This window comes from Scleropages formosus, chromosome 15, assembly GCF_900964775.1.
Source record: "Scleropages formosus chromosome 15, fSclFor1.1, whole genome shotgun sequence".
Lineage (NCBI taxonomy): Eukaryota > Metazoa > Chordata > Actinopteri > Osteoglossiformes > Osteoglossidae > Scleropages > Scleropages formosus.
In genome coordinates, this window is record NC_041820.1 from 9,094,387 (window position 1) to 9,216,282 (window position 121,896).

Genomic DNA, 121,896 nt, shown 5'->3' on the forward strand with positions numbered 1-121,896 from the left:
CTGGGTGATTCCAAACTTTCGAACGCTAGCATACATATATACATATACACCGAGAGCAATTTAGAGTCACCAAACGACCTGAAACACCCGTTTACATTGAAAAATGTCCAGTGTTGACCTCTCCAGTCTCACTGACTATGCTGGATGGGGATTAAACTTTGCCCCCATCCTCCAGTAAACACAGTAGAACCATGGGAATCCACGGTGGCTCCGCTGCACAGCTGAGCCGCTGAATTCCTTCGCAGACGTGTCTGCAGCGCTTCCTACGTTTCGCCGAAAAAACCGAAGCAGAGCCGGGGGCTCGCGGTCACAGTTCGACCTGCAGGCTGCCCGGCCACCTGCCCCTCACTTTTGGCATCACAATAGCCGTGTGATGCGGTATTTTGCGCCGCCTCCGCCGCAGCGGAGTAGGCTGCTCGCAATCGCAGTTGCGTTTCATGGTAAAACCCGGAGTTTACGGTGCGAATATCTGCTCTGTCACAGACAGCGTGGATTGCGCAATTCTCTGGTGGAAAGAACAATTAGCAAACAATGTTGTGCTGACGATACTGCAGCCCTGTGCTTTTTACTGCGATGCGTAGTTATTATACCCGGCAGTCTACTACAGTATTACAGTAAACACTTTCAGATGCCGAGAACTCGGTGCTCTTCCTTCCCGCTGTTTGCATCAAGCCCGCGGTCGTCTAAAAACAGGCCTGAGGGACGGGCCGACTCTCGGGCCCATCTGTACGGGCCTAAATCGGGGCTTGGCTCCGACTCCCAAGTGAGATAATGTGGGGACTTTTTGGAAGTGCAAGCGAATCCCTTACGGCCCTCTAATCTGTTCACCGCGAAGAGCTCGAGACCCAGAGAAGTGGAGGTTCAAGGTCCCGAAATAAAAGGCTTGCAATAAAATCAACAATAGAGGAAAAATACATGTAGGAATGATTCTCCCACACAAAGGTTTTCGGTGACAATCTAAATATATGGATATAAATATGCATATGTGGATGGTGGTGGGGCGCTGGGCTGGGGTGCAGTAGCTGTAGCCCCCCCCCCCCCCAGTCACCACGCCATAAACCCAAAGCCCTGAGCTGAGCTGTAGATGGAGAACTTGAGAAGTTTCTCAGCATGCAACCTGCTGCCTGTTTCTTATCAACAGTCAGACATCCAGGTGCTGCAGCTGCTGGGTTCGAGTCCCCGGTGCGCCTGCCGAGCTGCGCTTCCAGGACGGGTTGGATATTGATGCCAGCTAAGTAAAAAATAAGAACACACAAGCACTGACTGTGCTTCTAACTGAAGTGGCAGGATATGACAGACAGAAACAGGTGGGTTTGGTTTCTTTACATTTTGACAGCTTCTGCTTCCCTGAAGTTAAGCCTTGAACCCGTGCCGCTGAACATGAGGAAAAGGCCCTTGTTCGGTGTCTCACGCTTGTAGAGTCGCCATCTCGGCTTACATCGGTTCTCATTGTGTGGATCTGCACGTATTTGAAAATAAGAAAGCGTCGGTTCTGGTCCGATCCATTCCAGTCTGCAGGCAGGAAGTCGACCACAGTCCTTCTTCTATTTATTACTTTAGCCAACACTTTCCTCCAAAGCATCTTACAATGCAAAGCTACTTTGAAGTATTTATCCTTTTACACAGATACACAATTAAGGAGAAGTCTCTTACCTAAGGACACTATGATTGAGATTCAAACTAACAACCTTCTGGTCCAAAGACAGCAGCTCTAACCACTACACTACCAGCTCACCACACGTGTTCTTCCTTCTTCTTTTTATTATTGCACCCAGGATGGGTTCCGGACCACAGTAACCATGACAAGGACAAGCAGTTAATGAAAGTAACTGAATGAGATTATTAATCTCATTAAGTTACTTTCATTAACTGCTCCATAATAATAATAATTCACACTAGAGGCAGTATATAAATATATAAATCTCTTTTTGCCTGTTTTAGGTATAGAACCCCTTCCCACAGCTCTACTCAGACAGACAACGTTTATGAGTCATTTACAACAAAATGGCTTCAATTTCATGACACCAATTAAAAGGGAGAATATTTATTCTCATGGCGTGATGCTCTTATCCGTAGCCACATCCTTAACTTTGAATCCAGGATGTTTGCGAGCACAACTTCCTGTTGAAATGCGCCTGTTTTATCCATTCTAGCTCCGACTTTCTCCGGCCTCTTGCCGTACGCTCGTCTGTACTTGCAGATGGCAGTCCACTGTGTCACTGTGGTGTTATTGTGACGAGCTCTTTCCGGGACTGCGTGATCCGTCCTGGGGACTGTCTTGCGGGAACCTTCGCCCACGCTGGCTAACGGACCGGACTGAAAAATCTTTACTGGACAAAATAGAGCATCGGGGAGGAAGAGGGTTTCTGACGGGCGGCACGGTGACACACAGAGTAGTGCCGCTGTCTCACGGCGCCTGGGTGGTGCAAGAGGATGTGGGTTTGATCCCTGCTCAGTCTGTGTGGAGTTTGCATGTTCTCCCAATGTCTGCGTGGGCTTCCCCTCTGGGTGCTCTGGTTTCCTCCCACAGTCCCAAGGCATGCTGTTCAGGTTCCTTATAGTATGTGAGTGAGAGAGTGTGTGTGTTCCACTGATGTATGGATGAGTGACCCAGTGTAAGTAGTGTATCTAGCAGTGTAAGTTACCTTGGTGAATAAGGTATGTGGGCTGGTAATGCTACACAGAGTTCACTGGAAGTCGCTTTGGAGAAAAGTGTCTGCTAAATAAACAAATGTAAGATTCAGCACTTATTCCTCCCTAGGTGGCCCCCGTCTGCTTTCCTTATCTGTACCATTTCAGAGACATAACACATGCGGACTAGTGCCTAAATACAGCACATAGTATGTGAGCGAGAAATCTAGAGAAGTGCTTCATGGCAACGTCTTTGAGATCCAGTGCAACAATTTAATGGGGATCTACAGTAATTATGAACATCAACCAGTTTATTTATATATATATTGAATTGCCCTTTCTTTGCACCTCTGTTTCCTAAAGCTTTTCTTTGTAGAGAAGCAACCTGTAAGTACAAGGCCAGCGAGCAGGTGTCGGTATCCAAAAAGGAGAGATGCGTCCGACAGTGTTAATTCGGGTCTCTTTCACGGTGTTTACAGCTTGTGTCTGGAGTTTGTGATGTTCCTGATCAATAACAAGACGACTAACATTGCACGTGTTTACGGAGCAAATCAATCGTATTGAATACAAGTTGGCATATTTCATTTTCCATCATTTTATTTTAGTTTTAATTTTCATGTGAGTTAAAGTGGATAAAATATTTTACAGGTCTCAAGGAGTTTTCCTAAAATGTATATGTATTATATGTGTATATATGTATTACAGAACTTAACCTGTAACGGATGACCTTTAATCTTTTGACTGTGAATTTCTAGTAAAAATGACTGCATTTAAGAACAGTTAAACTTATTAATATTGCTATAATAAATTCTGTATAATTTCCTATTACATAATAATAAAACTTATTTCTACATAATTCTTGCACATGCTTTAAATTTAGAGCACATTTCAATAATAGGCCATTTAAACCAGGTGGTCCTGGTAGCACTCTGTGTGAAAATTGCAGATGAAAAAGATTTCCAGTTGTGCTGTCGAGATCCTTCTGAGATACTGTACACACATCAACAGTTTAAAGGAATGTTATTAATTAGCAAAGTCTTCCATTTACTAGGAATAAAGTCTGCCATAACCATGCGAGGAGCTGGCATCGGAATGTTTGCGTGTTGTTGTTGACTCCCGCGGTGCAGAGGGACGCCTCAGCATCCTGTGACTTCTTCATTCGGCATGACGACACGGCGATCGCCTCACGCGCCTGCCCGGTGACTTCCCCGTAAACGGTTTCATATGCGGACGCTATGCGGATGAAATATCTGATGTTTGCATGCGTTTCATACTGTAGCTGCAGGACATCAAGAACATTCTCGAGCGCTTCTCGGCATCCCATAAATCACGAATCGCACGGCTGCCAGGGGTCCCTCCTCAAAGGGAACACTGTGCTCGACGCTCTCGGAAGGTTCGCTCCATCACTCGACGCTGGGCCTCCGTCCCGAGAAGACGGCATCTGTCTCCAGTTTTATAGCTTGCACCGTCTCCGCTTTAATTGCGCCCCGCCTCGTCCCCCATTCATTTACTCGACTCAGAGGAACCATTTGAGAAGAATGAAGACGGCAACTGTTTTTACAGTGCAGTATGGACACTACGGGCTCCCCTCACCGCATCTTGCTTAGCTTGTTTACTGAGGAAAAATTAAGCGACACACGACCGGTGCAGTTTAACGCAAATAATGAGGCCAGAAATTAACGTCACATTTGCGATATGAGGAACAGATTCTAAATTGCCTGTATTATTACATATTATTGTCATAAATGCCTGTGTGAACTCTTCGTTATTCAGCTGACACTGATTTCTTTGTATTCGTACATGCAGCCATTCAGGGTAAGTACATCAATCAAGGGTGTAGCAGCAGGAGTGGGATCTGAACCAGCAACAGTCAAGTCGATATCCCAAGCGAACGCGCTACCCATTATAATTTAAACGATTCCTTTGTTTACTCCGAAAGAAGGTCTCACCGACTTTGTACTGCATTTCAAACATTGTTTTCCTTTTTCTTTAAAACGCGCCCTTTGATTCCTTCCCAGGAAACGTGTGTCGAATCACCGAAACCCTGAAACATGTTCGTCCACAAATTAAACAGAGTAATACCCTTTATTTAAACCCAATAAAGCATGACACGCATACTGTAGCATGCTTTCGACACATTTACAATGTGGTGTTACTTATACATCTGTTGACTGCAACGTTACTCAGATTATTTTCATGCAGCCGTAGGAGTTGCTTTTATAGGCCCAAGCGTTTAAGATGCAGTTGAAAAGTGCACGTCGCGCACATGGACACGAGAAGATCTTTTGGCTTTTTTTTTTTTTGTTTTTGTTTTTTTAATCATTTTCAACCACCAGCTTTTATGTACAGCTCACGCCAAAGGCTCGGCACAGAAGGCCTTTGTTTCCCAAGAATATTCTCTTTGTTTCCCACTTTATGTCCGCTTTTCCTGTCTAACTGCACTGTTATTGATGGAACTGGATGTGCTTTTAGCCGTCTCCGCTCCCGGGTCGAAATGACAGGTTAAGCACTTAATGCATGTTGACAGCTGGCAGCAGGCGCAACAGAACCAGAAGTGTCACCGAGGGCCTGTAAAAATAAACAGCGGAGAAGGCGGGGCGGGAGGAAACGGAGGAACTGGCGTGAGCTCAGGTATATTTCACTTAGTAGCGCTCGGAGCCCCGTCTGCGTCACACGGCGAAAACGCGTCGCGATTTTACGAGTCCGCGTCTGCCGCTCAGGATACGTCCAATTTGCCAGCAGTTATGACACAGCCCTACCCGTTTTCGAATATATTCACGCTGCACGTGCAATAAGGGCCTTCAGACAGACTTCTTCAAAAAAGTCGGGTCCATTTCACTCTTTCTGGGAATCACTTTATGAAAATCCAGGTAACAAACGTTTTAAGGGAAAACAAACTGAAGGCAAATAAATCACTCATCCTTTGCATCAAACTGCTGGGATGTCTATTTGGATGAGACATATTAAAAAATTAAAACATAGATGACGACGTGGCAGGGGTAAAAACAGCTTGCCTTTTAAAACCGATAAGTGAAATTACTTAAATTTCATTTAAATGGAACTTTTTACCTGTGGTCCTAACAAACCTCCTTCCTTCCTCGTTTCAGGCTCATTCGCTATTCTGCGTGTCTGAGGCAGGGCCGTCGTCTGGTCGTGGGTCAGACTCGGGTTATCCACCCTGTAGAAGCGCTGCTGCAAAACCTCATTCGGCCCTTCGGGGAGAGTTCAGGTCGATCAGGACTTCTTGGCACCTGGACGTCGGTGGCCGTCACCACCCAGACACAACACACCACGTTAGCGCAACAGGCCTCACCTTCCTGGAGACTGCGCTGACGTCATATAAGAGCTCATTTCTTCCCAGAATTTCCATAAAGGACGTGTTCGCTGAGCTAAAGACTCAACTCCTGAACTTCAGCACCATCGCAAGGGAATCCAGAAAATAACCTGTCTTTGAAAGGTCTACTTCCACAAGCCCTAGACACATGTATGAATCTTATTTATTAGGCCCATATTTCTCTTGAAAATATGTTTTTGAGCTTAAGTGTCACTGGTAATAGACAGGGCACATGGGTGCAGTCACCCATAAATGATGTCACATCCTATTAGCCTCCCTCCTGAACGAATCTCCTCCTGCGCACCTTGGCCAGCAGTGATGAACGCTAGAAGTGGTTTCCAGATGCAAGCGGGATACGGCTACAGCAGCGCGGCAAGAAGGGCACAAAGGGGAATGAAAATTTCGCTGCCATAAATCATAGCCTTTGTTCTCTGAGGAGAACATGAAATATTTAGCGAAGAGGCGTTGGAGTACTTCCGAGATCGAAAACGTATTGGACACGTTACAAGGACCACTTTGTAACGGCATGTTTTCGTTCTCTCGAATAAAACAACGCAGCTTAGCATGAGGGAATCGCCGCGCAAAACGTCACCCAGGGTAGTTTGCTATAAGCCTCGGTACTACTGACGCCCTTACAAAGTTGGAGTTTTACTAACGTCAGCTTTTATGACAGTGGCATACTATGGTATTCCTTATTTATGGGGTGGGAGGTGATTGGCAATTTCCATTTTTTTTCACTTGCATTTTCTTTTAATTTTCATAGTCATTCTCAAGTGAAATAATATGGTGTATTCAAGCCTGTTAGTGCTACTTTCATACATACATACAGTAGTAATCATAAACCCCCATTCCACACATAAAGAGGTTAATTTGTTGCTTGAAATCCCCACTTTAAGTGAAGTCCCACTGCAATGGGGCTGAATTACTGTTACTTCTAAAGCGGGGTGGTGGGGTTGAGAATTAGTTCCTGGATTTAAAAAAGTCACCTAAAATTAATTGAAATACCAAAATAGCAGGAATGTTTACGCATGCTAGTAATAACATTTTAGATTTCTAACAAAAATTACTTGCAGTATTGTCTTGCTGCTATTTTCTCATTCTTTATCAATAACCGCTTGTTTGAACGACAGTGGGAAAAGCAACTACCGTAAATGGAAAAATAGTAAAAGGAAAGTGGTGTCATTTTAAAGCTTTAATTATCTTAATCTTATATATTTTTAAAAAGCTACTAATTAATTAACCTCTTCTTTGACAATGTGTGTTTTAATGTGCGTGCCCACCATACATGAATGAGGGAGACAAAAGAAAAACTGAAAGGTCATCATCTTTCACACTTATGAAAAGCAGAAACGTTTATATCAGCGTTTTGATTTCTTTAAACTATGGGGCTACCAGATGTGTGAATTGCTTATTTATTTACTCTGAGGTCTTACTCCACACAGAATTAAGTAAAGTGAAATTTAGTTTCCTATTTCATTTGAGTAATTTTTGTATTCAAAGTGATTCTCACACACGCAGACTGAAACCGCTGTCCCAAGTGGGGTAGCGGCAAGCAGGAGCCTAACCCGGTAACACAGCTGGAGGGGACACACCCAGGAGAGAGTCCGTTGCAAGGCACCCCAAGAGAGACTCGAACCCTAGGCCCACCAGAGAGCAGGCACAGGCCAAAACCGCTGCGTCACCGCACCCCCTTCCAAAGTGCTTCAGCAGACAAATATTTAAAACTAAAAAATAGTATGCGCAGCCTGAGTAACTTGTTTAAACTTGTTTAAACAAGCAAAATGTTGAGATTTAATGTAGAACAAGGAATAAAAAAAAATGCTGGGTGTAACAAATAGCAGCTGATGCAAAGATTCAGCTATATCATTTTTAGGTGTCAGCGCATAATTATGAGAATACCAAAATGTAAGATGAAGTAAATCATTTTTCAAGTGCATAATTACAGTGCCGTCAGTTGCTTACATCATGTCTAGAAATGATATGGTTCACGTAAGTGTCACAGAATATATTAAAGTCTGAAAATGTAACAGTCTACTTTGGGAAAACCATCCCAGAGAGTCGCACACAAGTTGCCCCGTCGCTTTTTCTCACTAGTTTTATGCTCACGTTGCGAGGCGTTTTGCATGAGAGGCAGCACTTCAAAATAAAACACAGACTTCTGAAAAAAACCTTACTAAAACCCAGTCATTATCATCATGAGATGAACGTACAGCGTGGAACTCTGCAATTCCCAGTGTGACGCGTTCTGTGGCGAAATGAACACATTCGCTAGCATTTAACATGAGCGGGGATTTCTTTAAAGAAAACAAAAAAGTTCAGTGGAAATACATAATAAGGTATTGTTGTTTAATGAATGGTTATTGTGAAATGTCTTAAGAAAATGCACCGCTATTTGGTTTACACCACAAGGAGAGAACAAGTGCACTGTATGAATACTACAAAACATAAAAAAATGAGATGGTAATAAAAAAACAGTTACTTTTATAGACATAATTCCCTGGGATGTTCAATCATATGTACGACTGGTTTTTTTTTTTATACTTCAGTCACACACTGCTGAGAGATTTGCTACTTTAGCTACCAGTTTGCGATCTGAATCTTTTAAACAGACAAGTCTTCCAATATTTGTACGAGGGAACTAAGTACACAGTTCGATACACTTGTTTAACACATGAACGACAATTCGAAAAAGAAATGGCAATAATAATTACATCTAAGACTGCTCGGGCTGTCAATCTTAAGAGGAACAGGGAACGAGAACTTTGGTGGCTGGTGTGCGAGTTAGCTGCATGTTACACATAATAAAAATAAAAAAAGTGCTACTGTTCAGGCACGACAAAAAAACGTAAACAGCATTACATGTTTGAGTGGTTGGGGGGCGGTCAAAAAAAACCACCTTCGTAATGAAGTCCGGTCCGAGCAACACAAAAAAATCCTAAGAAATCCTCGAAACTGAAACGGCTCCATCTGACAGTTGCAAAAAAATTCACAGTGGTACTGAGAAGGTTGTGTGATGCACACTCCCGCGAAACATCTCCCGCCGTTCTTTCCTCAGCTACCTCAGGAAAACACCCGCTGAAGAAGAGAACGGCAAAGCGATGGAGGAAAACAAGGGAGGGCGAGTGGGCGGTCGGGTGGGGGAGTGCGGGAGGAGTCCGGCATCCTGGTGGTCAGCCGGAGGAGGCCGAGGAGGAAAGCCCTTTGAGTCCGTGCTCTCGCTGGCACGAGCCCGCTTCCATCATTCAGCAGACTAGGAAAGTCATGCCGTTTCTGCGGTAGGCACTCTGTTTGGAGAGAGGAAGGGGTGGGGAGCCAGGAATGAAAATCTGTTACCAATTATCACTTGGGTTCCGCAGAGGCGAGAGTCAAACCCTTGTTTTCCGCTTTTGTAGACAACGCCGGCTGGACCATCACCATTTCCTGTTCGCATCTCTACGTTTTCGATGGGCGAGAGCCACAGTGGGACACTCCGCTGATTAACAGAAAAGATGTGAGGGTGGGGGAACAACAGATCTGTGTGGTTAGCAAGTGGTTTGTACTACAAATTTCGGGAAAAAACATTGCTGGGAATGCAACGTGTGTATATTTTGATACAATAATAGATTGAAAGAGGGGAGAAGGGAACATTGAGGCGAGGCTCCATAATCGGTTCGGTAGCCGTTAGTCAGTACTCCATGGTTCTGTTAAACTCGTTTCATTTGGCTGGAACAGAAGCAACAGTGTTGGATTTAACAACATACAACAGAGAAGGGAAGAAGCTCAAAGGCAGCAGGCGGAGCAGTGGTTTGTGCTGTTCTCTTGCAATTTGCAGGTTCCAAGTTCAGATATCATCCTGCTGTAGTTTCCTTGACCAAGGTACTTTCCGGGAATTCGTACAGTAGCCTGCTGTACAACCGGGTAAATCAGCGTAAATCACCGATTCTCCAACACTGTAAAACACCTCGAATTAAGGCGTCAGATACATGAATAAACATTAAGGAGAATTAATTGGACTGTTGGGCTAAATCGGAGCGTAATGAAGCAGAGACGAATTACACGCCAGGAAAAACGGTAAAAGTAACACGATGGCGAAAATAAGTCGCTCATCGGGTAGGGAACAACGGCAAGCTGAACTCAGGCACTATTAAAACAAGCTTTTTAAATCTTCATTTTCAAACACACTTTATGCGATGTCCTGCGATTCTAAGATGTGCAGTTCTTTTGGAAAACTTGCAATAAGCTTTCAGTTTCTTCTTTTGTGGTTCTTAGAATGGCACAAGATTATTATTATGCCTCAACCTCTTAAATGTGGGCGTTACTGTGTACATTCCAAAGCATACTCTACCTTTCAAGAAAATGCCAGTCAAACCTCTGACAAATTCACCGTAAATATTTAAAACAACGTGCCTCTAATATGCTCTGCAAATAAACGAATTGAAGGTATTTATTTATTAAGTGTCTGAAAGAAAGGTGTTCCTGGGGAACAAGCATCTCCATTCATGTCAATAATCAGATTTAATTTTGAACATCTTATCTCCCATCAACCAATTTCAAGGACATCCTCTTGAATATACAACGCGAAATCCTGAGAGGAACCTTGCAAAGAGCGGGTTTCCTCTCAAGGAATGAAAAAAATAAAATGAAAATAAACAAAGACACCAAATGAAATTTCTGCCTCCAAGTTTATAATAAGTGGATGTTGTACAGGAAGTAATAGAGAATTTATCTCCAAGAAACAGTTCCTCCTTGTTCAGGACATATTTTAATTTAGACTGAAGTCACATTAACCCCCCCGCACTTTCTGTCTCTGACATTAATTATTTATACTTTGTGAGAGGAAAAAGAAAAGAGAGAGAAAAAAAAAAAAAAAACCAAATTATTCTCATATGTGCTGTGCTTTCCACAGAGGAAGCAGAGACTGTCCCCAAATACATTTTCCTAAAATACATCACACATCTGCAAATGAAGGTCCTGCTTTCAAGTGGCTCGGTACAATAGAGAATGCAGAAACACACACGTCCTGCGTGGCCAGCGACATCAAGGGGCCTGTGGACCAACATGTATTGTGGCACTTTCGCACGCATTGACACATTTAAAGGCTTTTCCAAAATAAAAAACAAAAGCAATGCACACTCGAATGAAGGAAATTCTTTCGCATCGAAAGCGTTTCTGTCTTTACTTATCCCTGAAAACGACACGGAAACAGCAGAGCCATAGCATATAAGCGATTAATAATTAAAAAAAAAAAAAAAAAAAACAATTGCATTATTAATGATAAATAATTGTACTCCTGTCGGGAATATATGATATTTCAGATGGCATAAACTGATTGCAATGTTCTTAAGCAAGGACTGTGGAAAACATTTAAGGACTTTGTCTCAGTATGATTTACTTTCCCTGAGTGTGTGCAGGAGACAAACTTTGAAGCAACAGACTGATTCACGGTCATTCATACATGTACAGTTCGCTCTCTGTTCCCCGCCTTCCAACCCGGAACGGTGAAGGGACTCGGAACTTTTCCGAGCACCGCCGGCTGCCGCTCGCGCGGCTCAGTTGAACCTAGCTTGGCCTACGGCCTCGGTAGCGGGTTCCGGAGCTCCAGACCAGATACGCGACTCAGCTTTGTCCGCAGTCCAAGAATAAGCGTAAACGCGCAGCGCAAGGAGAGGCGCGCGTCTGTATGAGGCCCAGGATGCGTGAGATCGTCAGCAAAGCGGCGCCTGCCCACAGGATGAGACCGAGGAGGAGACCACGGTTAGCGATCCGTGCTGAGAAAACGGTAAGAACACGTTCCGGTAGAGGAGCCGCTGACCCGTTGCACCTATAACGAAACTGTATTTTCATAAGCTGATATATGATATGTTATTAATGCAGTAATGTGTTGTTATTGTGCTGCTCAGCCGGCGGTTTCCGGCCGAAGCCAAAAGACCAACTGACGCAGCCAGATATTTCAGCAGAAGCAACTTCGGGTGGGTGTCCCGCTCGAGGGTTCAACAGCAGGGCCCCTCCCGAGTCTCAAGTCTCGAACAGGTTACACGTCTGCGTCCGCAGTCAGTCTGCATACGCAGGAAGACACAAGTCCGCTACTGTTCACGGCTGGAGAAAACACTGCTGCTTTACATTTTGTTTTTTATATAATCCACATGCTCGCCGCATGGGACGCGATCCAGACGTATAGGTTAAGGACCGGAATCTGATAGCACGCAAAACCGCACTGGAACAAGGAAGGAAGGAGAATCGCACACAAATAATAGCGACGTACACCATTTGTTGTGTATTTATGTACGATTCCAAGTCAAAGCACTGCGCTGCTTCAGTTTAAAGGTCGTGACCCTTGTGGAACTCGCCGAGGCAAGGAGGGAAACGAAGGGCTCCTTTCGCCGGCCCTACGCTCGCGCTGCTACCCAGGCGGCGGAAAAAGCGGAGGAAGAATAACCCGCCAGGAAAGATGTTTATGTTCGGCCGGGACGGTACGGGACGAGGAAAAGACTCGGTGTCTCCTTCTCCCAGGGAGACGACACTTCAAGCACAAAGTCACACATGCAATGCGTTACGCAGAACGCTCGTCTGTTTTTCTCTTCTGCCGCCAAGCTGACGTGAAAACTTTTATGGTTTCCCTAGTGCAATAAAAAAAAAAAAAAGCAAATGCAAATTAAAAAAAAAAAAAAAAACCCCTTTAGTGCACCGCTGAATCTATAATCTATGACAAGAAAAAGACGGATTTTCAGCTTAAGCCTAAAGGCTCAAATACCCGTACTACGACGGCATAGCAAGTCCTTCATACGAACTGGACCATGTGTCCGATTTCCTGCATGGAGCAGCAGTCGTGCACTATAGATGGCGTCTGACAGCATTCCCCGCATTCCCCGCAGTTTCAGCCGTCCCAGCTCTCACTTCCAGCCAAGCCGCCACCAGCGGTGTTGTTGATTCGGCTTCGCACCGCTGCGGAGAGTTTCTTTTGTGTGATTTTCCGTTTATAATACAGTACGCCGGAAACTGCTACAAAGAAAAGGCAAATATTATGGAAACCTGAACAAGGTGCGAAAATCGTGCTTTCGGGGATGCTTTTGAGTCAAAACGTTCAACTTTCCGAGACGATGACTTAGTACCGCCTTTTACGCATTCTTGGCAAACAGAGTACATTCTTACACTTAAAGCAGGTCTATGATCCTTAACAAGTTGGAAGCTGAAAAATTCCTGTACGCTTAACTAAGATCAATAAATAAATAAATAAACAATATAAGGACAACCAAGCTTACAGCTGACAAAGACACCCCAAAATAAAAGCGATGAGGATTTATTTAACAAGGGAAAGCAATTTCACTGCAATGATCACAGGATTCTTAAGACAGAGCATCCTGCGATGAACTGCTGCAGTCTTGTTTCTTGACCTCTTTTTTGCCCAAGGGGGGTAAACCTTTTTGCCAATGGGACAAAAAAAGATAAAATAAGAGGACGTGTCTCCCTTTGGATTTCCCTGCAGGAATTAAGTAAGTATCATCATCCTGCCGTTACCTAAAACATATACACATATAAAAATACACAGACAGACTGCTCTCTTAATATGACCTACATTAAATAAATAGCAAGAATACTCAGTTTGGACACTTTTATAGCCAGTACAGAGTACATCAGCAACAAAATCCCGACGAGAAAAAAAGGAATATATGTATGCGGAGACATGCATCTAAATGGGCCGTGAACGGTCTAAGGCAGAAGTCAGCCTCAAAGGAACAGAGTGAGGAACAAAGTGTGGTGTGGTAACACACTGAACTTATTTGAACCACTCATGCAAAAAAAGCCAGACAGGGACAAGATGGGGAAAACTGGAAGGGGAATGCATTTATACAGCCGCAATAAGAGGAATAAACAAGGTTCGAGCCCCTGCATATTCATGAATAGGGGCTGCCAGATGCGCGGATGTGCCGGAGCAGGGAAGAGACGCGTGCCAGCGGGGAGAGACGTGTGCGAGACCTCCGGCCTCGCCGAGAGCTACGCGGGCAGCAGGCGGACAGGCGGGGCAAGGTGGGGGAGAGGAACCGGTAGCCCGAGGGCCGTTGGAACCCGTCCAGGCTGAGCAAAGCAGAGCTTAGGGTCAGGAGCTCCCCATTAAGCGCGGCGCGTCTTCTGCATTCGTCTGAAGTGCAACCGCAACACTTAATGAAATGCTTTTACTGGCTGCCGCAAGGTATCATTAACCTCACCCCGCCTTTCAAACGGGAGCGAACTGGGAAAACACACACAGGCGTACAAACACACAGACACAAGGTAGCTAGTAAATAAAATAAAAAAAAAAAAGAAAAAACAAACAAAAAAAATTTTTTCTGCAAACATTAACTATGTTTTTGACAGGCACAGTGTGACCAGGTGAGCAGAGAGTGGAGACGGCTGTGGAAGGTGGACTGCGGGGGACATCCGCACCGACCTGAATAATTGCATTTTTGCTTCTATCTTACGTTGAATTTTTAGCGCGGCACATTTGCTCCCAAAATCACACTAGAAAAAAGAGCTCAGCTTTAATAAAAATTCAAAAAAAGATATTTAAAAATTTGGAATTTAGCACAACCCGATTTCTACTCAAAGCGCGTGTCCAGTCTGTTAGGTCAGGAACAGGCCATCATGCTGCAGAGACCCTTCACACTCACTCACTCTCACATAGTCGGCAGCGGAATTACTTCTGCAAACCAGAAGAACACAAGCGTCAGAAAACGAGCACAGTCTCGCTTGTTTCCAGCATAAAACGCGGTAGCATTTATTTGAATGACATGATTTCCAAATGGAATTAATTACCCAACCAAGAAATCTTTGGCTAAATTCAACTGAGCCATTAAAAAAAAAAAAAAAAAAAAACAATGAAAAACGTCTTTTTTTTTGGATCTGGCTTATGTAAACAGCAATATTCATAACTGCCGTTGTACCATTAAATACAAAACAGGATCCCGTTTCTAAATTACTCGTATTTGTCTGGTAATCACCAGAGACTGTAATGCAACAAGACGACAGTGGTTTAGAGCAAAGAAGCACCTTCTGTGCAAAGGATTAAAGCCTCATCTGATGTCTTGGACACCCCGTTTCCAAAAGAGGCCGATCACAGCCAGTCCCCCTCTCTCCCCAAACGCACATTTATTTTTTTTTTTTGCGCTCGCGCGACGTCACTGTGAAGTATGAGCCTGTGTCACAATATGGAAAAATGTGCAGTAAATCAGGCCCGGCGCTTGGTGAAAGACACGCGGAGGCTGGCACTGCGCAGGGAGGTTATGAAAGGTTATGACAGGACAGTACATGCAAAGTAAAATGAATGCTGCAATAAATTATATGGCACTGAAATAAATGCTTGCAGATGCATGCTTGCAAGTTTTGGCTTATACCATATTACTTGGCATTTTATGCATTATTCTCAATTTATATGATTTAAAAAAAAAAAGAAAAAACATTGAAACACGTCTGCGTTTTTGGAATTCACCCAGCACACGCAATACTTCATTCCAGTCAGGACACAGAGACTTCAACATTAAATATAATTCTGAATACGGGTATAATAAGCCACGAGGCCTGTTTATGCCTGTCGTTATTAGTGTAAGTAACCTTGACTGTAATTAAAGACGACCTGTAGTGTGTTTGGACACCCATCTGTAATGTGGAACATTAACAGCAATAGGGCTGCAAAGGAAGGAATTTTAGAGGACAAGTTACAGTAAATCACAGTGTAAACAGAATACCACAGATAATGGCAGAAAGAGTCAGAGAAATACCGGGAAGGCACAATAAAACCAAACATAACAAGCTATTTGTGAAGCGAACAAGAAAAGACGAGACCACGCAGCCACAGAAGAAAATTTTAAGAGTACATGTAAGATGGAATGTACAGTGAGACCACATCCAGGTCCTTGCATGACAGCCTCCCGTACCCATCCAACGGATCACTGCGCGATCCCACCTCTCGAGCCAACTGCGTTGCTCCTCCGCACATCACACATCTTCTTGGATCCTATAATCTCCCTGGGATTCATCTATATCCTCCTGAGAACCAGCAAGATTTTAAGATATATTTCGAAGATTCCTAGGAAGTTGTCCAAGCCTCACGCCCAAACATGTGTGCATCATTTAAAACCATAAAAAGTTCTTTATAAGGTGCACTCGGACTCAGCACTGCAGCATTTACAGCTTCAGAGACATGCTTTAAAATATGTCCTCCAGAGCGGACTAAGTTAATGCCTGGGTATCAGCAGGATATGAAAACGAAAGGATGTGAACAAGGAAAAAGTGGGGAAACGTACTTTGACTACAGATGGCTTGGACATTATCCAGACTATCCAACTTACTGTTGAGAAAAGTTAATTATTCAAGTGTTTCGTAACACTATTACAGTGCAACTCCCTAACTGGTTGTAAAATTCATCATGAACTCCTAACCAAAACACAAACAACCATTCTCCCAAAATATAATGGGGGGGGGGGGAATAATACACGATAATGATATCTTTATGGGTCAAGGGGAAAGAAAAATCTGCAAAAAATTAAAAATTAACAGCAAAAAAATCTTATGCGTTTTCAAGGACTAGAAAAATTCCATCAGAATTATGCCAGTTTTATGCACAAAATTACACCAACCACAAATTGCTCTCAACAATTCCAATATTTCAGCGCATGACCACTTTAAAATGGGCTGCTCTGAGATTATAAATAAAACTTTTTTTTTTACGGCTCTGTTATTACGTACTGAGAAGGGGGAGAGCGGGCCGATCTTATGGCTGTAGCGTCGGATGGCCTCTCTGATGTGGGCGGGCTGGATGGCATTGCTTTGAGTCTCCGTACCACAGGGCGCTGCGCTCTGCAACAGACAAACACCAGAGAGGGCTCCTACATCAAAAACACGGCCCCCGCTTCCGAGCGACGTGCTCCCCTTACCCTCACACGGATGCTCGCTCACGCTCACGCACACACGCACATTAATACACAGCCTTGTGCCAGGCAACTTGGATCACATCTCTAACAAGAGGGAAAAATAGACATAAGCTAAGACTTCTGTCCACACTGAATGAGAACGCATAACATTTACATATTTTCATATCATTCAGATGCTCACTTAAATTGAGAAGACATAATATACTAAATTTGGTGTAACATTTTCTTACACAAAATGACGAGTAAAGATAGAGGTTAAAGCTACTTTTGTATAATTCTACCTTATTAAAGCTGGGAAATAACTTTTAATAAGAGAACTGTGGCTGGGAATTCTCGAGAGCTTTTCAACACTCATCGAGTCCTATGGGGGTTTCTAACACTTTTTGACCCTCACTGGTGTCCACTCAATATCTAGAATATCCTCAAATTCCAGTCGTGGTGCATTCCATTAATGACGTCAGCGGTATTCCAAACCTTCTTGCGCTTTCTTTGCTTGACCTTGCTGCTGCCATCCTGGGCCAAGCCCCCGTTGCCCTGGGTCACGGAGTACAGTTTTCCCTGGTGGCTGCCGCCGAGCGAGGCGTTCGGGGTGGAGGGCGGGGTGTTCTCTGGTGAGTCGGGGTTGTTCTTCACATTGGCGGATTGCCCTTGGATGTGAACCTGCACCATTTGTTCAGTTACTACTCCACATTTTTATTAGCAGAGGGAACACTGGTCAACGTGCTGCCTAAATCATGAAGAACGACACCAAAACAACACCAAAGTGACAGTCTGAATCACGTATGTTCAATGTGACATCTAATAGTGCTTTGAAATTGATATTTTGTTCTACACATTTCAGGTAAGATGTGGAAAAGTATTTCCTTCAGCTTACACACACACACACACACACACACACACACACACACACACACACACACACACACACATTATCTGAAACAGTTTGTCCCAAGCGGGGTCGCGGTGAGCCAGAGCACACGGCAGCACAGGGTGCAGGGCTTAGGTTCAGCTTAGGTCATCACAAATCTCCCATCCATCCATCCATCCATCCATCCATCCATCCATCCATAACTGCTTCTCCAACACAGGGTAATGATGGTCCAGAGCCTATCCTGAAAACATCGGGTATGAGGCAGAGTTCATCCCTGGACGGGACACCAGTCAATCACAAGGAAATCGCACACTCACTCGCTCACTCACATAAACTACAGGTCATTTAGAATCACCAATTCACCTAAAACACAGGTGTTTTTGGTCTGTGGGAGGAAGCCAGAGTATGTGGAGGAAACCTAAACAAATACGGAGGACATGCAACACACAGCCTCCACACAGACAAAGCTGGATTCCAACCTATGCCTGTACCTGCTGTACAACTGCGTGGCTTTTCTCATAAATCAGAATGAAATCTGGCAAAACAGTACGGTATATTCAGAGGATAAAGTTTCTCAGACTCCCAAAAAAAGCTGCCATCGTTAAGTCCAAAAGAGCAACTCCTTTACAGCAAACCACCGGGACACAATCTCTGACTGTTTAGTAGACCACAGGGTTGAAGAGCCACGTCAACCTTAGGACTGTACAGTCATGTGGACACTGACCGACTTCCCAGGTTAGGATTAAAAACCACCAGGAACCGGTCAGAGAACACAGAACCTGGTCCTCAAAGCCACAGCGGCCTTCAGTCAGTTTGACCCATGGAAAGGAGCCGTGGTTTTCTGGTTTCGGTGACAGTAAAGCTCCCCAAAGGAAGACTTCCCGCAACACAACACCACCTACCGCAAGCCTGGCGAGCCTGCCTGGCGGAGGGGTTTCGCAGCAGGGATATAATATTGCTGTAGTTTCCAGGGGACAGCTCTTACAGGAGCTTGCTGACACACGTGTTGAATAATGCATGGAGCCATCCAGACGTAGACAATTTGAACGGTTTTTGGGGGCGGAGGAGCGGGTTTACCTCAGCTATAGGGTTGTGGTATTGGATGAAGTTTGCGGATATAGCGTGGCTGAAGGGGTCTCCTGTTTTTGGGGTCATGTCTTGTTTCACCAGCAGTGCCAGGTCTACTAACTGAAACAGCAAACAAAACAGGAGCCCAATGAGCACAGAAAATATCGTTGCCATGTGTATCGCTTTAGTGCTACTATTATAGCTTTGGTTATGCAGACTGCTATGATATATCCTCAAAGGGACACAACTGAATTCAGATGAGTGGTAAATATAAATACTGGGATCTTGAGACTTCTGCCAAGAGGACAAAAAAAAAAAAAAATAAAGGCACATTTGTAAGATCATATTCTTTAGGCTCCACTAATTGCTCCCATGCTATCCTGAGGTCAATTTTCATAAGATTTACTTTTCCATTGGTCAAAACGAGAAACAAAGTAAATATGAATAGTGAAAATACTATTTAACGTATCAGTCACATTAGAAATTAATGACATTTCACCTCCTTTTTTCCATATGACTGGAAACTGTAAATTGCATGAAGGCACTGCTGATTTCCAATGGACCCTTTTAGGTTTACAACGGGAACTAAGGGACAAGACTGTGGACTGGAGTTCAGCGGGCCTGCCGTACTGCGGTTTTACCTGAGCCACGGTCTCATATGCCAAGTATGAGAGGATTTCCATGCTCACGGCATTGGGCTTCACTTCCATGCTGCTGCAGTCCAGCCACTCTCGGAACTTGGATGCTTTTTTGGCTGTGAACCACAGTAGGACACTGTTGAGTAAATTACCGAAAGGAACAGTGTCTCCAGTCACAGTACGTGCATCTTCACTGAGCAGAATTCTCACACCGGACATCAGTTATTCTATACTTCACATGAAAGAATCCCTTATTTGTTAACCCTAATTTTGCAGATGCCTTTTTTTGAAACACAATCTATAATGTTAAGTTTGCATGTTAGTAATTGTTAATTATTTATTCATACATCTGGAAATGCCAAAGTGTATTGTGTTAGAGTTCCATGAAATCGCCCATGCAGCCAATAACATACACACTTTGAAGTTTAGAGTCACCAGCTCACGTGAAACATGCCTTTGGAGTGTGGGAGGAAACTGGGGTACCTGGAGAAACCCGGCCGAATACGAGCAGAACATGGAAACCCTGCACAGACTGAACCTGATTTGAACCCATGTCCAATCCAAACCCAAAGCTTAGGTGTTTTCGGGCATCGGGGCTACCTGCTGTGCCACTGTTCCACCCGTATAAAGTAACAATAGTGATTTCAGCCAAGTATCTGAATCTGATTAAGGCTTCAAAAAATTATCCTCATACTGAGTATTGTACTTACATTTACTCATTTATCTGATGCTTTTCTCCAAAGCGACTTACAATGTTACGGTACTCCCAATTATTTACCTATTTATACAGCTGGGTAATTTTACTGGAGCAATTTAGAGTAACTAACTTGCTAACAGAGACTACAGCTGGAGGTAAGGTTTGAACCTGTGACCTTTGGGTCCAAAGGCAGCAACTATAACCACTACACTACCTAGCTGCCCTTACTTGGTTGGTACCTTGAACATTTTCGTGTGAATTATTTAAATGAGTGATGCGGGGAGACCGCGATATATTATTACGATGCCTATTCCAAAGGGCTCTGTAAACAAAGACTAAGACCAGAACACGAGGACACAACCTCACTTCTTCACTATACCCGAGATAAGAGACAAAGAACTTTCTACATGTCACCTGTTTTTTTTTTTTTATGCATTTTGTCAGCAGTCTTTTTGTGACCTCTGACTTTAGAGCACGAGCCACACTTGACCCTCAGTGAGTGGGAAACTTGCACAGAGAGTCTGTCATTGTCTCAGCCTACAAATGCAGCCAGTCAGTGGGGCTTTGTGCTGGTGAAACCCAAATTGTGCCAGTGTATTATTACAGCAGGAATGCGGCTTCTCTGCATAGTGTTGGTGTGTTGCGAACCCTCAGCTGGCGACAGACGAAGCCCCTTGAGAGAAAGGTCCCGCATTAGTGATGAAACGGGATGTTCGCTCTCACTCTGTGCTGACTCATGTGAGCGGCACTCAGGATTTTTACAACCTTCTCGCAGCGGTGAATGTTGCGATGCTTACCAATTAAGTGCCACGATTCTTGACTCTGAGATGACTACGTTTTACAGCTCCCATATATTTATCTGCAACCTCATGCATCTTTTGTTCCTAAGAATACTTACAAAAGCTGAGCTGACGACTTTCACAGAATTCGCTGTACTGGGCGGGGTCCATCATCCTGGTCTGTTTCTCAAGCCTCTGTATAGACATGTCACAAATATAATAAAAGGAGTCATTGTTAGATCATCACCATATCAGTAAAAACTGCCAGTAAACAGAGCAACAATACAGTACTTAAAACATAAAAAGCACAGTAGATTAGGTAGGAAGTGGGATTTGAACCCGAGTCCTTCCAGCGTAATGAAGCATCTCTTACTACCATGCCACCTGCTGCTACATCATTAATGAAACAGGACCAATTCTATTCTCACAAACTATAGATATACACCTGTCGCATTAAGCCACCATGTGTGTGATCACTGATCATTCTCACTGTGCGATACCAATGCAAAAAAAGGTAAACCATGCCCCAAAAATATGACACAGGCACCAATACTTGAGTCATTACCAACACTAAAGAGCACCAATGAAAAGTGGAATGGAATGCAGTCATACAGTCTGAATAACAGCTTTTAAATGCACCTGGCATATTATTTAAAAAAAAAAAAAAAAACAAAAACCCCGTTTACAGGCAACAACAGTGATGACTTCTCATGCTAACAATCTGTATTTTAATCACACACAGGCTGTGGGAGCAGCCCTATCGATATCAAAGCTTCCTTAATGTTCGACTCACCCCCTCAAAGGGGCTCTTTGTTCTGTCTGCTGGCACATTACAGAAAACATTGACAGTAAATGTGCTGAATTTGTTAGATAATAAGCATGCATTGTACTGAAAACACCCCGGGCCCTGCTTTTATCAGTGGCTCTTTCACATGACAAACGGGACTCCGTGGCGTTCGAGTCCTCAGGCATCCAACAACGTCAGACAAATGATAGGTTTGGCCCGGCGAGTCGACAGTGAATAAACAGATACGAATCTGTTCTCATCGTCTTCAGAAAATTTTACTCCACTTTCAGTAACAAGAAAGGAAACTTTTATATAATGAAACCATACAAGACAAATATTTTATCATGTTTACCAATTAACAGACAAGTTATGACTAAATGCACCGCAATTACAATGAAGAGTGCTCTAGTCAGATCCATCCTTTCTGCAGTACCCTTAACTAAGGCGCATACACTGAACTGATAGAGTAAGAATTCAACGTCTGTATAAATGGATAAATAACTGTATGTAGCTTACTTTTATAAGTATTCATTCATCAGCCGCTTTTCTCCAAAGTGACATACAAGCCAGAGAAAACAAACAATTGTTTCACCAAAAGACAGAGACTCATAGATGGAGACTCGTAATTCTCAGAATACAGTCAGCTTGTCTGATGTCACCGTTTAAACCAGCATACATTACTTTGGTAGCTGCATATACAATTGGTAGGAAACACAAAGGTAATTTTGACCCATAATGTAATGCGTATTTATAGAGTACAAAGGAGATCTGGAGATGGTGAGTCTGAAAGAGGTGTGTTTTGACACCCTTCTTGAAAATTGAGATGGGATTCAGCAGTTCTAAGTGTATTAAAGTAAATTTAATACTGTAAGTCACCTTGGATAAAGAGTTTGGCTAAATGAATAAACGTAAATGATATATACTTTATGCCATATATCTGGACAGTGCATTCGACTAGGGCCCGATGGCCGAGACGTGACCTGCCATGAGTTCCATAATGCAGGTCAAACCCAACACACAATGAATATGCATCCATATGGGTCAGTCTTCAGCAAGACCATAGAGATGCTGACTCAACGGGTGGCAACCCTAACCAACTACAACTTATTTTTTGCTTAACCAACACTCCGCATGGGAATTCCCGAATATGAAACATAAGTCTGAAGGAGAATTCTGGTGTTTGGACTGGTATCTAAGAGCAGAGGGATTGTGACCCCAGTACCCATGGGTGGCTGCTCTTCTTACCTAACCACAGTCATAACATTTCTTTTACAATTTTCATGATGAATGCCGGATTCTGGAGTTTGATTAAGTCAAAACAGAAGACTACACCTAAGATTTGTGTTGCGGTCCATACATAGTATTTTGAAGAGGATTTTGCAATTTGGGGGCAATTACATGGGTGGGCATCAAAAATAAGAATAGTTATGGCTTACCAATAGTCTCCGCAGGCTGAGATGAAATGCAACTGGCTCGTTCCAAAAATCATACACAAGTACGTATTATTCTAAGACATTTAGAATGGAGAAACTTGTGCGACATTTGAGTATTTCAACTGCTTTCCTATCATGAGATCATTTAAATTGACACTGACTTAAATGTGTGAAATTGTTATTCTGCTGTTCTCCCATTGGACCAGAAAATATGAGAAACTATGTTTTTGGGGGGAAAAATCTGTTGGGTACCTAAAGAATTTTGAAGTAGCCACTTTCAATACAGATGACAGAACATTTTTGATTCATATTAGTGGAGATGTTCTAGAGATAGACCGACTAATAACAGATTAATAGATAACTTCTATTAATTTATAGTTGTTACACAACCTGTGCAAATCATATTTGAATTGTTTCAGTAATTTATTTAATTTCTGAGTTTACAGAGTTCGTCCTAAAAGAATGCAGAGTAAAATACTGGAACACTATCCCCAAAAACACAACTCTTCCCAAATACCTATAGTAGGTTGCATCAGTCTTGAAAATTCAGATCAACTGATGATGGGTAAGTAACGCTGGAGGTATTTACAAATCAGCCTTAAGAAAATACAGTGTGGCAGGAGAGTCATACCAGAGCCCTTATAATAGCTACCGTTACAATAACAACCTAAATATGCACGCAAATTTCAGAGCGAGGGAAAAAAAAGTGTCCATCTCTTGGAGCAATTAATAACTTCCTATGTGAAATCATCTGTAGCACTTCATATGCTCTGCGTCAAGAGGTTTAAGGAAACAACGTGAGCAGATTAAAAGATTCATCACAATTTGCTTTGTGTAAATTATATCCACCTCCAACGTAAGCAGCATATCTCAATATCACTGTGCAGATGTTACAGAATACTTCACATATGGCTTGTCTGTCATTTTTCTTTTTCAAAAATCTAATTAATAAAAGAAATGCTATTATGACAATGCTATGATTGGACAGTAAGGTTTAATCAGTCCAAGAAACAAGCCCACCGTCAGACACAGCAATACATACCTCCTTCACATTAAGTTAGCATCAGGACAAGCTCTTCTTTGTTTCCGGCCATTTTTCTTAATCATTACCCAATATGACAAGAGGCTAAATTCCTTCGGAGCGCACAGTTGTTATTCTCATTAGTATTCAGTGAATGATGTGCCCTACAATTCAAACCTGTGATTAATACAAAAAAATGGGAGGGTGGGGGTTGGGAGTAACAGCCCGAGATGTGTGCTGTTTTGTGGGAGCCTGCAAAATATATATCCCCCAGAGACCCTGGAATAGCATCCACTCCAGACTTGCTGTCAACATGGCATTACAGCAAAAACAACGCCGATCCCACACAAGATGACAAAGAGACTTTTAAACATTTCCATCTGAACATGGCACAGAGAGTCACAGAAAATAGCAGCTCGTCTGTGAGATCTTACAGGGGCCTACCAAGTGATTGATGGTTTGCCTGAGGAGATGAAGCCCATACTGCTGACAAAGACAAGTCATCCCTGTCTAATCCCGAGCAATAAAGATTATTCAACAGATAGTTTTCCCTGACCTACATGAATAGTTGCATCCTCAGTTCTACAATCTCCACAGAAGACAGACATGTAATTATTCTGCTGTTCTCCCACTGGACCGAAAAAGAATGCTATTTGATAGCTGCAATAATTATAGTGCAGTACAAGTAGGTAACAATTTAAAACTGTTGTCTACGCAAGGCATTTCTGATAAAACAGAAGTATTATGATGCATTTGACACTGGAGTACAGTGACATAAGGAAGCACCTGAAGGTCTTCACACTGTCTATTCAGCCATTATGCTACCTCACCCTGTAGTATATACACTCGCTGGCCACTTTGTTAGGTACACCTGTTCAACTGCTCGTTAACACAAATATCTAATCAGCCAATCACACGGCAGCATCTCAATGCATTTAGGCATGTAGACATGGTCAAGATGATCTGCTGAAGTTCAGACTGAGCATCAGAATTGGGAAGAAAGGTGATTTAAGTGACTTTGTTGGTGTCAGACAGACTGGTCTGAGTATTTCAGAAACTGCTAATCTACTGGGATTTTCACGCACAACCATGTCTAGGGTTTACAGAGGATGGTCTGAAAAAGAGAAAATATCCACTGAGTGGCAGTTCTGTGGTCGAAAATGCCTTGTTGATGCCAGAGGTCAGAGGAGAATGGCCAGACTTGTTCGAGCTGACAGAAAGGCAACAGTAACTCAAATAACCACTCGTTACAACCGGGGTATGCAGAAGAGCATCTCTGAATGCACAACACGTCAAACCTTGAAGCAGATGGGCTGCAGCAGCAGAAGACCACACCGAGTGCCACTCCTGTCAGCTAAGAACAGGAAACTGAGGCTACAATTCGCACAGGCTCACCAAAATTGGACAATAGAAGATTGGAAAAAACGTTGCCTGGTCTCATGAGTCTTGATTTCTGCTGCGACATTCAGATGGTAGGGTCAGAATTTGGCGTAAACAACATGAAAGCATGGATTCATCCTGCCTTGTATCAACAGTTCATGCTGCTGGTGGTGGTGTAATGATGTGGGGCATATTTTCTTGGCATGCTTTGGGTCACTTAGTACCAACCGAGCCTTGTTTAAACGCCACAGTCTACTTGAGGATTGCTGCTAACCATGTCCATCCCTTTATGACCACTGTGTACCCATCTTCTGATGGCTACTTCCAGCAGGATAACATGCCATGTCACAAAGCTCAAATCATCTCAAACTGGTTTCTTGAACATGACAATGAGTTCACTATACTCAAATGGCCTTCACAGTCACCAGATCTCAATCCAATAGAGTACTTCTGGGATGTGGTGGAACGGGAGAGTCGCATCATGGATGTGCAACCGACAAATCTGCAGCAACTGCGTCATGCTATCATGTCAATATGGACCAAAATCTCTGAGGAATGTTTCTAGCACCTTGTTGAATCTATGCCACAAAGAATTAAGGCAGTTCTGAAGGTGAAAGGGGGTCCAATCCGGTTTTAGCAAGGTGTACCTAATAAAATGGCCGGTGAACGTATGCATGGTAAATTAACTCAGCTTCTAATTAACTATTATTAACGCCGTGTATTGTACTAATTTAAACACAAATAATCTCACTATGGTGCACTGAGCTTCCAATTAATTCTATATTATTTCAGATGTGATCTTTGAAATAAAAGAATGAATATCCTATTTAAAATTCTAACCCTTATCTGCAATTCATAATTCTACCAGTTGCATTCTAAAATCACTGTAGTCAAAAAAAGGGTAAAAAAAAAAAAAAAAACAGCAACTGTTAAAATGGACAGTAAGAAGAAACTCTTCTGTCCTAAAAAAAGAATCCCTGCTATTCACCAATGAGATGAATATAACATGTGAGATTTATTCAGCAAGGAATGAATTTAGATTTTCTACCAAATAATTAAAATACACTACAGTACTATTTTGGGACATATTCTAATATTTACATATATTGTAAAAAATATATATTGAAATAAAGTCCTTTCCCATATGAGGGCAGAGCAAAATGGGAGACCTCCTAAGGACTGCACTGATAGCTAAACCATACCCATTAAAAGACTCAAGGCACAAATCAGAGGGAAACCAAGGCATTTCTTGGCCGCGTCCACAGCGAATCACGCTTTGTTTTAATATAAACGAGACGGTATAATGTCTCGTGGCAATGTCCCAAATTACTTTTTTTCCCCTGACCTGTCCAAGATTTCATACGAAAACAGTAATTACATCTTCTGACTGGAAGGTTGACAGCTTATAAGAGACAGTCTCAGGACAGAAGGGTTTTGTTGAGCTCCATTTTCCAGTTTTAGCTAAAAATAGAGGGAAATGCTCTTGTTTGTCAAGTAAATATTTACACTAAGGTCTTTTGGTGTGATTTAAATTGACTGTGATTTGCATTATTGTCAGGAAAGTAGTTAAGAGCTTCATTGGGGTTGGCACTTGACAATGTACAGCTTTGACTATTTTTGACATTTACCATAATGACTATGGAACATTGCAGTAGAGCGAGCAGCTATAGAATACCTGAGCATATTTAGGAAGAGTCACTTGTTTTCCCAGCTCTATTCACAGCAATGAAAACACTCCTGTTAGGAAATCCACTGTGGACTTGAGTTAACTGATAGAACTCAGGGGTACAGATGCTGTCTCACTACTCTTGGGCTGTGCTCTTGAGATGACGGTTCTAATCTAGTTCTGTCTGTGCAGAGTTTGCATGTTCTCCCCATGTTCTCAAGAGCTTTCTCCCACAATCCACAAGGAATGCGTGAGAGAAAGCTATGGTAAACCATTTTTGTATCCTTCCTTACCTTGAAAACCATGCGAGTGGCCACCAAATAGTTGACTTTGACTTAATGGCACTTGGCCCACCCAGTAGTTGTTAAGAGCAATTTTGGGGTGTAGGAAGTATGGATCACATGGCACTGGAAACCTCACCTGGTTCTTCTGTCTCAAAACACGTTTCATTCACTCTTCTTCATCTTGACATTGTATTTTGTTCATACTCACCACAAGACTAACAATTTAATACCTGATTAAAGACAAATGCTTCTTAAACCTCAAATGGGTGCTGGGTGGAGGGCTATGAATCACAAAACCACAAAAAAGTTCCCTCTCAAACGTTCTGTCCATTTTGTTAGTCTAGGTGCTTGGTGGTCACCCGCTTCCACATACCTCCAGCCTCTCCTGCTTGACTTCGTCTATATCCTCCTCTTCCAAGAGAGCCAAGAACTCCCCGGTCTGGTCTATGGAGCCCAGGAAGTCTTGAGCCAGCTTCTGTCTTTTGTTAACATTGCTGCTGTATTTGTCTATATGTGGGTGCAGACAGAGGAAGAAAAGAAAAAGAAGAAGCAGAAACATTTGCTGACTTTTGTCCGTTCACATGTGCAGCCCAGCTGTGGATGTTTACACCTGGTCTTGATGGGGCGGCTTGCAAGACACCTCCGCACAATTCAATTCACTATTTTTTCCTTACTTAAATACACAATCTTACACTCACTGAGCCCCCTGGCCACCAGGCTTTATTTATACATACAGACACAGACCTTTTTAGGCTTTCCATGTTCATGCGCTGTCAGCATCATCTTCTCCATGTCTAATGGGATCTCCCCAGATGTGTTCTCCACATCATACCTCAGGCTACAGTCCACTAGCGAATGAAAGCATGGGCAGTAATGCTGAATTTACACTGATGTACAGTAAACGCTGACAGGAAGCAACTCGTTTTCAAAGAAGACACTCAACGACAGCCACCCGCATCCATGACATAGCGATTTTAGCTTGGTGATGCGACCAGATCACTAAACAAAGTTCGGAAAAATTCAACTTTGCGTAAACCAATCAACAGCAGAGTGAAGGAGCAACCAACAACAGCAAAAATAACTGTGGGAGAAATTTATTACACAGTCAAAAACAGGCAATACCAGTGCAACGCGAGTTCACCTGAGCAACACTTTTATGGGACAAACTAGACAGAAGCGAGAAAGCAAAGCAGTACACAAGTGTCAGACATCTCTGGGAACTTGACACCTCATTTTCTCATTAAACTTATTAAATTAATACCTAGTTTCCAGCAAGTGCACTCATACTTTTCACTGATACTCTATATTTGGGTTAATGCAAAATAGGGAGAACTGAGAAATGAACTATTACAATGCCTTGGTATCCTGAGCTGTGTGATGTATCTCTTTCCACATACTCAAGTAAAATTAAAAAATTAAAGCTTCACAAATGTTTCACATAAAAATAAGGCTTTTTTTAAAAACATATTTTGAATAAAGTCACACAGTTTGGGCAATTCATTTTAAACTCAGAATCTGTCGACATCAGCAGAGTCAGGCTCTCTGTTTTGATGGGCAAGCAAATAAGGTGCTGAGACAAACGGGTGTCTCTATCAGGCTGATAACGTGAAACATAGAACAGACGTTTCCCTTCTATTTAGGATTACAGCTATTTCAAGGCTGAAGGTCGTATGACGAGCTGGTGACAAAAAAAAAAAAAAAAATTGTGTGGTACACATTTAAAGCTGCTTATCTCCGTTAGTCATAGGGACAGCAATAAATCACAGCTCTGAGAAATATTTGCAGACTTCTGGAAGATGTTGGAGCAACCAGTTAAAAAAGCGTAGCAGCAAGTTGTCAACAAACATTAAAAAAGTCATCAGCTTACTGGATTTCATCGTAACTAAAACCCTGCGTAGCTAACACAACAGATTTAACGAAATAGGTCATGTGGCAGGGTACACTCTGGGTGGGGCACCAATTCATTACACACATACTCATTCTCACACATACACACAGAATGCAAGTTAAAATCATCAATTCACCTGAAAATGTCCTTGAACTGCAAGAGGCAACCCACGCAAAAATGGGGAAAACATGTAAACTTGACACAGACAAAGATTCAAACCAATGTCCAAATGGGTTTTTAGAACTACATTATTTTTACATCATCTCTCTCACACACACACACACACACACACACACACACACACACACACACGGTGAAACCACATGTCCCGAGCGGGGTCGCAGTGAACCGGAGCCTAACTCAGCAACACAGGGCGCAAGGCTGGAGGGGGAGGGGACACACCCAGGACGAGACGTCAGTCCGTCACAAGTTACCCCAAGCAGGACTCGAACCCCAGACCCACCACAGAGCAGGACCCAGTCAAGCCCGCTGCGCCACCGCACCCCCATACTGTATGTATTTCAAGATAATTTTCTTTCAAGTGGTTACAAAAAGAAAATAAAAAAAAAAAAACAAAAAATCTTCAGTGTTCAAAATGCCTTTGCATACAGTAAATCACTTGTAGGAAGCAGTAACTCATAGAAACTGAAAATGTAAATGAAGAATCAAGAGCACAGAATGCATGGCACCGTAGTAACAGTACTTCTGCCATGACTTATCCTGGAGGAGAACTGTACCTAGGGATTCTCTCTGTAAATAAGGCAATTAACTGAACAACAGTATAAAAAGCCACTCAGTGCTAGCCTACTTTCAAACAGATTTCAAAAAATGCAAATATTTTCATACACCTAATTTGTGTTATACTTTTTTTTTCTTAAACGCATCCTAAACGTGCCGTTCACTGCACTCGGTTGTTTATGCGGATAAGAACGGTCGGAAAATCTTGGCTTACTGCAATAATAAACAATGCTAATGTGCAGTAAAGACGAACTTCTTTAATTTTGATTACATAAACAGAAGGAGCAAGTAAATTGTGACGCAAAAAAAGCATTCCATGGAAACACAGTAACGTGGGCTGAAATGCAACACTGGTGCCTAAGCGAAGGGGTAACGCTTTCTCATTTTTAGGGCTGTGGGGAAGATATGCCTTCTTCAATTTACTGGACTTGCAGTGCCCCCATTTCTTAGAAGAACAAGTGAAATGATCAGAAGCATGTAGCATCGAACCCTGGGCTGGGATGAAATTACATGACTGGACAGTGGCAATGAAATTCAGTAAAACCACTTTACTTTGAATAGCTGAACTCCATCAGGGTAAGTATAATAATTAGCAGTTATAAGGGCTACAAAATCACTGGCAAACAGCAGCACTCTTAATTTCATAGTATTGCCAATAAATATCATCAAGAAGCTCTTTAAGTGTATTTAGATTATTCAGAAAAACACACTCTCTGTTACGCCTATTTTGTTTTAAAAATCAAACAAAATACACTGCTCAGCTGCAAGAATGGTGTCATTTAGGGTGGAAAAACAGGGATGTGAGTACTTGTGATCTACTCGTTTTCTTAGAAATCTCATGTTCGCTGTTGTGTCGAGATAGAGGGGGAAACAACATAATAAAGTGTCCTTCTTCAGGCTGTAAAACAGACTAATCAGATCCAGATACATCAAGAAGTTAGCTAATACATACTGAAGCTGTAAAAAAAAAAGAAAAAAGAGCATGTGATGTCTACATATATAGCTAAGGGCAAAAAATATAAAAGTCCTGCAATCTATGAAACACTGTTAAACGTACTTAATCGGTACAAAAAGTCAGGGTCTTGTCATCATTTAAGTGAGCCTTATCACAACTAAACTGGCAGGTAAACCTTTAACTATATCATGGGTGCTTGCACCTTTGAAAATGAAATAATGAGAGCTTTAGACTTACGTGGGGATTTTTTTAATCAGTATTGGCAGCACGGTAGATATTTTAAGCAGCTGAATTAAGATGTTTGAATTTCACAACCATTGTGAACATTCAGAGTCATCACGTAAGAAACCACTGCTCCTTTGCCAATGCTGTGAGGAGTTCAACTTTTTTTTTTTTTTTTTTTTTATTAGAGGGTCACCATGAATATAAATACATGGAAATGGAAAGACCACAACACGCCCCAGAACTCTTGTGATGCTTGCAGTGCATCCCCACCCCCTCGGCCCCACACAAACCACAGGCTGAGTGGTCCCAGTGACTTTGTGTAGCCGCTGTGGTCAGACGCCTGGGTTCAAGCCAGTGTCTAATGCACCTCTGGGGCATCTCCGACCGCAAGACGCCACAATTAAAGGCTGATAGAACAGCCGGCTGAAGAACCGACTCCCACAGGCTGCTCAGAGTTGAAGAACCCAGAGCAGCTTTCACACTCACAGGGGTTAAGACAATTCATCTCAGTCCCATTACACATTAACTGAACCTAAAGACAACTCCTAAATTGTCCCCCTCCCCACAATCCTAGTTAAAAATTTAATGGCGCAAACTTACAGCATATCCTAGCGCAAAGCACTACTACAACTTCGGCCTGCTCCATTCACGTGCCGTTACAAAATCTCTGCAAACAAAACAACTTTATAATTGGACAATATTTTAGTAGCATGCAAAGGATTAGAATTTATTGCGACTGTTGTGGTATTATGACAATCCAACGTGACAAAAAGTTGCATTTCCCTCGAAGGGGATTTTGAATCAAAGCAGCAAAAAATAACATGGAAAAATATTACTGAGCTATGTGAACAATTACAGGGACGGTTTCAAACATATTAAAGGGCTGCAAAATGTAAATCGGCTACAAAACAGCTTCTAAACTCGTCTTTGTTCCTTAATGTACACATTTTAATAATAGACCTGCTAATCAACATGTTTATTCTGTTACGTGTCTGATCCTACAGCTAATTCAGACGGAGTCAACTGTTTTTTTTTATTTACAGTAGAGCTGCCCATGTACAATCCGTTTTTAGAAAAAAGAAAAAATATATGCACAGACACAGAGTCTCCGCAGCGACAGACTGTCAGACCGTTCTCTAAATACTGCATTTAGCGTTATTCCATTGCTCATGTTACACTGAGACAAGAGGCAAAGATCCCAACAACGTTCATCATGACTGATGAAAAGCTAATTTTACTTTTTTTTTTCTTTCAAAACTCGTTCTCCTTTCTTGTCTTAATTCCTGTGTGATCAACAACTTATTGCGGCAGATCATTACACGAGACAGGAAAGTGGACCTAGAGCTTCTGTGCGCGTGGTGGTAATGGCCCGTGCTGATTTACTGTGGCGCACAAAATTACCCTGCCCGAGTCTGAGGTCATTATGTGTCATCATTTAAAACAAAGATTAAATGCTGAAATTTAATTCATGAGCATTTCGTTCCCCTGATTCTTCATCAGATGATTACAAGGAAGGCTGGTGAACACAAATAAAGGGAGATGAAATAATGGCACCGGGTCACGGATGAACTGGAAAAAGATAACGGTTCCACATCTGCAACAACCTTTCAATTAATGCTGTAGCTATATTTTTGAAAATGCTGCACTGGGCCTGCTCTATTTTTATTTTATTTATGTTATGTTTTTGCTCAGTACATGGTACCATGTAAACAACGTGATGAAAATTACACTGCAAGTAACAGTTGTGTATGTCTAAAGACAAAAAAAAAAAAATGCCACAAAATGTTAAGAGGACACAGCTGGTGTACTAAAGCTTGCATGTCTGAGCTCTGCTGCAAGGCGGCCACAAAAAAAAATAAAAAAAATAAATAAATAAATAAATAAAATTTCAGCGGACAGGCAAATCTCACATACCTGAATCAAGCAGGTCGTCTTCATCGATGCTTTTCAGTATTTTTGACTTGTAGTCTCTGAATGACATGTACCTCAGTAGCCTTCCTACTTTTTTCTAAATAAATGAAAAAAAAAAAAAAAAAAGTTTATCATCCTGCAGTGGACAGACAGAGAAGATGGAAAGCACTCTCAAGACTGTAGCAATACAAAAACGTGCTTGAAAGTGCACGCTACATTTCCAAAATGACAAAAACAAAACCGGCATTTTCCCGTTTGTACAACTTTTTATCACTGTGAACAATATATTAATGGCAGCAGACGGTTCACAATGACATACATCAAGGCTGTCAAGTTTAAACCCCAGGATGAGGCACTACAGCAGTAGATGAGATGAGATGCATATCTTCAGATCCAATGGCAACCACTGTACTACCAGCTGCCCAGTATAGTTCACTACACTAGAGTTTTTTCTTTTTTTTTTTTTTAATATTATTATAGCTATATTATAACTATACTACAGGGATAGTAAAATAGCTACACAACTGGTAAAATTTGGAGTCACTTTGGGTATAAAGTGTCAGTGAAGGAACAAAACAATTTACAAGAAATTATTCGCAGTGTGAATATTTTAAGTGCCAAATGTGCTTCACTCTACACAGATACACAAATAAATAATTGAAAAGCAAACAGCATTATGCTTACCTTGTCTTTCCTCATTAGAAAGAGGATGTCCTCTGCCGAAATGACCCGAGCCCCTCGAACAAGCGACACCTCTGCTGCCTGCTGGAGCTGCAACCCATTGAAAAATAGTCCATTTAAATAATCGCTCTCTTAACTGTGCTATTAAATGATCAGTCAGGCAAAGTTTGAGAGCATGTGTTGTTTTTTTTTTTTTTTATTAGTGCTTGGCTGACATTTCTCCCCAAACTGACTTACCATTTTACCCATTTCTATTACTGGTAATTCAAAGCAGTCAAGATTAAGTGCAATGCCGCTCTCAACGGTACTACAGCAGGTCTCGTAACGGGACTGCACCTGGCATCCTTTAGGCTACCAGTTCATGTCCTTTAACCACTATGGCATTTCACAGAAATTTTCATCTCATACTATCAAATTTCTCGCTGCTTTCTTGGCCCGGGTCCCTCAGTAACGTTCATTCTGCCCCAGCTCACAGGCCAGCACAGTGCGTCCTGGATACATTCACTAAAACAACAATGGTTACTATTAACAGTACGGTGGAGGGAAACGTAACATTGCCTTCGTTTTCATCTTGGCTACTGTTTACTTGGCATGAGATGCAGGCCATAAATCACTGCTCTGGACTGGAGACGTTTCCATTGTGATTAATGCAAGGTTATAGAAAACCATTAAGCACTTCTGATAATGTAGTGTGGCAGCAAACGCACAGCTAAACACCATCGTGTGAATGCAATTCCTGCTGCCAGTTTGAGATAAAGTAGTTATGGACTAGAAAGACAAAAAAAATTGATCTGAAAATATCCAACGGCTAAACATACGAATGCTACAACGGAACTGAATAGCAGGAACTCTCACATTAGGCTTTCTGTTGGAGTGCGGAGGATCCTCGCTGGATACTAAGCTGATATATCTCGAAAGCAACCGTTTGCATTCATTAAAAAGAAGCCTTTATTCGTGTTTTGGTTTTACATTACAGAACGAAATGTCAGGGAAACCGGGTGTTGCAATCATATGGAAACAATCTTTATGACCCCCAGTTAGGACATGGAGGAAAAAAAAGGGGGGAAAAAAAAATGAAAAATGAAGTCGAATGAAGAGTTCCCTCTCAGTTAAGCACTGCAATTTTATTTTATTTCCTAAGAGCTGAAACACCTCATTCATCACTGTCACCTTCCTAGCAAAATGATACCTGTCCTCTTGCTAAGCCGCAAATGAAATCAATGCCTGGGAATTAAGGGAGTCCTTTGCTACCAAACACCCACAGCACTGACTTACTGCTTGCTGTCCATAGGATCCCTATTTAACCCTATTTACTGCACGTGGCTAAATAAGTAACAGTTAACACAGGTGAAGACATAAAGGCATATTTTCTCCCCTTCTACATTTCCTGCAAAACATTACATTAGAATGTGCTTTTACGTGCAGGTAATAAAAACAGAGCCATGTATTCAATTTTTTAAAAAAAGGTGTATGATTATGATGCTAACAATATGACTCAATCTGAATGACGGAAAAGACAGGGATGTGGTAAGTAAGAAGTGTGTGTGTGTGTGTGTGTGTGTGTGTGTGTGTGTGTGTGTGTGTGCGTGCGAGAGAGAGAGAGAGAGTGAGCAAAACACTGTGAGAAAGAAAGAGCTGTTGGAGCAAGAGTCAAGGGAGGGGTAGGATAAAGGGAAGCAAAGAAAGTCCAAACAAACCCAACAATTTTATCGCACTAAATAGTTTAAAACAAACAGTATATAAATGGCGCTGCAAAACACCATCTGCTCGATGTGTTACAAGGCCTTATAAAAAAAAGAAAATTAAAATAAATAAACAAATAACTTGACGAGCTTAACAGAGGAACAGTGGTATGAACTGTGAAGCTCTTGTGAAAAAAGACAAACAGGACAAACACATCAGCTGAGCAGCAAACACTGTTGTTCCACCATATTCATAAAGAATAAACAAGCACTGTAACAGTCACAGAAACACGGCCAGCAGCATTACTAAAAAAAAAAAAAAAAAAAAAAAACACACATATTCATCCGTTGCTCCAAACGTACAGGTTATTATTTACAGCAAATCCCATCTTTTAGTCTACATGCTTCATTATTTCATTTTAAATATAAAAATATACTTCAGGGGCACCAGGTGGTGTAGCGGTTAGACACACTGCCTTCCACTTGAAGGACTCAAATTCAAATCCCAGCTGCTGTTGCAGTACTCTTGTACTTACTCTATAATGTTTGAATAAAAATTAAACAGCTGTGAAAATGGGTAAATAATTGTATGAGGATTAGAGAACAAATGTACCATTGTAAATATTCTAAATAATAATTTAAAAATAATAAAAAAAAAAAAAAAAACACCACCATCCTCAGCTGATCTGTTTATTTGTTCAGGTTGCTCTGTAAAAATGGACAAAATGTACTATTAACTACTCTTATTATTAAAAAGATTAAATTGCTCCATGGGGCATTTTTTCCCTATATGACAACAGAGCAGCAGAACTCTACAGGTTGGATGAATCAATCCCAAAAGCTCTTAAAACAATGTCTCTCCCCATCAGAGTGCTTTTCAGAACTCATACCCAGTGTCCTTGGAAACATGGATAACAGCGATGAGGATGACAACTGCGAACGTACACAACATGTATGTGTTCTGCATTCAATTGGACTCACCGGTATTCTTGGGTGAAATGAGGGTAAATGTGTGTAAAACTTTTTGCTGTTTGTTTTTGCCCCACATGGCGTGGACACCCTCGCAGGGTACCGTGTTATCACCGTGGGCCGTTTCCAGTAGTCGGAGTCTGCTGACTGTTTTCTTCTGGACGAAGGTCTGTTTTACAATTTCTGAAATGCTTCAGCTATCAAGCGTCAGAATATTTAAAAATTCTGTGGTGTGTTTTTCATTTTGATGTTGGAGTTGATGGTTTCGGTGCCCAACAACAGACTGTAACAATGAGCGTAGACAGCGGGAAGGCGCCGCTGCTACTCAAGACACACGGAATCTCTCTCTCTCTCTCACACACACACACACACACACACACACACACACGCACAGAAACACAGAAATACAGACACATGCACGCATGCACAGTCACGCACAAACACAGAGCGATCCATGCAGGCTCACACAGTCACGTACACAGGCACACACGTACGCACGTGGGACTGCAGGTAACGCAGCGGTTAGAGCTGCTCTCCGTTCCCACCGAATCCGGCCTCCTGCTGCAGCACCCAATCGAGTTAAACTGCTCCAAAAAATTACCTGGCTGCATAAATGGGCGAATCACTAAGCAGCTTAACACTAAGCAGAGCACAGACTCATAATGGCACTGGGTTTATTACCTATAACACAGTATCCGTGTACTGCATAGGCAAACAGCTGCAGCTTCAAAATTAATTTTAAAACAAGAAACCGCTCCTACTCTCCCAAAAAAAAAATTCGAAAATTATAAAACTTTATTTTACTTGCTTCTACAAAGAGAAGGGTACTTTGCACTTGCAGCACACAGGCTACTGATATGTCACACAACACAAAATGCACAACACTTTCCCTTCCCTTCCTAAACACATAAACACTTCTCAAAAGTTGATTACTAAAAAAATATTACAGAAATGTTTTAAAAACTGGAAACCGAAAGCATCTGGATATTTGCGCATGTACCGTGTTGACTTCAGATAATGTGGGGTGTCTGGCCAAATGTTTCCAAGAACCATCAGTGTGAAATGGGTCACAGTCTAAAATTACGATTGAAAACAAGTTTACGCGGCAAATACGCAGACGGTCATATCGAGCAGCTTCGCTGTGAGATACCGAAAAAGGAAACAGTTCGGCACGAGTGTTAACGCAGGGCGGGGGGGTCTCCGCCTTTTAAGTCACTTTCAACACGACCCACTCGATCCAGTATCGATGCACAGGAGTAGAATAACAGGTGTCTGGTGATGATTGACGTTTACCACCCTACTAGCCTAGCACAACACTTTTTTTTCATTAAGTATTTTGTTAAAGTGTACATTTTTCTAGGAGCAGGGAGTCTAATGAGCTGGATCATGTCACGACACTGAAGTGGAAAAGAAGAAATATTCAGGCTGCAGCAAAGCGAAATGGAAAAATAAACTGAATGGTGGAACATACATTTTTTACTTTTTTTGCCGCTTTAACTTTTTCAAATTAATTCCCGTCATTTTGCTGTACTTGGGAAGGCAGGACATATTCCAGCTGCAATTTCTTCTCAGATACAGTTTACTTTTGGAGGAGGGAAAATAAAGGTTATTTAACAATTGGGTCCATATTTACGAGACATGAGAGAAATGCTGATATTTCTGAAATTAAAACGAGTGACACACACCTTTCTTTTCTCAGGCAGCTGGATTAGTTAACTGGTACCGCAGAAAATGCATGCAATAATTTCTTGATTATGAAACAATAATGTGACTCTTGTTGAGTCATCTTTTATTATAAAGTTGCTCCTAAAATATGTGCTCTAGTCCTGCCAGCAAAATCAAGTGTCTTCACTACAAGTCAAAGGTTGAATGAATTTACATTTACTGCATTTCACACGTATTCATTCAGCAGATGCTTTTTCTCCAAAGCGACATACATCTCATAGAAATTTACAGGTTCAACGAGCGGTTACACAATTTACCAAAAAAAGTTATCATTATTATTATAGATGGCCACCTTTCATTACCACTCTGAGTAACAAACAGTGATGTACATCCCCAAAACCAACTAATTAGGCAACAAATTATCACCATGGGATGCAAAACATGAACAGTATAACCATAATCTGGTCAGAAGCATGCATTTTCATTCTATCTCAAAATTAAAGGAAAAATTCGAGAGGGAGCACAAAAGACAAGAGACTTTGCAGCACCCAGTTCCATCAGAGGCCTGCTGAAACAGAAAAGGCCCAACGCTAACACGTTAAAATAGAAGAAGAAAAAAAAAAAAACCGCAATGATTGTTATACTAACTGGAACTCCAAACCACTCGCAAAGACTAAATATTTGCTCCATGTTTGAGCTTCTAATGATGCTGTTTGTCGAAGAGCCTTATCAATGTTTTCCGAAACTTCGAGTCCACGATAGCTCTGCAGGGTCGCAAACAAAACATTCACTTCCCGCTCGTTCTGGCATCAATAAAACACAAGAGAAATGAAAGGCCCGTGCAGGGAGATGTTCTGTACCAGGACACAGAGACAAAGCTGCACAAGTGGTTCCGTAATTCGTAACGTTGCGAATAAATTTCCACGGGTAACGTTAACCTGTAAAGCGAAACATGCAAACTCCTCACACGCTGTGCCAGATTCGAACTCGCATCCAAACTCACAGCTCAGGGGCTGCGAAGCATCAGCACTACATGCTGCTTTACCACTTTTGTGACTTAAAAATGTAAAAACCATTCATGTAACTGCACAGGCCGAAAAGAGAGCAGTACGTAACCTCAAGTACGATGCCTGCGTGAAGATTAGATGTCTTCTTTAAACAAGGTACTTCCAAAGTTCAATAGCTCACATAACTTATCTTAAGAGAGAAAAACCATGTTGGACTCAAAGGTATTATTTTAAATCCTTTATAATAAAAAAAAAAAAAAAAACTGCTCAAGACTTATGGTCTACGGTAACACTGGAAGGTCCTTGCAATATAGGGAGGTATTAAAAAGCTTCTACTCATGGCATAAGAACAGCACTGAAGTGGGAGTAATATGTTCTTTGGAAAGGGCTGAATCTGTCTGAAAGCACTGAGCTTTTATATTAAGGCTAATTGAATAAATCATCTAGGTGCTCCTTCTCAAAACATCGCAGTCAGATTAAATCACCTTCAGGACGACCTTTTGAAACATCTTAGTAGGGCTGTCGGTTGCGAGGTGACAGCATAATTGCATCCATACATCCACTTCTCGGCGCGCTCCAGTTCGAACGCTCGCCTACCGCTCACGCTCTTCGCTCATCGAGCTGCGACCGGGACTTCGCGCTGAAGACAGGTCTGATTCCAAGCGCTGCCAACCAGACCAACCACAGCTTCAGAAGATGAATGGACTCTTATAACTAGAAAACGGTAAAGGGTACGACTTTTTCCCTCCGTATTAAAAAATGAATCCGAATTAAACATAGCTAAAACACCACAGGCCAGGGTTACAACCACCCACCGAGGTGCATGAGCTCATTTAATAATGACGATGCTGCAATTATTTTTTTACAAACATATTTACATACATTTCTTTAACTGATGCTTTTCTCCAGAATAACATGCTATGTTAAGCTATATTCAATGGTTTGTATTTATACAGCTGGTCAATTTTTAGTGTATCAGTTCAGAGTACCTTTGCCCTTTTATTAAGCGTCCTACAGCAGGAGGTGGGATTCAAACCTGGATCCTTCAAGTCTACAGGCAGTGGCTTTAACCACCACACCAACTAATGAGTTAAAAAAGCAGTATTTCAGGCATATTTTACCATAAACAGGCTATTCTTAAAAGCCCCCCTTCCCCCCCTTTACACTGGCATAAATCTTAAGGTTTAGAGAGAAAAATATTCAGGTACTAAGGTAAACACACTTCCAATAAGGCCACAAGGAAGGACACATACAATTTTACCACCTTGGGATATAATGATGTCAGTTCTTACCTTTCTTTATTTGGCCAACTCCTCTGTCCAAGGTAAATTACAGTGTTCTGTTATCTACTTATAACGATTTTCCTATAAATTCAGCAAGACAATATGGCCATAGTATTCAACCTTAATCAACCTTGAACCTGGGAGTTTAGGATCACAAAGCCGTGACCCTCATCATTGCACTACCTGTCTTCACTGCCATAGACTCCTTTCTTCTGCATCCTTGACCCCAAAGACCAAAAAAAAAAAAAAAACACAATTACCCGATTCTGACATCATTCATAAATGAATGGAGGGAAAGAAAGCAGGGTTAAGCATATTTATATTAGCACATTTGTTTTGACTGCACCTGGCCTAATATAACAAAATGTTAAAAGACTGCCAAGAGGAAATAAAAGAAGCCAGACAAATAAAATGGTGAGGAACCATTAATTTAACTTTACACAATAGGCTGCTTCTAAACCTTATCTGTATTCGCTGTCAAGTCACAAGTATAATAAGTATAAGAGACGCGACTACAAATGACAGGCGACCAGCGAGGTCTCTTTGTTTACCAATTAAGCTGTGGTTCGACTATAGATGGCTGTATGGGAACTTGTAATCGCGGCAGAAACAGCCCTCATGGGTTTGATTAAAAAAGGAAGAAAACTGCCTTAAAATAAACTGCAAACGTCAGCAAAGGGGCCATTCGTGCACCTGGCATTTTGAGAGCAGCCGAATGAACTCGGTGAGGTAAACCCAGCGGTTTACTCACACATGTCAAGGTAACTTTTTTTTTGTTCCGTCGTGTTTGGGTTTCTAAGTGGAGCAGACATCTACAACCAGGCCATACCGGCAGTCAATCAAATTAACATCCGCAACCAACGCCGGTATTCCAGGAGCGTCAGTCCGCTGTGTAACCTGGGTTGCTTGAAAAGGTCAATTTTTATTGATTTGTAGAAGCATAATAAATCAAACTACACCTTAGTGACTTTAATATACTGCACAGTGACCATTTAATGGCTGCGGCCTGTGCACCGAAATGAAGCATTAGATGTCAGCAAAAGAACAATAGAGCGAGACTGTTTTACAAAGCGAACCACCAACTACACTAACATAGAGCTTTCTTAAAATACAGCATTTCTGCCAGTTTACATTTAAAACAATTAAGCATAATAGTGCTGAGAAGCACGGAGAGATGCAACAGAAATCAAGTGAGCATGGAGTACAATGTCTCCTTTTACACATATGGACATTCACATGGTTTACACATCGGCAGCGGAGTATTTTTACTCCAGCTGTGTGGGATTTGTATTAATCATTCTTACCTGGATGAAATTATCAGGAGTTTAAGCACAGGTGAGCACAAACATGACTCGTGAACATCAACCAAGAGTAAAGTAGATACCAGTGTTTATGTGCATTTAGAAAAAGAAAAATGTCTATTTAGCTGAAACCTTTCTGCATGCTGATGTACAATGTTAGGTTTGTACAGTAATTAACTGACAGTTTTTCTGTTTATACATGAGGGAATACATACCGTGTTAATTGAGGGTTAGGTAACTTGGTGATGGGCACTACAGGAGTAGCTTCATGACAAGTTAAATAATATAGTATATAATAAACAATAATACATTTAAATGTAAATAAAGTTCCCCAAAAAATTTTTTATTATTTCTATTATGCCCAGTACTACTTCCTGGTGGACAGAAACTTCTCGGCGAAGAAAGAAAGGAAACACGCAGCTCATCCACAAGACGCGAGATTGTGAAAATGCCAGTATACGAGACGGGTGACATCGTGAACATTTCGCACATCTTCCCTAAGTACCATAGTACCCGGTCATAACCATCCACACGCTTCTTAAAACCCGGTTAATCATCCGACTAAGAGGGCAATACCTACAGGACCCATTGAAACACCGATATAGGACCCGCAGACCTCTGCAGTTCCAGCTCAGGGATCAGCCCTTCTGTCACGGACTGAACTCCCACAATGCACCTGCAGCCAGAACGTGCGTCACGGCGCTTACTCCGACACCGCCGGAGGAGGGACCCGACTGAACACTAGGTGTCAGTGTAAGAATCCCAGTGAAGGGCCCCCGCCCCTCCTTCCAGCCTCAACACTAAAGACACGATGGTTCTGGAGGTAAAGAACTGATGTGAGGAAGCATGGTAATCCAGCCCATTATCGGGGAAATTAATAAGCAGTGCCAGTCAGGAGGGATAAAGTCAGTAACCGAACGCTGACACGGGCCCGCAATTTCGGTAATTGTGTAACGGACTAAATAATCCTTTTTCTCCCAAATTCAGCAATTGCAGCCAGTGAGCTGTCAGGGACGTATAAAGCCTTCATTGTCTGTAGCGGCGCGGTGCGTCTCGCTTGTACACAGACAGTACTGTTGGCACAAGTCTCAGACTAATATCTCCCCCTAATTCTCTGCGCAGCCGTCCATTATCATCGCCCAGACTGTCAGGCTGACGAAAGGCTCTCCGACGGTTTCGGGCGCTTGAGGGAAGGTACTTAAGCCCGATTGTTCTATTACTCCAAATATCCAGCTGCAGCTGCCTAAATGGACACAAATAAATAAATAACTTGGATGAAATCCATAAGGTGATAAGTGTGCACTGGATTAGAAAGAAGTCGAGAAATAACACTTAATTTATAAGGCACTGCCAGTATCGAATATGTATTAATTTTTGTTGTGTGCATTCCTCAAAAATATCTTGCTTTCTAATGAACTCAGAAAAATGATTGTTGCATTTCAACTTAATTGCCAATCAGAACTTCTTCTAAGGCGATAGTCATAAATATAAAACATCTGTATTATAAATAACAGTCTATCAACAAGCTCAATTGCACGGGTATGGAGTAAGAGGTACGAAACCTGGTACACGGGACAACGTGCAGATAACACTTGGGACGCTCTCTGTGCAATCTAATCAGAGCAGAATGAATTTCAATAAAATAATACGGAATTTCTTTCTCAGAGTTGGTTCGTGAAACTGTCTCCACTGCTGGCGGTATTTTACTCTATGTAACACCACAGAGTAATAACAACTCTGTTGGGCTCATAAGACATTGTGTGTGGACACTTCTGAGTCACTGCTGATGAGACAAGACTGATGATGATGCAGTCGTAGCCAGGGAAGCCGTCCATCCTTACTAACATTCTAGAACTTTGTACTTTCTCCACTACACAGCAAGCATTTCATTTAGGACACCTTGGAAAGTAGATGACAAAAATAAAACAGTAACTCTTCATGTGCCGTCCAAGTATACGCTACACAATCTGTGTAAAAACAGCTGGGGGGACAAATGGTAGCGTAGCGGTTAGAGCAACTACCTTTGGACCCAAAGGTTGCAGGTTTGAGTCCCACCTCTGGCTGTAGTACCCTCAATTGCTCCAGTGAAATCACTCAGCTGTATGAACAGGTAAAGAATTGTAAATAGATTGACACTGTACTTCATTTTGGAGAAAAGTGTCAGCTAAATGAATAAATGTAAAAATTAAAACAAATAGTACTGCTAACTACTAATCTTACTACTTGTGCAGCAGGCGGCATATCGATTAAGGCCATCGCCTTGCAACTTCGAAGTCACGGTTCGAATGTCAGCTGTAGAACATTGAGGTGTAAATAATTGTGAAAGTGACCATCTAACACTAAGTCACGTTGGACAAAGCTGTTACCTAAATAAAGATTAGTAATAATAATAATAATAAAAAATTAGTAGGGCCACTAACAGCTGGTGCCTGAAGCCCTGCTGCACTTTGCAAACAGCTACATCCCCACCCCTGGAACGGTGCGTTCGATAATCCCCGCGGGCTCTTCCCCGAACCTCCCGGTAAGCTGCCCCGTCCGCGGCGAGACGGGAAAGGGAGTGCGCGAACCGGCCGAGAAGAAACAGAACGGCGCTTGTTCAAACACGGCCAAATGAGGAGCGCGGCGGGAGGCTGCGTTAAGGCCGCCTTGCTCAGGAAACCGACGACGGGCTTTAAACATCCTCCAGTGGCCCTTGGAGATAAAATAACACGGCCTGGACGGAGCTGCACTCAAACTGCGAGTTGGGCAACTCCTCTCCGAGTCGGGGGGGAAGAAAAGCATGAACTCGGGAGCTCTGAGCGCGTCGCACAGCATCAGCGGTAAATCTGAAACACAACACCGCCGCTCGCGGCACCGGCCTCAGCCGTTACTCCGCAGGGCCGCCCTCGTTCACCACCTAATGCACTCTGCATGGCGTTTCGCTTGGTGTCCATGGTGTCCACTCCTCGTTATGCTTCTTCACTCATTTCACCTTTTTTTCTTTTTCCAAAAACATTTTTACCCCCCACTGGGATTTTGAATATGCTGGCAGAATAAGGCAGCTCAGCTCAGCCATTAAACATGAATTAAACAGAGCTCTTTAAGGATTAATAACTGCACCCATCATAGTATTAAAATATTTTATGGGAAAATGCTGTGTAGTGGGTGGCACAGTGGTGCAGCGGGTCGCGCTGGTGATTCGCAACTCTTGGGCTCTGGGTTCAGACGCTGGTTTAAATCCAGTAGGAGTCTGTGGAGTTTTCACACCCCCCATGTTCAGGTGGGTTTCCTCACACAGTCACAAGACAGGTGTTTCGGGAGAACTGGCGACTCCGAATTGCCCTCGCTGTGAGTAAGTCAATGAGTGCGTAAGACAGCCCTGTGATGGACTGGCATGCCATCCAGGGTGGACCAAATGCATCCAGGATAGGCTCCAAGCCACCACCACCCTGCAGTGCAGAGCTTCCGCAACAGTACCTCAGTTTAGCGGTTATCAAAACATGACAAGCCAAACACTCCACAACTGTACTGGAAGAAGGAAAGTGAGGATGGAAACTGTCGTTAAAGTAACACAAACATCCAAACTCTGCACATGGTGTGTGTGTGTGTGTGAGAGAGAGAGACAGACAGAGAGAGATTGCATTTGTGTTTGAACGGCTCTGCCTCAAGCCAGCTATGACCCGTGTTGCACTCACGCCGGCGGGACGCGTAGATAAGGTTGAGAGCCATCTGGGAAGAATTTCTCGTGTAATTCGGTTTATTAGCGCTGCGGTCTTGGCCTAAGCAGCGTGCGCACAATTACGGCCGCTCGGCACAGCTACACCTGGCCACGGCTAAGAATAATAAACTTAAGGGAGAGGAAACAAGGAATTAATCTAAGGGTATCGCTGTGGAGCTCTGTGTAGTACTTACTGGACAGAAATGCTGCGGAGCTGCTTAGATCAGGGATTAAATATGTATTAGAAACGGATCGTAGGAAAAGTTCATGTGCTCGTAATAACTATAAATGAAGTACATCTTAGAAAAAAGTTCAACGAGGACATCCGTAGCTGAAGATCGAGAGGGGAAGGACTCGGAAAACAATCATCCCCAGTTTATAATGCATGTGTTTTTAAATACCCAGGTACATCTGGTTCGTACACTTTGAATGCATGCCCATCCTTTGACCCCTCGTCCAGACTGGATTTCTGAAAAACATTAAATGAATCTTTCTTTAGACTGTATACATTACGGTCTTGCATAGATGATGTCTCCTTGAACATAAAATTGTATATTAAAGATCTTTGCCTTGAAGAATGTCTTTTGTCCTTCAGTAAACTAAAAAAAAAAATAAGCTTGTGGTTTTTCTTAATTTACTTCAAAATAATGGCATCAGCGTTTAGCAGTCGACATTGCCTGTGGCGACTTACAGTGGTAGATAAGTAAGCTTACACTGATTTACTCATTTATACAGCAGGGTATTCTTACTGTATCAATTCAGGGTAAGTACCCCGATCAAAGCCACTACAGTAGGAGTGGGATTTGAAATGGGAACCTTTGGATTGTGTAAGACAGGGTAAAGTCAGGACGGAATGCAATTCCATCACAGGGCAATCGCAAACCCTTATTCACTCACACATAAATTAAATAGTTATAAATCATTCAGGGAAAAGTGCAAAAATCGCATCGGTCTGTCCTGCCTTCATTGTTTGGCAAATGTAACCCGTAATGATTTTCCTCCCACTTTTTATAATAAACAGTGCTTACCCACACAGCAACTGTGTCGGAAGTAACGCTGCTATAAATCTGTCTGAAGCTGACCACTTCTGTCAGAATATACGGTATGACCAGATGACAGTTAACATTAATACATGAAGCGAACAAGGGTATGCAGTCCACTTCCTTGTGCAATACGGTACAGCGGGTTCCTTTGGCCTGCGAAGCAGCTGTGAAAGATTTCAATATTGGGAAACAGATGGAGCTCAAGGAAAAGGACCTCCGGCAGGGTCCTCTTCATCTAAGAACACCGTCGTTCCAGTCGGGATTCGGTGCGCCTTTGCCTGCCTGCAAGCATGAGTATGCATATCACATCAATAAATACTGACAATTACTGGAATGATTAATTGTCCTTCTCCTCTAAGTAGTGCACCCAGAAAAACTGCTCTGTCGGCAAATAAACTGCACAAAGCGAGACCCTGTTTTTAATGGCACTAAAAAGCAATGTGTTTTGCTCGCGGCCTTTACGAGGTTGTCCGACAAGATGTGGCTGTCCCAAATGTACTTTCCCTCCCAAAATAAGTAGTACGAGCAGGGCGACGAGAAATGCTGACATTTAGTCTGTGTCATGTTGCCGCGTGTATCTCGAACCGTACGTAAAACTTTGCTCGTGACTCGAGGGTGAGCCGTGAAGCATTTTACCCAGGCGGCAGCCAACAGGAGCTCCCACCGTCCAAGGCGTCGCAAGTCCGTCGGCCAGGGGATCTTAATCCGGGCTCCATGCAACGCAGGCTTACTTTAAAAATAACACTGTCCACCTAAAAGTTAAATATATGTTTCTGGACCATTACTTTCTATTACAATTCTATCAGTGTTCTGTGCAATAAACAGCAGAGTATCTAAAAAAAAATAAAAAATTATTTATGGACATTTTTCAAGGAGGGCTCCTTAGCTTTCAGCACATTCTTTACGGGGTCTACAAAAGGTTAAGAACATCTGCTGTAGAGTAAACGAAACGAAACAGTGCTCTTTTTATCACAAGTCCCATTTCCAGAATAACAACCATGTTCGAGAAAATATGTAAACAGATGAAGAGCAAAACATTAAGTAAAGGTGATCTTACATGTCTTTCCTTCAGCTCACAAAGTCTACTTGATTTAAGAGGTCTCGCTTCCACATGTCAGAGGTCAAAATGATAAATGGAAGGAGACCATTTTCCTTCCTTAGAGGGAGGGCGAATGTCTCACTGCAGGGGTCAAAGGTTAAACTAGCAACACGTGTCAAGTGTCTACCACTTGACCCCTGGCAGATAACTCTCCCTGAACTAGGAGAAAACACTTGAAGGGTTAAGGAGGTCCGATGTGCTAACTACTTTGGACGCTCACGTTTCCATCGGCTGCATTTGGCTCGTTTTAATATTTAAAGTGATCCTTTAACGACAAATTGTTTCGGAAACTGTTGAAATTGTTAAACAAAAAAATTCAAATACATTTTACAAGGATTTTGTTCTTAAATGCTCCCCAAAAACATTTGTTTTAACAGAACTGGTGTTACTGTATAGCTCATAAACCATTAAATGCTTATTATACATACCAACACTTTGACATTTATTAGAGTAAAAACATGACTCAGAGGATCCAACTGTATAAACGGTGTGAAACATATGTATTTTTGTGGCACATTACACTGAGAAAAAAATATATGAGGTGTATAAGAGACTGACATTCACTAATTAATTAGTTTGTATATTAAATAATGAGGCGACGCATAATTAGAAAACTCAAAAGAAAAGACAGTACTGGAGCACTGTGTGACCATGTTTGCTTTCCAGTCCTCCCAGCAACAGAATCCCATCTTCACTGCACTAGAGCTCATTTGAGACCTGCTTGCTTTTTCTCACATTTAGAACCCGGGTGATGACATGCGGTCACAGAAGTACAGCATTAACATGACAAGCATTAATTTAGAGTAAAGCCTCCAAAAACAAAATCAGGGTAGTGCAAGAAAAGGTTTGTAACAATCACATGTGTAGGCCGTTAAAGAAACGGGTGGGTGTGATTGTGTGTGTGTGTGTGTGTGTGTGCGCGTGCACACCAGAAAACTGTACCAAGTTGACGAGCTGCGTGTGTACGATGTCTTCCACTAAAGCCGCCGTCTCATACAGTGGTCTGCGGACATCTCCCAGAGCAAACCTAAGGATGGGGAAAGGACATTTTAATGCAGAACAAAGGACAGTCATTTTTCAGTTTGTTATTGAATAAATAACAAGAGATTGTGGAAAAATCTATATTTCATATGCTTTTGTAAAATAAGAATGAGCAATGTCATTATTGCATATTACGATTAAAAAAAAATCACAGCACACAAATTCATAGTAAATTTGGTAGGAAAATTGGACAGGATAATGTACTTGAATCAGGACATCAAAAAGTACTCTTATTTGGTAACATTTTAACCTCTAACTTTATTATATACATATAAGCTCCTGCTTTATATGCTGTACTGTCTTACAAGTCCTGAATGTGCGGAATATCGTGTCGCAAGGTGCCTGCAGGTAGCAAAGTGGTTAAGAGCCGCTGGCGTCATTAAAGTACCTTAACACTGTAAATGCCGCCTAAACAAGTGAAAATAAATATCATTCCATACATTGGTAAGGAAGTCCTACCATATTTTAGAGGACATTGGAGATAAAAACCTGCTCCAAACATGAACTTCTACAAATTCCAACACAACAGGAACGTGAATGGTTCTCTGTCATTTTGGAACACGGGAATATCATGAGAAAACGGGGTTTGCATCACAGGACAACCAAGAGACAAAATTCAAGACTCGATATTCCTTGGCCATCCCGTGATCACGCAGAGCATTAGTCAAAGCTGACAACTCCCTTGAAACGACTGCCCGTGCCCTTATAGATCCACCATGTTTAACAGCTGGATGTGTCCCATTCAGCAGCTGCCCTTCTCCTGCCACAAATCTATCCAGATGTTGGAAAAGGCTACAAGACGACTCGGACTGAGATACTTTTTTCTAATGCTCATTCCTTCGGGCTGACTGCTTTGTGCACAGGTCCTGAACACAAGTAGTCCTGAACCATAAATACCATTAATGTGACTTTTTCTTCTGAAACTGGGACACTGAGGTGTTGATTCAATTTTCCAGATGGTCCTTCTGTGGTTTTCCCAACAATCCCTTTTAAGTGTCCTATCCCTGTCAGTGAGCGTCAAACTGCCACCACTGTTCCTCATTTCACATAAAGGCTTTCTGTCTACAGCCCTCGGAATACGCACTCATGACACTGTCGACACTGTTCCCTTGTCACATAAAAAGTACAGTTATTTAATGACTGTTGCACCAGGAATTCATCGACTATTTTGTCGTTTATTCCTCCCAGACTCTTCTAGCTGTTTCACGGTACTCTAAAATCAAAAACAATGAACTCCTCCTGTTCCTCAGAACTGCTGAATCCCTTCCAGAATTCAAAAAGGATCTCAAAATCCACCTGTTTCTGAGCCATTTCTCTCTGCGGCTGCCGATAGTTTTAAAAAGCAAATCCATCACCAGTGGTTGCGTTTATCGACTTGTAAGTCACTTCTAGAGGCCGCTACTTGGAATAAGTGCATTTCACTCAAGCTACATTTTAATAATTTCACGTTTGTATGGTAAACTTAAATATGTCATTTGTCAGAGCTTATAGCCATCGCTTCGCCAACAGGTATTCAAGGTGACATCACTACCCTGTGTAACTAATGCTGTAACAGTGACTGATTTCAGCAGGTCGAGTGTCTCCAATATTTTGTTTACTCTCAGTATATACTTACTCATCAGACATTCATTCTCACACTTTTTTTTTTTCCAAATCAACTGTTCCCACAGTTCCAGTGCCAAGCCTTCCCAGTGTGAGGGTTTGTTATTGGTATGGTGGTTTCAGCCAATAGAAAGTAAAACCACAGCAAGGCCACAGACGTCTCCCCTTCCCCTTCACAAAGAGGATGAGACTATCAAGACGAAACAATAATCAGCGTGATTCCCAGTCACACCATCCTCGCATTGTGTCTAAAAAAGCCAGTCTATTCCATCTTATTCTTTGTCGCGACAGTTCTTAAGTTTTTAACCGCTTTATTGGATCATGTGCAGTACTGAAGTACAAACATGTTGTTTCTCAGGAAAAAGAAAAGACAAGAAAAAAAAAATGTATAAAATACTAATTGGTATAATAAAAATTACAACCCACCACAAAAATAGATGGCAGTTCTGACGTCACAAGGCCCTAATTAATTACAATTAATGTAAAAAGTGAAAACGCATGATGTGTTGTCCACGGATGAAGCCGAGCCGATGACAACAAATGGTGGAATCCTAATATGTGTGTTTCGCTTCATCTGAATAATCCCTTTTCAAAATACATATTGTGCTCTTTATATTGGAACGAATCCCCGAGACAGATTAAACGTACGAGTAAAAGAATGGCAAGATAAAACAGCTGCAACTCTTCAGAAAACAAAGACCTCTTTTCAAGCACTGCCCCAAATTACTCGAACCCCTAAACAAAGGAAACGGGACCACCTCCACCCACCTTTGATCCTACGTGTAGGAGGAAACTCACTTTAAAAAAGAAAATATGCACAGCACATGGAATACTCAACTACGCTTAAAACTAGCAGCGAAAAACAGCACGGCCGCAAATTGCAGATGTGCATTTTTACACTTTGCAGAGAACAATGGCGGCTCTGAGACAATAAGCTGACAATTCTGCTTTGGTGATTCCGTGAAAAGAGGAAAGACGGGGGGGGGGAGGAAAAAAAAATAGCATAAAATTAAAATACTGTTTTCTATAGTGCCAGAGCATGTCGCTAAGAGATGATGCTGTGCAACAGCTCAACAACTGGAATCCAAAATACGTAATTTAGCAGAAGCAAGTATGCTGTGGTTAAACAGTATCTACAATTACAAAACTTTGCATCTTATATTTGTCGTCATTATTAGTTTGTATTTACTTGACGTCTTTGCCCAGGGAAACGTACAGGACAAGGCTAATACAAAAACACTTCTGCACTTACATTCTCCCTTACATTGTCTCACACTTGTACGGTACGAGTGTATAAGTATACGGATATTACGTAGAACCTAACCAGCCTTGAGAAAAGGACACAATTCATTGTAAAAATTTGAAGTAAATGGATGACATTGGCCTGTTCCACTCAAATACAGGGATAGTGCTCATAATCCTGTCAATTAACTTTTATTACATCCCTGGTTCATATCATTTCTTCACCTACATGCATTTCAGTGTAACAGATCCAAATCACTTCCAGAAGAAAAACCTATAATTTAATCCAGTCGCATAAATCGTTCCATTTGTTTAGTCACAAAGGACTCCAGTGTGGACCAGGAAACTCTTGAGACTACGGTCCTTCTCGAGCTGGCAGACTGGACAATGATCAATCACTTCTCTCGGCGCAAAATGAGGGGAACCAAAGTTTTCCTACAGTCTCAACAATGCCTCCAAAATAAGAGTTCAGTTTATAGGGCTGGAGGAAACTCTGCTTCAGAACACCATCAAAGCCTTTGATAAATGCAATTAGAGAGGATGGAAAGAAACAATAAAATGTATCAAATACATAGTGCAATAAACATGACTGTAATTGAGTCCATATGCAGAACCCCACAAAAGTGCCCTCATAGGTCTATCCTTTTTATATTGATATTTCCGGGTTCCATACGATACAGCTTTCTTCATAATAACTGGCTGCAAAAATGTACTGTTCTGTCTTGGGCTGCAAGCTAAACAGGAGCATTGACCAAATTCAGATGACCCAAAAAAAAAAAAAAAAAAAAAAAAGGCCAGAATAAGCACATTCAGACAGCATGGGGGTCTAATAAATGTATAAACACGTTGTAAACAGTGCAGTAAATTCACTTCATACATGCAAACATTGCACCTCACTGATTTTTATCAAATTACAGAATTAAATTAAATTGATGCTGTATTATTAAAATAATGCATGATTCTAATTATCTGAGCGGTGTATTGCACAAAAGTTGTGAATGCATACATTTCTCTTGCAGTTTCAATGACATAGGAAACACAACCTCCTTTGAATGCAACAGAACGACAGCACATTCATAACGTCAGCCAACGGACGATATTGGCTTCTTGCAGTGGAATAAAGGGATCACGCTCACAATCCTGTCAATTAACGTTTTGCAATGTCCCTCTTTTCATGTCATTTCTGCATCTAAATGCATTTTACTGTAACAGATCCAAACTGCTACACTGTCACAACTTGAGTTTATTTATAAATAATATATCTATATAAATAAATAAACGTAATTTACACTTCGGATGACAAATTGCATGATACAACAGAGATAAAATGGGAGGGAAAAAATCTACAGAGCAGTTAATCAGTTTAATGGCTAGGGAAACAACATTAAAAGCATTTTATTGTTTTCTGAGTCACACAGTGAACCAATACTACATGTTCTCTACATAAGCAGAAACAATGACAAGAAAACATGATTGTATTTCTGCCCGAAATATCTGTGTACTGTACTGCCAAGGGATCGTTCTAGGCGTTCTGTAAATTCCCTACAACCCTTTTCATTACTCAACTGCTGGTGGAAGAACACTTTATAAAAGCACATTTTATATGTGGATAGTAACTGACAGACAAAGAATGTTTTTAATTACCTTTAATACCCCTATTGAGTGTGATTAGGAAATGTCACAGTGGGATGAATCAGTGCGCATTACATTACAAAACCTCACCATCAATCTTTAGCCAAGTGTTCACAGGCTTGGGATAATGGTGATTCTTACAGCTCACATTTACACCGGTACTTTCGCTTCAAATATAAAGCGCAAAACCAGGTTTGCAATGTTTCTGTATACCGTCGTGGTGTGTGCTCTTAAAACTTATATATTCCTGTCTATTTGAGATTCTCAGAAGCCACAAAATGTCATTTATGGGGATGGAAGTGACATCTATTAATTTCATAAAGCCACACAAAAACTGTGATTATAATTTTGCTACTTAGCTCTTTTTTACCCAAAGTAGCTTCCTCCCTTTTACCCTGATATGGAGCAGAGTAATTTACTGCAGTAATTTAAGGTAAGTATGTTAGCAAGGTGGCACAGCAGGTAGTACTGCTGTCTGGATGCAGGTTAGAATCCAACTCAGTATGTGTGGAGTTTGCGCGTTTTCCCCATGTTTGTGGGGGATTCCACTAGGTACTCTGGTGTTTCTTCCCATAGTCCAAAAGACACCGGGAAAGCTAAATGGCCAATAGTGTGAGTTGATGTGCACGTGGCTTCTCTGAAATGTACCGCTGTTGCGTCCATCAGCCGAGCACCCAGAGATACTGGGATAGGCTCCAGACCACCGCTACCCTAACAAGGACAAGCAGGAGAGCAACAAGTCAGTGAGTAAAATCACAGTAGGTACCCATCAAGGGAACTACATGAGGGGAGGTATTCGACCTGGAAACATTCAGGATACAAACATTTCCTTAAATACAATCTAGCGCTATTTTCTAATTTACCAGATTACACTTATATACTGACTGGAAGAGATACTGAATCAGTAGTGGTATTTTAAAACCAATTTCACAACACAAAAAGTAATACAAAATACATTTCTACAAGAAATGGACATGTACAGAGGTAAAGTGGTATCTGCAAAACTCTGGCCAAGTACAAATTATTGTGGATAATTTTTTTTTTTTTTTTTTTTTTTTACTTTACCTCATATAATAAAACATGTCTGACAGTTAAGCTGAAAATTAACTTTAGAGGAATACACAAAGGCATGTTAAATAATCTTTTTGAGAGATTGGATCAAAATTAATCAGCAGTGGAAGACAGTGTGAAAATACTGTGCTTAACACTGCAGCGCCTGTCTCATTGTCAATTTCTTTGTTGGTCTTTGTTGTGAAATGGATTTTTGTATACTCCGGACTGCACATCACTTTGGGGGGAAGCATCTGCTAGAAGAATAAATGTAAATGTAGCGCAAAAAAGAAGATTTAAAAAATAAAAACTGCTATCAACCCATCCACATGACGACATCTACAGACTGCTCTCTTCCATGACAATAGCTCTTATTCCCGCTTTGGCTTCACATTAAAGCAAAATTGGTTTTACAGTCTAGGCTATACAGTGTAGCTAGAATACACTTGGTTGATTTCCGCTTCAAAATGTATTTACAATGTGTGTCGCCAAACGAGCTTTTGGACTTTCCAGGCGAACGGGTTTTCACAGCGACAGGGTGGGGTTGGGTGGAACCGGCTCTATTTTAGCACAGCGAGGTACTCGACTCCAACCACAGGAGCAAAGCTTTCCCGACACACTTGATACGGGAGTCACAACCAGCTCCGATTAAAAATTCCTGCTAAAATTTAACATGAATTTAGCAAATTCTGCAGGCTAGATAAACAGAAACAACGTTCTCATCCTAAACCCATTAAGCAATATTTACGCTGTGTGTGTCTGTATTAAAATGAAATGCATAGGAGGATGGGACATCAGTTTTAACTTAAGATCATTTCAAGCCACATCAAAGAGGGAAAAAAGGCACAATTTTTTAAGGTCTGGCGATTTTCTGATATTTTCCCAACATCATAATAAGTACCTTTCTCAAGCTATATTCTGTTCCTTGTTTAGCAATCATCTTTACTGTGCGTGTCCTTCAACCCTCTTCCCATGTAAAATGATGGCTGAACAGCCAATGGGAGATAGCAAAATAAACCACACAAAAAGTTTATACTTAAAGGTAGCTATTAATTTGTCCCATAGCTGACTTTTTGAGTTTTTCCTTCGGCAGGTCACCGAAACATGAAACTTCCCTCCATGACAGAGAAGGGGAAGGGGGGGGGGGGGGGAGATATTTCAACACAAATATAAATGTATGGGATCGAGTCCTGGAGTCCTGTTTATATGTTCAAGAACAGCTGAAGAATATAAAGCCATTTTACATGTAAAATGGTCAATGTGGTGAATCACAACTTGTTACATTTCTGCAGACATGACAAGGTCTGATCATATTTTGGAAACATCAGGTCAACTGTCCCCAACTGCAATGTGCATTAATGTGCAAAATATGACCGCAAATTCCCAACCAAAACAGTGAGTTGGGCTGTTTAAAAATACCATCGTAAATTCCCGACCAATACGCAGGCAGTGTTGCACCCCACACACGACCACACTAAATGGATGAATTAGCATGTGCCCTTAACAGGCCCCGCCCATAAACCACTTGCACCGCAAATGGAATACCTCCAATAAGGTAACACCAACACTGCGATGTACAAGTAAACTTATTGCTGCTAAAATGCCTGTACTCTGAGTAAGATCAGAGGAAGGAAAACAGAGTGCCTTAAATACATCAGTCGCGATGCAGTAAAATTGCAATTTCTTCAATAACAGGATATGGTTAGTATTGGCAATTTTCTAAATACGCACAAACAGCCTTTAAAATCACCCACAGCTTCTGTTAGTGAAATGGCTTAAAGGGTCTGGGTTTGCCACCCAGTACTCATGATTGCAATCCAACCGTCCCCCCCACAAGTTTTTGGCCATATTTTTCCCGTAATGACGACCGTTAGCCCACAATTGTTCTTGTAAAGCAAGGCATCTGTATTGTTTAATGAATCGGCTGCTCTCAATAAAAGGAGCAAATTAAAGCTTTTCACATAAAAAAAAAATTCCCATTGCATTAGTATACACTGAGAATGTAAAACTGAAATATAAAGGAAAATATATTTTTAAAATATATGAAAGTGTTCAAGTGCTTTTTTAATACAGTATTACAACTATTCAGAATTTTGTTCCATCTTAACTGTAGACAACTCAGGCTTGACTGGGATGTTGATAAAAGGCACTGCATGAATGAAATCACGTAAAAGCAAGCGAAATAGCTAAATATTTAAAACTCAATAATGCCGAAAACAAAATTAGCTTTGCTATGGAATCATGAAAAAGGGTAAGCACAGGATTTTCTAACCAAATATTCACGCCCCATGTTTCACGATTTCCTTTTTATTCACCACTTATTCTAAGGAGACTTGCAATTACTATTATATTACAGATGTCCACAGCTGGGTAACTTTTATCCTCATCAGTCCAGGGTAAGTACCTTCAACAAGGGCAGTGGGATTCAAACACGTGATGGCCAAACTCAACTGTAATGGATCTGAAAGTTTCAGCTAACGGAGCACTACCGTGCATTAACAATGGCTTTAACACTACATCTTATTATTGTTCTATAGCTCAATTTATATAGTCTTCTACTTGATTGTACCCCTCAGCAATTTCTAGCTGAATTCATGGTAGGTCTGACAGTAGGACATTTGAGAGTGTGACGCGTACGTAGTGTGAAGATACCCGTTAGACCTCTGAGAAGGTGGAGAAGAAAGGCTTGGGAAAAGGACTTGCTTCCACGGACACGTGGTGCGGGGCTCGCGTCCCGTGCCGGCCTTCGGGAGGTCACGTCACGACCACAGCGGCCGCACAGTAGGAACCAAGTCGGACAGTATCTACGGAAGGCGAACGGAACCGAGCAGGTCTGCCCAAACAAAGAGGCGGCCGGCACAATGGAGCTCGCGTGACTTGTAATTGCAACGAACGGAGGCCCTGCCGTTCCGGGAAGAGGCCTAAGCAGCTCAGCGTGACAGGGGAAAGGTCAAGGTACGTGCCAACAAAGTGGCGGCAAAACCCCACCGCTTCTCTTTGCATAGCCAGCCTGCGTCCCGGAGCCGGGGACAATTGGACCTGAATGAAACCACATCCTACGCCGCAGATGGCCCGGCACCTGGCCTGTATGCTCGGCAGGAAGAGAGAGGCACGTGGAAATTTGCTAATGGCAGGGACACATCCTCTATATTTGAGTAAAGTATTTTACCTAACAAAAACACAAAACAAAAGACGCTCATTCAGCATTTGCAAAGGCAGCCACTATGGGTACACTCCGCTGCCAAATTATAATCATTAGTGCCATACAGGGCTTAATTGTCAAAGGGCTATTTGACGCGACCACAAGGGATCCCTTGCTTAGCGCTACGAGACGACCTTGTCCAGAGGGGCACTATCTAAAATAAAGTGAAGCGAAGAGAACTTAAGACAAGAAACACTTGCTAAGGGGATTACTTTACTGGTTTTACAAGAAGCCGAACGAATTATTTAGCCAAATCCTTGTTTATATTTAATCAGAGCTACAGTCAACCACTTTCAGAAGAAATTTCTCACATGGGGGGGGGGTGGGGATTAAGCGGACACACTGGTCTCAAAGAAACATGAATGAACTGACTGTTTTCCTTCCCTTTCCACAGCACCCTGCCTAGTTACAATGGCAATAAAATATTATTTGCAAAAATAATTTGTTCGCGCTTTTATTTATTCATTTAGCTGATGCTTTTCTCCAAAGCAACGTATAACGTCAGGTTTGTACGTTGAGCTACTTACAACTGTTTACCCATTTGCAGAGCTGGGTAATTTTTACCGTTTCAGTTCAGGGTAAATACCTTGATGAAGGGTACCACAGCAGAATTGGGGACTTGGAATTGTGTCCTCTGAATACAAGGCGATGGCTCGAACCACTACATCACGTGTTCCTAAGAGTAAATATCTCTCCTTCCATAGACCAGTCTTTCCTGGGGAAGGGGGGGGGGGGGGGAAAAAAAATTGATGAAAGATGAAGGCAGAATAATTGCTCCAAATATCCCTTGCCTGCTCTAGCATTTGTTCTAAAATTAGCGTAAGTTTGAGGTGATCTGGCTGGGTGGTCCTGGATTAATGAAAAGTACCTGAAAAATTGCACAATTTCAGAATTCCTTTTTACCATGCTGGCTCAGCATGGACCTTAAGAGTTTGAGCGGAACCTTAACGACGCATATAAAAAGTCATTAAATCGCAAAGACATTTAAAAGAAGACAAGGAGAACAATTAATTTAAATAACAGCAATCCATATTTTATTCAGGTGTGTGTGGAAAGTCAAAATTTAAATTGCACTTTTTACAAAAGTTACACTTTTTCGTCATTCTTAAGCTATAATACTCAAAACTTATTGACTGTCCTTACTGACATGTGATCGGTGGTTTCGCCCTATAGTGGGAGCATTACAGTTTGTCCTACGTGAACGGGCAGAGGATGAGATCCTACACACTACTGCCGACGGGCAGCGCACAGGAGCGGTCGAGGAAAACACCGTACTCATTTGAAACCAGCCATGTGCCACGCAAAATAAAAGGCCGTCAGTTTGTTCCAGGCACAGAAAGCCGATACCCGGCTCTTCCTCCGCTTGTTGAGAGAAGAGCCGTTTATAATTTTAACCTAACCGCCTCCGCGCCTCTGCCCTCAGAGTGATTCCATATGTGTGCCGTCCGTAGCGACTTCGCCGCCGTGATTCGGTTAGACGGAGGGGACCGGCCAAAGGCGCGGCTTTTTCATGGCGGCGAGGCAGGCCTGCCGCGCGTCCAGCGCTACGCAAAAACGGCGTGCTACTGTGGATGACCGGCACAACTCAGGCCAACCTAAGGAATTATGCAATTCGGGGAGAAATAAGAAATGACAATACCTTCTCATTCGTTAACAAATTGTATTTAGTTGATGCCTTTATCCAAGGCCACGTGCAAATCTAAGCACACCAGAGTAAGCTGTACCGCGCACATGAGCGCAACAGAACGACGTAGCACACAAATTCTGACACTAATTTAGAGTCACAAGTTCATCTTGAACGCATTTCTTTAAGGAAACCCATACAAAGACATGAAAACGCCACATACACCGAACCAGATCCAAACCCACATTTGAAACCGCAGCCCAGGAGCTGCGAGGCAGACGTGCTACCCGCTGTGCCGCTGTGCAGTTCTCACATTGTGGAGCACAGCTTTTCACAGCGAAGGATGCGCCAGGTGGTGAGATGTAGAGGCTACAGCAGTATGAGACCACAATGTGCATAGGCTATGAAAAACACAATTATTTGCACTAATAAATAAAAACCCTATAAATCACTCTACATACTGCTCGAGCTGCTTTCACAATACGCCGAGTTTGAAGGCTCTCATACGGCAGTCAAGAAAACTGGGAATTCCTTTAAAATGTAGACAGGTTTATCACTTATTTTAACCATTAGCAGTGAGGCATTTACAGATGAAAGTGAAGATTAAAATATACTGTCCTGCTTTTTTTGAACTGTCAGTAAAAGTGACTTAGATGATTGCAACAAATTCAATGTCATTTAAATGTGCAGCACAAGTGGAGAAAGTTTTACACACATGTATGTATGTATATATATATATGTGTGTGTGTAATATATATGAACATGTAAGAATCCATAAAGCAATTAGTTTTATTATTGCAAGCGTGACTTTTTACAAAAGAATAATTTTCATATTAAATCACTAACGGAAATTTGCACTGCAATACATCAAATGACTGGCCAGTAATAACCAATAATACATGAATATATATTTTTTCTCCCCCTGATGTAACCGGTAATGAACAGGAGACTTACAGGGCAATTCAGAATTACATTTTCAGAATGGGCAGATGAAAAGGCAGAGGAGAAAAACTAAAAATACTGGAGTACAGCTGTTTGACATTTATTTCTTACACCATAGCAACAATGTTTGGTTGGATCTAAAACCACAAATAGTAAAATGTACCCCAAATACAGCAAAATCTAAATAGCAAATGCACACTTCAGCACTTTTAAAGGGACATGGAAACTGGCAATGAACGTGGTACCTCACTGAGCTTCAGAACTTTATGAATTGCGCCCCATTGAAGTATGGTGCCCAGGGTTCGAGTCCCAGTGGGCCGCCTCTGGTTCTTTGCATTTCTAGGAAATAATGTATGAAATTAAAGGTTTCTGGTGCCTGTTTAGATGGACAGCAGAAAATGTAAATAAAATGTGGTTCCACTGTCTTGCTTGCCCAGAATGTTGCTGTAAATTGTTGCGCAACATTAATTGCTGAGAGTTGCAGAGTTGGGTGTTTTTTTAAAAAAAAAAAAAAAAAAAATGCTCACAGTATATAGTGAATTTTTGTGTTTGAAACTGGTCTTCGCCAATTAAGGTCCACTTTGGTGGCACTGCGGGGAAGGCCGGGGGGGAACAGGTTTACGAGACCATGTTGGAGGAGGGAGAGAAACGTATCAGCACTTTGCCAAAAATGGTTTACATTTGTCAGTCATGAAGTCGGCTGAGAATTACTTCATGTTTATTAAGCATTATTTATTTTATTAAGCATTAAAGACGAGTTGTGAATTCATTCTGGAATGATTCATCGTACTAAAAGTGCATACCGTGCAAAAGAAAAAAAAAAAAAAACGTGTTTATGAGACTGGATACGGAATGGGTGACACATGCAAGTGTGGGACATGTTTATGAGGGGAAAAAAAATGGGGAGGGTGCTTCTGGGATACAATAATCAGCGATGGAATTGTGTGTTGGGAGATGTGCGCAGTAGCTCTTCACGGCACATGAAACATAAAGAGACCACAGGACAGGGGAATCCCAGCGGGAAACGCACATATCCCTGCAAATCTGCACTTCATCAACGTGCCGCATGACAAAACATGTTCGCAAATCCGTACTTTTTAGGAATGAAACAGCTAATATATCTCGCAACTGATAGCATGAGCAGAAATAAGGGCGAAGACGTGGATGATTTCGCCTAAATGAGTGCTGAGCTCCCGAAGAGGAGAGGCCTCTGGTAAGGATCGCCGCCACAAGGCCGTAACTCTGATCAAACATTTGCTTCTTATTTTTTCCAGCACTTTTTTTTTTCCCCTGCTCCCATGCATTACCAAGCTTACCCGATGATCCTAGATGTCTATATGCACTTCTGTGTTCCTATCTATCAGCAGAAATGCAGCGTTTCCTCAAGGAATGCTCTGAACCCCAAAGACGTTTACGGATCGGAGCGACTTTACACACTTTAACGGCAATAAAGGTAACTGATGGTGCTCTTGTGTGAAACTTGAAATAAGCAACGAAACATGCTACACAAATGGAAAAGGAAAATTATTCAATATTTTACTGGATCCCGGCCTAGCTTCCGAGATGAAACGAGCATTTTCACAACCCCTTTTACGGAGTGATCGGCAAATGGGCCAGCAGGTGGCATAGTGGTTTGGGTCACTGGCTCCTGTTCATGTCTTTTGCAGTTAAGTTAAAGGACCCAGGTTCGAATCCCTCGTCCTGCTGTCATACCCTTCATAAAGGTACGGACCCCGATTGACAAACTACAAACACCGTGCTGTAGAAATGGGTAAATATAAGGAAAAAAATGAACAACTACCATACAATGTCAAAGCACCACTTTTCCCCAAATGCGGATGTTTATAAATCCATTTATGCACAGTATCAAAAACGTGACTGCAATCACATTAATATATGGCATTGATTTTCCTGCCAATGGCTTGAGAACAAAAGTGGAAACCACCAAGTAAATTTAATTACATTAATGTTTTATGCTAACACTACGTTTGATGCTTTAAAACTGAAACTGTTTGTATAACTTTGCTCTGCTAAATCAATTTTGGCCAAAGTAACTGCACAGCTCCAAAAAAACACATCATTAAGTGATACAGTTACAATGATTACACCACACACAACTAGCTTTAACTTTTATCCTCCCAACCGCATCTTCATTTAGTCCTCTGCTCAAAATGCCGTATAAATATCACCCGACTCTAATGAATTACAGCTTGTATATATTTCCCTTCTTTGAAATCCTAACTAGTAATAATCATGCAAGGCTTCCCCCCCCCCTCCTCACCTCTGCTTCTGTATCAGTCTAAAGTCAAAGCACATCCACAAGTCACTTATATTTTCACAGCAATTATTTAAAGAGCCTGCGGACATAAACACCAATGGACAAGGCCTACGATACAAATCCACCCTTCATATTGGGATAAGACACCCATCTTAGCATTCATACACCCAATACATTTGTTATTTTTAGTTTGCGAAAATAAAATGGCCTAGATGACATCAACAACATAGGATAATCAGGACGTAAAGTACAATCTTATCTATGAGTGACATAATTTGAATGCTGCATAAATGAATATACTTCTAATCATCCTCAACTTGAACTTAAACCTTGTATTCTTCTACCAGCCTTCCCTTTAAACTTAAAAGACACATTTATGTGTTTCATTTCATTTTATTGGAAATCATAAAGACGTGACTTATGCATTTTCTCGCTGCCAGCTCTTTGAAATATTCCCAGAGGTTCTGTCCCCCGGTCCCTATAATGGACCACCGGATTTGGAGCATTAGGTACAAAAAACTCCCCAGAACTGGCCCACGGCCGCTGCCACTAAAATGTCTTAAACTATTCCAACACCAATACAGCAGTACATTTTTTCCAAACAAGGCAAATACTTAATAGCAATATTTAGCTGCAGCTTGGGCCAGCAGCCAAAAACACTAGTACTTACCGCGGATCTTTCGTACGTTACTGCTTGTTACCTTTCCTTATGATCTGTATCTCCATCGACATCGGCCGCTGCCGTCATGTCCAAAATGGGTTTGGTTAAAGGTGGCGCAGGGCCTCCAAGCAGGTAAATCTCTCGTCTCACGGCTCCAGAGCTTAAGGGATTCAAGTGCGACCCCCGTTACCTACCACAGAACCCATTCCCCTCATGTTCGCACAAATTTCCAAAAGCTATGCTGTTCGGGTCAATCGATTATTCTAAACTGAGGGCGAGTGCAAACTGTTAAACAAGATGACATGCCGCCACCCCATCAGTTTTTCTGCGCATGCATGTTTACAGATACCAAGAGTAATGTTTCCTCTACATCATACAGCATGTAAATTTTTTATTTAGTAAGAAAGCAGATGCTTTCCTCCAAAGCAACAAAGTTCACAGTATACAAACTTGAATTTCACAATAGGCAAATGGCATGAACAGCTTTAGACACATCATCATCATAAGGTTTGTCCCATCATATTTTTGTAGGCACGACCTCCCAGAACATCCATTCATCCATGTATTATTAGTAACTGCCCAGTGCAGGGTCACGACTGCCCAGAGCCTATCCCAAAAGCATAGGGAGGTTGCAGAATATCCATTGAGAAAATTCTGCTTGGCTCAAAGAAAAATAAAGCTTTAAAAGTGACTCTACAAGCCTCTATACTCGTTGGGATCGGTATAGACGGACCAGTTCTGATAATTGCACATTAAGAGGACGCGCACACACGCACACCGTATACTTGCAAATTCATCTAAAATAACTTGCTGCGTCTTTGCAGTTCAAAGCAAAACATCAGGAGCCAGGAGGCTGTTAGATCGTTTTTAGTTCTCCAGCAGTTGCAAAGCCACTATTTGCTTTTATTAACAGCGAGCGTTTTCTTCTGGCCCGCAATGCGTTGAGCTGGAGCGAGTGAAGGCTCCTTCTGAAAACACTGACAATGTGCCAAAACCTCCAAGTACTGCCAGACTGCTGAAAGACCCTAAATTGCATCCAAGCATGCGCTTTCTGAAAGCCAGCACGTGCAAATGCAGGGCCCTGATTACAACAGGAGGCCAGTGATGGAACGCCGTAAGCAGACGTGCATGAGAGGACACAAACTCAAATACATAATGGAGCAACCGGTCTCTGCAGAATAAAATAAAATAAATGAACTGGAAAGTGTACTATATGGAAAAAATGCAGTAAAATACTTTAAGTATATACTTGTGCAGTTTGAGCAATCTCAGATTTTCACTGACAAGACAGAAATCTCTTCAGAAAAGAAAACGAAAAAAGGGCTCCAAACAATGCACGTTTCTTTATTGGGGCAGTTTTAAAAAAAACTTTTCAATTTATGATTAACTGCATGGATGTTGCACTATTTGTTTAGAGGACAATCATCTCCAAAGTGACTTACTGTGATTTACCCATTTAAACAGCTGGTTACTTCTCACTGAAGCAATTCATTGCTATTACCTTGCTCAAGGGTACTATACCCAGAGTTGGGACTAGAACCTACAACCTCCAAAGGGGGCAGCTCTACCACTATGCCACCTACTGGATCTTTATTGTCATACTGTATTTAAGCATTTATGGTACTTTTTCATGATCACTTCCACAACATGTTGACAAGTGCCTGACATGTGACACTGTTAGACAGAGCGCTGAGGTGGTCAGCAGGGTAAGTCTCCACTCTTACCTGAATCCTGACAGTGAGGTCAGGACCCCCTCCCCCCAATAACTCTGCACCCATGTCCATAAAGGACTGCACATTTTCTGTATATTGCTGACATTTGCCTTCGTCTACTTGTTGCTCTATTAAGTGTCCTTGAGGCAGAGCTGGCAAAACAGCCCTCAAATACCATTTCAGAGACACAACATTTGGCTGGAGAGAATTAAAAATAGCCTGAGCATAGCAAACATGGGGGCGGTTTGTAAATATGGAATTTGTTAAAAAATAGACATATTTGAAAGCAGCAAATATTTTTAGCTGTATCTTATTTTCTTGAAGCAATGAGACTAAATTCAGATTTTCTCCCCAGGCATCGATCTCCTTGAGGATGTTAACTGTTGAGGGTTCCAAAGTCTCAGCTCCGCAACCGATCAAACAGAGAGAGACTGTCAACGTACGTGTCCACTCAGTAGGACCCCGCAGAATTCCACACTTGTAACGTTCTCCTCTTTCAGCTCTTTACACACATATGAGATTTCTTCTCACTGTTGTGTTAATGACACTTTTCTGCACGTTTGCATTCAGCATTTCTGTACAGTCACATTCGCAGATCTTGGTGTTTATTCCAGTCTCTGCAAGCTGCGTTTCTCCAAGAGTGACCTTCCGTGTATCCCTGCCAGACCGCCACCATCACCCGCTCTTCACCTCTCCAATGACTAAAACCTCCATGATCCTCTGTGTGTTCTCTGCCTTGTTTGTTATTTGCTGAAATACATCCCAGCCTAGTAATTATAACCTAACGTGGATCAATATTAGCATACTGATATTTTTGCACCAAAAGAAAATATCAACATGTCTCATAAAATTTTTCTTTGGGTAACCACTGGTATTTTGCAACACAAGGTTTAAAATGCACACAGTAATGAAAAGATTATTACTAAAATAACTAGAGAATTATAAATGTACGACTTTGTTTGTGTCTGCCGAAGTTCCAAAACGACAAAAACATTTAATTTAGTAATTAATGCCAGTCAGTCAAATTATTAAAGCATTAAACAGAAGGGACTGGTGTTGTGTAACATGGAAAATGTTACAGTGCTTTCAGCACAGCAAAACTCAATCACTTTTAAAATCTTTTGCCCGTAATTCTCAAATCTTCCACATAATTAAGCACATAAACCATAGTCCGCATTTTAGCCCAAACCAAAGCAAATTATTGAATTAATAACAAAAAAAGCAATGTCTGAAATATGTCTTAGGTCAATTTTATTTGCATTGTGTCTTTTCATTCTGAAAATCTGCATAACCACAACTAAGCCACGAAAAGACCCCGGAATGCTGCCGACACGACATCAAACACTGTTTGCGGCAACCTTACAAACATCAAGTGCACTGTTAACAAAATGGAAGTTAGGAAACAAACTAAACCATGGATCTTTCAAAATAATCTGTGCAATTTAAAGAAATTGCTGGAAGAACCTATTTGAAAAAACACAAATAGTAGGTTGATGTCAAACAGCTTGTAATGCCTAAGTAGCTGAAAACACAAGAATAGTGAAAACACAACTGTGAACATCTTTTCATTCCTGATTCTTGCTGACACGATTCCACTCCGTTCATTTCACCTACATTCCCCATTCTTCACATGTCTACCTGGTTGGGTAAAAAAAAAAAGGGGTAAGGTGAAGAGGAAAAAAGTGGAAACCAACTGCAACAGTATATCTGCAAGGCAAACTGGCCACCTTGTCTAAAAACAAATATACACTATATAATGTAACAGGAACATGCAGTCAACTAAACTGATTTTCATTGTCTTTGGTACATAACCATTTGGGAGGGGAAAAAAAAGCATGCCAAAAATATATATGTTGATTTGACAAACTTCCAAAAAGTCTAGAAATCTGCCAATATCTTTTCCATGGAAAGTCCTACCTTCATACATTAAGAGTTGAGTTATTACAATTAAGCTTCACTTCACATCTCTTTATAACATCCTCTCAAATGGTGACAGTATGTTAATACCCTGTCCATTACAGATTAGGAAAATGAAATATTATCACTGCCTTGTAATCAAATGATTCTGGTGGAAATCCCACCTACTGTGCCAGTACAGTTGAGCAACACACGTACCCAGAAGAGCTTTTAAAAAAAAAAAAAAAAACTACCCAAAAAAACCCCCGCTGCATAAATGGGTAAATCACTGCAATTTCATACATACTTGTTTATTTACCTGATGCTTTTCTCTACAGTTTAATGTTATGCCACTTACAGCAATTTATCCATTAGTAGAGCTGTGTAATTTTTTACCATATCAGTTCAGGGTAAGATCTGTACTCAAAGGGTACTTCAGCAGTTGTGGGATTTGCACACGGGCAAGAAGCAATAACCAATAACCACTACGCCACCCGCTGCATTAAGCAAGAACTGCACAGATTAGACAGATTGGAAGCCTGGTCATATATGAGGTATGCACCAATTCAGGAATATTTCCGATACGAGCGAGGATCTTTCACTGAGCCAATAACAAACATGCAGCTCGCTACAACTCGGCCATTTTTGTGGTGCCAACCATCTGCAGAAAGAACATACAAAAACTCACAAAGTATAGCATTTTCCTTTATGTCCAATAAACATGCAAAGCTTTGAAGGACGGGGGCATTAAGAAAAACACCTATTTTTAAACACTGGTAAAACTAAAAGTTTATTGGCCAGTTTTACTGTACCACAAACATCACAAGACAAGTGACCCTGATAGCTACGGCTATTTTTTTTTTTTTATTAATAATAAAAAAAAAAAAAAAAGGAAAAAAAATCATTCGAGTGTGCCAGTAAACTGACATGAAAAGCCTTCCAAAAAAACAGTGCAAACTGTGTCCGACAAAGTCGCGGTTGTCCCCCCATTGTTCGCAGGGAAAGGTTGCTCTCTGCTTCACAATGGCGTGTTTTTCACGAAGGCTGCCAGCGCTCATCACAGATGAGGAGTTCTTACAATGCTCAACTCCATTTCTGAGCAGCACAATGGCAATATTGTACTCCGGCACTTTCAGGCTCCGATTACTAACTGATTTATGAATTATATGCTGTGTACTGTGATTAAGAAGTGAATCAGAGAGATCACGGACACCACGCACAATAACCGGTGCTGTTTCTTGCATGTGCTGTACAACGGCAGATGCTTTAGTCTTTAGAGTAATGACTGTTTTTTTTTTTATTCTGGTACAAAAGCTGCTATCATGTGATTTTGTGACACGCTGCACATCTACAGCCATGTGTTTAGTACAGCACCGTAAACAGCCAGCAGTGAGTCACAGCCATCCTGAAGCATGCTGCCAAAAAAGGGGAAGAGAAAAGAAGGGGGGGAAAAAAAAAAAAAAAAAACACAAAGCATGCGATAAAGGTCACAAAATGACAGGCTGCTCTCGGTTAATTGCCATTTTGGGGATGTTGTGTGGCACGAGCCAAACCAGCGGAGGCCCCGCTCAAACGACAGGCACATTCAAACGCTTGGGAGACGACTCTGTGGCTTTCTGCTGAGCAGGCTCATCACGTGCCGCACTCCACAGGTGTTACATTCTCAAACAGAAGCTTAGCAGCAACAGGTGGCATTGCGGTTAAGGAACCGTGTGGAACTTCTATTGTCAAAATAGTCAAGCTAGTAGCAACCAGCTCCATTTGATAGGTGTCTGCGAATATTAATACTAATAATAAATTCAAATGTTCAGATTTGGCCAAATGAGAATTGTACATGACAATTTTAATCCATCCATGGGCAACAACCGCTTGTCCTGAGTGGGGTCGCAGCAAGTCGGAGCCTAACCCGGCAACACAAGACGCAAGGCCGAGGCGGGAGGGAAGACACCCTGGATGGGATCCAAGTTTGCCACAAGGCACCCCAAGCAGGGCTTGAACCCCAGACCCGCTACACAGCGGGCACCAGCTGAACTTGCCGCGCCACCACACCCCCCGAAAATTTGAATTTTTTTTATACAGTATATTATTTATTTTCATATATATAATTTTTTTATGGTCTAAGAAGCTAAACCCACAGAAAAACCCTTTTTGTTCAGACACAAAATTACATGGCCGGCAAACAGATACTCATCTGGGAGCCCACCCCCCACCAAACCCCCACAATTTCAAGCAGCAAGTAAAACAAATTTCTGACCAAAGCCTTGAGAACTGTCACACAGACACACATGTATCCCCTTGGTGTTTCAGCACTGGTGTAGGCAGAAGCCTGTTTACCCTGGAGGTGACCTTTATTAAATGGAAAGGAAAAAGAAATCACTTTTATTTCCAATGGTCAGCTACCAAACTGAAACATCATATTTAACAAAATAATGTCAATACGACTTTGTCCAATAATCCCATTTGCCCATTTTGCAGTTTGATGAAATCTCAGCTTTTCAAAAGCTATTTATAAATGGTATTTGCCTTGTAAGGATGCCACCTGGTATTAAATATTCCCCCTGATCCTATAGAATAAGTATTATTTTTCTACAAAACTGTGACTCCAAAAAAAGCTGCAAAAACAGTTTCAACACCACAAGAAAGAAACTGGGAGTCATTCCTGGATAGAAAAGAAGAAAAAAAGGTAGGCTTACTGAATGACGGTAAAAGGAAAGAATATATTTTAATTTAAATAATTCCATGGTAAACAATCTATGTACCCACAATATAAAAATCTTTGCATACACCCCTGTATCAGTCTTCCTAAAAAATCCATACATGGTATATTAGCTTTATGTTACTGTGTGCTGGATATAAAATATCAATATCATGATGTCATTTATACTGCTAAGCCTTTTTAAGTACAAGAAAATTAAATCTGCACTAAAATATATAGGCCTTTAATAACTGACTTTCTTTCCAAACCATACAAACTAATTCAGTGTTCTGCAAGAAAGTAAACTTGGAAATTTCAGGCAAGTAGTAATTTATGTATCTGTAACTTAATATGACGGCATACGGTATCTACTGTGTAGATGTACAAATACAGTTGTCCATTATTTGAGGAGTTCTTTATATGTTATCTTTTCCGCAATGGTAAATTATGGAAAATAAATGATCGTACATGCTCAACTGAAGATGATTCAATGTCTATAGTATATTTGTTACAGACGGAGAAAACACTGTTCCAAAAGAGAATTGAAAGAACATGTATATTTCGCTCTGTGTATTTTCATATTCCGGAGAAATCTCATGACGTAGAGACGGTTATGTTAATGTCACATTACAAAACCAAAATCTAAAATAATATTCCAAATATTCCATTTTTTTTTTTTTGTCAAAGGTGGTGGCAGGAATTCATTAATTTTCTTCTTTTTGCCATGTATGGGATTATAAAGGAGAGCTAAATTGGTGGCTATAAGGGAAAAAAATATCATCATCATCATCATCATCATGTAATTAGGTGTAATGTAGTCTGAAAGTCTGTGTGGTCCTCTGCTGGCAGAGGCCAGAGCACTCGTGCCAGTCCGCAGTGGGCACGTATCACCTGTCAAGCTCACCACGCCCAGGGTCCTGGCAACCGGACCACCGAGGTGCACAACGAGGGAATGTCTCATGTTCCTTGCCGTCAGGAAGCAGGCTCTCGAACCGCCACCATAGCTACGATGACAGCAAACTGAATGAAAGTCTGGCTGTGAAATATATATTTAGAAATATTTTTCATATATGTATATATTCAGCAGCACCTTTCCGTGGAACTGGGAATGAGCTCTCCGGGAAAAATTCATGGTTGAGTTTTGATTTTACTTTTTGGTTATGTATAACAGAACATTACTTACACGACATTATCATTCAACAAGGTTTTTCCCTAAAGAGACATATATAGTGATAAGGGCTGAGATAGGTGATTATGTGATGATGGGGGAAAAAAATAACACCCAGGTTCATCCGTACAGACTGAACGCAAGCATATGCATATAGCACACTTTCATGTGAAAATACCTTGTATGTGGAGGTGCTAAGTAACCTTGTATTTGACACTTTTTTTTTCTTGAATATATGATTACAATTCACTTTATGAAGTGCCAGTTCACTGAACGCTGAACTGTGGCTGAAAATGTTCCTGTAATAGAACGGCCACATCCTCCATAGCCACTTGAGCTGAAGTTTCCATGATTTTATATCCATCTCTATTTCAAAAAGAAAAAAAGGGTAAAAACAGAAAAGCCTTGAGGAAATGGTGAAGGGTCTTAAAAATAAAAAATAAAAAAATAAAAAAAATTAAAAAAAAAACAGCAAGTACTCTGCGGTATACTGAAAAAATCTGAATGAAAACATATGCATTTGATTTTCTTTCTCAAATTAAATCTAAACTTAAACATATATGTTTCAAATTAGAAAAGAAAATCACACTTCAGTCTTTTTTGAAAAGGAGAGCAGCATTTAATTTAGACAGCAAGTTCTACTTCTAATTCATAAGCGCAAGATGTGGGAATCTTTTTATTGGAGATTTTTTTTTTAATAAATAAACTCAATACGAAAATTTAAGATAATTGTATACTTTACATTTTACTTTCAATTTATACTGTTTGGATCTAAATTACTGTGCCTCTTGAAAATATGTTAAAACCTTTCATCATGTTGCAAACCCGTAACCCAAAGTCCATCTTAAGTACAAATATGCTTTTGCTGCTCTACGTGCATTTTAAATATACTACAGGAATTGTGCTATGACTGCAGAAATACCAAGTGGGTTCCCAAATTTACTTTTTTTTTTTTAAAGTCCCTCCTCATCCATCAGTAGAAATATGAATCCAACACAATGTAAGAAAAATGCAGAAAGGAAGAAAAGCAAACAGTGTATGTCTAACTTGCCATTATACACTACATCCCTTGTTTAACTAAGGCAGATTCTCCCTGTTGCAAATGTTTTAATCAGTCAAAAATATTCACAATTACCTGTAAGGGTTTTCAGGAAATGTAAAGATTACCATAAAATATCCTTTTCTTGTTTGTATTAGCAGAGCTGTCTATTAAAACACCTTAATAGTTCAGAACTCTTGGACAGTAATAGCAGTAACGAAAGGCCCCGCAAAGCAAAAATGACGTTTATGCGCGATCGGTGAGGACAGAACTTAGACATAAACCCGTAGAGTTTCTCCATGTGTAAAACTCACAGGACGGCTGTCAAGCAGACATATGGGTTTACTTATTAGCCCAAATTGACAACACCCTCAATGTGGACTCGGAAAGGACCGATGAGCCTTCAACAAGACGCTGAAAGCCGTACAAAATTAAACTATAATTATTATAAAGGGTTTGTGGTGCAGTGTACGCTGTCATGATATTTCCTCTTCAATTCTCAAGACAGGGATTCAAATGTAATTGTTGCCATTATTCATTCGCACTGAAAACACAAATATATTTTTGTGAAACACCAGCAAGTACTCAGGTGGTATAACGTTGTGTTTTACAGCTACGTTTGGAAACCAAGCTCACAAATGACTGAAAATCCATCCTGCGTTTGAATTTCAGCTACAGAGAAAAATGAATGTCCTCAATTAAAGGCTGTCATACGCTGATACATATTTTGACATGGGCAGCGCAAACGACTAAGGGAAAAGGTCACAGGCCACAACGGCCCCGTTGCCAAATAAGAGGCTCTTTGTGGTGTGTGAAACAGACTGATGAATCACAGCTTCTGATTCCCACTCCGTAAATGAAACACAGCGGGGGCAAAAGGCAACAGAAGGTAGCTCCGCGACAGCCACACGCGAATGCAAGTGCCATATGCGCGCGTCTGTGGCGTCGTCGTCTTCCACAGGAGTCGGGTATGTGTATCATGCAGACCGTGGTAGGGTGGCCGGTGGAGCAGCATCCCCACGATGACATGCAATGGAAGCATGGTACAAAGGCAGGGAAACGGGTAAAAAGGAACACGTGTCCAGCAAACACAGAGGAGGCCCACGCCACCCGTCGGCACCGTTGAGGGTGTTGAATGGGCACGGGTGGCATCCGCAAATCCCAACGATACGGCAACACGCCGGTTAAACCAAGATGGCCTAAAGGCAGCATCAGAAAGCACCCCCCCCCCCACAAAAAAACACAACAAAAAAAAAAAAAAGAGAGAATAAAAAGCCCTGCTTTCCATCTGCTTAGACTGTGAATGAGATTGAGGTTTCTTTCATTTGCACACCCCTCTTCATGACTCACAAGAACTACAAAGATGCGCTCCCCCCCGCGGGTGCCAGGAAGAGGGCCCCACGCGGTCCCGGGGATGGGGAGACGGCCGGGGAGGCCAGCCCACTCGGGCTCCTGTACTCTGATGTCATGAGCACATGACCCGGCCTCTCCAGTGACAGCACGTGGAAAAGGGGGGGAAGAAAGGGAGCGTTTTAAAGCTAATGCGTTTTTTGGATTGCGCGAAACCTTTCATTCTCCCCACAAACAACCACAGAACCACAAGTGCGGTGCAAAAGGTTTTCTGCCGCGACGACAGGAGGGAGAGCGCCGGCGTGTCAATGGTTAATCCGTGCAGGTCAACTCCAGCCTCAGAGACCGAACAAGTCCGTAAGTACTTTCTAACCACACGCGACTAAATACACCCCGTCTATCCTGCAAACACCAGTACATCCCATATAAGTGCTTACAGACCTATGCAGCAGCCCTGCTGCTTTCTTCTGGATGTGTGAAATACATGGCTTGCGCTTCGTGAACACTCTTTAATTCTTCTTCTCTTGAATATGGTCTGCCTTCACAGTATAGAGCTTGAGGGGTTGTCAAAATCCAAAGGACGAGAATATTGGGAAGAACATTCAAGAGAGGCTATGGCATCAAACAGCCTGTTCAGTTCGGTGGCTCCCTGTCAGCAGAACTTTTTCTGGGGTAAGTGCACTTCAAAATCACTTATTTCAACGCTAGACAATTCACCCTAGGCTTGCCATCGTTTCTGTGACTTTTGTGCATCTGCTCAAGTCGAGCAACAGTTTTGAAAGTGTGCAGCATGTCTATGCACAGAGCACAAAAATAAAAGCTGCTTTAAAAAAAAAAAAAAAAGAAAAGAAGGGGGGAAAAGAAAGAAAAAGAAAAGCACAGTGCTGTGTGTTTATGAATGCGGACGTACTAGAAAGATGACATGTTTGTTCAACTTAAACCCACATTTGTAGAACGATGAAAAGTGAGCAGGAGAGATTTTGTGAGAATAAACATTCGGTCCGTTTTCAATCCGCGAACTTACATTGAAACAAGATGTGCGAGGAGAACAGAAAGAAAGCAGTGCTGAAGGAATGCAATCACTTGTTTGATTTTTCATGTTGGAACTGTGGGTTACACTCCGGTAGGGTCCTTTAGGGTCCTGTAAGCTGCAGGTTGAACCCGATGTCAGGGTACAGCTGTCGTGCAGTGGCTCTGGCCACTTGAGGGAACTGACCTTAACCCGAGCACAGCTTTAACGCACGTGGGCACCTTCTCGGGGAGCTTGTTTCTAAGCTGCTCCGGATCCACGCTGCCACTTTCAAACGTGCTCTACATCTGGGAAGCACACCTCATACACCGGCAGCACGTTATTAACCTGCATTTTCAAAACAGCTAACATTTACCATTTATTCATTAAGCTGATGAAAGCAACTTACAACGTTAAGCGATTTACAATGACTTCCCCCATTTATAGAGCAGAGTTAAATTTTAGTGTATCGGTTCAGGGTAAGAACCTCGATCAAGGGTACTGGAGCAGGAGCAGAATACGAACGAGGGTCGCCCGAGTCCAAGGCAGCGTGAAACGTGAACTACAAACACAAGCAGGGCAGGATGGGCGCGAGGCCATGCCAACTCAACGTTGAGCAAAACAAAATGCCTTTATTAAGACAACACATTACGGCATAACATGGCAATTTCAAATTATTCGGAAAGCATCAAAATTCTTAAGTGATAAAACCAACAACTAAATAAATGTAAAAATTAAAAAGGGTGATGTATTCCCCACAGTGGGTTTACCACATAATTAAGGATTCGAGCTCTCCGTCGGCCTCGTTGAAACACTATTTTGCAATGTGCTATTTGGAGAAGAAGCGCTCACAGACAAAGCACATAAATCAGAGATTGCACTTACAGCATTCTTACAATTGCGTCCTTCATCTATGCGGGTCTTTGTCTCTGCGGTTGCGTCGGGCCGGGACAGCTAGGCTGCGCGCAGGGTAGGCCGGCGTGGGCAAAACCCACATCTCCCACTCAGTCCACACTCTTTAATTGGCTGCTTGGCTTTGCCATCGTTGCTGTCAGAGCTGTGATACGCATAAACTCCAGCACAGCAAAACAGCTGACACCTCCTGCAACCTTTCCCTCAGCAATTCCTTCTGATAAAAAAACAGAAGATACTTAAAAGCTCACTGCAAATCTTCTCAACATCACATACGTGCAATATGATTCTGAAATTACGAGCTGCATAAACAATTTGAATTTATGCACAAAATTAGAAATGAATTTAAAACTCAAAAGTAAGAACAGAATTCTGAACACTGTCAAAATTTTGGATCTGATGTTATGAAATCAGGTAATATTTTCTAGCTGAACAATTTCTATGTTACTATATAAAACTAGAAATACCTCTTTTAAACCCAAATATAAGAACAAAATTCTGACCATAATTTCAATTAATCTCTCAAAAAAACAGGTCTACTAGGAATTCACTGAAATGAGAACAGATAATACCTTCTTGATAATAATGGAATATATTTCTTTAATTACAAGTTTTTGCAGAATTAACCATGAAGGGCATTATTTCCCCTTAGAAAAATCCAACATTTCACATTTACTGACCACACTGTGTTCTTTAACACGTGCAAACTATCCATTGTTAAGATCTGGGAATGTAGCAATAAATCAGTTTTAAAAATATGTGCAAAACAAAACCACGTTTAAAGAATGTGTGCTGCAATAGATAACCCGATGAAGAAAAATCACGCTCGTCTCAGAAACGGGATGTTAGGCCAGCCATACCGTTTTTTTAATCACACTTCAGAGTGTTTCAGCGGATGGAAGACAGAGAGAGAACACAAGCCGATAATAGATAAGTCCTGAGATGCCTCTGCCTGGGGGAAAGGCTCGTAACATCTGAACCCTTTTGCGAGAAGAATACAGATGTTCTACAAACAGTACCCGCGATCCCGAACCATCGCTAATCAATTACAAACTCGCTCCCTCGCTCAGAAGTCCATGTGCTTCTCATTTCTAACGCTGGTGGTCCGAGGGGCCTGAATAATGTGGGTTAATTCCCTTAATTTGTTATCACAACTTGGACTCGGTATGGAAAAAAAACGCTAAATCAACGATTGAAGCCGAACCTGGGCAGGCAGGTTGTGGGGGGGGGGAGCGAGTGGGACACTCGAAGGGGTCCACGCCATAGACTCGAGGCCGGAGGTTAATCACACATAAAGCAATAAAAGTGCAAATCAGGTGAGACATAAGAAACGGCACGTTTCGGCTGAGCGGAGTTTGGGGAGGGGGGTGTCCGGCCTCACATCCTTTCATCTTGCACATTTTCGGATGCCTCGTGTCTACAGGCAACAGCTGGAACTCCCGTGCTGCTTGATTAGACCAGACTTGAACGCTCATACAAATGAACCGCCATTCTCACATCCTTTATACCTCTTTATTGCATCCTTTCTTCAGTTATTTCAATCAGCGCTAATGACTCCAGCCTGCAAAGACACTCATGTTTCATTTACCTGGACGGTCAATGCAATTTCTTTCACCCATCAGAAGGCCAACTATTAACATCACGGTAGCCTTTTTTTTTTTTTTTTTTTATTTATTTATAATAATAATAATAATAATAATAATAAAAAAAAAAAAAACTACAACTTTCTCACCCATAGCAGTGACATAATATAGCCATGTATTAAGATTATCAATTTAGAAATATATACGCTAAACTAAATTGGGACGTCTCTAAGGGATGACACAAAATTAAAGCGGTATACCATTTCTAATAAAGTGCACACTGCATAAATCAGTTACTTCTCATACCAGCAACGCTCTTCAATGCAACAGCTATGCGCGTGCTCATTTTCAGGGTCTGTTCTGCTCATTTGTTTTAGCATAAAGATGTATATAGTTTTATTTATCAGCCCACTGCCACTGAATGGAGAGAACCAGAAAAAGTATTACTACCCCAATGGTACTCACTGTATACTAGACAGCAGATTAAATTCATTATCAATACTTAATACTGACAGTGGGTTTTTTACTGTTCTTTACACCTCTTACAGGGAAAGACAGTGACAGACATAGAAGAGACCATTTTTGATAGTAAGATGCAAGTTATGAAAAAAAAAGTCATTTTTCAGTTGGAGGGCAGTTATTTCATAAATTTTCCTGCCTTCCTTCCATCGCATCAAATAATTAGAGCAGCAAAGATCCACATTTATTTATTTTCATGCAGATAAAGTTTAATGTGAAGTGAAAGGAACTTAATTGTGTTTAGCTAGAGATGGTATCTGACAATGTACTATGCTGTAATCAGACATCTTACGGTTATTGTTGTGGTGTTACTATGACCCAAAAGGAAATTAAGGAACCTTTCTCCCCCCTTTGGTTCCTTCTACTTCTTGTCGTACAAAAAAGAAAAGGACAATAAAAACAAAATAACTGTGGTTTCTTCATAAGCTTAGGAATACATGTTAAAACAATATAAGTTCAATATTTAAATGATAAAAACTTTCTTTTTTTTTTTTTTTAAAGATCAGCTAGCTTCTGTAACTGCCCAGCTATCCCCTCCCTTTTTCACAAAAAGGAGTGAAACTGATCTTTTCAGCGACATCAAAAATAAAAACAAATTCCACTTTGGTGGAACAGTAGTTGTGATGAGTCTAATAACTGCACAAGAGACAATTTCGGAAACTTTCTTCAACAAACAGGAGCGTGAATGTCTCAAGGCAATACAGAGTGCACTTCTTAAACAGTCAAACACTCTTATCAATATCCAAACAAAACAGTAAGGCTGGGAAACGGTAAACAAAGCGACGGGTGACATGGAAACCCACAAAACATCAACTAAATTAGTCACTTTCACTTTGCAAATCACCACTGCTTTACTTGTCTTTTTAAATGACGTCTCGATGTGCGAGATGTAACGAATTGAAGAAAGCCGGTGCTAAACTGGTACCATCCTGTGGCCAGCAAAACCCGGAGCCCGAGGGATGGGGACCACTCGCCCACTTCTGTTTCAGCTGTCACACGATACATGTTGAAAAAGGCTTCGTTTGTAATACAGAACTCGGGGCTGATTGACTCCAAAGAAGGATACAATTCAAAAAAGACAAAAGCGTCTGACAAACATAACTGCAAATAACAATGAATTGTATGTAGAACTACCGCAGCAGCATATAAAACGAGGAGCAGCAGGTGGCGTCATGGTTAGAACTGTCACCTTGCATTCAAAGCACCCAGGTTTGAATTCCTACTGTAGTAATCTTGAGCAACATACTTACCCTGAATTAATACAGTAAATAGTACCCAACTATGCAAATTAGTAAATAAAAGGTTTGTACGCTAAGCAATTTACTAACACTGTAAATGAATTCATAAATATTGATAAAACTGATATTGCCACCAAAGTTGAAAGGGCTGAGAATGTATAAATCAGACTGTATAACATTTCTGTGCAGCAAGGAAACGCTTACAATTTTTAACAAGTTAATGCTGTAAATTTACTAAACGTATGAGGGTGCAATAAAAGCATTTTAACATTTTATTCACACAGCTTCAGACACACATGGTAGTTGCACAAGGGGTTTGGTCTGACAGACGTCAGCCGCTAACTTGGATTTGTTAAATGTTAACTCAAGCTTCTGCCTTAAATACAGAGATTAACACAGATCCCCAGTGGAGAAAGAATGGATCTTCTGAATAGTTTCAAAAATAGTCGAAAAACTATCTATTTCCTTTTGCTGGAATTCAAGAAAAGAGGGTGGTTACTCCACCCACCTCAGCTTTAATTTATTAAAAAAAAAAATAAAAAAATAAAAAGATAAACCTATCATCAGGGCCGGTGCTTATAATAAACTGAAGGAACCCCGTGTTTAACATTGTGAGGAAGTCCAGCCAGCAGTCTGGCATCAAGGCAAGCCTCAGGAATGTCCAAACACCCAAGATTGGCAATCAAGGCACACCATCCACGACTGCACCGGGGGGTCCGGGTTCAGCCAGCTATTTTGGCTCCGGAACAGACCAACCCCAAACCACAGCAGCAGACAAGGCGCTACCTGTTCAGCCCAGAAGGCGAAGGCAGCCAAATACTTGACTCTTATGGTTCTAAATTTCGCAGGAATTTTGGATATTCCTGTTACGTGTCAGGAAAATATTTACAGTATGACACACTTAGGAACATACACCAAGAGAAAGCTGAATGTAAAAATGTGAGGAATGAACAGAAGCACCTTCCATTCAAAAATGATGCTTCTGCTGCTGCCCTAGCAACTGGCAAGATCCCCCTTTCCCTCACGCCTGTGATATCTTGAACACAGATATAGCCATTAACAACACAGCGTTTACGAAGAAAGATAACCAACTAAAGGACGTCTGGGAAGATTACCGAAGCTAACCCTGGTTGACATGGAATAATGCTGAGTGTCGAAGCCCAGCCATAAACCCAATAACCAAATCTCCTGTAATAATGTGCAGGAAAGTTATGGGACAACTGTGCTGTGATTTGAATTTCGGTCCCTGTTAAGCTTTTCATTTTCCATTTAATCAGGCCTTAAGAAGCCATCGCAGGCATGCTGGGAACAGATTACCTTATCAGAATTTGTTTACTGTCACGTGCTTTTCATTTTTTTTTCCCCAATGAAAAATAATTTAAAAAAATAACACACACACAAGATCTCATAAAGAATTGATTTTCTGTAAAGACCAGACAGTGTGTCATTTGGTCGGCCGAGCGCTTTACTTCTGGCCCCCAGGCGCAAGCAATACACGTGAATAAGGGAACTGGAGAGCGACTGATGAGGGTTCCCAGGAGAGGAAGTGAGCAGCAACATTACTCTTCTAAGACTTGTTACAAGACCTAAAGGATACCTGTGAATCACCTTGTCGCTCGGTCACCTTACACACAAACACAAAAAGGCGTGACTCATCGTGTGCGGTAACCATTGGGAGTGAGACACTGATGCTCTGCATCACATACGGCAAACCTGAGCAAACTAGGGAAATGTTGGCCTGAGACGAAACACCGTTCTAAACCTTTCACAGTAACATGACCCCAAAGATGACTGTGCACAAAAAAAACAAGGCTGAGGGCCTAATACACCCAAGGTGGCAGAGATTCTCTCTCAAACAAGGGGTATCATTTGTCATTTATTATCAATGTCCTCTATAGGGTGAATTAAGACAAGCACTGTAGCATGAGTTTGAGAGATACGCTTAACAACATGTGACCTCAAGAATAGGAAAAAATGAATGCCTGAGTGTAGGGGGTGCGGTGGCGCAGTGGGTTGAACCACAGTCCTGCTCTCCGGTGGGTCTGGGGTTCGAGTCCTGCTTGGGGTGCCTTGTGACGGACTGGCGTCCCGTCCTGGGTGTGTCCCCTCCCCCTCTGGCCTTACGCCCTGTGTTACCGGGTAGGCTCCGGTTCCCCGTGACCCCATATGGGACAAGCGGTTCAGAAAATGTGTGTGTGTGTGTGTGTGTGTGTGAATGCCTGAGTCTCAGGAAATACAGTTTCATAAGAAATAGCTCACGGCTATTACAGTGGGGTCCCAGATACGAAGGAATATTTTCCATTCAACAAGATCAATTTATTAAACTTTATACTTTTTAGAACAACTCTAAATAATGACATATTGTAAATCTAAGGGAGAAAAATGCCAACATGTATGCATTCTCACACACAAATGTTATCCATAAGAATAAAACCGAATATTAAAATCAAAAGGGACAAGGGAAAAAATGCAAGCATGTGCAGTGATAAGGTACCATGATTTGTGAAATGAAGTGCGTTTCCACAGCTTTCCTTCTGCCGGGGAAATAGCTTTTGGCCAGAACAAGCCAGAAAGCAATACAGGGTCCCATTATCTCCTCAGAGCAATAGAAACTCCCTCTTCTGGGAACAGATTCTCTTGTCTGTTAATCTCTCGGTTTCAGATGAGGCACAAGTGCCCAAATACAACAGCAGAGAGGAGTTCTACCCAGGCAAATACACCAATAATTTACACCTATCAAGTAAACACTGTAGGGTAAACACACACGCACAGTCTGAAACCGCTTGTCCCAAGTGGGGTCAAGGCAAGCCAGAGCCTAACCTGGCAACACGGCACAAGGCTGGAAGGGGAGGGGACACACCCAGGACAGGATGCCAGGCCATCATAAGGCACCCCAAACAGGACTCGAACCCCAGACCCACCAGAGAGCAGGCCCTGGCCAAACCCGCTGCGCCACCGGGTAAGGTAAACTTAAATTGGATATGACCCTGAACATCACAGTGAAAATAACATTTCAACAAGATGCAGGACTGCACTGTCTTCCTGCTTATACAGAATGCCTAGAATCACTCAGTTAATTGTTTCAGTTACCTGGTTAAAGTGACCGGGTTGTTCTGAGCAGTACTTGTTCAAACTTCTCTATACCATAAAGCCTTAATTCACTGACTTCAGAGTTACGAATTAATATTTCTACATCATATTCACTAAACGGATATAATTTGTTAACGCGAACTGTAGTTTAACAAGAAATAAATGCATTTCTTTTCATATGAGATTTATGAATTTTGCAAATTGTATCTCAACAACACTGACGAACACGACGAATTCAACTGCAAAAATTATGACAGATAACAGTGTGACTGTTGCTAGGATCCTGCTGACACACACATAAAATAGGATATGGACAAGGTTTCAGACATCTGCATTTTTTATGACAGATGTCAGTGGTTCGAATGTCTCGAAGCTACTGGAAGAGACACTGCTCTTGGGTATTTTCCAAAAGACAAAGAAATTACGTTTTCTACTGAGATGCTACATTGTCCTGAAAAATGACACAAGACAATGAAACTAACCTTTAAAAATTAAAATATTACACCACAGTTAAACATTCAACTACACTTCTGGTTTCCAGCATGGGCGCAAGGGTTTAAATTACTATCGATAAATCAAAGCCGTTTCATTATCTCAACAATAAAACTCTTAATGTGGCCCTGTATCCAGAATACTGCAGGAAACATGAATACAGTTCATTGAGTTAAAACGCAAAATTGTTGCAAAATTAATAAGGGACAGGTCCCAAAGGAAACAATAGTACCTATTAAATCTCCACTATCCCTGTTTGCTTTAAATGTGTCAAGGTTTTGAAAAGTAAGGCATTTTTCAAAAGCAGAAGAATTGGGAAACAATGCAGGGGCTCTTCAGTGAAAACTAAATGAAAGCACAGATTCATTGTTTCATAAACTCATGTGGAATTGTGATCTTTGAGCTATTTACAAAGAGAAACAGTAAGTTGGATGGAAACGAGGAGGCGACGCTTTGTGAGCACTGAGGGTTTCGAGGACACTCGCAGTGGTTGCCGTTTTGCTGACAAATAGTCAACACAACAAGGCCAGGGCTGCCTCTTTGCTTTCATCCATCTTTGCAGCAGCCCTTATTAATAAACATGATTTTATAACAAATGAAAGAATATTAAATGATTGAGAAAAGGAAACGGAGAAACAAAAACAGGCAAAGAAAAAAACCAAATGCATTAACTACTGGGGGGGGGGGGGTGGAAAATATAGGTCTTTGCTGTTAACACCTATTCAACAATAAGCTTTCAAAAAATAACATAGTTCACCACATATAATAAACAACAGACTTTTAGTGATATGTCTGATATGTATGCTGAAGGCAAGATGTGTGGAAGCAATGCAAGACGTAAATGATGCACAAACTTCACAGCAAGTCTTTTTAATTTTTCCAAACAAGTTCCAACAGGATGAAGTTACCTTTGCACAACATATGACAGACACCTCATCTTTAAGTATACCGTACAAAGTGCTTACTGAAAAGATGAACCCTGTGTTTCGTGTTCTAATGAGACAGAGCCTTCTGCTGAAAAGCCCATTCTCTATAAATAGAAGCCCTGTACCTGGATTCTGTTTCGACACTTCATACCTGTGCCATCCCTTTAAAGATGCAAGACATATATGTAAGATGCAAGACATATGATGCATTATTGATGTTTTCACTTACATTTTGCCATTGTTATGTTGTGATTAAACATAGTTAAAAGTGATACGGTTGAAAGTTCCTCACCTTCAACATCTTCGGTGAACATTAGCATCCTCTACCGTTTCATCAAGGACCACTGCGGGTTAAGCAGCCTCCTTTTTTTTTTTTTTTTTTGCCATGCAGTTTCAGCAGAAATGCTATAGTTTAAGTTTCTGGTAAACAAATACTCAATAGCGACGAGACATTCTTTTCAGGCTCCAAATTACAGTCTGGTTAACCAGAGCGTCCGAGAGCCGGCTCATTATTGCTGTTTGTTTCCAATTTGACTCTCAACAGAACCCTACAAAAACATTCAGGGGGCTCTCAGGAAAAGAGTCTACGAAGACTGTAACTCTGCACTCTAAGAGAGCACCCGTGCGGTGAAGCCCTAGATGATCTCCACACTCTGCTTAGCCTTCATCATTGAGGATTATTGTCCATGAGCTATGACTTAAACTCATTCAATCACGGTTAATTTCACAATGCACAAAAGGAGACAGGCAGACAGGAATTGCACAAAGGTATAGGGAAAAGTTTCTTCTTTCAAATGGGTAATCAGAGGGGGAAGAATGAAACTTAAAAAATAGATATAAATACAACATAATAATACATCATACATTATTTATGAGCACATTTAGACTCCATGGAAGTTATATTACTTCTGTTAAAATGTAAAGAAAAAAAAAATTTCTCTAAGTTGGTAACTAAATATAAGTATATGAATTTTCTGGATGATTCTCAAAAGAAGAAAGATCAAGGTAATTTAGGCACAAATGACTAAACACAGATTATCAAGACAAACTGTAGAGTTCATTTAAAAGTTTGGATAAATAATAAAGTTTTAAAATGTCACCTGTTAAAAGTGAAATTAAGAAAAAAGTTATTAGAACATGTTCCAGTCATAATTAAACCATTTGAGGACCAACAAAATCATAACCATTTATTTTTATGGCTAACTTTAATGATTTTGAAATCGCACTTTTTTGTTTAAAAGAATATTTTAATCTTATTCATCTAGCAAACAGCCTTTTTTCACTGCTTTAAAATGTACTTTCAGTGGCATTATCACTGTCACATGCAGATGGTGTCAGGAGTGTAACTCCTGGCCACACTTCAATACCTTCAGCCTTTAAGCCGTTTTGTCATCATCACGGTTTCGGCTGTGATAAGATGAAAAGCGTTAGGGCCGCTGTGCTCAGCACCCTTTTCTGTGAATCACAGGCAGCTAGAAGCCAGTCATAACAAAGCAATGCATATAGAAAAATATATTGCCATAATTACACTGCAATTACAAATGACACAAAGTCTTTATAAAATGCCATTTATATGCGTATCTTTAAACCCCCTAGTGAGAGAGAATTTGGTAATGAAAGGGTCTCGAATTCGGGACCATACCGCAGGTCAACAGACAAAAATGCTGAAAAAGTATACTCATCTGCCAAAAGACACATAAAAAAAGTGAATACCCTTAAAGGACGGAGCCGTTTCTTAAGATGAAATAAATAAACGGAATTCAGTTGATTTTACCTCAGTTTTACACCATCTGCAATTTAAGCATACAATTAACATTTTTCTTACTATTTGTTTTGTTTCACATTTATACCCTAAATTATGCATTCAAAAATAACTTCAGCATTATGCAACATTTCTTTCCCTCTCCAGAACAAACTACTGCAGTCTTATTACTTATCTTACAGGACAAAGAATTATCAATAATATTTTCACAGTAGTATGATATTAAACAAGTTTGGTTATGACAAAACATGAAACAACTCCAAACTTTGCTTCTGGGATTCAATCACTGTGTGTGGTATATAATGCTGTACATTCACATCTATGTTTTAAAGGTTCTTATAAAAGTGGGCCGACTTCTTTAATTGAGTCCAAAGCACTCCAATTTAAAGACTTTCTCAATGAAAATTTTCAAAAGACAAAAGGGGGGGGGGGGGGGGGGGGGGAATGTGGGTAATTTTCGGCCACAAAAATGAGTGTGTGAACATTGTGTGGACTCACACGCTCACACACCACAGCATTAATGCTGGGCCTCAAATAAATATAGCTAAAGTTCGCACACAAAGTCTTCTAAGATCTTTGCTGCCAATTTTGTCACATGAGAAAAGCAGATCGGCTGTTTTCCGTGAGAATTTGCCAAATGCTATGCAGATAAAGAGGAAGTAATACAGCCTGCTGCCTGTGCTGAGGCACTGATGATATCAGCACCACACGCATGCAACCAGTGCGATGCTCCCCATACAGCTGCTGCTGTGGAGGCACTACATCGGTGCTGCACCGGCAAGTCCTGGACACCAGGCATGTCATTTACACGCAAAAAGACTGCAGCACTCCGAAAGCATCATTTATTTAACTGACAACTGCAAAGGACTTTGAACGAAACGCAAGGCAAGAAGGTGATTGTATGCATTACACTGCAAGTTTTTGATTGATTCAAAGGCTTCAATATTTGTAATATTTGCCTTGCAATCTGAAGGACTTGGTTTCAAGTCTTGGAAGTTACTTACCCTGAACTACACATAGTGCACAGTCTTTCACTTTGCAGAAAAGCTATAATGATAATAATAATGATAATCGTGGTGAATAAGAGAAAAATTGTTTTATATAGTTTAAGTTTATATATACATATATTTATTTAAATTTATTTTACTCCCCCCCACACTTTGTTAGTAGTTTCCTCAGTCCAATGTTTATCATTTCATGCTCATTATCAAAGCCTCATAATTAAAAACTGCACAACTAATGCACGTCTGATATTTACTGCATCTTAAATATCTATTCAGACCTTCATGCAATACTTTGTGCACTAAAGAGTAAAATGACACCAAACCACAGAATTACAGTAAATGTCTGAGCAAGTGGTGGTTGAGTCTGATCAACTCAAATGTTCAAGAACTGACCCAATTCAGTTAGCACCACACACAAACAAAAACTGTTATTTCAGAAAGAAATTTTTCATGTTCTCCTATTTCGCACAATATTTTGTCATGAATAACTTAAAAACATCAACATTAAATAAATCTGGATTATTCAAAATCTTTTCACTGGATATGCATTTTTTTGCACTTACCATTTCCATCTCCGACATCTTACCTAAAGGACCTAAAAACAGCAGGGGGGGGGGGGGGGAGAAGAGGGAAAACTGGCAAATTCAACCATCCATAAATATGATATTACTTTAACTTGCGTCATAAATAATCCTTGACAGTCCTCATTTCTAGAGAGTTCCTTGTCTTACAGATGTACTATAAATATTGTTCAATTGGACAAGCAGTTCAGGGAAAGGATGTAGGCTAGTCGAAACTCACTGAGGAAGGAAAAGTGTAGAGTGGAATGCTGGCCTTCTCCAAGTGTCTGTATTATCTTTAGCACCTTATGTGTGGAGTCCAGCGTCTCCCTTTCCAAAGTAAGCACTTTCCCGAACTTATTTGAATATTACATATCGGGAGATTTGGGGAACTGATTCGAATGCAGAGCCCATTCTTAAACAAACGTATCAAATGGCTTGTGTCTGTGCCTCTCTTCAGCGCGGCCCTGGCGCGTCTCGGCCGTTTAACTTGCTGTTTATTCTCCATGCGACACTGCGAGCGGCCAAAAAATACTAAAATACCTGACAGCTTTCAGTAATTTCATACATGGCTGACAAAGGCAATCACTGGCACCTCCCTGAATAGGAACAGCTGCACTCTTAGGTTTCAAGCCATTTTTTCATACATACATTTTAGCCTTTGACTGCTCAAGAACAGGCACAAACTAAACTACAAACAGAATATTGAATTCTGTCAGCCTGACAAAGTCCTGTGACAACATTCTAAATCATGCTGGATGATGTATGAATTACTTCCAAGGATATGATACATTTGTCAATCCCTGGTTTCATTCACGTCGATGCACACGGAGATAAAAGCAGAGCGACAGATGAAATACCATCTTGTTTTTCTCTTTTTTCAAAATCTAGATCAGCACAGCAGTGAAGCAAAGAAGCACTAATGAACTGCTAAACCTGATCATCAGCAACGTAAAGACAATGATTGAAGACAGATTTCCAATTAGACCATTTAAAAAGGAAGAAGGGGAAAACGGTAGCATTTTTTAAGGGGCATATACTGAAGTTCCATTTTTCCCCCTCTTTCTCGTGAGCCACAGAGCTTCCTGCTATTTATAAGTACAAGTGATCTCAATTAAGGACCTCCATGAAGGCAGATGGCGGCAGACAGTCATGGCAATAAGAGCGAGAGGAAATTGTCTTTACATTTTCCTCTTCGGTTTTCCTGGCATGGGTTTACCATGCTGAAAGCAGACATCATCAAAAACATGCACTCGAAAACCTCATCCTTAGTTTGCCTCATTAAATAAAAATAAATGTCACCAGTGCTCCTTCATTCCCCTTTCATGCTGACACCCCTCACCCCCTCAAAGTGTGTTTTACTTTGGAAATTTTTTTTTTTTTTAAAAAAAAAAAAAAACTAACTAACTGTTACGATCTGGAATAGTTTTGCCAGATCCCCTGGTACAATCTCAGCTCCACTGGCAAGAAATGAATAGGGGCACGATTCCTGTGAAAGTAGATGTCACAAACAAGTTAATGAAAAACAATAATTATACACTTAGCCAAAATTACGGGCAAATTTGGAGCCGAGACACTTCTTGCAGCCTTTGAGATGAAGTAAGGAGTAGGATTTCTCTATATCATCGTTTTGTGCTGTGAAAAGGCCTGCCAAGGATGGAAACTAATCTCCTAAATTGGAAGGCTTTGAGACTCCATCAGAATGTTCCTTGCATAAAGCTATAATTAAGTGTCTTGCAAAATACAGAACTGTTTTTTAAAAAAAAAAAAAATGAAAAAAAAAAAAAGCCTTTTCCAAGATCTGAAGTTTATGTATTTTCGTTTCAACAAAGACAAGTTTGTAGGGGCAGCACAAAAAAGGACTTGTGTAGTTTGTTACATAATCACTTGGTTAAAACATAAATATGCAGCTCAAATTAAGCATGTTACATTAGTTTAAAAGAAAAATGGATCTGGGGGATTTATTTGTAAAACTACACATGCAATTAGCTATGATAACTATAATAAAATATCGATAAGACAGCAGTAAACATTCTTTTAGACAAAGTATAATTCTGAATGAACCCTTAGAAAAATACAGTTTTCATTGGAACACACAACAGACTTCTTCAACAGAACAAATGCAAAGGTAACCAGGCCAACTCTATACATCACTCTAAATATGTCATTATACGGCTTAATGTATTTCTTTGCCTCGGTGCACTACCGTGAGGACAAAACAGCAGTTGATTTTCCATCAGCTCCGTCAATAGGTTTATCACTGTTACTATGCAGTGCACAGCTTTGTTATCTTTCTGACCCCGCTTGCCACCACCCAGATTTCCAGATCGTGTATTCTTTACGGCTTTGAAGCTCCAGCAAGTTTGAAACGTACTGACGGCATATGGCAACTTGGAATCGAGTGAGAACTTTCCCCTCTCTGATGTGGCCAGCGTTTGCCTCCCTGTAAGAGGGGACCACCAGCTTTGAGCTCCCTCATCTCAGCAATCACTGCTGACACCACTGTAAACACTAATACGAGAGTGTTTGGCATGGAGAGGGTTTGTGTCTATCTGCATAATCTGCAGCAGGGGTGCTTACACTGAAAATATATATTTAGGAGACATAGCATTTAGCCACGTGTTAGCATTTATCGTATGCAAGAAGTGAACTTGCGTACAAGAATTTCCCTTTAAATCACCACCTCAGCTCACGGCGTTTGTCGCATTTCATTAATATTTAAATTGCAAAAATTTATTCATTTCCATTATACAAAAACAATTCCGCGTTATATCTATGAAATAAACTGAAAGGAATGATAGCAAATTAAGGACTACTTACATCATGCTCTGAAGCTCAGGGATGAAACTTGCAGCTTTTCCACATGGTCTTCCTCCAGCAGACACCACACTGCTGGACATCGGGCTCGATGCGTTGGTACTCATCTGCTGCAAGTTAGAGTGTTAAAGTAACGTCCAAAGGGATAAACACAAAAAAAATTAACAGCATAATTGCAATTATAAGGTCAGCAGCTTCACACAGAACACAGATGACAGAAAAGTCCTACCGTGGGTAGGGGGAAAAAAAAAAAAAACTAGGCTTCAAATGAATCTCGTTTCAAAACTTATATTAGGGCTTACAGCAATGAATTATGGGAACTTTATTGGCACACTGCATAAAATGATGACGACTATAGCATTCGGGATTGAAGCAAACTGCAGGGTTCACTAACTTGAATCTTTATGCTCGACTCAGTCCAATCCAACAACTTCAAGGTCAAACCCAAAACCACATGACCTTTTAACATAAAGCTTGATTCAAAAAAAAAAAAAAAAAAAAAATAGCTACCTCCTCATTAAACAGTCATTTCCCTTTGCATGCGTCAGTTTAAATATATACTACACATTTTGTATTGAAACTTTTATTTCACATATTAGGCTGAATACAAATGACAATAATGACATTAATATATATTGTCAGCCTCTCAAATTAAACACAAGTCTTTTATTTAAGGCTTCTTTAGCCCGAACAAAATAAATCAGCAGTATTGTGAATAACTGTGCAGTTGGACCACTACGACATATTTAAACCGGGGCTTGGCAGCATTAAGTGTTTTTACCAAATCTTTGGTATGGCTGAGAGTGATATTGGAAGGCAGGTCTGTGAATGACATGACCTTAATGAGATGTGTCTGGCATCCAAAGGAACACTGCAGCAGACAGGACATTATTTTTCAATTCATCATCCTCCATTACATAATATGTAATGAATAGGAACCTTCTTTACAGTAGTTATTGTCTACATTTGCCATCATCCTCATGTTGACATTCTTCAAAACATCATTACGCCTTTCTGAGAAACATTTTCTTTTCACATCTGCAATGTCAAGGCACCTCTCTGCAACACCTGCCTGAGCAGTGCTAACTGCCATTGGCCCAAATACAGAAACCACACTGATAAGTTCCTTGGAAAGATCCTGAGTTCCTTAACCATTATCGTGCTAAACGTTCAAACAACTGAAACAAATACGAACACACTTGTCAGTTAAATGGGGCTTCATTTTGGCTGCAATGTTTACCGCTATGTGCAGGCTTGGCTAGTGCAGCGATGACACAGGGTAATAATTTTGAACAGCAACAGTCAACATGTTGCTGCAGTGATGAGTACCCTTTTCCCAGCTTACGATGATGCCAGCTTCTTATTTATAGACTTGAGAACTTTTCACATTTAACAGATCCACGACAACCATTACTGCTACTACTAAGACAAGATCACTATCGGTCTAAATTTACCATTGACCAGTCGTGGACTTCCCATTTCATTTTCTTTATATTACCTTAGTTTTCATTTTGTCACATCATTAAAGTGCATATAGTGGTGTGGATGACACATAACAGAGAAGGCCTACCCGAGCCTCACCACATCCGATAAACTTACGGAAATAAACGGAGCCAAGGCGAAGCCAAACCGAGCAGAAACCAAACACACCAGGCCTGTTATGAAAAGTCTTTAGCAAATCCCTCAATGGAAAGTTGTCACATTTTGACACTCTGCACTTGGCATCACGGAACCAGAAAATAATGTTTGGCGAATGGGTCAAAATTAAAATTTAATGTTTAATGCCTACAATGCTGAGATTGCTTACTAAACATGCTATTTAGGTAAACCAACTCAGCAAGCGTCAAATGACAACTAGTACATATCACTGGCATTTTCTTTTTTTCTGAATTCCACAAGAAAAAGTATTGCTGTGTTTCCACAAATCTATACAGTTGTTCAGCGATTCACTGCTGGACTGCAGCAGCATGGTTTAATAAAACCCTAGGAAGAACTTAACTCTGAATTTTTGGTTTTGTTTGATTTAAAGCATTTTGCATAATTCATCCTGGCTCCATGTAAAGTAAAACTACATTTTTTTTTTGTAAACCCTCAAGGGTTTTGGTTTATAACTGAATTTAGTCTGACATATGTAGGGCTGCAGACGCCAACTCTTTCATAAGGTGAGAAGCCGAGTTTTAAATTAATTAGATCTTACATTTGTTTTATGCACAAAATGTTATAAATTGTCGTGCACAGGCCTTTATAATAACATCCACCCATCTATGAACTGAATATGTGCAGGGCCTCCTTTCAATGCATTATGCAATGGAGAAGCACCAATATGGCCAAGGACAGCAAAAAAAAAAAAAAAAGTGAAAAAAAAATAGCACATGTGTACTTTTGGAAAGTACAGACTTTTGGAAAGAGTAAATCATTGTAATCATTTTCTGAAGAGGTCCCATAAATCCCATAAGAGTCTAAATCATCATTATTTTTGTAATCTTTTTTGGATTTGCACTGTATTCAGTAGTGCTTTGCATCTGCTTCTCATCTGCCTAATACATTTTCATAAACAAAACTGAGACAGAATTGCATGTTACTCACTGAGAATAAAATTAAGCACATACTTATGGCTGTAATACAGAAACATCCACACTGAGGGCTTAATTTAGTTAACTTTAGTTGTAAATGGCGCTCAATACCATAAAGTCACTTCTGATAGGGTGTACAGGACGCATGGGATAAAACTTCAAGACATCAAAATTCTGCCCCCCCCCACAAAGACATAATGTAAAAGAACACATAAAAATGGCATGTTTACACATACAACGATCAAACCAAAGGGCTGTGATCACAATGAATGACCCGTTTCATGCACTGAAGTAATCTTTTGTATAAAGATTTATATGTAGCTGAAAATTAGCAGCCAAATTAAGAGGTTCTTTTGTTTTGTGATGATACTTCCATGCGCAACGCAGTCAATTGCTTATAACAAAGAATACTCATAAAATAAAGCAACAATATTTGCTTCATTGGCTCAATCCTTTTAGTACACTAAGCAAAACTTGACCCAAGAAACTTCTGTCCAGAAATCTTAACCCTTATCTTTTAATTCTAGGCTCCCTGATGTCTATTTTTAAGATGTCCATTCCACTCTATAGGGTTCATTTCCTCTATACAGTAAATTCTTCCAGATACTTACCCCTCAATCTACGTTTTTTAGAAAAAATACATATATTTATCTAGCTAAAATCCTCAAGATGCCCATCTTCATCCATGAAAACATTTGGAAAACACATTATGATCCAATGTGCCTACTGCATTCCAATTAGTAAGAAAAAGCAAGTTTCTCAAATATCAAGACACAAAGAAACACTACTTTCCTATACTCACCAGTTACTGGTCAGTTTAAGAAACAAATAAATAAAAAAATAAATAAATAAATAATTTTTTGAAAAATCTGTAGCACCTTAGGAATGTCCTTGTTAACCTTAAACGGATAGTTTTTACTAACCTTTACCTTGTGTACACCTCTGTCTGTCCAAGCAAGGCAACTTACAATGTTAGAAACAGTGTTAAATAAATATAGAATGATTTTTCCACATGGAAACCTGGAGATAATAATTTCAAATGTCACACCTACTGCACGTGCACTACCATGATTGATACAGTAAGAAGAATACCCTGCTGCTGTAAAATGGGTGAATCATTGACAATTCTTACTGTATCAATCGTAGACTTACCACTACTACTACTACTACTAATAATAATAATAGAATGTCATGTATCCCTCACTCAGATGGAAACTTTGATTCTGATGCCTCATGTCATGAAGCCTTCTGTCACATTACTCATTACTTCATTGAAGGTTTGTTTTTGTCATGACATGATGATTATGATTATATTCACCACTGAGTGTCTTAGACATAAGAGTCTAGTAGTGAGCGTGTCACACAACTTAAAAGCTGCGTTTGCGTTTAAAACCATCGTGAGTTTCATTAAAAACTGATGTTGAGTTGCACCATCTGTTGTTGTGTTAACACCTTCCTTTCGGTACACCGCCGCCGCCGCGGTCACCTGGCTTCTGCCATCTGGCAAAAAAATCTCTCTCCACGGACGCACGGCAAAGATACTGCTGTACACTTTCGCCAAGTAATGCATTTGTATTTTATACTGTAAAATGTATAGGATATAAAATGTAAGGAGCTTGAAAATTCGGGTGCTAAAAAGATACCTGCTTTCTTACCTTGCTGCGCTTAGTAACTTCTTCAAACTCTTCATCTGACATGCAGGCAAAAGCGGCGGCTCCACGCTTAATTTTACGTCACATAAGCGGAAACGCGCAAACCGGCTGGGAATTGTAGTTCTAATATATTACGTAACCGGTGAGCTCTCGTTTAAAATCTAGATCTTGTAGTTTTTTTTTTTGTGTCGCACAGAAAAGTACGTAAGGCTTACAAGCAAGACCACCGGTAGTCCAGGTCCGGGTCCTGCTTCTCGTGCGCTGCAGAAGTGCTCGTTTACTGAGCACTGACTGTGGTGGTCGATAATACAAGTGCAACAATGTATCGTTTTGTACGGAACCGAGAATATTCAGGCACTAGTGATCTCGGGTGCTACACGCACAGTCAAGATTTAGCTGAGAAATATTTTACATGGACTTTTAATCCATTGTCGTATTTATTTATAAATACAGACGTGCGGGTGCAAGCTTATAACAATAATAATAGATAAAATAGGCCGATTGTTATTGTATGTATTTTATTAATAGTTTGTATTGATAAGCATTTACATACAGCAGCTGTGGGATACATTAAGTAGAAAACGCATGATCAGTTGTGCTACAGCTCTCCCATCTGACCAAAAGAAAACATGTTTCAGTTTCTCCTTAACCTGACTCACACTAAAGGAAGTGACTCATTCATTTTTCTGTCCTGCTACTTTTTGTCTCTTGAACATTTTCAGTTAGTTCTCGTGCTTGCAGTTTCCCGGGGATCCTTTACGGCGTTTACTTCCATTCACGCGCTCAGCTCACAACGTGTGTCTGTATTTCAAGAATGCAAAGAGCGTGAAAGAAAAATTATGACCCATCTCGTTGCGGATGATCTCTGAGAATTAAGTTCACGGTATGTTGGCGTCAAACACATCATGTCTGGGTTAGTACAGTCAGTGAGAACTTTTACAATAATTTGAAAAAAATCGCATTTTGTGTAAAGAATATGGAATACCCCTGCTCAGCTGCGGCGTGTCGGCGTTATACACGAGTGCAATACTCTGTTTTTTTGTCTGGATTTCATTCTCTAAAAATCTTGTTGTTATTTTTAGCCGCTGGTCGCTAGGCTAGTAAAAGTAAGCTTTTGGGGTCTTATGATACTGGCAAAGCGATAAATGTGATTAAAGTCTGTAGAGACAGGCGTATCCTGTATTTATTTTAAATGCGGTGTGATGCCTGCCCTTCCACACCACGTGCCTCATCAGCATAATGATCTCCTACCACTGCGTGCGTCTCTCTGTGTGTGACTCTGTCTATATAAATATATATATATATTTATATATATATAAACCACAAAAACCAGAGCACGGCAGGACCTTGCCTCCACACACCGACCGCACTCCTCGGACACACAGAGAAATGCGTTTTTTCCAGAGCTTCGCTCCACAGACCGCACTTTTACGGATCACTTTTTAACCCTCTACAAAACCACTTTTTTTTAAGGATGACCGCACCGGTCCTAAGACTGAAATGAAACAAAAAAAAAAGTCTAAAATCCTTGCGTTTAAATTATTTACCTTTTTTTCTTTTAACCTTTTTATGCTTGGGTTCATTTTCGTTGCCACCCTTGCATTATAATCCCGTTTATATAGAGTTTTGAACTGTCTTTTTCGGTTTTCTTCACTTTGCCCAAGAGGCAGATTCTTAACGTCTGACTTTCTTTTTTTTTTTTTGATGAAGATTTGGGACTCATTTTTTTGTGGAGAACCTTTTCGATACTGTATATTCACAGCGCTTCAACAAACACTTTTTCTTCTTATTATTTTTGTTGTTTTAAACCCAGATTTCTTTGTTGGACAAGAGCTCGTTCAGTCCATGAATGTCGAAGCCTTTTTTTCACGGAGCTGTCGCCGAGACACGCGCGCAGTTTGAGATATTAAAAATAGACGCGGGTTTTGCCGGTAGCCCCTATTATAAATTATAATATGCTTATGGCAAATCGGCTACTTGTACTTCGCTCTCGTTTCTCCGAGTTCAACGGGCAGAACCGGGACTCTGCTCTTCACTGAAAGCGCGAGCAGAGGACTTTTCTCTTACCGTTTGCGCCTCTTACTTTCTTTCTCTCGTCTCGGCGAAAGCGCGTTCGCAGCGTTCGCACCGTCCGCTCGCTCGCTCGCTCGCTCGCCGCCTTCCACTAACACGCCGCTGCTGTGGCGATGCGCATTCCCGTAGACCCCAGCGCCAGCCGGAGGTTCAGCCCCCCGTCCAGCAGCCTCCAGCCGCTCCCCGGCAAGATGAGCGAGGTGAACCCGCCCGGAGCGCCGCAGGAGACCCCGGCGACGGCGCTGCCCCGCCTGCGGCAGCACGACAACCGCACCATGGTGGAGATCATCGCGGACCACCCGGCCGAGCTGGTGCGCACCGACAGCCCCAACTTCCTCTGCTCGGTGCTGCCGTCCCACTGGAGGTGCAACAAGACCCTGCCGGTAGCCTTCAAGGTAAGGAGAGCATCACGACACGACCACGACCGAAAACGCCGGCTTTAAATTTAATCAATCGGTAACTTCTTTACACTTCCCCGGCCGGATGCTGGCATTTTGATGGCAGAGTGAGTGCTGCTGTTGTACCGTAGAGCGTGGCACGCGCCCATGATTACTCCGGTGAAGGTCCTGCTTCATATCATATGCCATGGTAAATATTTGCAAGTTAATTCGTGTGCGGACTTAGCTTCGGGTCTGTCACTTATCTTGGGCAAAAGGCTAAATTATTTTTATTATTAGTTAGTGCTAATCCACTTTCATTGCTTCTGACTACTTGGAAGTTTTTTGTTTTTTTTTTTTTCCCTGCTTTAAATATTTTTTTCTAAATGCCCAGTATTAGTAATGATTGTCACTTTTTTGCCGAATTGAGCTTCTGCCTCTAAAGCCGAATGAACTGAATATCAAGCTGTGCATTCAGAATATTGCCAAGAATGATGTTTAATACGTGCAGCTGAGCCGCGCGCTCGCTCGGGGCTCCGTTCGGGGCTCAAGGTGCAAGTGGCACGGCGCCCACGCGTGTCGCGCTGTGGGGACACCTGAAACCCGAGAGAGGCGCGCTATTCATAGCCTCCATCACATGCATCTTTAATGGTTCCCACACGGGTGCCTGGATTAATAAACACGAGCACTTTTATTCCGGGCAAAGTAGAAATACGTACGAGCACGGGATCGCGCGCCGTCCATCATCAACCTCCCGCGAAGCTTTTCAACTCTTTAAAGAGAAGTGCCCAGATCATGTCATCTTTAACATTAGTTCTCATATTAGCTTCATTTCTCCTAGTTGATCTTCATATTCGGCAGAGTAAATACTTCCCCCCCCAATATTCAAGTACAGCCTGCGACGCTCGTGACTCGTATGAAAAATACCTGTTGCTTGTGTGAAGTTAACACGCAGATTTGCAGATGTCGATATTACTTATTACTTATGCTTGTACGTTTTAGGAAATGAGGAATTGACCCGTTTTCATTACACGGAGTCACAGATTCATTGCATTTCAGTTATGTGCTCAGTTACTCTGCTGAGACATTTTCTTTTAATAATTTATTACGGCATGCTGGCTTTTCAAAATTACACCCCCCATCGAATAGCAGAAATAATTTTCGAAGAAGATTGCAGACTGCATTACACCTCAGTACACCACAGTGGATTTTGCAAGTCTTAACAGAATTTCTTAAAAGCAGTAGTAAGATGCTATATTAAAGGAAACCAAACCTACGGAAGGACTGACACTTTAATTTTTACTTTTAAGTGTCTTACCTTGAACCCAGGTCTGTAGATAGAAACTGGACATTTCTAGCCCACTTGGAGAAGTTTATTTATCCTCATGTATAAGCAAGTGTTTTGTATTTGAGAGCATTTTTGATTGACACGAATTAATTGATTTAACCTGTTGGTATGAACAGTGCATGAAAATAACCTCTTACAGAAGTGCCAGTGTTAAGTCACTGCCCTGTTAATGATCTGTTCAGTCACAATCAGTGTCACACAGAAGGTCATTTTTGGGAGATTTTGCTTTAAAAACAGTGGATGTAAAGTACATTTACTTGTTTTCTCTCGTGTCAGTCGAATAGTAGATCATTTAATATTGCTTTGAGTAAGGATATATTTTCTACTGGGTACTTGTTTTCGAGGCGACATGAAGTTGTTGCAGCATTAATATTGATAATCTAAGATGATTTACACACTGTGTAGCATGAAGCAATAAATATACAATGCAGAGTGACTACGAAAAAATCAGTCACAATATTTTCTGCAATATCATTAATAAAATAAAGCAAAGGACCAGTAGCTGATGTTCTCATCATCATGTCATTGTCTTAATCATGTCTTGATTCTTTATATTGTCATATACAAAAATGTAATACGTCATAAACAGTAAAAGAGGCAGAGTTAATCAACTCTGAGAGTTAATTTTATATCAAATTAGACCATATAAGCTGTCTTAGATTCAACTCTGCGACTTATATATTCACTTTAAGTAGACCAGTGTTAACTAGTTTCATTGTTTTTGCCAATGTATTAAATCCATGTTCTCCAGAGTAACTCTCGTTCCAGTTTACTCTTTAAACTTCTTTTTTTAACACAGTGCCTATCTTTGCATAGGTGGTGGCACTAGGAGAAGTACCTGATGGTACAGTTGTAACAGTGATGGCTGGAAATGATGAGAACTACTCGGCAGAGCTTCGAAATGCCTCAGCCGTCATGAAGAACCAAGTGGCACGCTTCAATGACCTCAGGTTCGTGGGCCGGAGTGGAAGAGGTGAGTGAAGTCTGCTACTTTTGTAGGCATCCTGGCTTTGGCTTTTTTCTTTTTAACGAAAATGACTTTTCACTTCAAATAATGTAACTGTAAAAATACATCACCTGAAAACTGATCTTATATGGCTGTTCTTACTGATAATAATTAATACTCATCTGTGATCTGTCATTGAAAAGTGTTTTAAAATAGATATTCAAGGCCCTTTCTTTCTCATATGTGTTCACATATTTACATGAGTACAATCCTTTATTGTGCATGACTAAATTTATTTTTTTCTTTCAGAAAAGTTATTTTCTGCCAAAAATACAGTAGTTGTCTAGGGAAAAGGTACATTAGCATCTCATGAAGGTGTACGGAAAAGAAGACAAATTACTTGGGATTTGTCTAAAGTATTTTAAAATGATAGCCTACACAGCAGTATAGGAACCCCTCTCAATCCCCCCAAGTGTGAGAAACTGTCACAGATCTTACACAGATCAGATCTTCCCTCATAAGTAATTGTTGAAGACTAAATGCAGAATGCATTATGGGTATTGAGTCACAGATCTGACTTACTCTGTGGGATTTACAAAGGCCCTATTATTAAAGGATATCAGTTGCTGCTTCTTTTGAGGAAGATGTGTAACTTCAAAGTTAACATAACTCAAAAAACTGGGGCCCCTAGGGCATATTACTGTATTTGTGGTTGTATTGGGTTACTAAATATAGGATACAGTAATTTCAGCTAGCAGTTGTAAAATATGGAGTAAAATTAAATGTCTATATACAGTAGCATCTGCCTATGCACAGCAATAATAGCTTGAAGTATTAGTGGTGTCCAGATACAGGATACAGGGGATTTTGACAAGTGGATCTGGTATTTGTTTGTTGCAGGTCCATATAGCTAATGACTTGTATCATCACACTACTGACTATAATAGTTACGACTGTGCAAATTTAGTGTGTGATACATGATAGCTGGGGATACACCAGGATATATATGGTAGGGTAAATGCAACACAAAAATATTTGGAGCAGGACTTTAGCATTACCATCCGCAGTATGCAATATATGTATTTATGGTACAGTATGACATTGGGGACGGAGTTTTAGGGTACATGATATAAGAACACGACTTTAGAGTTCAAGCCCAGCCTCTGTGCTGTAGAAATAAGTGCCTGCTGTAACTGACAGACTGATATATTTTGAGATTCATTTCACATGAGGGAAAGTCCTGTTGCACCTCTGAGTAAGAAAAAATGTGCTATTTGATTGTGCGAACAGCCAGTTCTGCAAATAGGTGCTGTGCAGTTGCCATGATGTCATTTTCTTTTCAGAAAAATGTCAGCTGGGAAAAATAAACACATGCATCAAATCTTTTCTTGCACGGGAGATATTAAATATGTAGCAAAAGATCACATTGTTTATGTTTTAACTAAAACAGAGATGGTTGGAAGTCCATAACATCCTAGTTTTTATACATTTTACATGTTGGTTAGTAACTGTATTTTATTTATTAATTTTTTTTTAAAGATTATTGGGTTTGGAGGCCCCCCGAATCCAGATATTTTAGTTTGCAATGAAACGACATACAGTATACCTATCCAATTATATTGCAAGTTAAATATATAACTTTAAGTCTTTTTTCCTGAGGTGTTGGGTAGTGCTAAGGTATCCAGAGTTGTTCGTATGAAATACTATCCTTCTGATGTGGTTTTACTCTGCAACAGAGTTAGAACTGTAGCGCATAATGAACTCTAGGAAGACTAAAGGAGCTAAACAGATGCATACAGAAATAGTGGAGCAGCAGGTAATGTAGCAGCCAGGGATGTGGGCTTGTAACCTCAGTATTACTGGTTTGAGACCCAGTTACCATTCCTGCTGTAGGACCCTCGAACAAGGCTCTGGTCCTGAATTGCTCCAAATCCTCAGTTTAACAAATGGGTCAGGTATGCAAACCATACCTGATACAGTGTGATACAATTATATTAGTAATATAATGACAAAAGAATAAAGACAATATAACTGTGAAATAAAAATGTCTTCCAAGGAAAGATCCTAAACAAAGGGTGTGTTCACATATTTTCCTTTGGCAAAGTTCTCCCAAATATTAAAAAACAAACATACACATTTCCAAACAAAAGGATGTACAATATTAGCTCAGACACAAGCTTCTGTGATGTGTGTTTATGTGCCTAAAGGTCACATGTACATAAAGGACTGCATTTGTGGTCACAGACTTTTTTTTTTTTTTTTTTAGTTACCATCTACACGTATTCAGTTTTCCAGAACTGTCTCGTATACGCGGTCATCGCCTCAAAGACATAACAGAGTCAACAACAATGGCAAACTTCATTTGAAGTGAATCCGAGAGTAAACAGTGGTCACGAATCAGTCACCGTGGCCCGCATGTGCGTTCATTGCGTCGCCTGACAGCAGAATTAATGAATTCTAGCAGCGCAGATGTCTGTGTGTGTGTGTGTGTGTGTGTGTGTGTGTGTGTGTGTGTGTGAGAGAGAGTGTGAGTGTGTGTGCGCGCGGAGCAGAGGAAGAATGCCTCTTTTGATGTGAAAGCAATTACGTCCAAAGCCCGTCCACCCACTCTCTGTGATCCGTGGCGGTCCTGTTCTCTGCGAGTCTTTTGAAGGGAGCTGTAGAGACACGGTCCCAGGCAGCCCGATGCCAGAGGCATGGCGGGCAGAGGGACGAGGCCGAGTTCTGACTTGCCTTTGTCTCTGGATCCCTGGAACTGAGTCGCATACTGAGCAGCTAAAGAACGCTCACTACCGCTCACTGTCCTGGGATGGTTTCCACGTTGGCGATTTTGTCCTTCACCGGTGCAGTGTTTGCATGTTGGGTACCTGTTTCGACAAAAAAAAAGGCACGTTTTTCTCTGTCTTATTCTGTACTTGGACATACGAAGGAATTCTTTGCACATGGATGAGACAAAGACGGATGCGGCTTGATGGTAACCTGTGGCACCAGTGCTCTGGGTGTTTGCCAATGTTGGCAAATTTACAAAACAATTAAGCCTTTAAATCCCATGAGTAATTTGGGGGGGGAGGGTGCTTTATAGTAAAGTTGTAATAAGGCTTTTCAAGATTATTTGAACGTTCCAACTTTCCAAGAAGATCATATTTAAAGACTTGTCCGTGCAGACAAGTTTGCGTTTTATATCATTTGAACTAATCTTCTAAAGCAATAAAAATTTTACATAGTTCTCCGAATTTTATGTTCCTCAAATAGATGAGAATAGCACGGCATGTGATGGACATGTTAGCAAAGGGATCGTTGTAGCGCTATGGACTGGTGGCTGAGAGCAGGACGGAACTTTGAGGCGGCAAGAATACATTTGTTTTGCCAATTAAAAAACCTTGCACAGTAAGCGTTGCACTTAGCTATAGATTGCATCAAAATAGCAGAGAGCAACTGAGATAAAAAAAAAAAAAAAAAAGTGAAGTACGAAGTTCTGAGAAAATGAGCTCAGCTAAGCGTTGCAAAGACGTATTAATGGCACACGGACATAGAGATTTAGAGCTTTGCGAAAATGTTTTCCCGCTAACTGACGAGGAAAATTGGAGGGATTTTCTCCGGCTTTCATCCTCCAGTCTGAAGTACTTCCGCTTCCTGCACAAGCCAGTAGATTGTGTTCGATCAGATGGGCAGCAGTTAAGGCCATGGATCTGACTCGAGATTGCTCAAGTAGAGCATCTAGCTGAATAAACTGATGAAACCAAGGCGACTTAGAAGGTTCATTTAATCAGTAAAGTGATAGCAGCTGTGCCATGTGAAAATGACAGTACAGGACAGTAGAGATGCCAGTGCAGTCATTGTTCTACAGATGCAGCTGAGTGTGCTGATAGACATTCTAAGGTGTGTGTGTGTGTGTGTGTGTGTGTGTGTGTGTGTGTTGTTGGCCACCACTGAGTCACTGGGGCCGCCCACCTTTTCCTGTCTCTGTAAGCGATTACAGCTGTCAACAAAGGACACAAGCCGGCTCTCGCATACCTAACATCGCTGCAGAGTAAGATGCTCCACAGAGTTTTCTAAAGATCTCAAGCACCCGGAATATAACCAATATAGTCCTGCGAAATTATCACCCAAGCGATGCTTCTGCTAGCGAAAGCTCAAGGACATCTGTAATAAAAATAGAACGCTTGCTATATTAGAAGCCAGTGTCAGTTTACATTTATTTATTGAGCTCGTGCTTTCTGCCAAAGAGACTTATAATGTTGTTACGTACCGCCATTTACCTGTTCACGCAGCCGGGTCATTTCATTTACCAGCGCAATTCATGTTCAGTACCTTGATCAAGGGTGAGGCAATAGGAGGTGTGATTCGAACCTGGGTCCTTTCAGTACATGGTAGCAGCTCCAACTACTATACTACACCTACGCGGCACATAACTCTTATAATATCTAAAATATGACATAAGGCATAGGCGAATGTATGTGAACGGAAGTTTTAAAGCAGTGTTTCTGATTGCTCAAGGTTTATATGAGATATCACTGATAGCACTTGTCTTATGGAGACGCAGTGGTACAGCAGGTAAAGCCTCTACCTTGCAGCTAATGAACTGTTGGGTAGGCGTGGGTTTGGGCTCTCCTCAGCGTGTGCAGAGCTTGCATGTTTCTCCCAGTGTTCACATCCTCCAGACGTGCACAGAAAATGACACTGGCCAGCCACTTCTTCTTCTCCCATGCCTTTGAAACCACACAAGTGGCCACGATGAGTAAGAGTTTAACTTGATGTCATGTCCATCATCAACTCTAATTACCTAGTCTGCTCATTTTAGACTGCACAGTTCTGTGTCTTACTGTAAATTAAATCTTTAAAATATTTCTCATAAAACACACACACACACACATTTTCTGAACCGCTTGTCCCATACGGGGTCGCGGGGAACCAGAGCCTAACCCGGCAACTTAGGGCATCAGGCTGGAGGGGGAGAGGACACACCCAGGACGGGACGCCAGTCCATCGCAAGGCACCCCAAGCGGGACTCGAACCCCAGACCCACCAGAGAGCAGGACCCAGTCCAACCCACTGCGCCACCGCGCCCCCCTCTCATAAAACATTACATATATATTCAATAGGAGAAATTACTGAAGATGTGTAATGCTGTCCTGGCTATTTGATGACCATGTTTAACCCAAAATTGTTCTGGTGATTGGGTTTTTACATTCTGCATGCTGACTGAAGGGACCGATCTTTTTGTGTTTCTGCAGGCAAGAGCTTCACCCTGACGATCACAGTGTTCACCAACCCGCCGCAAGTGGCAACGTACCACCGAGCCATAAAGGTCACAGTGGATGGACCGCGTGAGCCGAGAAGTGAGTGCTCCTCCCCGATCAATTCTGCGGCTTCTTAACAGTAGTGACCATGGTTAGCTTGTCCCAGGGTGGATGCTGCTTCTCCTGAGACGTGGTCCTACGTTTTAACCGACCAGTGGGAGGAAACTGGACTGCTAAAGAAGGTCAAGAGGCATCGTGTGTATTATTAGCTGTTTGAGGCAATCCATGGGGCAAGTGCCGCCACAGGAGCCATGTTTTCGGGTTGATCTTGGGCTACTGAATGAGTTTGCTGGTTTCGCGATCATGGCAACGATGAGCTTCCTTCACTTCATTTGTTTGTGGCTTTCACCCTCTTCGAAGCTGACCCTCGTGAACAGGAAATGAACAGCCTAATCCATCTTTAACCCCTAATAAGTTAAGAATTCGACACTTGCGTAATTGTGGCCGCAGAGTGGACATCTTTTCCAGTTTTGTGAGGAGGTGCGTGTCAGTTATTCACATTTGTCTATGTATGCATACTACATACTTTCAAAGACCACACAGCTCCAAAGCCTCCCGTGGCATGTGAACTGTGTATATCATAGCGGAATATATCCAAAATTTGCCCAGGAAACTTGTCCACTCCTCTTGAACCAGTTGTTTATGGGTCTCGCTCTACTGGACGTGAAACCAAGTTTTTAAAGCAGTTTTCACACAGTTTTTCATCCCATCTGGGTAGCTTTGTTACATTATTACTCCATCATGTTTTTCTCCACAGCAACTGACCATGTTAGGTTTGTACACCAAGTTAGTTACAGTTCATCCCTTTTCACTGTGTCAGTTTGAGGTTAGTACATCGATGAAGGGTCCTATAGGAGGAGTGGGGACTCGAACCTAGGGCCTCCGGTCGTAAGGCGACGGCTGTGACCACGTTGCTCTGAGCGTGCTAGCACCCCCGCTGAGCTCTGCACTCATTTCATTCCTTTTCCTTCTTAACTTTCCATATGTATTAATGAGTTCCATGCAGTTTTAGCGTGTTTCCTTATGGTAAGTTGCATTTCCCCGCTGACTGTGTCTTTCCGTGTTTTTCCCCAGAGATAATGTTTAACACGGCTCTTCATGACAACTCGTTAACGCAGTCACCCACTAAACTTGCAGGGGAAAAGAAAAAAAAAAAAATCCATCCTGTTCAAAGTGTCTGAAGTCTCCTCTCGCCGCCACATACTGCGCACTCGCCAAGTATATGCGGAGGACACACACGCCGGATGTGTGTCTTCTGAAAGTATTTTTTAACGGTATACTGCTTATCACAGAACTAGAATGAGCTCATTTTAATGGGACGTATCTGAAGATCAAATTGGAAAAAAACCACTTTCTCAGCACCCATCAATGCCAACCGGTCTGGCATGGAACTGTTGTCAGATGTTTTATATTCAAAATATATATATTTATTTTCCCCACTTTTGGCTGGAAATGTGCTGTAGTCACATCACAAACAACTTTTTCTTCTGCACTCAAAAAACACATGTGGCGCGAGAAGCTTGGAGCCAGTTCACACCAGCGCATGATCATCCTTCAAGATGGGATTAAAAAGGCCGCGTGGTATCGCTGATATCACCCACGTTTGATCTCCCTCGAAATGGCCCTAGATGACTCCCGAGCAAGATTAAGATTAATATGTGGGGATTACTCATTCGTAACACGCTGCTGCCACCACAGGATTCCCGATGCAAAGTAATTCATTTGCTTTAACTTTGATCACGTGTGATCTTCCCCTTGTTGATATTGGAAACCATGCTTTAGGAAGTAGCGAGCGCTCAGATTGCCCGCTGTGCTCGTCTGGAGGTGAACAGGTACACGTACAAGAAATGAGCAGCGCTCATGGCAGGCCTCGCCGCCGTGCATCAGGCAGGCTTCTTCCTCTCCAGCCGTCGCTAGGAGTCAGGCAGGTGGCCAAGCAGGAAATGACACACGGCGAGGCATCTGTGTTGTGCAACCGCGTGTGAGTGCGCTGCAGGGCCGCCTGTTTACGCATTCCTTCGGCTCAAACGCAGCCACTGGCACATCCCAGTGCTCTCCAAATCCAGCTTGACATGTGACTCCTTGAATCAAATATTTTCAAAGGGAGTTCAAAATGCAGCACTATTTGTTCTGTAGCGATCGAGCTTCGGAAGATCAGTACTGGACGCACATGCAAATTGCTAAGTAATGTAAAAAAAAAAATAAAGCATTTTATAACCAGACGGAGGACGAAGGTAGAGCTTGTAAAGGTACATCTTGTACTACGGAAGGAAAAAAACCTCTTGATTCGAGCTGTAAATTCTTGAGTAGTATGTAGAAGCCGAGCATCTGTAATCCATCCTAGAAATAACTAAATCTTTACTCAGTGCCAGTGAACTTACAGTCATACGGTAGTCAGCAGAAGTCTCAGATCACAGCTGGATTAACACATGGGCTCGCATGCTTTTGGCAAATTTTGGAGCTTGCATTTAACGCCGTGCTTTTCCTCCTTTGTTCCCCGGACTGGAGCCCGTTTTTTACAAACCTGAGCCGTTTAGGCCATTGAGACTACAGCTCAGTGTATCTCTGATACTGTGATTAGTATTAATTAACTAATCATCATTTTTTTTTTTTTGGTATCTATCACACTAGTACTCAGTACCGTGAATATTTGCATTGCTCAGATAACAAAAGAAAACCAGTATTACCACCGTTTGCTGTGGTATTTCCATGTTTGACATGAACCCTATATGTGCTTTGCATGGGGGGGAAGACAATATTTGTGTGATAAGTTAGAAGACAACAGTTTCCACTCAGGGTAAGTGAGACAACATGCGGCATTTACATTTTTAACCGGGAGATGAAAAACAGAGGAGCTCTGTGTTGTAGGTCCCCTGCCCCCACCCCTTTCCAGGAAAACAGTGTCACCTTTTGCCCAGAACAAGAGCAAATATACACTTGGCGACCCAACAGCCACTCTCACAATTATATTAGCTTAATAGGAGCCAAGGCACACAAGGGGAACTGGCAGAAATGTCACAACAGTGTATTTTTAGGTGAGCGGCTGTTCTGGTCACAGTCTGCTCAGTAACAGTTCTCCGAAGTGGAACACGGTTGTTGGCCGAAGGTGTCCCTCAGATAGCCGAGAGCGGCGGAGAGCAGAGCCGCAATGCCGCGCGCTCATTTTTCCGTTACCCGGTGCCATGAGGGCACTGCCCTTCACAATTTTTCTTACAATTTTTACTTTTTATCATGTCGATGATCATATTTCCCTCCTGAAATTGTTCCCCTCAAATAGCAATTGAAAACCACTGTAACTGAATCCTGGGGAACTTTTGGATGCGCTTCAGGTTACAGTTATGAACACATGCTGTTATTATTATCGTCACCTCGTGCTTTCTTACACTAAAGTGCATTATCATCCCAATGCACAGATTTGGATTGTCAGCTGGACGTTTTACAGCTTGCGTTTTCGTTTTTGCTCATGCTGTTCTGCAGGAAACTGTCTTTCTGGAATGAATTTTGATGTATGTATTCCCGATCAATCTGCCAAGTTTAATTTAATTTTGGCAAACAGTTTGGTCGCCCCGGCTACAGCGAGGAAGAGTCGGCCCGTTTCCCTTCTTTCATCTCACTTTAATCAGATGAAAGCACTTCATTATGCGTGGTGTGGCGCTCCTCGGGACGCCTGTCTCTGTGACTTACGGGCGTCATTAGTCAGAGAGGTTGGTGCGGAGTGGCGCTAACAAGAGTTATTTAAAGTAATTTCGTCCAACAGAGGAACAGTGACATTCACAGGCAGCTTCACCGCAGCACTTGAAAGCAGGTCAAAGATTCAGCTTTTGCCTGCTGTGTAGTTCAAGCAAGAAGGAGTAATACTTCTGTTGTACCGCGCTATGCGCTGGTCGTGTCACTACGATAATGCGTTCTGAAAAACGGTTACATCTGCTACTGAATTAAACCCTTGTACCCAAGAATTTATTAAAACGTGTCACTTAAAGACATGAATGTCTCGGAAGTGTTTTAATTTAATAAGATGATTGTAGTTAAGGGGGCGCGGTGGCGCAGTGGGTTGGACCTGGTCCTGCTCTCTGGTGGGTCTGGGGTTCGAGTCCCGCTTGGGGTGCCTTGCGACGGACTGGCGTCCCGTCCTGGGTGTGTCCCCTCCCCCTCCGGCCTTACGCCCTGTGTTGCCGGGTTGGCTCCGGTTCCCCGTGACCCCGTATGGGACAAGCGGCTCAGAAAGTTTGTTTGTGTGTGTGTGTGTGTGTGTGTGGTTGTAGTTTTGATTTCACTGTGATGGACCGACACTGAAATGCGTCCACTTTATTAGGTACACACGTGTAATTGCGAACGGGCTGAAATTGCAGAGGCACGGATATGACGAGCGCTGCAGAGACACCGGCTCGTAAAACTCCTTCATTTTCTGTAGTTGTTGCACGGTAGATGTGGCAATGTGTGTGAAAAGCCTATCAGCACCGATAACTTTTATGCAACCGGTGCTTGTGGATCCAGCTGCCGTCCTTCTTTCAAAGTATCTGAAATCTGCTGTGCTCTTCCTTCTCCCTTGAACCTCCACACGCTCGGAATCTCCAGGGACCTGCCAGCAAACCAACCAGTGTCTAGAACCGCTTGTCCCGAGCGGAGCTTCGGCGAGCCGGAGCCTACCCAGCAACACAGGGCTCAAGGCCGAAGGGGGAGGGGACACACCCTGGACGGGATGTCAGTCCGCCACAAGGCACCCCAAGCAGGGTTCGAACCCCAGACCCGCCACGCAGCGGGCACTGGAGGGACCTGCCTGCTTTCTAAAACATAGTTTGATCACCTAAAGCCGTCACTGAGTATGCCGTGTGTTTCGAGGAAGGGTGCTGTTAACGTGTTACAGCTTGGGATGTTTTTATACTGCAGGATAGTGCCATGGTATTACCTGGACATGGTATCCATTATAACTCTGGTCTGGCAAACGGGTCCAGAATTACTTCTTTTTTTTTTTTTTTTTCCCCCCATTTCGTTTTTAATAAATTTGTAGTTCTTAGTTTTGGGGGAAAAGGCGTAATCAGGGAGGTATAAGGATGCAAAAGCTTTCTGGGGTTAGAGCTGATGAGGTGCTGCTGGAGGGTTCGTGAACAGGGACTTGGCACTTATTGGGCCAGTGGAACGGGCACCGGTTAGAACTGAGATCTTCGTTGACCTCAGACCGGTGTCCTCATCTAGATCCCAACTCTAAGCACAATAATGCAGAAAAGTGCTGGGGATGTTTTGGAGCTTTACAAACACAACATATTGTTGATGTCTGATGGGGTATGCTGTAAGAGAATGCTGGGGTTGCTAAGGAAAGCACGATGTGCACCAGTAGAAGTGTGCATTCTTCAGATTCACTCTATTCGTTCTTCCATAGCGAAGGTTCCCTAAGGGGACAGCCAGACCTGTCACTGTCAGTTTGCAGAGACCTATAAATGACATCGCTATACCAGTCTTGGAGAATTTCCACCTTCTCTCTCTCATCCGTCACCGCACCCCCCCCCCCCCTCCCCCCCACAACTGTTCCTCTCGATTCCTGTTTATCGGAGACAAACAGATACACATTTACAACACAATTTAAATATTTATGTAAAGCAAGCAAAAACGTTAGATTAGGGTACGATCACGTAATGTGATTTCCTGCAACTTTTCGGCTGCTGTGTACATTTAACTGGGTGTCTTATGTAAATGGTACGTGACATGTTAGCTGAAAACTGCTACATTCGTTTAAAGGTGCCTTTGTTCGCCGCTGAATTCCGTGAGCTATGAAAGGGGAGAATTGTGCGATGTACCATGAAGGCTACATTAACACGTTATCGGGTTTCCATACTCGCACACGTGCGGCTGTATAGCTTGGGCAAAGTCGTTGTCCTCACGCACAAGGCAGGGAGTTAAAGCAGTAATTGACTTTGGGCGGATTTAAGTGCATTCAGCTTTCGTCACTTCCCTCATGGTGAACCGTGGAAAATGTGTTTCGTCCTATTTTCTCCCTTCCTCTGTGAACGTTGCAGGCAGTTGATGGTTCCTCTGTAAAACGTTCATTGACTGTGTACCCTCTTTGGCCTGGTTTTGTTTCCTGGTGCCTGGCTGGAACCAGAGACCACACAAGCTTCTGGCCTTGGGCCACAGGCGGGTTTGCCTCTCTCTCTCTCTTTCTCTCTCTCTCTCTCTCTCTCTCTCTCTCTCTCACACTCAGTTTAGCTCAAGTTGCTTTACAGGCATGGTGAAATTCCATTTCTCTTACCGGAACATACATTATTAACAATGAAATGCATTACACTTGAAAGAAGCAAGCCGAGATCAGTTATGAAAGCCAAAATTAACATCTCATACAGTATCACTTTAGTTAATATTCTCTTTTCATCTTCCTGGTTGCCTGAGTTAATGGCAGACATAGAGGCATATCTCTGTAAATATGCAAATCTGATGATCTTGATGGATGTTTTGGTCCTTCCTTATATTTAGATATGTATTAAGGTTGTAGTTGCAGATTGGTTACAATACATGTTCCATTTCATGACAATTTTGACAATGTTTACAGTGGGACAGCTGCCTGCCCATGTTAAATCCAAATATCTTTTGGGAAATTAAATGACTGAAAATTTGGCATAGTCGTAAATAAAAACTGTGTGTAAAATCCTATGACTTTAAACCTTGCCTAAATACAGTATGAGTTACTCTACATTGTAGGAGTTATCATAATGTTGTAGGAATTAGCACTACTGTACTTTGTCATATCATGCCCTGTGAACTGGGCACATCCTGACTAGTTCTGACTAGGCTCTGGACCACCCCACCCCATCCCTGACTTGGACAAGCAACAATTGATAGTGTGATGGTGAAGAATGCAGTGACACATCTATCAGCACTCAGAATCGTGGCCTTTTCCTTTCTCTTTCTGTGATTTATGCTCTCTCACACTGCATGGTTGTATAATGATTGATATAAAGCAAGAAGAACAAGGCTGAGTTCTGTGGCCTCATCCAACACAACCCAGTCTCATCCATTCTATTAAGCTCCAGTTCCCAATAGAAAACATGGTACAACCTCACTTGCTATTACCACCGCTTTTCGGTACCTGAAGGATATTCTATCAGCCCACACAAAAAATGGGACACATCGGAATTATCATGGAAATGATCACTTGTGCAGGATCCTATCTGCGAGGGCTGCAGAACTGACGTTTTGGATATACACTTTAGTCAAGATGAGGTGACGTGGTGGAGCCCTGCTTTGGGTGCCTTGCGGCAGACTGGCGTCCCGTCCAGGGTGCCTCCCTTCCCCCTTCGGCTTTGCGTCCTGTGTCGCTTGGTAAGGCTCCGGTTTGCCACGACCCTGCTTGAGACAAGCAGTTGTGGACATTGGGGGGGGAAGAAGAAACTTTAGTCAAGATATTTATAGTAGAGGCTTTTGGTTGCAGATTCAACTAATGGGCAGCAGGTGGTGCAGTGGCCTGGGATTGAATCCCACCTCCTGCTGTAGCACCCTTGATCAAGGTACTTACTCTGAATTGTTCTAGTAAAAACAAAACCCAGCTGTATAATTTGGTAAGTCATTGCGGGTAGCTTAGTGTGAAACCCTAATATGAGTCGCTTTGCAGAAAAGCTTGAGATAAATGTGTAAATGAAGTATAACTAAGTCATCACAGGGAAAGTGAGTTCTTATACTGTTGGCTTCTCTGCTACATGGACGTGTATGTGCAACTTGTCCTAAACTCAGCCGTACTGTCAATATTCTCAGCTAGGTTTTGCATATGTGGTGTTTGTTAGAGGAGAGCTGCAGTAAAATCAGGTTTTACGGGACCTGGGGTAGTTTGCTCACCTGGCCAGCTGGATGGCTGCCAAATTCATGGGGAGTTTTCCTTGCTTTGCAGTTTGATATTTATTTTGTTCACAAGCCTGTGCTCAGGTTAGACCGGCAGGCCTAGCCAGTGCAAAAGAGAAACCTGGAACATGTATGTCTTTTTTTTTTTTTTTTTTTTTTTTTTAATGTTATTGTTGTTCTGCCAAGGCTCTGGCTTACTTTGTAGTTGTTATTATCATAGCTTTTGTCACATGGCCCTGACTTACTCTATCCTATTTATCTTTTAAAAAAATAGAAAAATATTGGATAATTGTATAGAGCTTTTGTTGTACTTAAATATTATGTACTGATCCAATACACTCCTTGTCATCATCCCCTGTCAGCTACCAATCATGCCTAATCCAAGTTTATGCTCATCTTGCACTTGCTTTAAGACATTTTTTTTGTGTGAAAATGTTCACTGCTGCTAAACTGTTGGCTCTGCATAGTTAAGTACTTCAGCTGCTTAAGCTTAAAGTTAGCTGTGTAGTAAATGGACCATTTTGGTAGGTAAAAAATATAGATTATTGTTTCAGTGCATAGTGGCGTAGTTGTTTCTGTTTTGCTCGTTTAGATGAAAAGTTAAAAAAAATAAGAGGCCAGATTAGATAACGGTTATCAACAGTAATGCAACTACATCAGGCTTTACTTTCAAAAAAGATGAAGTTACCTTGATGAGAGGGTAGATAATTTCACTTATTGGAAAGTGCTGCTCAAGTGGAAAAAAGGAAGAACGATAAAAGAGCAATAAACAGCGGTACATCAAACATCAACTTGTTCCTTCCCGTGTCAGACAGAAATCAGCTGAATTTCATTATTTATTGACCAAATGGCCATTATTTTCCCACAGAAGGATGTGGAATTTTGAATAGAAGCTGTGATGTCAATACATTCAGCGTAGTGGATAAAGTGTAGTCTGCTGACACCTGAGCTTGGTCCTTGGGTATATATTATGGGTGTGTCTACTCTCAGAAAGATCCTCCCCGGTACAGACTTTGAACAGCAGCAGGTGGTGTAGTGGTCAGACCTGTTGCTTTGCAACTAGAAGATCCCAGCTTTGAATCTCACCTCCTGCTGTAGTACCCTTGGTCAACGTACTAACCAAGAATTGATACAGTAAAATTACCCAGGTGTTTGAAAATAATTCCAAATAACTGGAAGTAGCTCAGAAACAAATACTATATGTCACCTTGGAGAAAGGAATCAGTGAACTAAAGGTTAATAATAGCAAAGGTGATTAGTGCTCTATTATGTAGTGTTTATTGCTGTTGTTTTTAGATGAGCAGTATATCCTTGGCTAAGAATAAGAAGCAAAGTGCCTCAATGACTCACAATGACTGCTATTATAACATCCTTATGACTATTAAATGTTATTGTTGTACATGTAACACACAGTATGAAAGCATTGTCGCAGAGGTGTTACTGATAATAGCATGTACTGAACAGCAGTGGCAGTAAGCTTCATTGTACAGGTGGTTCCCGACTTATGATGGGGTTACATTCTGCGAATCCCATCGTAAGTCAAAAATATCGTAAGTTGAAAATGCATTAACACACCTCTGTGTGGCAGACTGGGAGATGCGGATCGCTGCCGCTGCCCAGAATCGTGAGAAAGTATCGCACCACATGTTGCTTGCCCAGGAAAAAAATCAAAATTCGAAATTCGAAGTACGGTTTCTACTGAATGTCTATCGCCAGCTCACCATCGTAAAGTCGAAAAAATCGTAAGTCGAACCATTCTAAGTCGAGGCGCATCTGTAATGTGTTGTTCTTACAGCCTTATTATTATTATTAAATTTTACTGCATTCTTATTACAAATGACAAAAGTGGAACTGTCACAAATGATTTACTTAACGGTAGCAGTGATGAGCTTCGCTGTAATGTTATCACAGCTGTATTGTTACATGTTGAAATTTTGCAGATAAAATCTACCGTTCACTTTCTTGACCTGACAGGACACAGGCAAAAGCTGGAAGATCCACCAAAGCCCGGCTTGTTTTCTGAACGGCTGAGTGAACTGGAACGTCTCCGACAGACCACCATGCGGGTCACCGTGCCGACACAGAGTCCACGTCCGTCACTCAACGCAGCACCCACCCCTTTCAGTCCTCAAGGACAAACCCAGATATCTGGTAAGAAGCGGTGCTCTTCTGTATGTGGTGGCCCATGAATGTATTTTCCTTGTTTTTATTTCAGATGCGCTTCGCCTACAGGACTTACAGGCATATCAGCCTAACAGTAATCACTTGTTAATTTAAGGTCATGGCCCATGTCGATCCTTGGATTCCATGAGGTTGATGTCACTCAGCTGGTCACTGAGCGTGGATGGTTTTGGATTTACAGGCCATCGAAAGAAACCAGTATTTTAGTTCCACACTCAGCACCGTAGCCACCGTACAGTAAGATTATATTCACTGAGCACATGGCTGTGTTTCTTCTATATTTACTATGTTAGTAGCCATAGTGAAGATAATGGTGATGATCAGTGGTGGTACAACTTGTTAAGTATAAGGAAGGTAAGAAGGTATAAGTAACTGTCTCAGAGGACCAAACAATAACAAGAGCAAACAATTTAATAGCTTTCTGGATATGGCAAAACTGGTTTTCATCTGTGATGGTGTAGAATAACATTTGCTCAGCTTAACTGTTTAAAATTACATAGTATGAAGCTGTACATGCTCCTGTTTACTTTTTTATGCAAAGAATGAAGTTCACCTGCCTGTTTGATGTTGGTTGTGAAAATGCAAGCCAATATGCAGTATTCTTTGTGTGTGTGTGTGTGTGTGCATATTTGTTCAGGATATATATATATATATATATATATATATATATATATATATATATATATCCTGAAAAATAATGCAGAATGTTAAATTCAGACTGCATATTGGTGACACTGAATGTTTATTTTTCCCAAAAATATGAAGTGAACTGTTGATAAGACTTTGAAAATTTAAGCAGTACATTAATTCTCACATGAAGTCAGTTGAATCCACACTGTTAATACTGACACGGAAGGGGGCATTTAAGTACATTATACTTCCAAAAATTTTCTCCAACTTTCTGAGCAGTCCTTTTTTCCCTCTGGTACAACTGTTTTTGGCAATAGTAACTGAGTCAGGGAAGGAACAGAAAGCGTATATACAAACACATTTTATTCAAATGATGAATGCGTCTGTTTGCCATTCCTTGGGCTGGACTCCAGTAGAATTGCTGCCGGGGCAGACACTTTGTTTATGAGCGTGAAAGGCAAACAGGACGAAGACTTGGCTCACGTGATGTTTGCTCTCTCGATTTGCATACTGAAGGTGCCGAATCCCACGTTCTGAAAGAGTGCAGCTGATTGCAGTACATGCTCACCTTCTACCAGTGGCGTTCTGGATGAACCACTTTGTTCTCACCGTCTTTGAGAAGGGAGGCTGCTCTCTGTACTGGGGTGATGAATATTCTGCATATCAAAAGCACGATCCACATAACTCAGACTTGGAATTAATATAATGTCTGTCTCGTTAATGTATGTGCTTTTCGAGATTATTTATTATGTCTGTTGAAATAACAGAATAACTAGGACTATAAAATGATTTTTGTTGGATTTTTTTTGTCGGCTTTTTCATTTTCATACTCGGCACAAGCATGATCAAAAGAAGTCACACCATAAATTATGTCTGCTGCATAGGTCAACACGCTCCAAAAATGTCTGGAGAACCACATCAGGTCTGTCAAGTAACACTCTTCATATTTACACTGAACAATATCAGCCTCATCATTTTCCAGACAAAGCTCATGGCCGATTGACTAAAAACTCAAACAGTGGCTGCAAGGCTGCAGAAGACGACACTCAGTCGGAAGCATTTTGCTGTTGTAAAGTAACCCATAAATATGACATGTTCGGAAAGCTCTGAAGCGGCAGAGGAATGTTGAAGAGCAGTAAATCTTCGGGCTCTGCCAAGCTCAGCCATCCTCACCTCCGAACGGCCTTGTCCCCCCAGAAGCCCGCCAGTCCCAGCCGTCGCCTCCCTGGTCCTACGAGCAGCCGTACACCCCTTACCTGAGTCAGATGACCTCCCCTTCCATCCACTCAACTGCTCCTCTGTCGTCCACCCGGGCCACAGGGCTGCCCGCTATCAGCGACGTGCCACGGCGGATCTCAGGTAACAGCCCCCACCCAGCTGCTCCAAAACGCTTTCCCTGCAATGACTGCCTTTTCCATCAGTTTCAGGGCTGGGGGATAGTGTGAGAGCAGGATGAAAATAAACAAGACAGAAAAGACGAACACTAATTTATTAAAATGCCAGCCCTTTATATTTACTCATTTATTGATACACAGTTTGTTTTATACTGCTATTTTACTCGACCATATTACTCATGTAACTGTCAACGGAAATACGAGTCAGACAGCAAACACATGTATAATCGTGGTAGAAGGTGTGGTACAAATTTCTACAGCTGAGGGGAGGCAAATGGGCTTAAGAAAACGGGTTTGGAGATATTCCTTATGCTGGAGTGGATTCAGCCATTCTGAGAAAGAGAGGGAGTTCATTCCACTACACCAGAGTTGAAACCAGGAACCTACAGACCTTCAGTTTTACACCGCTTGTGGGTAGGACCACCAAACAACCAGAGGTGGAGAAATGTGGCATAAGGGATCAGGTCCTGCAGGTATCAAGGTGCTAATTCTTTGAACATTATGTAGGCTATAACCGAAGTCTTAAACTTCGCAATGTGCTGGAAGAAAAAGAGACTTGAGTCCGTCCTTCCAAGCTCTTGACCGTCAGTGCTCTTCAGATAACGGAGTAAGGATATATTCACGAAGATGAACCACGGCGTAAAGCAAATAAAGCCTATAGCAATAAACCACACCATAGCTTTTTCTGCCATCTCCAGTTCAAAATCTGTCTTTACTTTTTCAGTCAAAATTTACTGAGTGAATGAAGCCTTGATAGGATGTCCCAAAGAATAGAAAATAGTCGTTATAACCATGCTGTAGTTCATCTTTCTCAAAATCTATTTTAAACATCTATCGCAGTCACTCAAACTCTTTTGTGCACCTGTTTCACTCATTTCCAGTTTTGTTTTACTCTCTTATCTTACACTTTCTTTCCTGCCCCACACCCCAGCTCTTTACTTGGAGCCCACAGTAGAAGTGGAAGGTTGTATTACTTTACAGTGTGGCTGAAGCTGGGCCAGCTGCCCTGTTGGAATTGATTAGTTAAGATTCCATGCTGCTTTCATCTTGGAAACCTCCAGCTTTGTTCTTTCGGGTGCTCTTCGTGGTCCTGACATCCCGTCCCCGATCCTGTGTGGGCGGGGCCAGGCGGGGTGGGGCCGTCACATGGTCACTGCCCTTGGAAATATTCCGAAATGTCTCATTGCCATTCAGCATGTCCTGGTGCTGAGATGTATGACGAAAAGCCCATTTCCAGAGGCCTCGATCTACGTGTGCTCTCACAATGTGCCTTTTTTATTATTTCACCCAAGCAAAGAAGAAAAAATGTTGTCCATTTCATACCCACCCCAGCTGGAAAGCGGACTGATTTGAGGACATGCTGTGGAATATATTTAGAGATGCAGTACCCTAATTTGGAAATGGCACGTCAGATGCACACGTTTCCAATTCTCAGTGTTTAAAAACTTACATTTGAGAACAATCCCAGGGGAAACCTGAACTTGATTTCAACAGTTACAATAGCTGAGGTCTATGACTAAGGTGTAAACGTTCATGTACTGTAACTTTAAGATCATGCCTAGATAAGTCTTTACAAAGCTACTCCTGTAATGTAATGTATATATTTACATATATCTAAAAAAAAAAAATCACTAGGAAGGTGATTTGGAATCGTGGATACTTGGATAAAGTTTTATGCAGCTACTCGTGTGATGAACATCGGTTTATATGGTGGTAAGAAACAAACTAACTGCACTTAAGAATCACCCCTCTGCATCTACGTTTCTCTTTCTGCTAGTGTAATGCACACATCGTATCTTCTATGAGATGTATATTGCTTTGGAGAAATGCATCTGCTGAATGAATAGATGTAAATGTAATAATTACTCAGGCATTTCACACTTTTCCCATTATTTTTGTAGACGTTTCTCACTTGTTCATAAACTGCTGCTCATTGGGAGATACAAATACCTGCAAATGAGGGAGTTTCCCTCTTTTTTTGGGAAGAGGAGGTGGCATTTTCTGAAATGTAAGCTGGTTGCTGAATTTTCACACTGCCTGTAGTTGTGGTGAACGTGAGAAACATCAGGTGGAGCAGTAGGTACCGTTGTGGGTTCAGAGATTGTAGGTCCAAATCTCACCACCTGCTATAGCACTCTTGAGCAAAGTACTTACCTTTAATAGTAAAATATTACTCAGATGTGTAAATGTGTCATCATTGTAGGGAACTGAAAATTATGAATAGCTTTGGAGAAAAGCATCAGATCAATGTAAGTGACTTTCCTCTACTCTCGAGGACTGGCTCAAGGGTCGTCGCTGAATCCAGTCAGTCAATGAAGCACAACACAGAAGCTCTCAGTCCTCTGCGTTGGAGGGGGAGGTTATTTTTCTCTTGTCCAAATGAGCCAGTGGTTGGAATTAGCCTTTTTGGGCCCAAGCAGGGCTCTGGTCCGCTCAGTATTAGGTTTCACCCAAAGAAGCCTGCAGCTGGCCTTCACGTTGCTCCACTTGACACTGAAGTGGATGGGACTTTTGGTGGAATTGGTCCCCTTCCACAGTTGCCTCAAGCTCTTGGCAAATCACATCATCCCTCTGCTGAAATGGGCTCAGTACTTCACAACAGGAGGCCACAGCATCTTCTACTGGTCTTACTTTTTGAGGTCTTTCTGCCAAGTGGTGTTAAAGCGGCTGCAACTCATCTGGAAGTGTTTCACACAGAGGAGGTGGAAGGCTGTTGTGCTGCAGGTGGCCAGCAGCATGGTGGGAACGTGAAAATGTATATTTAGGAAACAAAAATATGTGACTTCCTCTGGAAAAGTTTCTTTAGGGGATTAATGGGCCCTTTACCCCCTTTGCAGATGTGTTTGTTCTATATAAAATGTTCTCCTCCTGAATTTCCTGTTCATGATCTAAAAAAGGCGATCTTTTGATTGACCAACAATTTTATTAACTTTTAAAAAATATTAATTACTGTGCAATCATACGTACAACAATATGTGCACGTGATTAAATGGTAATTAATATTTTTAAAATGGTAATAAAACTGCAACATATTATGACACTTCTTTCGCTGCGGGTGTTTCCTTGTGTTTCCAATTCTTTCAGTGTGAGCTTCCAGAATGGTATCAGATCACAACGTCCCTCCTCTGTTGGTATTTAATAATACATGGCAATGCTGTTAAGGGGACCTCCAAGAGACTCGGAGACGCAGACTCGAAAACACGGGCGATCCCAAAATAGACGCAGGGGGCACTCCCAGTAGAAAGAAGGCGATGGACAGAGAGGAGTGACACCCGATAAGTGTTATCGGCGAAGGAGGAGAACAAAAGCGACAGCACAGATTACCAGCTCCACTAGAGGGAACCGAATGCTCAACACTACACAGAGATTTGGGAAGATTTACGGAAAAGGGAAGATAAGCTGCAGAAGCAGGAGGAAGGGATTCAGGGGAAGGCAGCGGAGCCGTTTGTCACGGCCCGTGAGTGGAAGGTGAAATAAAACAGACTCGCTAAGGTAACTGCAGCAAAGAGCTGAACTTCCTTATGGAGGCGACAGCGTTGTAATTTTTAACACACTTCTCCAGTTGGGAAGCACGAGAGTGATTTACACGCAGCGAGCAGATATTGAATGCTTCTATCCACGAGGAGGATAATTCACCTTGACCCCATCTCAAATAATACTCCTCCCTTGAGGACCATTTCCTGTTATTTTTTAAATGGCAGAGATCTCCCAGAACAAACAGACGGAACAGCCCTAATTGACTGCACATGCTACTGAGTGCGTGCCGACCTGCCGCTCGCAGGCCTATAAACACGGCCCCACGGATCGCGGGACGGCAGACGTGGCGACAGGGAAGACGCCTCATGATTTACGATGAAAATTTTGTGCCTCCACGATGATGATCCTGGGGGGGAGTAAGAAGAGGGCTGAAGTTTTTTTTTTTTTTTTTTTTTTTTTTAGGCATATTCTGGCTTTTCTGGCTCAGTGTCTAGACAACCCTAGCTCAGTAGCTGTTTTTTTTTTTTTCTCTTTTTTTTTTTGAAATTTTCAGAGACTCCGACAGAGGCTGTCAAAGAACGGATCACCCTGGTTTTTCTGTATAATCGCACACACGCACCCACATCTGAGGATGCTCTTAGCTTATTATTCCTTGCATGAAACCCCACCCCCCCCCCACCAAAAAAAGTGTTTCCATATGTGCAACAAGCGATTTATCTTTTTCCCCCAGTACTGAAACAACTGTGCATGCCTACACACGTATTAGAATGGACGCAACTCATGCACAATTATTCAGTTAGTGTATGTGTGTGTGTGTGTGTGTGTGTGTGTGTGTGTGTATATATATATATATATATATATATATATATATATATATATATATATGTTCATATACAGCAGGGGAAAACTTGCTATTTCCAGCTACTAGTTGAGCCACATGGAACATCCAGGACAACAGAGGTACAATACACAGTGAAATGCAATGGACATGTCGCTGTCTTGCAGAAGTCTGCCACCAATACTGAACGAGGAATTCCTCTCATTTATGCCAGACTGAAAGGGTGCCCACAGACAGTCCCAAAAATGAATAGGCAATTGAACACGCTGTGAAAGAAGAGTGACTTTGTTGTCGAGCTTCTGAAGCCACCCATTAAGGAAAAAAGCCGTGTTGAATGAAGTATTGATGTGTTTGAAGAGAAAACGCAAATGGAGGGAAAAAAAAAAATCTGTTAACTTTTGAAATTTGATTCATTTAGTTGTAAATTTAACCTTTCTGTCCCTTTTAGGTACCTCTGATCTCAGCCCATTTTCGGACCCACGGCAATTTGAGCGTCAGTTTGCTGGCCTCTCGTCTATCGCCGAGAGTCGCTTCTCCAGTCCCAGAATGCACTACCCGGCCACCTTCACCTACACACCAACCCCGGTTACCTCAGGCATGTCTCTGGGTATGTCCACCACCACTCATTACCACACTTATCTGCCGCCACCCTACCCCGGCTCCACCCAAAATCAGAGTGGGCCCTTCCAGACCAGCAGCACACCATATCTTTATTATGGAGCGTCATCCGGGTCGTACCAGTTTTCCATGGTGTCAGGGGGGGATCGGTCACCCTCGCGGATGCTCCCCCCTTGCACCAGTGCCTCCACAGGCAGCTCTCTGATCAACCCCAACCTCCCCAACCAGACTGATGGGGTGGAGGCGGACGGCAGTCACAGTAGCTCGCCTACCGTGCTAAATTCCAGCGGGCGAATGGACGAGTCCGTGTGGAGGCCATATTGAAAATACCGTGTTCTCCCGTTGGAATTAACCGCTCTTTCACCTTCAAGAAGAACAATAGAGTGGAGTGAAAGACAAGTGTCTTATTTTTAATTTATTTTTTTGTAAGCACAAATACTCATGGGAAATAACGTTTCTTTTCGCAAGTACACTGCACTGTTCAATGTCTCTATGTTGAAAGTTTTTTGTTCAGATCAAATCATATTCGTCCAATGAATATTTATCCAGCATGGTACTCATCTTGGATATATTCTTTGAGCAGTCTGAAGAATTTAAAAAGAATAAGAGGCATTATTAAAATATGTTTTTTTTTTTTTTTTTTTATTTTATTTTTCCACTGCAGAAACTGTGGCCAGGGCGAGATGGTCACCAAATTACTGAACTGGGAAAAATAAGATTCCAGTTATATTTCAATGGACATATATTTTTATAGGACCCTTTTCTGAAAAAAGTTTTTTGCAGCAATTGCGTTATCTAATAACACTGAATACTACTCTTTGCTTCTTTTATATTTATGTGAAGTGTGGTTACATACAGTGGTACCAGCGTTTTTTTTTCTTTGTCAGTGTTTATGCTCTTTCATTGTCTGATGTAAATGGTAAATTTTAGCTTAAATCTTGGGACTTAACTGAGAAGCAATATAATATAAAGCCATAAATTAAATATTGTGCGTGGGTGTGGACTCTGACGCATTGGAATAATATTTTTAAAGCATCTCTTCTTAATTTAATATTGTAATTTAAAAATTGTTTTATTTTGTGAGTACCCAAAGAAATGTTGCTTGTTCACTTGTATTAACTTAAGAAAATTACAAATATAACAGGTTAAAATGTTAAAATGGACTATGAAAATGTATGTTGCAAGGCTGCTTGGGTGAGCATATTATAATTAACCCCCAGATAATGATTTAATGATTGCAGTAACACAATGGCGGTACTCTTGCTTTGCTGACGTTGAGTAAAAACTAGCCATGTTATCATTAATTTTAAAATCATTTTATGATTTTCTGCAAAGCTTTTTATTTAAAATATCTTAAAAATTGTACCACAGGTTTAGTGTAAGTTGGAAAGAATTACATATACCTAAAATGAAATTAAAATGAAGCTTATTTTAATATAAAACCTATAACTGTTACAGTATATCTTGAGCAGCAGGTAGCAGAGTGGTCAAGGATATTCACACGTGAAGAGGTTTTGTTTCTCTAAGTTCTACTTGGGTACTTTGATTGGATTTGTTTCTTTATGTTTGTGCCTGTCTCTATATGTATGTATATGGGTATTCACACACACACACTTGCACATACACCTTCAAGACATTTCAGATTTTAAATTAATATTTGAGTTAAAAAAAAAAAAAAAATGTAAGGAATTAATTCCAAGATCAACTCTTGCATTACTAACTTTGTTCTCTTGTATAAAGTTTTGTGTTTACTAATTGGCTTATCACAGTAACGGGTACTTTTTTCTTTTCCCTTTTCTGTTTTTTGTATGGATCTTTTAGGCTAAAGTTATAAAAAAAAAAAAACTGTTATAAAATGTTTTATTTATTGCAAGAACAAAATTCTTCCCAAAATACATTTTAAGTAACTATACATTTGTAATACAACTGTAACACTATTTTGAAATGTATTTTGGTTTTATTTATTTCTTTTACTGAATAGCGGTATCCTGCAGCAGCTGAAA

The 121,896-nt window shown here is 41.4% G+C and overlaps 2 protein-coding genes across 9 annotated transcripts; one reads left to right on the top strand and one right to left on the bottom strand.

Moving 5' to 3' along the window:
* Positions 1-8,290: 8,290 nt before the first annotated feature.
* Positions 8,291-95,067, bottom strand: supt3h (SPT3 homolog, SAGA and STAGA complex component). Of its 7 annotated transcripts, none has more exons than XM_029258363.1 (12): positions 94,955-95,067; positions 88,666-88,769; positions 48,559-48,643; positions 33,874-33,960; positions 33,193-33,286; positions 27,846-27,979; positions 21,021-21,096; positions 19,429-19,541; positions 18,797-18,907; positions 17,323-17,508; positions 16,664-16,774; positions 8,291-9,249 (listed from the first exon to the last, which is right to left on the bottom strand). In XM_029258363.1, exons 2-12 carry the CDS (start codon positions 88,767-88,769, stop codon positions 9,208-9,210), a joined length of 1,143 nt encoding a protein of 380 aa, XP_029114196.1. In that variant the 5' UTR covers positions 94,955-95,067; the 3' UTR covers positions 8,291-9,207. The 7 variants fall into 7 exon arrangements, with proteins under 7 accessions (XP_029114196.1, XP_029114195.1, XP_029114193.1 ...); XM_029258362.1 differs by having other exon boundaries at positions 88,666-88,772; XM_029258360.1 differs by lacking the exon at positions 94,955-95,067 and adding an exon at positions 92,891-92,986 and having other exon boundaries at positions 88,666-88,772.
* On the top strand, positions 72,986-120,540 carry runx2a (RUNX family transcription factor 2a). 2 transcript variants are annotated; one of them, XM_029258357.1, is made up of 8 exons: positions 72,986-73,107; positions 73,298-73,422; positions 95,090-95,355; positions 97,502-97,658; positions 102,866-102,970; positions 112,730-112,906; positions 114,764-114,925; positions 119,724-120,540. In XM_029258357.1, the coding sequence occupies exons 2-8, from the start codon at positions 73,365-73,367 to the stop codon at positions 120,215-120,217; spliced, it is 1,419 nt and encodes a 472-aa protein (XP_029114190.1). In that variant the 5' UTR covers positions 72,986-73,107; positions 73,298-73,364; the 3' UTR covers positions 120,218-120,540. The 2 variants fall into 2 exon arrangements, with proteins under 2 accessions (XP_029114190.1, XP_018588014.2); XM_018732498.2 differs by lacking the exons at positions 72,986-73,107; positions 73,298-73,422 and adding an exon at positions 93,582-93,770.
* The last annotated feature ends 1,356 nt before the right edge of the window (positions 120,541-121,896 follow it).

Excerpts from the sequence above, each read along its gene's own strand:
- runx2a (XM_029258357.1), top strand. The coding sequence starts at position 73,365 with ATGGCATCAAACAGCCTGTTCAGTTCGGTGGCTCCCTGTCAGCAGAAC. Across the intron at positions 95,356-97,501 it reads CCCTGCCGGTAGCCTTCAAG|GTGGTGGCACTAGGAGAAGT; the intron begins GTAAGGAGAGCA and ends ATCTTTGCATAG. Across the intron at positions 112,907-114,763 it reads AGGACAAACCCAGATATCTG|AAGCCCGCCAGTCCCAGCCG; the intron begins GTAAGAAGCGGT and ends TTGTCCCCCCAG.
- supt3h (XM_029258358.1), bottom strand. The coding sequence starts at position 92,932 with ATGTCAGATGAAGAGTTTGAAGAAGTTACTAAGCGCAGCAAGGTAAGA. Across the intron at positions 88,773-92,878 it reads GCAGCAAGGTAAGAAAGCAG|CAGATGAGTACCAACGCATC; the intron begins GTATCTTTTTAG and ends TCTAACTTGCAG. Across the intron at positions 19,542-21,020 it reads AAGTCGTCAGCTCAGCTTTT|CCAAAAAAGCATCCAAGTTC; the intron begins GTAAGTATTCTT and ends TGTGGTTCACAG.